Raw genomic sequence first — 144179 nt, forward strand, 5'->3', positions numbered from 1 at the left:
AATCTTTGACTGGAATTAATGATCAGTTAACGCTTAAATCTACCACTGCTTGAGATAAACAATCAGTTCGGTATTTCCCTTTCAGCATCCTTTTTGAGTTTTTTGAGGTCATTCAATGATCCTATAAACTTAGTATCGTTGTACAAAAACATGTGAGCTGGGAATCCTTGTCGCGAAATGAATCTTCTGATAGCTTTAATGCATTGCTGTGTATCCAACGCTTTAGTGATATCAAAATGAATGGCTTTTGTAGCGAAGCACACGAATATTGTATAATAAAATTTGGGTTCATTCTTGTCACATCTGTAAGGCATAGGACCGACAAAGTCTTTGCGCACGTTACTGGATGGTAGAGCAGGGTTGACTCGTTTTTGTGGTAAGTCGCCCAAGAGTTGAGAAATGTTAGGGCCATTAAACCAAAAACATGTGATGCAGTTTCCAACTATAGACGTTGTCAAGGTTTTCACTCGATTTATCCACAAATTCTGACGTGTATGAAAAACTGTTGCGTTTACGCCTGAATGTAACACTCGCTGATGACTGTCAAGTACGATTAACTTCAAAAGATAATTTGTTAATAACAAAATGATTGAAATTTGGCAGATTCAGTCAAGCAATCTGCTGCTACTAAACGACCACCAATCTCTAAAAACCTTTCCTCATCTATGAAGGGGTAAATTTCAAAAATTCTCACTTTTTGGATGATGCTTTCGTTTTTTTTTTGCATTTTGTTATTCCATCAATATAGTTTTGCTTCTGCACATCTCTAACAAGCATATTTAATGCTTGTTGCTTGGATTTTTTTCTCTCGATTGACTGTTTAAGCAAAATGTAAGCAAACTATAGAACTTGCTTTGCTACTCTTATTGCTTTGTCGAGGACTCCGTAATGTTCAATTGGGAAAAGTTGGTCGATTTGGAAAATCAACTGCTCAGTGTTTTGATCATTGAGCGGGTAATAAGCCTCCAATTATTTTCATCCAATTTCGAACCCGATTTGCGCAAAGAGATTTTTTTTGCTTTGTCAGGCACCTGAGGGAGTTCGCCCCTGTTGAACAAAATATTTATTGAAAACATATTGTATACAGTAGCTACAGCGCTGACATTTTTACCAAGATTATTAACAAAATTTTCACCATAGGATAGTTTATTATCCAATGGTGATATTACAATTCCTCTATTTTAATTTTGAAAAAAAATATCGATTGTTGATGTCTTGGATCTTTCGATTTGTTCTCAGGATCAAAATGCGTGTTAATTTCAAACCCAAATTATGCTTAATTAACTTTGAAAGCTATTGCGTTATCTTGACCATTCGGCTGATTAAAACTGTTCGCAAAATTTTCTGGCACATGGACCCTATAAATCTCGTATATTTTTACCAGTTAAAACATTTGGTGATTTCTAGACTTTTCTTTTATTACCGAAGCCAGATATAAATTTGTTTAAAAAATTTTGTTTGACTGCAAAACAATTATCGTTAATCTTTTGAACTTTTCTCACCGAATAATTTTTATCAATTTCTTTCCAATATCTGTGAGCAAAGTTCTTCTTGTTTTTGAGATTTTTCAGTTTGTAGCGTCCTTGTTTCTCTGTACCCAGCTGTCTTAAAAGAGAAACCCTTGACGCTGTCCTTGTTTCTCTGTACCCAGCTGTCTTAAAAGACGCAACCAATCTATCCAACATCCAGAAACACAATATTAAAGGTATGGATTGCATTTGAAGGATTAGTACACGTTGTATGTTTCTTTAATTTATGTCAACACCTTTTCTAGTTCAACCAAATAGTTTTTAATTTTTTCAAGATTTTTTGCATAATTTAGTATCTCTAAAAAAGAATACAATTTCATTTTTTTGCACCAACTGAGTTGAATCCGATAATGATCTGAGAACTTTTGATGTAGCAGGACATGCATTTCACAATTCGGTACATTCCGATAAATAAAGTGATCCAAGCAAATTGAAGTTCTATAAGTACTATGCGTTACTCTAGTTGGCTCGTGTACCACAGCAACAAAACTGTTTGAAGCTATTTTATTAAATTTTTCGTGTATATAATGATTTTGCTCAACAAATTTGCTATTGTAGTCACAGCAGATAAAAAGCTTTTGATTTAGTACTACATGACTCAAAAAAATGTCAAAAAACTTTAAAAATTTAATTTTGGGTGTTCTAGGTTTATTGTATATGACTGCTACAAAGAGCCGTAAACTATGAGTACTAATTTCTATATCAGCAATTTTGTTCGAATGGTTTTTCAATCACTCATTCAGCCGTATCATAACACCAGGGCCCTTCAAATTTCTGTTTACTAGCGCATACTGATGATTTCCTGTAACAAGAAAACTATTTGCGTCATTGTCGCTGCTTCACTCAAACACAAAACGTCAGGCAGTTTTTCGAGTCCGTGAACTAATTTTTTAGATAACCGAAACGTTTCTACAGTGATCTCATTTTTAAATGAAGCACTTGCACGCATGTATATTTTTTGTTTGTCTCATGAATTGAAATAGCCTGATGCGAGAATTTTGTGAAACATTCCAACACGTATTTCAGACCATATTTAAGACCTTTGCCACCCATGTAAAGACTATTTGTTTCACAGAACTTAAATTTTTGCCATCCGTTGTAAAATTTTGACAGTTACCAGATTTTTTTGGTCAAAGCGGGAAACCGGTGTGCAATTGAAATGTCGTTTTCTGTTACAAATACGTTTAATCTGGCTAATTTTATGAGAGCTGATGTTGTTTGCTGGTAAGACTCCCTTTGTCAGTGCTCATGGCTTTCCAGCATTTCCAGAGTTTTGACATTTTGTGTTCTGTTAGAGTTTTATTGACCCTCGGCTTCAGATAGCGCGGTAAATTCTGTTTTTATATCTCAGAAATCATTTTGCAGGTCCATTTCTTCTTTCATTTCCTTCGTGACCATTATTTCTAACTGCAGTGAACTGCAAGACTAACCCTATCCTGATGACGTTGATGACGATACCGAACCAAAACTTCCCCTAGAGAGGACGAGACGGCTGAAATCCACGCCTGCACGGAGGGGCTCAACAAGAAACTGTGAATATATATATATATATATATATATATATATATATGTATATGTATAAACATATATATATATATATATATATAATATATATATATATATATATATATATATATAATTTTATATTTAAATGTTTATATATATATATACATATATATATATATATATATATATATATATATACATAGATATAGTATAAATATGTATATATATATATATATATATATATATTTATATTTATATTTATATGTAAGTATATATATATATATATATATATATAAATATATATATATATATATATATATATATATATGTTTATTTATAGAGATTTATATATATATACATATATATATATATATATATAAATATATATATATATATATATATATATATATATATATATATAGATTTACATATTTGTTTGTCTGTGTAGAATATTCATGTATATAACAATATAACATTCAGGGGCGTTTGAATTTCAAATTGAAGCGTAGGGATTTCATCTTTATCAGATTTCTTTTCTACAGTGCATTACTCGGGCTGAATATGATTAGATAGTTCGTTGTTTCTTTCCAAAACAGCAGAAAATCTTGAAAAGTTCGGGTTTAGTAAAATGAAAGCTTTGATAGAGGTTAAAGATGTAATAATTGAATAAGACAGCAAAACACAGAATCACATATTTATTACGTAGAGAAATATAAATTAGGCAACTCCTTGTGAGTTTCAATTTGCGGAACACCCAAAGATAATAAAATCTCAATTGCTACCAATCGGAGGAGTTCTCAAAGAATTTACTGAAGAGATGACGCAGTTTTATTTTACTGACTTGTCTCCAGATCGCCTGCGGCCATCGTTTTCTGCCTTTTCAAATTCCTATTAATTTTTGATTTCAGTTTTGTGATTTTGATCTCTTCTTCAAAGTCAATTGTCATGTCCTTTTTCGTGATTTTTAAGTATCGACAAAAAACGTGTGGAAGCACTTTACGTAGTTTGTTTTTGAACAAAATCAATTTCTGTTTACGATGAGATTTTAAATGTTTCTTCACTGACTTATTGAACAAAATTTTGTGTTAGCTTTTTTTAATATATCTGGAATTCCAATTCGTCTATTGTACACAAACGCTCTGAAATGCTCTTCAAAAATATCAGTTTCAATTAACTGTATAACGTTTTCTGGCGAAAAATTACTACTCCGATGCCCACTTAGTGGGTCGCTTCAAACGTCATACGGTAAAATTAATCTTTTCACTGAAGAATTCCAAATAATATCGAATGCTGTAAGTTTTTTTTTGCGGTGAGACGATATTTAGATTTAAACAGACCTGGTCTAGCAGAAGTTGATATCTGAATTTTTTTAAACCAGCGCGGAGGTTTTTCGACAGTTTGGTATAGACAGCTGGCGTCAACCATCGGGTTCTTTCGACGAAGAGTGCGAGCAGTTCCCGTCTATGTTAAACTAATTGATAATGGGCAAAGATAACTTTCAAATCTTCCGCCGGAATCAAATCTTTTATTAGCGTGACTACCCGATGAAAATCCGGCCTCCATCAACATGCAATAACTGTTCAGGACGAAGCTGAAATTTTACTTAAATAGCCTCCCGGGTGCAATTGGAGACTATTTAATAAGTTTATCACTACAAATGGTAGATTGGGACTGCAGTGCTACTTGAATAGACATCCATCCCTGGTTTAACACCCTAAGATCACATATAGGGAAATCAAAAATTTATCCAATTTCCATACACTGATGCGGAACTTTGTAGTTTTACCTTTTGGTTCTCTGAGTAAGTTAAAACATCAATCTTAGAAGCTTTGAGACTTGCACCCAGAACTCGGGCTCAAGGGTCCTTGTGTCATGGCTCTCATGCCGCTAAGATTTATTTCCTAGCGTATTGTTTGCTGGAATTTAATAGATATGTTTTATTCGTTAATGGAGGTAGGGTTTGCTAGGAACAGGAACGGTGATTTCTAGGTATTGTTGATTTAGTTATGTGAGGTATGAAATATCTTTTTCAAGTTGAATATGAAAGTGCTCCTTGCTGACAGTTGTAGTAATGGCAACAATGCTGATAGCAATGCTCCAATTTTTGTGTCTGAGTGGATGCGTCAGAGAAATTTAGATGAACACAGCATTTGTTGTTTTCAACTGAAGCCACCACAGGTTCACGTGAAAAAAATAATGGCCACAAGAAAGACAATCTACGAATGCATCTCTATTCGTGAAACACGCGGTGATTGGTTCTCCTCGGTCAGTGGGCGGCTGGGTAACTGCACTTACACTGTAAACACCGTGCCAATGCTTGGTATTGATTTTCTCAGATTAGATATAGTACGGTCGTTCTGTCTAAATTTTATAAACATTTTTGCACCACATCTCATGACCAGGAGCCATGTTGACGACAGCGATCAACAAAAATTCATACGTGAAATCAATATCTTCATAGTAGCAAAGCAGGCGTCAAAAAATGTTCTTTCACAGCTTAAAAGATCCACTTCGCCGGAAAATCAGTTAATAATAACAGTTGCGCCCCCCATTTATACTGAAGCTGTTCAAGATAAGGAGAACTTACTATGTACTGTCAAGCAAGCTTTGGAAGAGTGCAAAAAAGAAGAGATGCCCGATAAGCAGTTGGAAAGCTTAACTGACGCCATCATAAAATTAGAATTGATCAGAACTTCATTAAACAAGCCCGTAAGCTTTCAATGGGTAGATTCATGCTCAAAATCAGAAGCTTGCTTCATAATGTATAATGCTAGTCGAATGAAATGCGTTCTTAACGAGTTTGAGAAAAAAATTAATGACGGAGTGTATGGCTCGCTTCCACCTCTAGACGAATTACATCTTGACCAAATGACATACGAACCTGAATGGATTGTTGTTAAATCACTATTAGAATTTCTACCTATTATAAACAGATTAGCAAATTTTTTAGCAATGAGTGATTCTGAAACTTTTTTCACCTTGCATTCACTCTACATATTTATCTCTAACCTCACGAGATGTTTCAGTTCGTATTACAATAAAAACAAAATACTGATGGATCCAAAAAATGAGACTGTATTGCAATATACGTATTTGCGTATTCATGTTACGAAAGCAGTATATAGCATAGTGTCTCTGTGTCTTCGCTTGATCGATTGCAAACCCTTGGATAGAATGTAATGCCTGCTGAACAATTTTTGTATAGTCAGTTTCTGGCGTTGCGGAAAGCAAAATATGCAAAGATTTGTGCGAAATGAATAAATGCAAGAGAAAAATCTTGATAAGCATCAAATGATCCCTGGAAAGTTGCGAGTTGTTTGTATAATTTTTATTGTAGCTGTTTTTGCAAACAGACTGCGAGAAGCGAGATAATTGCTTATCAATTACTGACCTCGTTTTTCCTATTGAAAGAGCTTGGGAGAAATTGTTCAACATGAAAGTTTGCAGCCATAGATCCCGATAAATTAGTACCCGGGTACTTTGAGCTTGAAAAATGTATAGTTCGAAAGAAGGGCGTGCATTCCTGTACAACCAAGAGTTTCACTGTGAAGTCGATTTTTTTCTTGTTCAACAAGCTAGCACATGGCGTGATTTCCGCTCGAAATAATCTGTTCCCTGTTCAATTTAAATGAAAACAATTTTTGTGTGTCTGTATAAATCATTTACATTCATTGTACATTTACATTTATTGTATATTATATTTATTGTACACTATAATATACAATAATATAGTGTTTCTCTCTCTCTCTAAAAAGTTTTTTACTGTTATGTAAAGTCAGCCCTTTTGTGCAATAATTGGTAGATTTGATTAAAACGCTCCCATTTGATCAGCCGTAAATTGAGTGCTGATAATAAAAATTAGACGTTACATAAACTTTGGTGTTATAGTAAATGAATGGAGTCAGTTGTGTTCCTGAATTTGACAAGTGGACAAAGCTATAAATTGGATGACTTGAAAAATGGAGACCTCACTTTGGGACGAGGTGCTCTGCTGGAAATAACTGACTCGAGAGTGTCACGGTCACATGGAGTCCTCAAGTTGAACGAAGGCAAGCTACAAATTAAACCAGTATCAAAGAATCCTCTCTTTTTCTACGAGAAAACCGACGAAAGTGGAGTCTACAAAAGAAGAGTTCTTCCGAAAGGCATCTTTTTAGACCTGCACAATGGGGATAGAGTTTCTTTTCTGCCTGATTCTTTAATTTTTGAAGTGTGCCTCCCTTCCGACAGTTCTGCTATTACCGAAACCTTAGATGCTCCGTTATCAGAACCCGAAGATAACGAGTCAGAAGCACTGAAACTGGACGAGATACAAATCATGGTTCCTGACAGTTTACAAAGTGAGAAGAACATCAGCAATGGATGCAGCTCTGAATTGAGTCCCGAGAAAGTTATCAACGCCTCTCCTGCAATTGATGACGAGTTAGCGAATAAAGAGAACAGTCTGAATTCTTCGACGAGTTCGCGTAAACGTGCCCTTCCGAACTGGATGACTTCGCAATCTGGAAGTCCAAAAACTCCAAACAGGTCAACAACTGATAAGAACAACGGTGCTAACGCCTCTTTTGCTCCACCGCCCTCAAGGCTGAGTGCTATATCAAACCACCCAAATAATGGGCGCATGTCAAATACTAATGTTGAATTTTCGCCAGATATTATGTCATCTACAAGGTTGTCGGAGGTTCACCCGAAGTCCGAAGACTCTTCTAAATCGGAAAGAAATTTAGCTACTCCTGACAGAACTAGTGCAATTAATTCTGAAGCTAATGGAACAGAAAATGACAGCATTGAGGATGCAGCTTCAGTTAATTTTGAACAATCAAAATCGGAAGTTGCAACTACATCGAAATTGGGGAGAAGCAAGTGTGTGTATGGGCACTCGTGTTATAGAAAAAATCCAGCCCATAAACGAGGTTGGTAGAATCAGTTTGTGTACTGGACTGCTTTGGCGCGAGTTATTTATTAATAGCCGCACAGCGATAGCTGGGGCTATTATTGGCCTTCTTTGGTTTTTTACAATTCAAAGAATTGTATTGGGGCGCTGTCTTTTTACGACTCGAAGAGGAGTATTGGAGAAGTCCTTTTTTTTAAATCAATTTTATTGGAGTGATTTTTGAAGCGGGTAATGAAACGCGTGAAAAAATTTGGAGTGATTTTGGCGCTGAACAAAAGTGAAGAGCGGAGCAAAAAGAGAGTGGTTTTTGTTCATACAGCTGTTTTTGAGAGAGCGAGAAATTGATGTGTGAAAAAATTTTCTCTAAGTGAGCGAAATTTTTTTTGTTCACGTGCGGCATTTTAAAGCAGTTTTTTTCATTTAATTTGGTTAAGAGGTTTGGTTATGATTTTGTTTCAATTTTAGGCTGGTTTCGGTAGTGCTTTGAAGGTTTTTGGAAATTCATGTGAATTTTATGATAATTCGGAGGTTTTTAATGTATTTTGCTGATTTTCGGGCTAATTTTGCGTTTTTTTGACCATTATTTTGTGCAACTGGCTCAAATGGGTATTGAAGAAACCCCTTCTACTTGAGCAAATTTGTGATAACATTTGGTTACAGTTTTGTGGGTAAGAATCATTTTTTTTTGAGAAATATGACAAAAAATGGCGAAAATTGGAACTATTTTTCTTAATTTTTTTTGCATTTTTTCGTTTTTCCTGTTTTTAGCTAAGTTTCTTAGCCTATTATGACTTGCCTATTGTTTTGCGAGCATCTGGATATCCTATTGGCTGATATGAATTTTTCTTTGGATTGATATGCTTTTGAAATTTTAAAAAATTTGATAACTTTTTCCAATTTTTCAGTGAAAATTGTTTTTAAGAGCTTTCTTTTCATAATTTAGCCTAAAGTATTTTTTCAAAATTCACATAAGTGGTTTTAGTAAGTATTTGTTGTTTTGATGAACTTATTTTGACAGAGATTTTCAGTATTTTTGAATTCATATTGGAGTGGTGATTTTGGTCACGCCGAAACAGGAAATGGAGCAAAAAAGCGATTGGTTTTGCAGTGTGAAATTTTTTTGCTCTAATTTTAAAGTAGAGTGAGGAAACTGTGTTTGAACAAAAATTAGCTTTCTCGCTAGTAGTTTTTTGTTAACATGCGGCAATTTCATTTGATTTTTACTATTTCTCCAATTTTTTGGAGCGGATTTTTAAATGGTTTTTCCAATTCTTTCATCGTTCATTCTAGACCTATTTTTTGTTAAAAAATTTCATTTTATCGCTATTGGTTTTTTGTTCACATGCGGCTTTCTGACGTTTCTAATCTTCTATAAGTTTTGTATGGCATTTGCGGAGGCTCAGGGTTCACAATAGTTGTTCTAGTTGTTTAGTCATAAGTATGTGCAATTTTTCTTCGAGTCGTTTCCGGAATTCTTCCGGCTATGTTTTTTTAAAGATCTGTTCACACATTTTCATGATTTTTGAAGTCAAATTGGAGTAGTGATTTTGGTCACGCCGAAACAGGAAGTGGGGCAAAAAAGCGATTGGTTTTGCGGTGTGAAATTTTGTTGCTCTAATTTTAAAGTAGAGTGAGAAAACGGTGTTTGAACAAAAATTCGTTTTCTCGGTAGTGGTTTTTTGTTCACATGCGGCAATTTCACTCTGATTTTTACTGTTTTTTTTCGGTTTTTTGGACCGGATTTCTTTCTAAATAGTTTTTCCATTCCATTCACAGATCATTCTGGACCTAGTTTTTTGTTAGAATCAAAATTACGTATCTCACTAGTGGTTTTTTGTTCTCCCTAGCAGCATTTTGACATTGATTTTCTGTTTTATTTTTTTTCATCTGATTTTTTTAGAAATGGTTTTCCCAATTCACTCATTGTCCGTTCTAGTTCTAGTTGTTTGTTAAGTCAATGAAAATTCTTTGAATTGTACGTCAGGACATGTCCTGCTATGTTTTTTTTTATTTCGTCGTCATGATTTTTGTTACGACCATATGACGTCACAGCCACTTTTTGTTCATTCGTTCATGCAATTTCAACTGAATTGCATGTGTGACGTCATTTTTCGCTCTTAGTGGAGCAAGTTTTTTTGTTCATGCGCGTGATTAAATTTTGGTTACACTTGACTTACCTCACTCTCAAAAATGACTTCCTCAATTTGAAATTGACTTTCATTTACTTTAATTCAAAGAGATGCGGTCCAAATGGGTGTGTGTCACTCTAAATGAAGGTTATTTGAGATCAGCTGATAGAGGCAGCAATAACTTATACAGATTTTTAATCAAAATATAACAGATCAGCCTTCAATGAAAAGACGAATTTTTTTGGTCTGTCTTTTTTACTGTTTTTTTAAACTGCCGATCTACGAATCTATTGCGGCTATTTTCTGGCAATATGCCAGCTATGTTTTAACAAAATTTGTTTCTCACTATTATTGTTCCGGCCTCATGCAACGAAGGAGGAAGCTCTATGCTAACTTGGTCTTTTTTCTTTATTCTTTTGAATAAAGACACGAGTGGCGTCTTTTAAAAACCTTTGCTGAGTATAAATTTTATGCAAGGGATTGTTTTTAGATTTCGCTTTTGCTAGTAAAGATGACATTGAAGAGAAGGTGTTATCAGCTAGGAAAATAGAAAACTGCGATTAATCATAATTTCGATTTTATAAACGCAATTTGATAAAATTGTGCAGTCTTGAAATGTAGTGAAAAGAAGGAGGCTCGTTAATGTGCGTTCGCACATGATGTTCCGACCTGAGCTCATCTACATTTTTTACTTAATTTTCAACCAAGTGAAGAGATAACAAAAATAGATGTTTGAGTTTAAAAAACTCGTTAAAAACCTAACTACTAATTGAATTACATAATGCCATTCCTCATTACAACACTCAATAGATCTGCCATTAAAAAGACTAACACAAACTTACTTTTTCCTAACTATACAGCAGGTGGAAATTACTTTTTCCTAACTATACAGCAGGTGGAAATTGCTACCTAGCCTTAATGAGGCTAGGTAGCAAGTCGACGAAGAGAAGAAATGAGGCAAAATTCAAAAATCAACATTTTTTAAACCAAATAATTTCAAAACTCTCAAAAATCATTAGCTTACAACAAAATAATTCTCGATAAATTTAGGAAAAAGTCATTATTAAACCAATGGGACCTGTCTTTGGTTAGACTAAGCCATGGAAACGGACTAAAGATACAGAAAAACTCAAAAATTTGCAATTTGCGAAAACGAAAATTATTGAAGCCATTAAAATCATTAATTAATATCTGAATGAGATTTATTTATATTTCAGTATTTATTTATACTAATTCAGCCAAATTTTTACTAAAAAAATAAATAAATTCATTTGAGAAACATTTGAAAATCACTGGGATCTGTTATTACCCGAATGTGCTAAAAGAAGAGAAAGAAACACAAATTTACCACTCACAAAACTTTTATGAAAAAACATTGTCCAACAAACAAAACATCAGTCACGACATTATATCAGTAGACAAGTTAATTTTTGAAATACAAAGAATTGGATGGGCCCTCTCAATGATGAGAAGTTACAATTGACGAAAAAAACAACAAAATTAAAAAAGTTGAAAAGTCATTAAAAAATGTTTAATATGATAAACTTAATGAGTTTTCGCTCTAATCTGACTGCTTCGGGTAACATCATTCATTAGATACCTAATTACAAGCTTATGAGACCGGTCAGCATTTTACGGCTACATAAAGATTAAAAAACGCGCGAAACAATAATTTCAAAAAAATTTTGCGATAAAAGCCATTAATATGAAACTTTCAGTAAAAACTTTTTTCAAATAATTTTTTAAAAGCAATGGAATTCTTCTTTTAGAACAATATGACTTCAAAAATCTTCAAATATAAACAAACTAAAGCCACAAGTTTTGAGAAAACACGTAGTATCAACGCCATTAAATAGGAAGCCAATAAGTACGCTAAATTTTGCATCGATAGGACGACAAGGATGTTTATCATACATAAGTCATCAATAAGACATTACAACAAGGCACTGGCTATGAAAACAACAAATACTGGAAAAATCAGTAGAAAAGTGCGAGAAGAAACGGTCCGGGCTATTTAAACCATAAGCTTTTCTCTGAAAACTTTATATATGATCCATTGAACCTCCTCTGCATGCCAATGGGAACTATCAATATTATGTTAATGTGATAAAATTTCAAAGACACTAAATTACAAAAAAAGATATCCAAAAAATTGAAAAAAAATTATGAAAACTCCTGCAACGAAGTCATTAGACCAGTAGTTAGAACATAAAACCGCAAACTAGAAAAATTTTGGTTGAAGTAAAAAGCAAACTGATCCTGTCATTACTGAGACTGAACTACAGTTCACGAAGATAAGTTTACGATTGGTTAATGTTCAAGAAAAAATTTCGAAAAAAGCTTTTAAATCAATAGCTTTCAACTAATGTCAATAAATAAGCTCAGTTATGCCTAAATGGGAGAAAAGGATGTTTCTCTAGCATAGGTAATCAATAAAATATCACAATAAGTCTGATGACTATGAAAACAACAATAAATATTGGCAAAAAACCAAAAATTCAGTAGAAAAGTGCGAGAAGAAAGTGTACAAGCCATTTAAACCGTACGTTTTTCTCTGAAAACTTTGTATAATATCCATTGAACGTCCTCTTCAAGCCAATGGGAGCTATCAATATTAAGATAAAGTAATATTTTAAAAGGAACCAATAATAGGAAAATATCCAAAAATTTTGAAAAAATTTTTGGCATTGAAGTCAGATGACCAATTGTTGGAAGATAAAACTTCTAACCAGATTAATTTTGGTTGCAGTAGGAGGGAAAAGAGTCCTGTAATTACCGAGACTGACTTACAAATCACGAAAATAAGTTTATGATTGGTTACTGATAAAAAATTCCGAAAATTTACAAAGTCTTAACAGCCGTTAGCTGTCCATTTAAAGCACTAGATAGGTTCACTTAATGCTGATTACGAAACATATTGCAATTTAGTCAACGAGTCAACGAAAGCAATAGGACTCCAAAAATTAAGTAATAAAAAAAGAAAATCAATATTTCACTTTAAATTACGAAAAACTGAAAGTCGAACTCAAAAAAAGCATGAGCGATTCCTTGGAAACATATTTTTTGTTCATTGAGCTTCACTTGACTGTAAATGAGGTTTGCCACTAACGGAATCTCGACATGAAAAGTGAATAGTCTCTAGGTGACCTAAAAAACAAAAAAATATGAAACGTTTTCTAAATAAGAAAAGAGACCTCTCGATTAGAATTCAATTTTTTTTGATAATAACCTTCCCTATGAGACAAGAACTAGTCTTTTTTATCGCCTTTCGTATTATAGGAACACAAAATTAATACATTTTGTGGCGTGAAATGTAATTTTGAACTACTATTTTTGTAGAAAATTCTTAATTTGTACGAAAAGTCCTCTAAAAGTGAACAAAATCATGCCAAATATCGTGTTCACACAAAACTTTAAACCTCGATAACTCCTCGAAAAAAAAACGAAATTCAAAAAAATCTGAATTTCTAATTCTACGCTGGACGAGCTTTTTAATGATACCAAAATTATTTCTCTACAATGAATATATCGATCGGCAAAAATTGTCTGAACAAAAAAGAACCCATTTGAGTATATATTTCCTCCCCCCACAATTTGGGCGGAACAATAAATGCTTTGAAACATAGATCCGGAGTGTAATGAAAGAACTGATGCATTTCGTTTAAGAATATACGCATCCTGGTGACTCAGACTTCAGTGCAGAAGAACAGGAACAAGAAGAGTCACGAGCCAGTACCAGCGCATCTGCCAATACATTGGACATCTCAAAGCCACGCTGTCCATACGGAACTAAGTGCTACAGGAGAAATGCAGCTCACAGGGCTAATTACCGACACGACGCAGATGAGGATAGTGATAGTGGGGGCTCTGAGAAGAAGGGGAGAAATGGTAACCGAAGAGAGCGGAAGATAAGGAGCGAGCAGGAGATTGATGACTTAGTTGACCAGACCTATGATTATGGTGACAGCTTTATAAATGATGGAAGGTGAGACCCCCAAGTCCGCTCCTTCGCGAATCACGACAGCCCAAAGTTTTTTGAAGCTTAACATGACAATTGAGGGAAAATAAATCACATCATCTTTACAACATTTGGAGGAAATCGAATCATAATAGCGTGGCAGTGCCATTAGAGGAATTCGGATAATTCTCTTTCAGTCAAACTTTAATTTTAGGCATGATGTTATTGCCAGTCATTAATTGCTCTCAAACGAAGTTTGTGGCAATTATATTAGTCCTGTCGGTCTTTTTTATGCGATTTTTTGCTTGACCGATTTTTCGTCGGACGCTTTTGACTTTTCGTCCTCAAAAGCGGGATAAACAGGTAGCGCCCAGCGGGCATTAAGTGCTCTTAGAGCTTTTCAGCTCTGTTTCAGCTCAAAGTGTTTTGGAGACTTATACTTATGGTGTGAAGGGCGGTTCTTAGAGGTTGAAGACACCCTCACTGTTGACCCCCCCCCCATATTGCACCCCACCGCGCTGTTGCCCCCCCCCACATCAGTGTTGCCCCCCCCCCCCCAATCAGCCCCCCTCCCGTGGCTATTTACCGACAAACAACTTTTGCTAAAAACGCAAATTTATACTTTTTTGCAATTTTTTTCAAGCTTTTTGAAAATTTTTGGTCATTTGATTTCTATCAGCCCTAGGTGTCAAAGAACGTCCTCTAGGGTTTGATAATAGGTTATTGCATTGTTTCTAGTGGTAATGGAATGGTTTCAACATTTTAACATCACGAGTTTTAGCAATTTCTTGACAAAACGTGCAATTTCAATTTTTTTGGCATTTTTTCCTTATTCAGGTCTTTCCAGAACCAGGAGCCAGAAAACATCCAAAGAGTTTTGATAATAATTTGCTGACAAATTTTTAATGGCCATGGAATTGTTTTTCAACTTTTTAATGTCACAAATATTAGCAATTTTTTGATAAAACTTTTTTTAGATTAGTTTTTTAAATTTTTTCAGCCTCAAGAGCAAAGGAACCTCCTCTAGGGATTGAAAATAGGTTACTGAATAATTTCTAGATTAAATGGGTTTTGACATCACGAGTTTTAGCATTTTTTTGACAATTTTTGCCATTCTTTTTCATTTGACATTTTTTGTCATCATTCAGGTTTTTTGAGCCTCAAGGGTCAGAAAACATGCGTTAGGGTTTGATAATAAGTTACTGGAAAGTTTTTGTTGTTTATGGGTTACTTTTCAACTTTTTATTATCACAAGTTTTAGCAATTTTTTTCATAAAATTTTTACTGTTTTTAAATTTTTTGAAATTTTCTTGTCACTTTTTGAGTTTCTCTAGCTTGAAGAGCCACGGAAATTCCTCTGGGGTTTGATAATATGTTACTGCATAGTTTATATATGTAATGGAATGTTCTTCAAGATTTAAATATCACGAATTGAAGCGACTTTTTAAAATGTTTGCAATTTTTTCATGTTTTTGAATTATTTCCGGCACCAGGGGCTCTGGGACCTCCTCCAAGGTTTGATTATAAGCTGTTGCATAGTTTCTAGAGCTATTGGGATCGTGATCAATTTTTTAACTCCAGTTTTAGTAATTTTTGGATAAAATTTAAGGTTGATATCTTGAATTTTTGCAAGATTTTGTTAAATTTTGCAGTTTTTTTCCAAAATTTTTCAATATTTCTGTCCTTTTCTGAGTTTAACGACCATTACTGCCAACGAAACTTTTTAGGTCTCGGAGATGGGTTACTTGACGGAACTTTTGTGACCAAAAAGGTTTTGATTTTTTTTCTAGAATTCTAGACGTCGCAGAGTCGAATCCCATCATGGAAAATTTTCCTATCTCTCTCGCTGTCGGTTAGGGTTTCTTTCCTTCTGTTTCTCGTTCACGTTTTATTTTTCTCTTTCACTCTATCTCATCTCTCTCTCTCTCTCTTTCTCTTTGTTGATGCCGGACTTCAGCTGCTGTTATGTGGCGTAATGTCATCATCTCTGATCCTCATTATCATTGAGTTGTAGTTGAAATGTCTTTATCATAAATGATCTAACAGGCACTTTTTAGGAAACCATTGTTAATTGCTCTCAAAACCAATTTGTAGCAAATATATTAATCCTGTTTGTCTTTTATGCAATTTTTCGCTTGGCTGATTTTTCGTCTGACCCATTTGACTTTCGTCTTCAGAAACGAGATAAAGAGGAATTTTTTGAGGTCACTAAACCGTGGCTAGCTATTGACGAAGCCAACTGCTCGACGTTTGTTTGAGACCAATTTGCCCGACGTTAGTCGGTTATGTTTGCCTGTTAAGTTTTTAAGAGTCTATGATGATTCAGCTGTTATTTAAACTTTTAAAGGCCCTCGAAAGAAGTTTGAAGCAATCATTATTAACGTGTTGCGTTCTTTCTACGATTCGAAGATGAGTATCGGTTTTCTTGAGGTTTTTTCGCTGAAAGTACTATTTGTTCAAACGGTGTTTTGACCTAAAAGCAAAGGTGAATAAAATTGTGTGATCTATTTTTTGAGCCAGAGAAGTGCGTTGATCAGTCAATGACTTTCAAAAGTGTTTGTGAAAATGATGCATATAGATAACTGTTTTTAGCCATTTTTTGAAGTTATTAAATCCATTTGGCTCCATTTTTTTCGTTGTGGCCCGTTTTTTTTTTGTCGGAATAGTTTTTGATCGATGCTGCATTGTTGTAATTTTCTGAAATTGATATAACCAAGTGTTCGAGAGACTAACAATGTGTTTGAGAGCCTAAAAAGTGCAAAATGGGCCTATTATTTTCAGTTTTTAATTAATTTTTGGCTTTTTTTCATTGTCTTTCGTAATCTTTGAGGAAACTTTCTAAAAAATCATTTGTGTGTGTGTGGCAATGTTCCTTTGACAATTTAATTTTTGGATGCCATTCTAACCTGAGGGACTTTTGTTTTTAATAGCCGTACGCAATATCTGGGGCTATTATTGGCTTTCTGTTGGTTTTTACAATTCAACGAATTTGAAGTTGTATTGGGGTGCTGTCTTTTTTTAGGATCTGTTCACACATTTTCATGATTTTTGGAGTAAAATTGGAGTTGTCATTTTGGTCACGCCGAAAGAGGAAGTGAAGCGAAAAAGCGAGTGATTTTGCGTCTTGAATTTTAACTCAGATTTTAAAGCAGAGCTAGAAAATGGTGTTTGAACAACAATTCGCTTTCTCGATTGTGATTTTTTGTTCACGTGCCGCAATTTCACTTTGAATATTACCGTTTTTTCAATTTTTTTTGCATAGGATTTTCTAAATCCTGTTCCCAATCCAATTACGGTCGAATCAAGGTCTAGTTTTTTTTTCAATAAAATTTCTTTGAATTGTTTCAGGACCTGTCCTGCTATGTTTTTTATTTCGGCAAGATTATGTTTACAAGCATGTGACGTCACAACCACTCCAAATCTGCTTTTTGTTTATTCTTTCCTGCAATTTCAACTGAAATGCGCGCGTGACATCATTTATCACTCTTAGTGGAGCGAGTGTTTTGTTCATTCGCGTGTTTAAGATTTTGGTCACACGTGGCTTTACCTCAGTCTCAAAAATAGTTTTCTCACTCTGATACTAACTTTAATCCAAAGAGATCAGGTCAAGTGAAGAGTGTAACTATAATTGACGGTTATGAGGGAGCAGCTAATAGATGTAGCAATAAAGATTCTTATTTAAAACCTGACATCTCAGCATTTAATGAAAAGAGGTTTCTTTTTGTCTGTTTCCTACTATCTTTTTGAGACTGCAGATCTACAATGCTATTGCGGCTTATTTAAGAAAATTGTACACGGACAAATCCCATTTTGGTGGTTTTGTCCAATTAAGTTTTTTTTTGTTTTTTATTAGCCGCGAAGTGATAGCGGCTAATATTGGGGACATCGTGGTTTTTTCTTAATTCGTCTGAATCGATGATTCTTACGACCTGACTTCTTGGAATTGACTTTATCGATGACTTCAGTGATTTCTACTGCTTTGTAGTTAAGTGTATATGACGTCATTTCTTTTTTTTTTAGGTCAGCTGCGTGAATTACCTCACTCAAATAAGTGACTTCTGAACTCACTCATGGAACTTTAAGTTTTATGAACATTTACTAGTTAGAGATCGATAGTGTGCATCTAAGTAGTGCCAAAATTATATGCCCTAATTCTTGAGTATTACTGTGGAAATTTTATTTTTGAATTTCAATTTTGAAAGAGCTCTTTTAGTGCTATTTCCTTCTAGACCCTATGTGTCATAAATTTGACAGCCGGATTCTAACCCAAAAAGTCCAGAGGTCTATTAAAGACTGGTGTTTGTTCTGTCTATCTTATTTTTTTAGTTGTTTCAATTCATGGAAGGCCACAAGCGTCTATCGCGGCTATTTTCGGGCAATTTGCCGGCTATGTTTGTTTCAATAGCTAGAAAGTCTTGGGTGCATTGTAAGGGACTTTAAATTAGTGTTTTTAATAATTGAATTTATAGTGTTTATAAGTATTGCTATTTTGACATTTTTTGGAAAACCTGTTTTGACTTTTTTATCCAGACAGGATAAAAAACTCAAACATCAAATGTCCTTGTTTTTCTGTTTCATTTTTTTTCAACTTGATTTTTAGTTTTCAAAAATTACGAACCAGTCGTTTTGTTTCTGTTTTTTGCTATGTGTCCGTATATTACGTACTCTAGCGATGTATCTTTCTAGCTTTCTGGGAAAAGCGTTAATTTTCTCTGCTCTGCTTTTTGAAAAAGTTGTTGCAAAATTTTTTAGATATCTGCTTTTTTCTTAAAATACTTTTTCTAAAGGTTTCATTTATTTTAATGCTGCACGGTGAATTTGTTAGAATTACTTTTCAAAATCCTGATTGATATATTTCTGCGAATTTGTTGGCGCTAGTTTTGGGTAATAAACTATTTTTTGTCTTTGAGTATTATTCTGCTTCCTTTGTCTCTCATGATAATTTAAGTTCTGCAATTGGTTGAATTCATTTTTTCTTATCTCAAAGACTTTTCTTTTTGTCTTAATTGCTGTGTGGCTAGAAGAAAAATTATTGTTTTCTTAAGTCTATATCTGCCTAATGCTTTCCCAATGTGTCTTCTGTCTCGCAGAAGTTACTGCACAGTTCTAAGTTTTTGAGACCATTACCATGAGTTATTTTATAACAATTTTCAGCCGGGTCTGTTTTTTTAAATTTTTAAAAATTATCTTCAGGGTTTTGGCTTTTTCATCGTTAGGAGATATTCCTAAAAAAATTTTGAGGTTTCAGTGAGTTATGTTTCAAAATTTGTTTGCAAAATTTAAATCTCTGACAATTGTTTTGTATGGTTTCTTTATGACGATAAAACTGTTTTTATTTTTGTTTGCTTCGATGTCAATGCTCAATGAAGTTTTTCTCGTTGACACTGGTTCAAAATTTTTTTTACCGAACTGTTAGTTAACTCTTGAGGTAAAGAATAATTTTTTTCGAATAAAAGATAGTTGTTTTGGCTTCAATTACGGTTTTTGTGGAGGCTTCGAGTCGCTTCTGGAATTCTCCGGCTATGTTTTTTTTCACTACAAGAAAATTCGACAAATTTCACAACGAGAAAATTGCGCCGACAATTTTTGTAGTGGTAATAGTGGTATATATTAACCTCTAATGACGCCATTTGAGGCCCCCTTAGTGAATTTAATTTCTCCGCCAAACCCCACCCCGGAATGAAGCGCAAGCTGCAATATATTCGAGTTCGCAATATGTTTGATGAGTGCATCAATGTGGTCTGAGAAGTAAAGATTAATTCCCGATACACAGGTTTCTATTGCAGAAGGGTCAACAAAGATAATTATAATTGAAGTTGATCTTTAACAATTGTGCTAAGATCAATTATTATTGCTTGATTATTTTAGTGATTTAGAAGAAGAGTGGTCGAGTGATGATGAAGATATTCTATCCGATCCCTCAGATCTCTACTCTGAGGAAAGCGAAGACAACGACCAACCTTCATCGTCATCAAGGCGCTCGAGAGGTCGGAAGGCAAAGACGAAACAAAAGGCGAAGAACGCTAAAAAGAATGGGAATGGCCGAAGACGTGCAATGATTGACAGCAGCGACAATGAAGACAGTCAGGAAGACTTGAACTTATTGATAAGAGAATCCAGGGATATAATCAATAATGATAAAATGCTAAGGCCTGTTAAAGCCAAATTTCTCTCTAGATAGTGGTGTACAAAAAGTATTTTGATTATTCAACTCAATTAATTTGAAATTTATTTGAACCGTTTTTGAAGCCAGATAACGAACCAAGGAATTGATTTATTTTTAATTTTGAAATGTCGTAATTGTTGCTCTCGAGTAAATTTTGGCAACTTGTCATTGCGAGTGATGCACTAATTATCTGTTTTGCGAATTATGTTTTCCAACTTGCACTTTTGTACCCTTTTGAAATGATTTAATTTTAGTCTAGATTAGGTCTATCAACTTGGAACCAACAAATTAAGAGTAATGTTAAATTCATCAAAAGGCACGTCTTGTTAGAGATGTTTTTTGTTGATCGATACGTACAGTTATGTAGGGCAGGAGCAACTATTCTGCGCTGAAAAGGAACCTTACCTAGATGTTTTTTAGTTGGCCGCAATTTTTGCTAAGATTAAAAATTTCAGTCTTAAAATGATATTGGATTTTGTTCAAGCCGTTCTGCCCTATTTCCTTTCTCGTTTTACAGCTGTTAGCTGAGCGTACCTATATTGCCGTGTTCGTGATTTTCACGAACCAAGGTGGATTTATGAACGGAAGGTCAAGCAAGAAGCAGGATATAAAAGTCAATGCCGCACGTGACAAGTGTTTGGGCCAATCTCTTGAACTGAAGCCAAAAAGAAGTGAGCGGGTGGGAGAGAAAAAATGTGTTTGATGCATTAATTTCAGGGAGTGTGAAAAAATTTTATTGCATAGTTTGTTCTGATGTTAAGACTTAGTACTTCTTCGTACTGTTCACAGGATGTCGTTGTTCCGTTTTGCAGAAATTCTATTTGAGTGTTTGAGGCAATTGCCTCCAGTCAGGTCTGATGTTAAGACTTAGTACTCTTCTTCGTACTGTTCACAGGATGTTGTTCCGTTTTGCAGAAATTCTATTTGAGTGTTTGAGGCAATTGCCTACAGTCAGGTCTGATGTTTAGACTTAGTACTCTTCTTCGTACTGTTCACAGGATGTCGTTGTTCCGTTTTGCAGAAATTCTATTTGAGTGTTTGAGGCAATTGCCTCCAGTCAGGTCTGATGTTAAGACTTAGTACTCTTCTTCGTACTGTTCACAGGATGTTGTTCCGTTTTGCAGAAATTCTATTTGAGTGTTTGAGGCAATTGCCTCCAGTCAGGTCTGATGTTAAGACTTAGTACTCTTCTTCGTACTGTTCACAGGATGTCGTTGTTCCGTTTTGCAGAAATTATATTTGAGTGTTTGAGGCAATTGCCTCCAGTCAGGTCTGATGTTAAGACTTAGTACTCTTCTTCGTACTGTTCACAGGATGTTGTTCCGTTTTGCAGAAATTCTATTTGAGTGTTTGAGGCAATTGCCTCCAGTCAGGTCTGATGTTAAGACTTAGTACTCTTCTTCGTACTGTTCACAGGATGTCGTTGTTCCGTTTTGCAGAAATTCTATTTGAGTGTTTGAGGCAATTGCCTCCAGTCAGGTCTGATGTTAAGACTTAGTACTCTTCTTCGTACTGTTCACAGGATGTTGTTCCGTTTTGCAGGAATTCTATTTGAGTGTTTGAGGCAATTGCCTCCAGTCAGGTCTGATGTTAAGACTTAGTACTCTTCTTCGTACTTTTCACAGGATGTTGTTCCGTTTTGCAGAAGTTCTATTAGAGTGTTTGAGGCAATTGCCTCCAGTCAGGTCTGATGTCAAGACTTAGTACTCTTCTTCGGACTGTTCACAGGATGTTGTTCCGTTTTGCAGAAATTCTATTTGAGTGTTTGAGGCAATTGCCTCCAGTCAGGTCTGATGTTAAGACTTAGTACTCTTCTTCGTATTGTTCACAGGATGTCGTTGTTCCGTTTTGCAGAAATTCTATTTGAGTGTTTGAGGCAATTGCCTCCAGTCAGGTCTGATGTTAAGACTTAGTACTCTTCTTCGTACTGTTCACAGGATGTCGTTGTTCCGTTTTGCAGAAATTCTATTTGAGTTTTTGAGGCAATTGCCTCCAGTTCGGTTTCCGAAGTTTTCGGCTGTTCTTTTTTGTTTCGTAGTTTGAAATTAATTTTTGCTTTAATTGTTTTTCCACAGCAATTTGTTATTTTCATGCCGCTCTGCAAATTTTTTTGTGTGGGGTCATTTTTTACGCTCATTAGAAGTGAGTTTTAATCGAATTGCGTTGTGTGTTTTGGTCATGAATGTTTTACGTTCTGTACGGAATAACAAGGTGGCGTATGGTTGGTTACTCTTAAAGTTTAAAGTCAAAAAAGGCTCACATACAAAGGAGCCTGTTGCTAATAAACATGGCGAATTAAGCACTATGAATTAAGCATTATGATCAAAAATTTTTGAAATAATTATTCCTAGTTATATAAAAGTGATATCCCGACCCGACCCCATCTTAGAAGAGGACCTATATGCTGAATTGTTTTTTTTTATTTTCAGCTAATTTTGGCTGATTGATGTACACAGCGTAGAGAGCGTTGAGTGGTATCATTGACAGCCCTTCATGTGTTGACTTTCAAATCAAATAGGTTTCCGGGAAGTTTTTCCTGGGGAGCTATCGAGTTCTAGAAAGAGCCATTTTATTCATTTCGGCGTCATTTCTGCTTAATTTTATCATATCAAATTTTTCAAGTTGTATTATTCTAAGGGAACAAACAATTCCGTGTTTTTAATAGACGCAAAGAGATACAATGACTGATTTTTTGTCTCATCGTCGATTTTTGTAATCAAAAAGATTCCTATTGTATTAGGGCGCGGCGTTTTTTAAACTCATTCACATTTTTTTTTCATGTCTACTACAGAATAGTCAATATTGACATCAAGCTGCCATTAAAATCAGATATTTACATTCAACTGGGGCTTAATGAACATATATTGTTTTCAAACAATAGCTCATAATTTTGTGGGTTAGACACTTTGCTTTCGGAAACGTTTATTGCATTTTTGAGTTTGCCTGAATTTTTTTCCTCTTGTGTCGCAATTAATCAAACATTCGAGTGGCTTCCTGTTGAGGAATAATTGAATCTCCAATCCTTTGGTTTGATAACTAATGGCTGTAATCACTATTTTTTTTAAAAAAAAAGAATGGATTTTTGAACTTTGCCGCTTTTTATTTTTATTTCTGTCAACTTTTAGCTCGGTCTCACTTATAATAGGTCACAACTTCTTTCTAGGGAAACAATAATGATTTTTTGGCTTTATCTTTTAACAATGATTTTATGACTTTGATAATACGAGTTTTCATAAAAATTGTTATCTTTGGAAATTTTTGTTATTTGTTTTGTGGTTCTTTTCTGAAGTCTTGTCACATTATCACGATTATGACAAGCTGCGCTGGCATTGTGAGGGAGCCCCAATGAGTGTTTAGCTGACGCTTTAACGTTTTCAACTTTTTCTTGCACTTTATTTAGTTTTTGGTTTTCGCCTGTATTTGTTTTCATTGTTAGCAACGGAAAAACTTATTCCGATGAATGAAAAGTGTCTTTGACTTCCTATTGATTTATAAGTGAACCTATAGAATGCCGTCAGTTGATAGCTAATGGTTGTAATGGCTCTGGTTTTATTTGTTTTCAAAATTTTCAGTTTTTAAAATTTGGCTGTTGAGTTTTCTGGTCACTTTTAATTCAGTCTCATCAATAATACACGTCATCAAATTTCATTGAAACCCAATATTACTCTCTCTATTGGTTTTGTTTTACTGAATTAAAAAAAATGTGAGTTTTAGATACTGTTGGTTTTGCACCAACTACCTCTAATAACAAGTTTGATGGATGTTCACATTAGACCCAAACAAACACATTCCATGTTTTCAGGTAAAAATTTATGGTTTTAATGGCTTCAATAGTTGGTTTTCTTAAATTGTATTTAATATTTGAGTCATTTTGAGGCTGTATTTGTTATTTTGTTCCCATGGGCTTCCTACGGAGTTGTGAGAATATCTTGTAGTTTTTAGTTGTCATTAAAAAATGTCATTTTATGTATCATTAAAAAGTGAAGGAAAAGTGAATTCGTTAAGTTTAGTTGTTGTTTGAAGATGTGCTATTCAGCTACTAAGTGCTTTTTAAATAGATAGAATTTTGGCTGAATTTAATGGTTGTAGTTGTTGCTGGTTTTTCTTGTTTGTTTTGTCTCGCGAACGCACATTATCGAGCCTCCATATTGTAATTTGCCTACCGAATCTGCCAGCGAAACAAAATACCTGTATTTGTGGAAAGTTTTTCTCGATCTTGATTTATTGTGACGTCTGTGTGCATCGATATTACGGAACTCAATAGAGAATTGATTTTGTTTGACAGAAGAATAAATTGGGCTCAGATAGTGGGTACGCATGTGTCCGTGAGTAGCAGAGTGTTCCAACAATTGCTTCATTAAAGATTCCATCTAATTAAAGAAAACATCTGTTTTCAAACACGTCGCGGTAAGGTAAAATACTGACCAAAATTAAAGTTTCTGAATTTTACAGACAATTCAGTTTGTCTTACCAGGAGATTAATAAATTTTTAAAGAGGAATTGAATTAATTAAATCTGGGTTCATAAGCGATCATTGATATTATTATCAGTTTCGTGCGAATCAGTTGAAATCACTCTGGCTACCTTCAAAAAGTCTTGAAGTATTTCGCCTGTTCTGATCCCAAATTTTTCCCGCTACTGATTTACGCCCTATACGATAAGACAAAATTTTGAGCTCCTCTTGTCATGAGCTCCCCAGAAATTCTCAATGAAGTAGAAATAAATAAAAGCACGTTTCGTTCCTCTTTAAAAGGGGATTCCGAACTGCCAAACTCAGCCGAAAATTTGAGAACGTTAAAAAGTTACCAAAAAAGAATTTATCCGAAATTTTATATCGGGCAAAAATTTAAAACTTGAGGAATGGTTTTGATTTGAGAAAATGATCAAACTTTCAATTGGTTCCTCTATTTGAAATCATAAACCTACTGATTTTGTGCCGGGGCAACTCAGCGTTACAAGCCAAAGTACCTCCTTGAAGGTAACTTAGTAACAAGTATCCAAAACACAATTTACTTGTACCGACCCAACTTAGGGGGTGGGAATGACTGTGCTCAACTGTTATTGTTTATTAGCCGCAAAGCGATAGCTGGGGCTATTGCTGGCCTTCTATGGTTTTTTTTTACAATTCAAAGAACTTAAATTGTATTGGGGCGCTGTCGTTTTTGTAAGGCAGAAGTCAAATTTGGGAGTTAACTTTTTTCACATGGAATTAAAGGGCAAAATTAGTTTCAAGGTTTGAATTTGTTTGAACTTTCTTAATTTCTTTTCTAAGGTAATTTTTTAGTTCACGTATTTTTTTGAGAATATATTGCATCACCAACGATACGTAAACGTTAAAGATATTTGATGGATTCATAATTACGTTTTTTGGAGGAATGGGCAGTAATGTATTTTGAAAATTTACAATATTTGTTAGAAATCAAGAATTGGATTGTATTCGTGCTCTGTTTTTTGCAATCTAAAGTTTTTTCCACTTGCTGTTCTTGGATCACCTAGGGCAATTTGACTTTGCTTTTTACGTTTTCTTTCGATTTTTATCGGATTATTAGTTTTCCCAATCCATTCCTAGTCCATTCTTTGTTAAGTTTTTTCAGTTTTTGGTTTAGTCAAGGCAATTTCTTTGAAATGCTTCAGGATTTAACCTACTATGGCTTTATCTGGTCATCAGGAAATTTGTTACGGCCATAGGATTCCACAATCCCGTCACATCTGGTTTTGTTCAGTCGTTCATACAATTTTAACTGAATTACGTGCGTAATGTCATGTTTAATTCTTGGTCGAGATAGTTTTTGTTCATTCTCGTGAATAAGGGTTTGGTCCTACGTGACTCACCTCTCTCAAAAATGATTTGATCAATCTGAAATTGAATTTTAATTTAGGTCAATTGAATGCGTGTCTAAATTAAGGTTATTTGAGGGCAGCTAATATGCTTTTTGATAATGCAGATCTTTGAAGCTATTTTCTAGCATTCTAGCAATCTATTTTTAGTCAATTTTAGCCGATCGATATTTTCAAAGACAGTTTTGATTGATATCATTAGCAAACCCGTCAAGCGTAGAACATGCTTAAAGAAAACCTTTTATTGATTTATTGATTTTTCATCTTTTTCATTACTTCACTTGGGATTAAAGCTTCATTAAATTTTGCTGATTTTCACATTTTATTTGCTCTCAATTGCAAGTTTGAAGCAATTATATTATTACTGTGTTCTTTTTGAATGCGATTTTTTTGCTCGACCAATTTCTTATTTCGCCTTTTGGATAAACGCCAGGAGGGCTTTAAGATCTCTTAGAGCCATGCGGCTTCCTAGTCTCATGAGAATCACCAACAGTTTGAACCATGAAACTATGTCTCCAAATTAACCTAAATCGAGCATCCTTAAACAGCAGCTAGCTACTGACGAAGCCAAACTCACGTTATTCAGTCTCTTGGGAGCTATTTGCACGACGTTAGTCGGTTACGTTTGGTTGTTTGGTGCCGCAAAGTTTTTAATTTCAATAGCAGCAGCAGCAGCACAGCCGGAAGATATAGCATTTTACTTCAGTTTACAGCTTGTGTTATGTACTCCGAGATCAATTCGAAACTTGCCTGCATTTGTTACACTTACACTTACTTACACTTAAACGTGTTACACTTACACGCTTTTCATGACTTTCCAAAACGTTTTCCAAAACTTCCGCGAAAAATCTGATGTTTCACTTAAGTTCGTGTGCGTAACGATACGTATGCTTTTCGAAAGGACGTGGGCTTTGATAACTTCGGCCTTTCTTTGGCCTTTATGTCAAGTTGGGAAAAACCAATACTAAAGGCCAAAGAAATAGAGGCCGAAGTTATCAAAGCCCACGTCCTTTCGAAAAGCATACGTATCGTTACTGTAACTGCGAGGAAGTCAAGGCACTTCAGCTATTCAAACTTTGGCAAGTTTCTGGCAACACATTGACCCTACTTAACCCTACTTATGTCAAGTTGGGAAAAACCAATACTAAGTAGGGTCAATGTGTTGCCAGAAACTTGCCAAAATTTGAATAGTTTAAGTGCCTTGACTTCCTCGCAGTTACAATCTTTTCGCTGCAAGTAATCAGTGATCAGTAATAATCAGTAATCAGTAATCAGTTATGACTTCTCCCTCCAACTGACTTGTTCCGCGTGGTAATTTTTCTTCAAAGATTTCTGCAAAAATTGAGTGAAATTGCAATGATCATGTGCAAAGTATATGGATGTGTACACGTCTCATGGCTATATTCATGCTTCCAATCTTGTAGCCGTAGATATAGAATTCATGTAGCAACTTATATCTCGTTTGAATTTTAGGTAGAAACAGACGTACAAGCCAGTTCGAGACAGCGAATTTGCGAATTTAAGCTAATTGCAATGTATCTTCTAGAATCGACATTCCTACAATATAATCTGGTCTCAGACTAGGGAGCTCACCTATTTTGAAGCTGATACATTCTTAGGAAACATACATTGCGGAGAACAGTAATGAACCGACTGCCCTGTTCGTTACTTGAATGATTGATACACTTGCAAAAATCCGAAACACCTCCAAAATATCAATCGTTTGCAGAAGGGCTGCAATATAACTATATTTTACCAGCTTTGTTACATGTTAACGGCATTTCGTAGTGATTACATGTTGAACGGCATTTCGTTAGTGTGAATACAGTGATCTTCACGTCAATTAGTCAATGATAGGTTTCCTGCCGTTCAAAATTGAGAAAACGAATTCGCTGATTCTGCAAAAACCAATTGGCACGCAAGTTTGATAGGTTGTGCACACTATTTGGTTGGTTGTGACTTCCATATTGCGTTAAAGTTAGCGATTCTATACTTCCAACTTTTGAAAGCACTCATCCGGCGATGGATAAAGCAGTGTAAACATTTCAATTACAATTGTTAATTTAGATTTCAGCTATTAATCTATAGGGCATCGTCATCTTTAGACTCGACATCCTCAGTGATCTTGAAGAGCCTCTTGCAAACATTCCCATCACATTCCTCAGTCAGTTCCATTATGTCATTCTCCTTGATCTCCCTAGTCACTGTTAGCTCTGGGATCCCCTCCGTCACAGACACCATCACCTGCTTCAACTTCTTGTTCTCCTCCTCCACTGTCAACTTTGCCTTGAACACCTTCCCGTCTGGTCGCTTCACCTCAGATTCTGTGTCCAGCTTCATTGGCCCTTGTAGGGTCCTAAATTTAATGAAAGTCACTTCCATAACTGAATAAATGCTGATTAATTTATAAGACCTAAATGCAGATGGTCAGCTTTTGATTTGCAGTTCAAGAACTAGTCGATTACACGTCCCCACTTGGGTAATTACAACAACGGGGTTTAATCGAATACTGGGACATCCATGGTTAAATCACTGACAGTTCTGGAGACTTGCCAAATAACCAAATATAGGACTCCTCCTCAGATATGGAACTTAGCATCGTGGTACGCATTGCCAACCTGAAGCAAGTAATGCCGCCTCTCGAGCTTCTATTGATGACGTAATACTCGTCCTCTTTGTCCGTGGCCTTCTTGATTCTCATCAGGGGTTTGCTAGCTGTCAACATTCCCTTTCGAGCCAGGAATCCCACATCCCAAGACTTGTACACCGTTTCCAAAGTGTCCTTTCCAGTCACGTGCTCTTGGAATTCAAATGTTTTGAGAAAAGCTTCCATGGTTTTTAACTTTTAAACTTTGTTTTGACGATAGGTTTAACTGTGTGTTGTTTCGGAGGAATGATTTTGGTGATTCGAAAGAGAGATCTGAGCTCACACCGAACGATGATAATGCAGTTATCGTCATTGAAGCATAGATCAAGTTATGCAGACCAATACCAGTCTAGACGTGTTAAAGGTCAATTTTAAAACATGCAGATATCTGGCCAAAAGATGCTCATTTGCATGCCTCGAATTTTTCGAACGATCATCCATAAATTTTTCCTACATGTTTTTAATTTGAACGTTGACCTTTGAACTCTAATCTGTAGCTTTGGAAACGTTCCCTTATTTCAACTTTATGGGACACGCTATAGTATAGTAAGTCCCATAAAGATGCAACAAAAGCCAACGTTCGAAAAACTCGAGGCATGCAAATGAGCATCTTTTTGCCAGATATCTCCATGTTTTAGAATTGACCTTTGACCTTGGAAACGTTCGATAGCGTTGCAACTTTATGGGGCTCACTATAAATCTCATTAAGTTGCAACGCAAGCGAACGTTCGAATACTAGCGTGTCCCATAAAGATTCACTAAGCGAATGTTTTAAAAACCTCTCAGCAGAGTTCAAAGGTCAAAGTTCAAATTGAATGTGGGTAAAGCGACTGAATTGGATCTGCAGATAAAAAGCGTTGGCATTCAAATGAACAATTGATGCTGAGTTGCATGGTATAGTCTTTTTCGAACGTTCGATAATTTCGACTTATGGAACAGAGTATATAACGATTGAGCATATTGAAAAAAAAATTGGAAGAGATGGAGTGGACAAAGCAGAGGAGCATATGGTCCGGAGCATAAAGTTTCAAAGGTCAAGGTTTAAAATTGAAGCGTAAATTGGCATATTGATGTTTATATGCATGCATAGTTTTGCTAACATTAGCTTGCGTTTCAACTTTGAAACTCCCTGTAAATTTAGATCCTCCTGTTGAAAATAACGTCAATACATTAATTGATTCTTGCATGTAAAGTAACGAAAATTTCAAAAACTCATTGAGTTAAGTCAAGCGAAAAGTTGTGATTTAATAAAACTATCTGAATGAGAATTGAATTAAGTAGAACCAATACAGCGAGTATGGCAGTGATTTTGTAAATTTCGGATTATAAAAAGCTGCAAAACTGCATATTGTGAAAGCGGGGCAGCAAGATGTAAAATTGTAAGAATGGGACACTTAATTGCAATGGGAACAGCGAAGACTAGTGATACAGTGAGCTGTTTCTCAATGCAAACTTAAACTGACAATTTAATAAAAGCTCCTGGAAAATAGCAATTTTATCTTCGACAGGAAACATCCCTACACGGCTTTGATCAGATAAACATTGAGTCTATTTTTCAACCTAGATTTGTATTTGATCAGATCTATATTTAGTCTATTTTTCAACCCAGCCTTGTATTTTTGTAGAAAAAAACTTATGCTCACAGAGAAGACAGTCTAACCATAACTTAATTCTAAGCAAAAGAAAAATGTTCACATTTAGCTATATTTAAACAGTTTGAGTTGTAATATATAATAATAAATTGTTTCCATCAGTCAGTAAGTAGCTTTTCACAATTACCTGTACAAATACAATCACATATTTGACTGTGGGAGAGCACTATTGGGCCGATGGCCCGTTCTCAAGTGTCTCGTTCAGTTTATCTGGATGAAAGTGATTCAAAATGAGGAAAAAAAAATAGGAAGCACTATTTTTCAAGGTACCATTAAACCTAGTGAAAAACATTATTCTGGTTATGGAGCGCCTTTGAGTTGTGATATTAAAACTCATACAACAGTCTGACTATGTCCTCATTACCCAAAATATAATTATCTAGAAATTGATGACAGAAATTTTTTGTTTCGGCAGTTGACATGCTTTCAATCTTTTCTATTTTTTCATCATCGTAACCTAGAAGCATTCTTAAGACCCGCCTTACCCTAACTATTATTGAAAAACTGTGAAATAGATTTTTACCTTGAGTTATTTTGTTTTTAATCAACCGCTTGCTTTTTTTAAGGCAATTTTGCATTGAGAAACCCTTTGAAATTGGTGAAATATTACATTGACCCCTTATGTTTTTTAGTGTTTGCTTAAGTACCTCATAGGCATGTAACTCTGAGGCTAAATAGATCCTATGTTTTACTCTTTCTTCGTAAGTGCTTTCAAACTTTTTTCGATGAAAAATTAGCCGCACGATACGTTTGACAACTTTGTCGATTTCCCTAATAGTTGTGGTTGTTTTTGACCCGTATATCAGGACTCCCTATTGTACTATTGGCTGTATGTATGTTCTAAACGCTTTTAACATCTATGATTCTCTCAAAACTTTTCTCAGTTTATAAAAGATAGAACAATTCGACAAAAGTTTTGTGACCACATGCTTTGAGTGCTTTGAGAAACGTAGATCATTATCTATCGTGATGCCCAGGTATTTGAAACTTTGTTTTTCTTCAATTTTAGTGTTTTTATGAATGTTCTTGACACAAATTTTTTTGATTTTTCTTTACAAAAAGCATGCTTTTTGTTTTTTCCTTGTTCAGTGTTAGTTTATTTTTTATGAGCCAATCATTGACCTTATCTAGTGCTCTGTCATGATCATCGTCAATTTTCGATGCAGAACTTCTACTCTTCACAACAGTGTCATCAGCGTATAAAATAACATTTGATTTTTTTCTGGGACAAACTTAAGTCATTCATGTAGATAATAAACAAAAGAGGGCCAAGAATTGATCCTTGTGGCACGCCTAGTTCTATAAGATTCAGTTTGGACTTATTATCTCCAATTAAAGTATATTGCATTCGTTTGGACAAATATGATTTTAAAATGTTGTATATTGGACCACGCAGACCATATCTATAACACTTTTGCAGTAGAATGTTGTGATCGACAGTATCAAAAGCTTTCTTTAAGTCTAGAAAGGTGCATTTGGTTTTTTCACTGTTGTTGTGGAGATTTGATCTTATTTCCTCTATTAAGGTTTCAATGGCACCAACTGTGCACTTCCCGTGCCTGAAGCCAAATTGTGAATCTGAGAGAATTTCGAAAACGTTTAGGTAGTTTTGAATTCGATCAAATATAATTCGCTCAAAGACTTTGCCTATAATTGGTATCAACGAGATGGGCATGAAATTTTATGGGTCATCTTTATTTCCATTTTTGAAGAACGGTATAACTTTTGCTATTTTTAAACTCTCTGGGTATTGTCCAAGTTCTATGCATCTGTTAAACAAGAGTTGTAGAGGAGCTGCTAAACAATCAGAAACTTTTTTAATGAAAAAATAGTTCAAGTTATAGCAATCAAGGCTAAATTTGTTTTTACAGTTGTTGATAGCATACATTACGTCATTATCAGATATCGATTTTAGAAACATACTTGGACTGTGGTTTTCTATCGTAACGGCACTTCTTGTTAAAAATTCTGCTTTCAATTTTTTCCCATTGTTAGAGAAGAACTCGTTAAACTCTTCTACTTTATTTTAAGAGCAGAAAACTTTAGAGGACTCTGAATTGCCGGCTAAAGATCTGTAAAGCTCAAAAAAAGATTTTTTGTTTTTTACCGAATCGGTTTTAAGTATATTTTGATAAAAAATTTGTTTTTTAGATCTGATGAGAGATTTAAGGTTTTTACAAGTTTTTTGAAAATTTTCGTGAATTTGTGGACTTCCAGTTGTATCTGCCAGTTTCTTAAGATTAAGTTTTTTCGTCGCTAAGTTTTTAACCTCATTATCAATCCAATTTTTGTTCTTTTTTTGTGTACGATATTTTTCAGGAAGGTGACTGTTTAATGCTTCAGTGAGCAATTCGTGAAATTTTTTGAAGGCTTCGTCAATTGGTAAGAGTTCTAAACTACTTCTCTGGACCTCAGATTGATACCTGAGATCCTTTTCGAGTCTTTCTCTTGTAATTGGATTATCTAGGTTATGCCAATTGCGGCTTTTTAGCGCTTTAAAATACTTTTCTGGACTGCCATCGGGGGTCAAAGGACCCTTCTACCGTGTGAAGATCTGTTATACTGCTTGATTTAACTTTTGTTTCTATAAAAAAGTTAGAAAATATTGCGTCAATGAGTGTACCTCTGCCATTTGATACCCTCGTTGGGTCGTTATTGCTTGATATACTGAGACCGTTTCCGGCTAAAAGGCTTTTTAAGCTTTCGGCTTTTTTGCTGTTTTTTTCAAAAATTAACATTAAAATCCCCACAAAGTACGTGTTTTGTTTCTGGGTCAACCATTAGGCTGTCGAGATATCTTTCAACCGTCAAGAAATTGGCTTCAGTAGTGCAATTTGGTGGCATGTAAATACATGAGAACCAGATTTCTTCTTTTATGGTTTTGATGGCGACTGTTAGTAGTTGAACGGAATTCGTTTCTAATTTTTTTTAACTATCTGACCATTTATGTTATTTTTCAAGTAGAATGCAACACCTCCACCTCTTTTTTTACGATTGCTGGCTATAATTGTTTGATAACCATTCAAAGAAAAACAGTTATTGTTGTAGCTAGGATTTAACCAAGTCTCAGTAAGGCACACTACTTCAGGTTTCTGAGACATGCTATTAATGTAAACTTCAAACTCGTCTAGGTTCTTAGACACGGATCGAATGTTTTGAAGAACAAATTGGAACTGTACAGGATTACAGGTTCTTTTAATTGTCATTGTTGACGTAGAGACACTTTTCGTTATCAATTCCCTGCCATTGCAGTCTGGTTTTTTTTCTTGTAAAAAACTACCAATTATTTTGATATAACAGTGCTTAGTTGTGCAGTTTCCCCCAGGACAGGTTTCTAATAACTACACAATTGAATTCCCAATCAAGTTTGTATGGCCATTGAGATGTTTCAGAAGAGTGCACAAAAGGTTGCTTTTGAATTCATCTCAGTTATGAGTTCGTTTACAAGCTCCAAAGCAACTTAACGAACCCCCCCCCCCCATCAAAATACTCTCTGACCCACTCGAGACTTGTTTTGGAGTTTTTGAACAGTGAAAACTGAATCATTTTCTGCTATAGATGCATCTTGACGGTTTCGTTCAAATTTACTCAGACGAAATCAATTTTTGGATGAATACTCTCATCCACTTGAGATTTGTTTTTGTCTTAACAGTTTCACTCAAATTTTACTCAGACAAAATCAAGTTTTGGATGAACACTCTTGAACAATCAACTTTGGAATTGTCGACTTTTTATAGGGAAAAATAGAAATTAAGCGGTTGTTATAAAACTGAAAAAAATTTAACAAGTAATTATGTACCCAAATAGGTCTTTTTCCCAAATAGGTACCAAAATAGGTAACCCAAATAGGTAACTTTTTCTTGCAATAGAATAAGCTGCTTGATTGGGCCAATTTTTGATACTGCCGGAGTTAGTCTTAACTTTACTGCTTTTCCTGGAAAAAGAATGGAAGATGTCAACTGCTATTTTATTCCAAAATAACAATTGATCAATATAAACCAATAGTGGGTGAGAAAATGTTCTAAATTCTTTTCCGATCAAGAAAGTGGTAAAATTTCTATTTTATCCTGCTCTTGTACTTTACAGACTCCTTTTCGGTACATGTACCTCTTCCTGGAAAAAAGAAGGAGATGTCAACTGCTATTTCATTCCGGAATAACAATCAATCAATACAAACCAATATTGGGCGTGAAAATGCTTTCAATTCTTTTCCGATCAGGAAAGGGGTGAAATTTCTATTCTATCTTGCTCTTGTACTTTACAGATTCATTTTCGGTACATGTAACTCTTTTTCCTGGAAAAAAGGTAGGAGATGTCAACTGCTATTTTTTTCCAGAATAACAATTGATCAATATAAACCAATAGTGGGTGAGAAAATGTTCTAAATCCTTTTCCGATCAAGAAAGGGGTAAAATTTCTATTTTATCCTGCTTTTGTACTTTACAGACTCCTTTTCGGTACATGTACCTCTTCCTGGAAAAAAGAAGGAGATGTCAACTGCTATTTCATTCCGGAATAACAATCAATCAATACAAACCAATATTGGGCGTGAAAATGCTTTCAATTCTTTTCCGATCAGGAAAGGGGTGAAATTTCTATTCTATCTTGCTCTTGTACTTTACAGATTCATTTTCGGTACATGTAACTCTTTTTCCTGGAAAAAAGGTAGGAGATGTCAACTGCTATTTTTTTCCAGAATAACAATTGATCAATATAAACCAATAGTGGGTGAGAAAATGTTCTAAATCCTTTTCCGATCAAGAAAGGGGTAAAATTTCTATTTTATCCTGCTTTTGTACTTTACAGACTCCTTTTCGGTACATGTACCTCTTCCTGGAAAAAAGAAGGAGATGTCAACTGCTATTTCATTCCAGAATAACAATCGATCAATACAAACCAATATTCGGCGTGAAATTGCTTTCAATTCTTTTCCGATCAAGAAAGGGATAAAATTTCTATTTTATCCTGCTCTTGTACTTTACAGACTCCTTTTCGGTACATGTACCTCTTTTTCAATGAAAAAAGGGAGGAGATGTCAACTGCACTTTTATTCCAGAATAACAATTGATCAATACAAACCAAAATTGGGTGTGAAAAAGTTTTCAATTCTTTTCCGATCAGGAAATGGGTAAAATTTCTAATTTATCCTGCTCTTGTTCTTTACCGTTGTTTTTTTTTCGGTACGTGTACCTCTTTTCCTGGAAAAAGAATGGAAGATGTCAACTGCTATTTTATTCCAGAATAACAATTGATAAATATGAACCAATATTGGGTGAAAAATATTTAACTTTTTTTTCCGATCAAGAAAGAGGTAAAATTTCCACTTTATCCTGCTCTTGTACTTAACAGTTTCTTTTTCGGTACGTGTAGTGACCACGTTTAAATTAGCATGATAGGGATATGTTGAACTTAATAAAATCGCTGATCATGATACCGAAGTTATAAACTAATTCCGTTTAAGCGTTGGTGAAATGTAATTCTCTTAAAATAATGAATTAAGTGAATAAATGAAACATATTTAATTTTTCTTTTGTGGATCTTATTTGTGCGACACTTCAAAAACGGTGCTGACTTCAAGTTTTTAACTTCCACTGATTTTAATTCAATTAATTGTGTGGTATTTGCTGAATTGTAGAAATGTTCTCAACTTTAACTTCTGGATAAATATTATTGCAAGGTTGCTATCACTGAATGGTCAATGCAATTAAAATTTTGTTATGAAGTTTATTAATAGAATCTTTAAAACTATGACAGCTGAGTGATTCATATGAGCTACCAAACTTTGTTTCAGAGCCTAATTTGATTTTGAACTCCATCATAATTATCAAGAGTTATTTTTCCCATCTAGCTGGTTAACAAAGGCGGATTAAAATGTAACAAAGAAAACCAGTTCTGAAACAAAAGATAAAAGCTATGATCTCCATCAAGCCAGAAAACGAAAAACAAAGTAAAATAAATCTGTGGTAACTTAAGTTAGAAACCTGTTTGTGGTTTGTTTTGGCACACGTACAAAATATTCTGGATAAAGGCATGTCTCAATGTCTTCACATGGAGATATGAATAAATATAAATCTTTTTAAATATTGCAGTTGACATTTAAAGGTTTCCATTATTTGAACTTATTTGGTTTTAAAAAAATTAAACGTAAGTTTTAACTTTGCGGTGTTTGCTTTGTCTACTTTTTATCGAATCTCAATAAGGGTTGTCTCCATGCTTTTCATTGCGTTTTGGTTGTACATAATGATAGGTCAATGCGGTTTTCTGATTTTGTTGTTGGTGCTATCTCGTAGTCTTATTACCGGGAGATCTTATCGGCCAACTAATATGGCTTCTTTAACCTTACAAACTAATTTGAGTTTTAAGCAATTTTGTCTTCAATCAAGTTTTCTATCTCTTCCTCAGTTGATAGACAATCAAGCCAAAAATGTGGATGATGGTGTCGGATTATTTTTTGTGAAGACACAATACCGAGCCTCCTTAATGAAATTTCCCTCAAATTTACGTTTTTTAGGTTGTTAGAAAGCGAGATTCAAGCTTAAGTAAGTTAAATTGCAAAGTTTTTTTTGAGAAAACCATTAAAATTTCCAAAGAATGATTCTTATCATGAAAATTAAACAAAACTTTTTTTGCAATTGTTAACTCTTAGAAAGTTTAGTCTGAGTGTTAACAATTGCAAAAAAGTTATCAATTGAATACTCTTAAACAATCAATTTTGGAATTTTTGACTTTTTCTAGGAAAAAAAATAGAAATTAAATGATTCTAGCTGTTGTTATAAAACTGAAAAAAACTTAACAAGGTAATTATGTACCCAAATAGGTCACCATTTTGCAATAGAATAAGCTGCTTGATTGGGCCAATTTTTGATGCTGGCGGAGTAAGTCTTAATTTAACCTCTTTTCCTGGAAAAAGAATGGAAGGAGATGTCAATTTCTATTTTATTTCAGAAAAACAATTGATCAATATAAACCAATATTGGGTGTAAAAATGTTTAAAATTCTTTTCCGATCAGGAAAGGGGCAAAATCTATACTTTATCCTGCTCTTGTACTTTACAGATTCTTTTTTTTGGTGCGTGCACCTCTTTTCTTCGAAAAAGAATGGAAGAAGATGTCAACTGCTATTTTATCCAGAATAAGAATTGATCAATATGAACCAAAGTTGGGTGAGAAATTGTTTAAAATTCTTTTGCGATCAGGAAGGGGTAAAATTTCAACTTTTTCCTGCTCTTTTACTTTACAGTTTCTTTTTTGGTATTTGCAGTGACCACGTTTGAATTAGCATGATAGGGATATGTTGAACTTAATAAAATCGCTGATAATGATACCGAAGTTATAAGCTAATTCCGTTTATGTTTTGGCGAAATATAATTCTCTTCAAATAATTATTTAAGTGAATAAAGGAAACATTTTTAATTTTTCATCTGTGGATCTTATTTGTGCGACACTTCAAAGACGGTGTTGACTTCCAGCTTTGAGTTTTCACTGAATTTAATTCAATTAAATGAGTGATATTTGCTGAATTGTAGAAATGTTCTCAACTTTAACTTCTGGATAAATATTATTGCAAGGTTGCTATCACTGAATGGTCAATGCAATTAAAAATTTTTATGTTACGAAGTTTATTAATAGAATCTTTAAAACTAGGACAGCTGAGTGATTCATATGAGCTACCAAACTTTGTTTCAGAGACCAGTTTGATTTTGGACTGCATCATTTGTATCAAGATTTATTATCCCTCATCTCGCTGGTTAATAAATGCGTATTCAAAAAACAAGGAAAACAAATGCTGAAACAAAAAATAAAAGCTGTGATCTCCATCAAGCCAGAAAACGAAAAACAAAGAAAATTAAATCTGTGGCAACTAAAGGTAGAAATCTGTTTGTCTTTTGTTTTGTCAGACGTACAAATTATTCTGGATAAAGGCATGTCTCCATGTCTTCATATGGAGATATGATTAAATATAAACCTTTTAAATATTTCAGTTTACATTTAATGGTTTTCATTATTTGAACCTACTTGTTTTTAGAAATTTAAACGTAAGTTTTAACTTTGTGGTTTTTGTTTTGTGTCTACTTTTTACCAAATCTCATAAAAGAGTGGATCCATTTTTTCCTAGTGAAGTAGAAAGTCTTGTTCCTGTTTATTTAGTATAGGGTTCATTTTTGATTTCTTGATTTTTTGATTTTGTTTTTAAGTTTTGTTTTCAAAAAAAACTTTGCGTTTTGGATGTAAATAATGTTTTTGTTGCTGTTATTCGATTTTGTTGTTGGTGCTGTCTCGTAGTCTCATTACCGAGAGATCTTATCGACCCACTTATATGGTTTTTTAACCTTACAAAGTCATTTGAGTTTTAAGCAATTTTGTATTCAACCAAGTTTTCTATCTCTTCCTGATCAGATAGACAATTAAGCCAAAAATTTGGAACATTTTGTGTGAAGGCACAATACCGAGCCTCCTTGCTGAAATGTACCCCAAAGTTACGTTTTTTAGGTTGTTAGAAAGCGAGTTTCAAGCTAAGACAATTTAAATTGCAAATTTTTTTTTGGAAAACCACGAAAATTTCAAAAGAATCTTTCTCATCATGAATATCAAACTTTTTTTGCAATTGTTAACTCTTAGAAAGTTTGCTCTGTCCTCTGAGAGCTATCTGAGAAGCACTAACTAGGAATCAAGCTGGTTTATTCACGGTTGGTTGATAAATTTAAGGAGCAGGTCTTGGGTTTTGGATCTGTTATGTCACGACCGGGAGCAGTGTGGTTACAAAACTTTTCTAATTTTGCAATGTTGATTTTATCGGCACACCTAACTGGTACTTCGAAGCTGCTCTAAAGTTAATTGGCAGAACGCCAACTAATGGATTAAGCCATGCAATAGGCTAGGTACGCAATTGAGGCAAGGAAAACAACAAGAAACAAGATTTTGCCTCCTTGACGCCCGTTTTTCAACTAAATTAGCGAAAGCTGCGGCTTCCGAAATCTTATGAGTGTGTTGTTTTTCCTTCGATTGTTACATTGGAAAATTACTTTCTCAAGGCAATTTTCGGGTGTATTCAAATTTAAAAATAGTGGGAAAACTTTGATACAGGCAAGTGATGAAATGTAAAAATATATATACAAAAAAACCAATACCCACAAACCTGCAAAAAGAAAAAAAATAGCCAAATCTTTAAGTTTCGTTACCTGTTAATTAATGAAATCAACGCCTTCATAACCAGCGCATTGCACTGTTTGAAAATGAAACTGACTGGTATAAATTCAGGAAAAAAACTGTAGTTCGGGCTCTAGTGAAGTTCATTTAGTGCAATTTATATCCGTATAAAACAACTTGTATAACTTAGGCAGTAAAATTTTTTCGATGCTCCTTTTAGTCTGATGTTATTGACGTCGAAGTGGGTTCACAATTTTTCAACAATTGTCTAAAAAACCTTTCAACAATTATCTAAAAATTTTCAGTTGAAAACCACATCAAAATAATGTTCATGAGCAGCAGAATTTCATGCCTGTAATTATGATGACCGGAAGATTAGAAGTGGTAAATTCAATTAATTTTTTAAAGTTTTTGACTTCTGTTCAGTCTGAACTTTTCACATCTGCAGCTCTTGGGCTCACTCTACTTCTTAAGTCTAATTAAGTACAATGATTGCAATACCTTCTCTAGCCTGAAGAAAGTTATAGCTGTTTACAGTCACAACAGACGCTGTTGACGAATCCAATTGCATAAAATAACGCAGTCCTTACCATCGCAAAAGGGATCGTTTTGTTCAGAGGGGAGGAACTAAATGCTCAACTGTTTTTTTCTCGGTTAGTTTTCCGCTATCGTATTGTTTGAAACAGAAAAATAATAGTGGTATCATTGGAAGCCAATCGACCGTGTCGTACACAATCGATATTGTGTACTTGAACTTGCACTGCGAATCCCATTTAGAAATTCTGTTTCGTTTACTCGAGCGGCGAGTGCACTTAACCCAATTTTGTACTTGGATTCGCTTAGCGAATCGCTTGCCTAATACCTGTCTAATTTACTAAGATAGTAAATACGGCTGACAAGAAATAAGTTAATTTGAGCAACTCTACTCGAGGTGCAAAACTTAAGAGAATGAAAAGTATAATCAGTTAGCAATACAGAAGTCTTAACGAATATTAACAAATAATTCCCAGTGCGGGAATTAGGGCAAAAGACTTACTAAGTGAAATAAAAGGCGGTAGACGGTGAACTTAAGATGACTTTATGATACGTCCTTCAAAATTAGGTACAACATTAAATAAGTACATCGTATAATAATTTTACTGCACCAAATAAATGATTATAAACAAGATTTCTCCCCTTTTTGTGAAAACTAAAATTGCATAGCTTGAAAATTTTAATAACAATATTGATTATATACTAATACTTATTCTCCGGTTAAATAGTTATCAACAATATATTAACTGGTTATCATAGCTAGTCATAATTAATAATGTATCAAGTTTTGAGCATTCAGAGTTTTGAGTTTACATATCTTCCTCATCAATTATCAGTTCATCTGGAGAGCTCTGCTTGGCTGGCCGGAAGCGGGGGTCAGTAGGCAATACCTCTCTTACGACTGGCGAGGGAAATTGGTTCGGAATTGACTCTACTTGAGCAGCAGTATCAACAATTGTTTGTATCACCGAAGGCTGCACAGATTCAATGTCACTTGCACGACGTTTCCTGCGGGGCTGTAAGAAGTTAGGCGGGCACGAATTGGTCGATTCACCTGATGAATCTTCATTATCATAGCCGTAGTTTTTCGGGTTTTTTCGTGTCCTTTAGTTGCCTGTGGTAGAACTTGACGCAACGCCTCTACTGGTGCTGAAGTAGAGGGTATTGTTTGTTCCGATCGTTGGCTCGTTGGTAGGGGTGCAATGATTACTTCAGAAGTAATAATTTGTTGATCGGAATTGGTTTCTGGTTGCGAATGAGTCTTTGGCGGTACGAGGCTGGGTGGCACTTTTGCCATTCTTACTCGCATTGCGCGAGCAGTTTTAGATTTATTAGATGAGACACCGCTTGCCGTATCACGTTTGCGGTGCTTAATCTTTCGATCGCCTTTCTGATTTCGTGTTAACTCTTTTGTGTGACTCAGAATTTTGGCCTCCGTTGATTTCTCGTGTACTCTGGGTCCTCTACGGTTGATGTATTCGGTTAGTTAAGTTTTCCTTTCATCACGGCTGCCAAATTTTGCAATATCGCTATTTCTGACTGTGACCTCCAGCTTCCCGAGTTTGCGAATCACCGACGTAAATTGATCCGTCTTTTGTACGACGGAACCAGGGGCCAACACTTCATAGATCCCGTCAAGGTTCTTTTTCTAGCGTCTATTTGGATGCTTCTTACGGGCAATATCGAGTTGTACTGTGTGTTCCTTGAGAGATATAGGGCGTTGGGCTTTCGTTGAGCGTAAGAATTTGGACTCATTGTCACCCGCAAGCCGTTCACGAGAGAGAGAGAGAGAGAGCGCCATTTGTGACAGCACACATATTCCTCTCGACTTCCTCGTCACTACAATAATTTCCCCAATGATCTTCCCGAAGCAACCCATTGGATGTGACCGTCTCTTCGTCTAAATAATGATTTAAAATTTTCTCACAACTCAAATCAGAAGAATGTGGTTTAGTACTAGTATTGCTAAGCGGAGTATTGGCCTGTCGCCCAAGGTGTGATTCGAAAGGTGAAATCTTAGTAGTTTTATGTTTACTGATGCGGAGCTGGTAGATGATTGATTTTAGTGCTGCTTTAATGGTGAACGAATTTAATTCTTTATCTGCTTCTTTTATACATGCAAGGCGCTGTTTAATGGCAGTAATTAATCGTTCTACTAAACCTATAGCTCGGTGATCATTTGCTTGAGCTGGAATTAGATTGATTTTACTTCTTGTGCAACAGTTTTTTACTTGATTTCCTATAAGACAACGAGCTTGATCTAATCGCAACGAACGAGGAACTTCGTGAATGTGTATGTAATTATCTAAAAATTTTATGACATTAGAAGCATTTGCGTTATCAAAAATTTCAGCTGAGGAGTATTTGGAAAATCTATCGATGCAAGTTAAAATTTAAATTTCATGATTTTTTTCATTATTAATAGGTCCTGCGGAATCTATTTGTATCTCTTGGTTCGGAACTATACATGGTTTATGTGCTTGAAATTGCTTTGCAGGAATTATAGATTTTAAATTTATACCGACTGCAGTGCAAGGTTTGCACTCTATTGCCCGGACCAAAAGGTCTCTATTCATGTATGGCCACCAACAATGTTGGGCCATACATACCATTCCCCAGCTACCCAGGTGACTGGCATGGAGATCCTCGATGAAAGCATCCTTTAAGGCCTTGGGAATGGCCACCTTCTCGTCCATGCAAACGCAACCACCGCTTACATATAAATCCCGCCGGTAGCTGTGTAGGTAGGGGTTTAACTCTTTCAAACGGCCACACCTTTACTCGCTAGGGAAGCGATTAGACCTTTGTTGAAGACTTTACCAACCACCTTGTCAAAATAGAGAACTTGAGGGCTATCAGTGAGCGGGGTACTGATATTGGAATGAGATGGTGATTGGCGAGGCGTTTTTGGGTTTGCAGTATCCGTGAAGGAAACGCGAGGCGAGATTCTAGTAGAACGAGTAGAAATGGATTTGCCTTTCATTTGGACACTTGTTGACTCATTTTGGATGAGTTTGTTGAATTTTCATCTAAATTAATTGAGGAAGAAGGCAACTGAATTTCAGAGTGAGTCTGGGCAAAAAGCGACTTTCGTTGTTTGTCAACTGGGCACGTGAATTATTCAAAGTATGTGACTTTTGAGTGCTAATTAAGGAAGAAATTTGAGGCTGATTTGTGAGTTACAAGTTAAAGTGGCTTAATTTAGTGAATTGATGCTGGTTTTGATAAGCGAGTGACAACTTTCCGGTATTTTGTGTCTCAAAATGGTGCTATTTGAGACTCAAATTGTAGTGGTGTATTTATAGTGTTTGTATTATGCGACGCGAGTTTGGATTTAATTTGGTGTTTTCTAGTGTGAGTTGCAAATAAGGCATTTGCGTTATGCGAAATAAATGATTGATTGGATAATAAGGGATTATGCCCGGCGAGTGCTAATTTATTATGAGTAAAGCGCACTCTCGGATCGAAATCACCATCTGAAATATTGTGATTAGAAATTTTTGATCGGAAAGAATGAAATTGCTGGGCAACAGTTAATTGATTTTGAGTTAAATGTACTTGTGTTGCGGGTGTGGTATCAAATTTTGTTCCATTAATGTGGGTGGAATTTTGATTAGGCTTTTCCTGGGCGAGTGTTGAATCATTATGAGTTAAGCGTACGTGCATTGCGTGTTCATTATCCAAATTAATGGCATTAAAAGAGAATAGATTTGAATGATGCATTCGCTTAGCGAGTGCTGAATTATTGTGTGTTAAGCGTACGCCCGTTGCGGAATAACTAATAAAACTATGATTACGTTTTAGGGGTAAATTTGAACTAGGAATTTGCGGAGCGAGTGACATATTGTCTTTTATTAACAAATTAGGCTTAACGGAATCTGTATTCCATACTTGTTTGGTTTTTTTGGTAATAGAGGTTCGTAAATCAGTCTTATTATCGTGATAAAATTTATTATGTGTAACAGCAGAAATATGTTTTTCTTGTTGAAGTAATTTTGCATCAGTGTGTATACGGGATAATGTTGAAACTAACAATTCCTCATCATATTAAGAAATACTTTTTGCCGGTTGATAAGGGTTGCGGGATATATAATCAACAAGTCCCATCTTTGCGCCTGGCAAATGTTCTATTTTAAATTGGTATGGTAAAAGTCGATCAGCCCATCGTCGATCAGCCCAAACAAAAGCCAAACGACTGTTATAGCTTTTGTTTGATCTATCTTCTTTTAAGATTGAAAGAAGTGCTCGATGATCAGTAATAATAGAAAATTCTTTACCACAAAGGTAATTTTAAAAATATTCTATGGACCAAACCACTACAAGAAGTTCAAGTTCATCGATGCTGTAACGTTCTTCATTACTAGTCAAAAATCTAGATGCAAATGAAATCGGCTTCCAACCGTTGACTCTCAATTGTTCTAATGCTGCTCCTAGGCCGGAGCGAGAAGCATCACATTTTATAGTTTGCGTGTTTCGAGTTGCGGATTGTAATGAGTGTTTTTTGTGTGATTCGCGATTCGTGTTTTTATAGCATTAAAATGTATAGTGTGTTCATCAGTCCAGATGTATTTTGTAGATTTACGAAGAAGGGGTTTAAGAGGATGGCAAAGTTGGGCTAGATTGGGGATAAATTCACTAATATAGTGAACCGAACCAAGAAAAGAGTGGAACTATTTAAGTGCATTAGGTGGTTGCAATGAAAAGATTGCCGAAGTTTTAGATTCTAAGGGTGATGTCCCTGATTGAGTAATATTATGCCCCAACCATGAAATTTCTTGCTTCGCAAAATGACATTTGGGAAGATTGTTACAAAGGTTATCTGCATCCAGTTTTTTAAGACAATCTAATACAAGTTGAAAGTGATCTTCTTCTGAACCTTTACATACAATAAAAATATCGTCCAGGAAACAAAATGTGTTTTTAAAGCCAATTAACGTATAATCCATGGCCTTCTGAAACTCGGCAGGCTCGTCTGTAAGGCCGTAAAAACCTGTTTTAAATTGATATGTGCCTGTCATATCACCACTGACAATTTTAAAATTACAATGTTTGGCTGTGCCAGGGTGAAGATTTAGTTGGCAATACGCATACTTGAGATCTATAGTAGAGAAATAGATTTTTTCCGTTGGTTCTGTTTTGTAATCTGTTATTATTTATGATATAGAATCTGTAAGTGTTTCAATATTCGGCATTTGGCATTTATTTTTATGAATGGATTTATTGAGAATTTTCGAGTCTAATGCTAATTTTTGTGTTTGGTCTCTTTCAACTGTAATAACTATTGGGGTAATAAAATATTGATCAGAGCAATTATCAAGTTTTTCGATGTGTTCTTCTTCAATAAGTTTTTTATTTCACTATTGACTCGTTCTTGTAAATTAATAGGTACTTTTCTACCTTTTTGGTGTTTAGGTTGAAAATTTTTGTGAAATTTAGATTTAACAATGTGAACTTTTGATCTGCCACTGCGTGAGATAACTTGATGAAGTTGATTTGCTATGCGTGTTTTGTATGGGCTTTGAGTTGTTATAGTGTTGACCATACTACCTTCATTCGAACAAAGAGTTTGAGTGATTGAAACTCCAAGAACTTCAAATAAGTCTCTGCCAATCAGTGGTTTCAATCCGTCTCTAACGGCCACAAATTCGGAGTCTTCGATCCGCCATCCATTACTTTTTATCGGCGCTTGCATCATGCCAATGACGGGTATTGGTTCGTTAGCAAAGGTCTTGAGTTCTTGTGCAGGTGCTGATGTCAGCCATCGTGCAAGAGTAGAATTGTTTATTACCTCAGTAGCATGGGATTCTTTCAAAATGCTACACACACTCCCGGAATCAATGAGAAGTCCTACTGTAGTGTTTCCGATCTGTAAAAATCGTAGTTTTGGGTTCAATTTGGACTGTGTTGCTAGCAATGCTAGCTACCATATTATCATCTGAACTATGATAGTTGGATTCACATTGAGGATTATAATTGGCATTTTGGATCGCATTGACAGACTGTTCAGTTGTATTTTCCTCAATGGAATTAACATTAGAACGAGTTCGTTTAGTGGATGAAGACTTCGGCTTACGACATATACGTGAAAAGTGGTTCTGTAAACCACAATTATTGCACGTCTTGCCTTTCGCAATATATTTATCCTTGTGATTTGCTGACCAAGTAAGGCCGCAATTCCGGCATAGTTGATTCGTCTGTCGGTTGGGGGCTGAAGTATATTGTCGTTGATTTGATTGGCGAAAAAGCCGTTGTGGAATTATTGCACTTACATGCGATGCGGGTTGTGTGTTCGAAATCTGTAACTGATTCCGTTGTCCGAGTTCCATATTTATGACCAAGCGTAGGGCTTGGTGTGGTTCGAGAGTTTCTCTAAGTAATTCTCGTTGATTTTCGGGATCTTGCAAATTTGCAATGAAAAGATCTCTGATCATAGTATCTTATTGATTTTCAAGATCGCAATTCTCGGACAATTCCTTCAATTTGCCAAAGAAATGTTCAATAGATTCCCCTTTTGACTGTTTCGTAGTAAGGAGCGTGTACCTATCAAAGGTGATGTTTCGCTGACGAATGAATGTACATTCCATGATTTGCCAAAGTTCCACCGTTGTCAATATGTCCATCTTGAGATGCGGGTTTCTACTATATATGATGCGTCTTCCTGCGGTTACCAAGCTGAGATATAGCATACTGTCTTACGGTCCGCCTGTGTCCATGGCTTGTCTCCACACATAATACCTATCTCCATCTGTTTCTGGCATCGACTTTCCCAGTTCATTTTCAACTGCGCATTTCTGGCTAACCGTTCTCTTTCTGATTGGGCTGAAGAATCTGTTATTGTACTCTCTAGATCGGTTCCAACGGAAGTTGAACATTCTCGGGTTTTGATACAAGCAGAATATCTAATGCAATATTCTCGTTTGTAAGAAGAGCCAGTTTCACCTGCATCTGCCATTTTTGCCACTTCAATGGAGGGTATGCACTAGGTTTTTCCCAGAAGGGTTCGATGGCAAGTGGGGATCGCTTTTGCAGTGCTGACTGCGCCATCTACACAATCGATATTTTGTACTTGGTCTTGCACTGCGAATCACGTTTAGAATTTCTGTTTCGTTTACTAGAGCGGCAAGTGCACTGAACCCAATTTTGTACTTGGATTCGCTTAGCGAATCGCTTGTCTATTACCTGTCTAATTTACTCAGATAGTAAATACGGCTGACAAGAAATAAGGTAATTTGAGCAACTGTACCCGAGGTGCAAAACTGAAGAGAATGAAAAGTATAATCAGTTAGCAACACAGAAGTCATAACGAATATTAACAAATAATTCCCAGTGCGGGAATTAGGGCAACAGACTTACTAAGTGAAATAAAAGTCGGTATACAGTGAAATTAAGATGACTTTATGATACGTCCTTCAAAATTAGGTACAACAATAAATAAGTACATCGTATAATAATTTTACTGCACCAAATAAATGATTATGTACAACAGACCGTAAAAAACCAATTGGAATTTTTTATTGTATTTCTTTTTGTTCTAATCTTTTAAGTAACCAACGAGGTCCGAAATTTTTTGAAATTTCTATTTTTTTTATTTTGGTGCACTTGAACAATAATTTTAAACAAATTTTTCCCCTTTTGTTAACTTAGGATATCTCACTTCAACAGCAACGAAATTTAGAGCTAAAATAAATCTGCCGCATCTCTGCATAAAAATTTCATTGGTTTTTTTTAATAATTTAGACTTTTTGGTTAAATTGTTTCAAAGTCAGGCAATTTTAGCTTATGCTACTGGAAGCTATCAACCATGTTATCGTAAAAATTAATAATTCAAGCCCTCTGCTTAAAACCTAAAGTTTTTTTGGGCTTCAACTATCAAAACCAACACCTATATGTCATTTTCTTGATTTCTCTTTGAATGCTGCGCTAGAAATGCTCAAAACAAAAATACTTAATTGAGCTTTTTGAAGGATTCATTTTAGACCAGATGGATCTCAAATCACGTTTCTCTTGCATTTTGCTTTTAGTTTCTGCTTTATTTCTCGCAAAATTTTTTCCATTTTTTGATGCTTTTAGCAATTACAATTTAATTTACACGTGTTCCAGCTCACAATTAGTTCAAATTTATTCAACCAGAAAGGCAAATAAATTTATTGTTATCTTCGGACAAAAACTTATTGTTATCTTCGGATTATTGTTAATTTAATTGCAACTCTGGAACTTTAAAGTTAAAAAAACTCTAAAAGTTTTGAGATTGTGTTCTCAGATATTTGACAAAACACCAAAATAATTTGATTTTCAATTTTAAAAATAGTAGTCGATTTTAAATTATTCAGTGAAAGCCGATCTTTTGTCCAATTTTCGGGAAAAAATCTGAAAAACAGAATTGAAGAATTAAAACATGACCGACTAGCGTCGGGCAAATTGCTCTCAAACGACAGGCGAGTGGTTGGCCCCATCAGTAGGTTCAGTGAGGCTAGCTTTAGTTTAGTTGAAGAGGCGTGAGGTGAGATTAGCCGATCAATTTCTAAGAATCGCCCTTCACACCATAAGTATAAGTCACCGAAAAAGTTTCTGTCAATCGCATACTTAGAGACTAGTGCACTGAAAGCTTCTAGGATAAATAATTGTCCTCTGGGCGCCACCTCTTTATCTATCGCCCTTCAATGGACAAAAAGTCCAATGGGTGAAGCCGGAAAAATCGGGCAGGCGAAAAATCGCATAAAAAAGATCAACAGGATTAATGTAATTACTACAAACTTCGTTTGACAGCAATTAACAAGGATTTCTTAAAAAGTGCTAGTTAATTCATTCCTGATAAAACATTTCCACTATAATTCAGCATTAATGAAGGTAACAGACAAAGACCTCACACCACATAACAGCGGTTGAAGTGCGGCATCAACAAAAGAGTTAGGGAGAGAGAGAGAGAGAGATAGAGAGATAATAGTGTGAGAGACATAAAACGTGAGCGACAGAGAAGGAAAGAAACCCTAACCGACAAAGAGAGGGAGAGAGAGCTAGAATTTCTTGTCGGGATTCGACTCTGCAACTTTTAGTTTTCTCGCCCTGTTAGTAATTAATTCATATAGAAAAACTGATAAGCCAAAAATTTAAAAGTTTCCAGATTTCGCAGTGAAAAACCTGTTCAAAATCATTTTCCCTTCTGGAGTTCTGTCATGTCATCTATCTGCAGGTTTGAAGAAGTTTCGATGGCCAGTAATGATAGCTAAACTCAGAAAAGAACAACATTATTTAAAAATTTTTTCATTGTCTTAAGAGTCTATGCAGCATTCCTATTTCATGCTTTAAATATTTTCAGTGGCTCATAAAGATCCATAAACTTAGAACAATAATTTTCAGAAAATTTGACGAAAAAAAGTAAATTTTTATCAAAAAATTGCTAAAACTGGAGTCAGTGAACTTTTTAACACCATTCCATTAACTCTAATGAAACTATGCAGCATGAACTATGCAGCATGAACTATGCAGCATGAACTATCCATGAGACTAAGCAACAGCTTATTGTCAAACCAAGGAGGAGGTCCCTGGGCCCTTGGTGCCGGAAAACATTCAAAAAAACATTCAAAAGAACTTGGAAAAAATTTTAAATAATTTTTTTCGAAAAAATTGCTTAAAATCATGATATTGAAATCCTGAAAAACATTCTATTTCATCTAGAAACTATGAAGTACCCTATTATCAAAACTTAGAGGAGGTTACTTAGCTCTTGAGAGTGGAGAAACCTAACAAATGACGAAATATTTCAAAAAATTGAAAGGGAAATAAATTTTTCTTAACTATTGTTTACTAAGGGCTTTTTGTTTTATTGTAAATTTCGGTTTATTGTAAATTTAATTACAACTATAAAACTTTAAAATAAAAAAAACTAAAAATTTTAAGATAGTGCTTTCAGATACTTGACAACACACCAGAAAAGTTTGATTTTCATTTTTAAGAATAGTAGTTAATTTTGAAATTTTTCAGTGAAGGCTCATTTTTGGGAGAATATCTGAAAAACCAAATTGACGAATTACTTAACTATTAAGTTTTCTTCCACGTTTTTTTTTTTCAACTAGAAGAAGTAGGCAATAAATCTGCAAATTCTTTAAAGAAGAAAAAACAGCAGAAATAATATCAAATGGTACTTTTATATTGACTTCCAAGTTTCTTCAAATTGTGTTCGTAATTTTGGAGACGAAAATCATTTTTGGTTGCATTGGTTGATGGTGACAAATTTTCATGGTTTACTTCGCAACTAACAAAACTTCACCGGTTGAAAACAGTAAAAGCGGAAAAAATAGCCAACTGAAGTCAAGCTTATTGCTCTCAAGCAACTGACAAATTGTTTGTAGTAAGCAAACTGGCTTAAATTTAATAGAGAGGTGGAAAAAAAATTAGAATAATTGATGCGCCTAAGGCTGTGGTTGAGGTGGTAGGGGCGCAGGTGGTCTAAACTGTCAAAAAAACCAGCCCTACACACATTATTTTAATTTCTTCTTGATAGCTTCTTATTTGTACTAATAAGTTCTAACAGAAGTGCCGCAACATTTGACGCTCTCCACAACAAACGCCATACGCACATTTAATATTTGTTGTTTGAGAAAAAACAATTGCACCAGAAGATTTCTATCAAAAGTCTCATTTAACAGTAGAACACAAATGTACCAAATCAAAATCTTTGCTTTTGACACGGAGAAAGATTGGAGATCTAATTCCAGTGACAAAATTAACTTAAACTCAAGAAAAGGTTTCTTTCTCGCTGGTATAGCTTTGCAAGTTTTACTGCAATTTGACAAAAAAGATGTGAACCAATCACGTCAAACAGTATTAGCGCCACTAGGAGAACTATCTGATATTTATCTTAAAAAACATAGTCTGAAAATTTAAATGGAAGGTTATTTTTTTTCTTGTCCGAGCAGCTTTTTGTAGTTAAAACTAGCAAAAAAATTGAGACGTTAAAAATTTTCAATTCTTTTTCCTCTCGGGCTGACACTGATGCAAAAGCGTATCGCTATTGAAACACTACACCAATTTTTTTTTTCAAAAATATGAAACTTTGACTCCAACTGGAGAATGTAAACGATGAACTCCAAGAACTAGTTTTTTGTCTCCGTGGGCTTTTTGATTCACTGAAATCCGTTTGACCTCCTTGTTTTTAGACGGAGGTTTTGGTTTTGCTAATTTTTTTTTAAATTTTTTTCAGAATTTGTTTTTAATTTTTTCAGAAAATTCGGATTTAATTTTAGAAACATATATAACAGAATAACGTCGGACGAATTGCTCTCGGATGCCTAGTGGGAGCTCTAACCTATTGCAGCTTGCTTCAATGCGGGGGTATCTAAAATCACTATGGGGGCTTCAAATGACATTAATTATATAAAAAAAAAGTCACCAATAAAATTTTTAAAAAATTACCAATTTTGGCTCAATTTTCATTCGACTTGTAAGAGTGAACTGCCTCCACTTGAGTTCAGCTAATTAAATATGTGAATGCAAAAAGTTACGCAAAACGAAAAAATCAAGGGCGCAAGATTCGCTGGAAATGTCAAATCGGTCAAACGAAAATTCTGCATAAACAAGACCAACACGTATACAATAATTGCTTCTAAGCTTCTAACTTAGCATGAGAGCGATTAATAAGTAGTTGAAAAAACATCGAACTTTGTCATTGAATCCCATTAGTTTTAAAGCGAGTCTGCTACTACCATCGACTTCCGCTCTTATTTTGTTGCGCTCTAAATAAGAATTATATTGTTTTGCATCCTGTGTTAATTAACTATTTATTAAAATTATATTTTTTAACTGTCAAATGAACCGAAAAAACTTGGTGTTTTTTTACTCAATTTTTTTAAGATGATGCTTCATAGAAACGAAACTTTTCTGCAGCAGAATGTCTAATTTCTTTGCTGTTTTCTAATTTTGTAATTTAGCCAAAAAAAACTCCGCTTCTCCCTTAAATGCAGACGGACTCATCGAGACAACTTCATTTCTTTCAGGAACAGGTTTTGCAGATTGAGCGAATAATAAAACATAACCGACTAACGTCGGGCGAATTGCTCTCAAACGACCGACGAGCGGTTGGCTTCGTCAACAGCTAGCCACGGTTTAGTTACCTCAGGGCACTACATCTTTATCCCGTTTCTGAAAACGAAAGTCAAATGAGTCAGACGAAAAATCGGCCAAGCAAAATTTTGCATAAAAGACAAACAGGGTTATAAAATTTGCTACAAATTGCTCTTAAGAGCAATTAACAATGGTTTCATAAAAAGTGCATGTTAGATCAGTTTTGATAAAAAACATTTCAACTATAACTCATTGATAATGAGGATCAGCGATGATGACATTACGCAAAGAAGATGATGACATTACGCAAGACATTAATATCTTAAGAACCAATTCATTGTCTCAAGAGACTATCCGGTATCCCTGTTTCAAGCCAGAAATAGTTTCACAGGCTCATAAAGAACATACACTTGGAACATACAAATTTTCCAAAAATTTCAAAAGTTTAAATTTTATCGAAAAATTACAAAAACTGGAGTCATAAAAAAAGGTTGATCACCATCCCATTAACTCTAGAAACTATGCAGCAGATTATTATCAAAACTTGGAGGAGGTTCGATGGCCTCTGTTTCCGGAAAAAAATCGATGACATGAAAAATTGCAAATATTTATAAAAATTGCTTAAATTCGTGATAGTCAAATCTTGAAGAACATTTTAATACATCTCTTAACTTTGCAGTAATATATTATCTAACCCTAGAGGAAGTTCCGAGGCCCTTGAGGCTAGAGAAAAGTAAGAAAAGACAAAATTTTTCAAATAACTTAAAAAAAATTGCCCTTTTTATTTAAAAAAATTGCTATAACTTGTGATATTAAAAAGATGACAATTAATCCATAACTGACAAATATTTTCCAGTAACTTATTATCAAACCCTGACAGGCTTTCTCACCTTTGAGGTTCAAAAAATCTGAATAATAAGTATAAATGTCAAAAAAATGGGAAAAAATGGCAAAATATGAAAAATATGCTAAAATTCGTAATGTTAAAATCTTGCAAGACATTCCACTTTTTCTAAAAATATTTCAGTAACCTATTTTCAAACCTTAGAGGAGGTTCCTTGGCTCTTGGGTCTAAAAATCTAAAAAACTACAAAAAATTTCAAAACTTGAAAAAAAAAGCAAGTTTCATCAAAGTTGAAAAGCTATTCCATGACCATTAAAAATTTGTCAGAAACTTATTATCAACCCCCTTAGGATGTTTTCTGGCCCTTGGGTCTGGAAAGACCTGAATAAGGATAAAAAACTTCAAAAAGTTTGAAATAATTGCACGTTTTGTCAAAAAACTGCTAAAATTTGTGATGGTAAAATGTTGAAACCATTCCATTATCACTGGAAACAATGCAGTAACCTATTTTTAAACACTAGAGGAGGTTCTTTGACACCTAGGACTGATAAAAATCAAATGTCGAAAATTTTCGAAAAGCTTGAAAAAAAATACCAATAAATTATAAATTTGCGTTTTTAGCAAGCGGCTGTTCGTCAGTATCCGGAGGGTGGGGGGATTGCATCGGGGGCAGATTGGGGAAGGAAACACTGGGAAGGGGGCAACAGTGCGGTGGGGGGTTGGGCAATAGGGTGGTCACCAGTGGGGTTGACTTCAACATCTAAGAACCGCCCTTCACGCCATAAGTATAAGTATAAGTCTCCAAAACACTTTGAGCTGAAACAGAGCTGAAAAGCTCTAAGAGCACTTAATGCCCGCTGGGCGCTACCTGTTTATCCCGTTTTTGAGGACGAAAAGTCAAAAGCGTCAGACGAAAAATCGGTCAAGCGAAAAATTGCATAAAAAAGACCGACAGGACTAATATAATTGCTACAAACTTCGTTTGAGAGCAATTAAACATAACCGACTAACGTCGGGCGACTTGCTCTCAAACAACCGACGAGCGGCTGGTTTCGTCAGCAGCTAGCCACGGTTTAGTTACCTCAGGGCACTACATCTTTATCCCGTTTCTGAAAACGAAAGTCAAATGAGTCAGACGAAAAATCGGCCAAGCAAAAATTTGCATAAAAGACAAACTTGGTTATAAAATTTGCTACAAATTGCTCTTAAGAGCAATTAACAATGGTTTCCTAAAAAGTGCCTGTTATATCAGTTATGATAAAAAACATTTCAACAATAATTAATTGATAATTAGGATCAGTGATGATGACATTACGCAAAGAAGACGATGACATTACGCAAGACATTAATATCTTAAGAACCAATTCATTGTCACAAGAGACTATCCGGTATCACTGTTTCAAGCCAGAAAAAGTTTCACAGGATCATAAAGATCCATACACTTGGAACATACAAATTTCTAATAATTTGAAAAGTTCAAATTTTATCCAAAAATTGCTAAAACTGGAGTCAAAGAAAATGTTGATCACCATCCCATTAACTCTAGAAACTATGCAACAGCTTATTATCAAACCTTGTAAGACCTTCGAGGGCCTCTGTTGCCGAGAAAAAATCAAAAACATGAAAAAATGCATATGTTTTTAAAAATTGCTTAAATTCGTGATATTAAAATCTTGAAGAGCATTCCATTACATCTCTAAACTATGCAGTAATTTATTAACAAAGCCTAGAGGAATTTTCGACGCCCTTGAGGCTAGAGAAACCTTAAAAAACGACAAAATTTTTCAAATAACGTTAAAAAAATTGCAGTTTTACAAAAATAAAATCGCTATAACTTGTGATATTGAAAAGATGACAATTAATCCATATTCGACAAAAAATTTTCCAGTAACTTATTATCAAACCCTGACAGGCTTTCTGACCTTTGAGCTTCAAAAAATCTGAATAATAAGTATAAATGTCAAAAAAATGGGAAAAAATGGCAAAATATGAAAAATATGCTAAAATTCGTAATGTTAAAATCTTGCAAGACATTCCACTTTTTCTAAAAATATTTCAGTAACCTATTTTCAAACCTTAGAGGAGGTTCCTTGGCTCTTGGGTCTAAAAATCTAAAAAACTACAAAAAATTTCAAAACTTGAAAAAAAAGCAAGTTTCATCAAAGTTGAAAAGCTATTCCATGACCATTAAAAATTTGTCCGTAACTTATTATCAAAACCCTTAAGATGTTTTCTGGCTCTGGAAAGACCTAAGGAAAAACATGTCAAAAATTTTTCAAAATTGCACGTGTTAAAAAATTGCTAAAATTTGTGATGTTAAAATGTTGAAACTATTCCATTACCACTAGAAACAATGCAGTAACCTATTACCAAAGAGGAGGTTCTTTGACACCTAGGACTGATAAAAATCAAAAAATGTCAAAAAGTTTTCAAAAAGCTTGAAAAAAATAGCAAAATTAAAAATTTGCGTTTTTAGCAAGCGGTTGTTCGTCAGTATCTAGCCACGGAGGGGTGGGGCAATGGGGGGGGGGGGGGTCACCAGTGGGTGTGTCTTCAACCAAATTTTGCGGAACAGTGAATTTCTTAAACAAAACCTTGAAAGTTAATTCTTAAAGTTCCACTGGAACTCTGGAACTCACAGGTCAGTTTAATCTATCCATTTTAATATGAAAACATTGAATACTTTTTTCTGTAAGTTAGTGGATGACAGGGGTCAGATCATTTTGTGCGGTCGCATATAAACGAGCCTTAGTCCTTGCCCTACTACATGTTTGGACTTTCATTTTGGGACCCGCTGAATTAAGCATTGGAATATCATCCACGTATCCTGTAGTATTCAATAGGGGCGCTTATCTTTTATGGTCTGCCACAATCAGTATGGTTCGATTAATTTGCCTGATAACTGCTTCTTCTGTGAATACTTGATAGAGTACAAAAATAAATTAAAAAGTAAAACAAAATCAGTGATACGGAGTAGGACACAACTTAAAACAAAATATCAGTAGTCAAATAATCTGGATGGTAGAGAGAGGCTAACATTACACAAGGTAGAACACATCTAGTCGCACTAATCAAATACTTCTGATGCTTCTACGGGTATCATTGACACGCACACATACAAACCAACAAATTCATATCAATTTTATTGCTAAATTTCTGCACTGCGCTGCTGTTGCTAAATATCAATGTGATATTTCCAGAACTATAGTTGTCCACAAAGCATGATAAATTAAAATTCTCGTTACACAAATCCGGTCATTATTAGCCACTGGAAAAATCACAATTTTGGCATAGCTTAATTGATAACAAATCTGAGCAAACTGAGGACGAGGTGGTAGTAATTAAAATATGGTAAAAGCCTATTGTAACAAAGATAATCTTTCTAAATAAGTACGTGTACACTCATTAGCATTATTCAATTACTCCTCCATTCTAAGTTAGCATTCCACTGACTCATACCAAGCTCTAACTGGGGTTATGACAAAAGATCCAAAGACTGAAAACCGAAAGCAAAAAGTTGGGACAATTCAGCGATTTTTATTTGTGAATCGAAAAGGGCATAATTACATTAAAAAAAACACGCGATTGCTGAGCATAACTCACTCGTTTTTGAATAATCATATCGGAGTCCCGCGGGCTACCGAGGGATGCCCACATTAGCTGATCTCATGTTAACAAATTATTAAATAACGTCATAACGTTGGCAATGAGAATATGTACGGTTACTGTTTACAGTCTATCTACTATTCCAATTCATGTAAAATAATTTACTTTCGATCAAATGTCCTTTCGATTTTCTGTCCGCCCCCCGCTCTAACTCATTAACGAGCTATGTTTCTAAGCTCATCGATTCAAACAGCTGCCATCTCAATATTAAATACAAAATAACCTACAACACAAAAGGCAAAAAAGCGCTGGAAAGAGCCAGCGGAAAGAGTGAGCCATAAAGATGGCCGCCCACATTTTGGTTAATTTGAATTAATTTTGAATCATGTTGCGTCTACAGCAAGATCAACACAACATTCAAACAGTCAATTGTACGTATCACACACAAACTGTTGCTGTAGTTGTTCTATTAAAGAATGAAATCAAAAGTTGGAAATATATAAAGGACAAAATGTTTGGTTAAGAGTCGAAGCGGCCACAAAGCACTTCCCCAAAAATAATTGACATAATATCAACAAAACAACATAGAGAATTATTATTGAGAAAATGAACAGTTGAAAACTGAGTTTGAATTGAAAATGAAAACGAGTTTTAATGTCAAATGTCAAGAGTAACATCGCAAACTTTAAAACTACAGTCGCGAATTCTCAAAACATTATCATTGGTAAGTTTGAACACGAGAGCTGAAGAAAAACAGACTGAAAGAGGCTGAAAACAACATTGCATAACTTTTTCAAGTCAACATGTGAACGATTTGCTTTGCGTCATGAAGGTCAAGGGCTTTGAGGTCAATTGGCATCGGGGAGAAAAAGAGTTGATCAAGGTTAGAATAGCAGGAAGGAATCCATCCCACTTCTCAGACCAGGAGGGACTTGACCATGTCTTTAATCTCTGCCTTCCTCTTGGAGAGGTTCACATCTGGGTACTTCTCGTATACAGTTGTGAGGACTTGCTTCATAGTGATTGATTCGAGGTCAGCCTTGCCAATGATGTCTTTTAACACCTTTTTCAGCTCCTTGTTGCTCGGCTCACCACCTTCTGAAAATTCTTCATATCTTAATTGAATAAATATTTACCGTTTTTCGAAAAACGTTGGATTGAAAGCAAGCTTTCCACCCTTCCCGAAAACAATTAAATGCGCAAATAATTGTTTAAAACGTTTAATAATTGTTTCTGTCCAGATTATTTGAGAAGAATACAAAACATTGCCTCAAAAGCAGCAAAACAGACCTACATGCGAAATCATCTTCACCGCTAAGAGACCATTAAAAGCCCTATTATATCTTCAAAAACGAATATTACCTATTGCGATTCACGTAAATTAAATTAATCACATCATGTCTCAATACAAAACATATAGCCGCAAATAGCTGACAAATAGACTTGTTTAGAACTGCTTTGATGGCGTCACAGAGGCGATAAATTAAACCTAACGACTTCTTTTGACGTTGAAAAAAAGTTTAGAGTACCTTACGTCACCTTAATCCTGGTGTTAAAAGTCGGATAATGATGTAAGTCAATAATGATTAAAAAATCATCACGGAGTTCAACTAAATCGTACTTGTAACAAATGTAACAAGAGACGTCACACGCATCAAAACTGTCACAGAGCAGCATAAAAAGATGCTGTTTTTAGGTTTCTGACGTGAACAAATGTAAAAAGAAAAATGAGCGTTAGACAACGAAACAAACTACATAGTAGTCACAGCCATGAATTACATTTCAAAAGAATTTTCATAGGAAAAACTAAAAACTGGACATCTAAATGAATAAAAATAGACTTTGAATACCACTTAGAAGACAGCAGAATCCAAGAACTTGAGATAACAAAATCAAATTGCCCCACGTGATTGAACAGACTAATGTCGGATGATTTGCTCTCGAACGACATGCGGGGGCACTTATTTAGGGGTGTAGCTTTAAAAATTTTTTATGGTAGGAAAATATTCGACCTCATAGTATTCAATCCCGCGACCCCCAAGGTAGTAGTCTGACATCTTCACCATTCAGCTACAACGGCTTTAATCCTCAACCGCTCACAAGCACTATAACATTAGCAACAATGAGAGTAATTGAGATCACTCAAAAATGAAATTTTGGATAAAAAAGACCAACACGTTTACAATAAATGCTTCTAGACGTTCGTAATAATTGATTCAAAGTTCGCTTGAGAGCAAATAAAAAAACCACTCTCAAAAAAGCTATTTTTGTTGAAACACCAGTTTCGTGAGTCATCTCAAATTTGACTACAAAACATCTCAAATTTGACTACAAAATCTCATCTCAAATTTGACTACAAAACCACGAGAATGTATTCCCAGGTCTTAAAAAACAGAGCCTAATGAATCCAAAGTCGGCTCCAGAAAATCTGCTCAAACCAATGATATATTGAGTATCTACTAGAACAACGCTGTTAGTCAGAAAAAATCCTCGGTCAAATAAAATTTTAAAAATACACACCAACAATTAAATTACAGAAAATGGAGAAATTAAATTTGTTGTTCAAATAAGAAAAATAAAGAAGTCGAATAGCTTTCTTTCATACAATTGAGAGTATCACAAGGCTAGCACAATAATACACAAACCCTAATTAGCCCAGTTACATTTCTTTACAGAAAAAATTGCTGCCATCAAAACTGTAACCAATTGGTAACAAATTATACATGTAAAAAAAAGTCTAAATCCCATTAAAATCCTGTGGGCAAAAAATGCAGAGGTAGCCCAAAATCTGCGAAAAAGACGAATAACATCCAAATTAGTATAAATTTTCGAGGATTTAACCGAGGGCAGAAAACTATCAAGCCGCCAACCCAACCATTACTATTAGAACTCTAAGAACCGCCCTTGATACCATGAACTTATGTCTCCCAAACAGATTCGGTGAGTCATATACTGAGTATAATAGCCGAAAGGCTCTAAGAGAACAAAATGCACTCCGGAAGTTATCTGGTTTTTCCGTTTCTGAGGACAAAAAGTAAAAAGGGTCAGGCAAAAGAATTCCATAAAAGAAGACCGCATGACTAATATAATTGCCAGAAACCTCGTTTGAGATCAATTGCAAATCTCAAAACATATCTGGCAAATTCCTAGAAAACAGCCAACGTTGACGCACGTAGAAGTTCTTTCACGCATTGAATTACGGAATGTAGAGAATAGGGTCAAAGTCGAAAGAGTAAAATTAAAAAAGAACGAGATAAACCGATACAGCCTGCTCATAAAGTCATAGTGCTTTAGGTTATAAAGTCCATTAGAGCGATTGCTATTTATATTAAGCTTAATAGCTTTCAGATTAGAAGCTGAATTAAGTATAGTTTTAAAATCTAAGTGAAAAAAGGTGAATTTCTAAGTTTCAGAAAGTGTTCTATTTTGGTGTGCAGTTTCAGTTAAATTCTGAAACTAAACTTAAATCAGCTTCTAAAGTGAAAGCTATTACGCTTATTACAGCTAGCAATCGCTATAAATATTTTAATAACCTAAAGCACTACGACTTAATGACCAGTTTTTATCGGTTTATCTTGTTTCTTTTAATTTTGCTCTTTTGACACTCACCATATTCACTACATGCCGTAATTCAATGCCAAAGAATTTAAAATACATTTAGTTGAAGCAATGAGGTAAGTCACGAGCGAAACGTGAAAATCGTGACTTATGTGAAACGAAAAACGTAAAGCGAAATAATAAAACATAGCAGGACACGTTCTGACACAATTCAAATAACGTTCATTGACAAAACAAAAGACGACCTGGAATGGAAAAAAAATTGGATGGATTTGAAGGACGCGTGTGGGGGTCAAACTCTAAGAACCGCCCTTAACGCTAAGTATACGTCTCCAAAAGTTTCTTTGAATCGAATACTTGGAGCTAGTTAGCTGAAAGGCTCTAAGAGAACTTAATGCCCTCTGATCGCTACTTTTTGATTCCGTTTTTGAGGCCGAAAAGTCAAATTGATCAGATCAAAAATTGTTCATGAACAAAATTGCAAAAAAGAACACACAACTAATATAATTTATTGCTCTCAAACAAAATTTGTTGCAATTATATTCTGTGCTTTTCCATGCAATTTTAAGATTCAATGATTTTTGATCTGACCAATTTGACTTTTCGTCCTCAAAACGGAATGAACAGGTACCGCCCAAAGGGCCTTAAGTTCTCTTAGCCCTTTATCACACTAGCTCCAAGTGTGCGATTCACAGAAACTTTTGAACTTAATGTGAGGGGCGGTTCGTAGAGTTTGAACCCACCTTCCCCCCCCCCCCCCACCTTCCACTCCCATGCGGTTTTTGTTTATTCCAGGTCTAGTCTTTTGTTTAGTCAATGAACGTTATTTGAATTGTGTCAGAACGTCTCCGGCTATGTTTTATTAACTCGCGTTTCCGTTTTTCGTTTCACACAAGCCACAATTTTTACGTTTCGCTCCTGAATTACCTCTGTTTCAACTAAATGTATTTTAAATTCTTTCACGCATTGAATTACGGAATGTAGTGAATATGGTCAATGTCAAAAGAAACAAGATAAACCGATAAAACTTGGTCATTAAGTCATAGTGATTTAGGTTATATAGTTCATTATAGCGATTGATAGCTGTATTAAGCGTTATAGCTTTCAGTTTAGAAGCTGAATTAAGTAGTTTCAGAATTTAACTGAAACTGCAAACCAAAATAGAACACTTTTTGAAACTTAGAAATTCACCAATTTTTTTCAGTTAGATTTTACTATACTTAAAACTATACTTAATTCAGCTTCTATACTGAAATCTATTAAACTTAATATAAATAGCAATCGCTCTAATGAACTCTATAACCTAAAGCACTATGACTTCATGACCAGGCTGTATCAGTTTATCTCGTTTCACTCAATTTTGCTCTTTCGGCATTGACCCTATTCACTACAATCCGTAACTCAATGAGTGAAAGAATCTAAAATACCGTTAGTTGAAACAGTGAGTGAGGTAAGTCTCACTCGTGAAAATCGTGACTTATATAAAACGAAAAACGGTAAAGCGAATTAATAAAACATAGCCGGAGACGTTCTGACACAATTCAAATAACGTTCATTGACTAAACAAAAGACTAGACCTGGAATGGGCAAACATACCCGGCAGATTGCCGGAAAATAGCCGCCGTTGATTCCAATAAGCATGATTGGGATTGAAAGAATAGAAGATATTGAAAAAAAAAGATTTTTGTACAAAAACACTTTTTAAGTCCGATTTATTTTGATGGCATTTCGTAGTTGAACATAACGTACTTCTGTTTCTTAGAGAGAGGCTACAGGGGCTACTATCAATACCAATAAGCATTAGAGATGGTAACTAAGACTTATAGGAACGACGTTCAAATAGCGGGCATCTAAAATTGGGCTTTATGGGTTTATCCCGTTTCTACTTCTGACTTCAATTTTTTATACTGACTCTGTTCATTTTGAATTGCTTTGCTGAGCAACTGATGTTCAAAATCACTTTTAGCAGAATGAGAGAAGAGAGAAACTAGCCTAGAGAAATCAAAAAGATATCACGCGAAATGTTGAAAAAGCGGCAAAATGAGGTAAAGCGAAACATTTTTTTATTCGCCGAAGTAAAAAAAATAGAAGCGCTATAATAGCCGGCTGAGAAGATGAGGGCGGCTATTAAAAACTGTTGGGCCTGGAGGGTGTGGGGGAGGGGGGTCAAACTCTAAGAACCGCCCTTCACACTATACTATAAGTATACGTCTCCAAAAGTTTCTGTGAATCGCATACTTGGAGCTAGTGAGCTGAAAGGCTCTAAGAGAACTTAATGCCCTCTGGGCGCTACTTGTTGATTCCGTTTTTGAGGACAATTCAAATCACTCAAAATATTAAAAAGCCAAGCGTGAAAAAGTCACTCAAAAAGTGAAATCGACTGTTAAAGAAAACAGTCAAGCGGTTTTGCATAAAAAGACACATGTTTACAAAAATTGCACCATACTTCGTTCGAGAGCAATTTAAAAAATCGATCACGCCAATGAACAAAAATACTGGCTTTGAGTGAAGGAGACTGAATCGCATGAAGTGCGTAAAAAATAGCATGAATGAATGAATGAACCATCTAACATTAACGTAAGAAAAATCTTGACGACGAAGTAGAACACCAGAAGGTCAATAACAGACCCAGCTGTCGATTTTCGGCTATAAATAACCTACTGCCTGCCTTAATTGACAATTCTCAAAAAAGGCTTGTACTAACGATAAACCACTTTTTGCTCGACTTTTCTCACTCTGCTGCAAAACAACCCATTTCCACCTCAATAAATTAATTTTATCTCCAAATCTTTTCCAGACGTGATCAAAATCACCACTCAAAAAGCACGCGGACTGCATTGTATTCACTTAACTTCACTTAACAGTTAACCTAGGGAGGGGGAGCCTAAATGGGACTAAGAAGTTCAATTGTGGGCTTCAAATAACCACATTAGAGGTTAACATATACCACTATTAAGATTTGAAGTAAAAAATGGCACCAGTTTCGGCGCACTTTTCAGTTGACTTTTATTATCAAATTGCCACCAATTGAATTCAGCTGCTTAAAATTGTGATTGAGAGAGAATTTTAGATCACGCGAAACGCAAAAAGTCAAGGGCGTAAAAGTCACTCGAAAAGTCAAAATTGTCAAGCGAAAATTTTGTATAAAAAAAGACACACGTTTACAATAATTGCTATGAACTTCGTTAAAGAGCAATTAAAAATTGCACAAAAGACCAACGGGACTAATATAATTGTTAAAAACTTCTTTACAGAGCACATTAAAATTGCTTCAAACTTCAATCGAGAGCAATAAAATATCACAGCTGAATTCCTTCACATCAGAGTTCAACAAATTGATCAAATTTGTCGTCCAGCTTCTAGTCTGCTTCAAAACAAAATCAAAATAGTTTACAAAAGCAAGCTGTCCCAGCTCAACTAACTCATTCGTCAAAGATATCAACTTACTCTTAATTATTTATAGCAAAACCTAGAAATGGACAAAAACACAAGCTTTTGGAAAGACAAGCTTTTGCTAGTACCCTCTAGGCTTATCGGTTTAATATTAATTGCTCGTCCTAGGCAAATGTACTTGAAAAATTTTAATGCACTACATAGCATCCAATTTGCATGCGGAGCAGCAAAGCCTACTGAAGTGTCCAAAAAATCAATAACAAAACATACCCGGCAGATTGCCGGAAAATAGCCGCCGTTGATTCCAATAAGCATGATTGGGATTGAACGAATAGAATATATTGAAAAAAAAAGATTTTTGTAAAAAAATATTTTTTAAGTCCGATTTATTTTGATGGCATTTCGTAGTTGAACATACTTCTGTTTCTTAGAGAGAGAGGCTACAGGGGCTACTATCAACACCAATAAGCATTAGAGGTGGTAACTAAGACTTATAGGAACGACGTTCAAATAGCGGGCATCTAAAATTGGGCTTTATGGGTTTATCCCGTTTCTATTTCTGACTTCAATTTTTTATACCGACTCTGTTCATTTTGAATTGCTTTGCTCAGCAACTGATGTTCAAATTCATTTTTAGCAGAATGAGAGAAGAGAGAAACTAACCTAGAGAAGTCAAAAAGATTTCACGCAAAATGTCGAAAAAGCGGCAAAATGGTAAAGCGAAAAAAAGTTTGACGAAGTAAAAAAAAATACGAGCGCAATAATAGCCGGCTGAGAAGATGAGGGCGGCTATTAATAATAACAAACTAAAAAGACATCTGCAGAAGCAAACTATGTTGAAGCAAAAAACGCTATCGAACTTTGCGGAATAATGATATCTTCTGAAGACGTTGAGTCAGATTACTACTGCACATGGCTAAAACTAATTAGAGAGTGCTCAACAAAATATAAAATGTTTCACTTTTAGATCAAACACGACACCAGGCCAATTTTTCTGCAATTAAAATTAAAGAACCCCGGGGTACGATTTCATCGGTCACTAAAACTTCGAGGCAGCGAGCTTAGTTTGAAAGATTGAACTTAGAGTTAAAGAAGTGAAAGTATAATTTTTGTCTTAAACTCAGTGTCCTATAGGACACTAAGTTTATGACATAAAATTAGACTTTCATTTCTTGCATTAACCCGCTATAAATAATCGGCTGCTTCGCTATCAGAGACGCAGAAGTTTGCGCAAGCGCCATCGTGTCAGGGCACTAAGTCCATCGGGCGACTAAGATTTTGTTCTAACAATAGATTACTCTTTCAGTGTCCAAATAAAAACTTTAACCGCGCAATGGCTTCACTCAACCATAAATACATATAATTCAGTGATATTTTACAGCTTGAGAGCATCGTAAACTCCCGAACAGAGTTAAGATAACAATATTTCCAAAGTTCGAAGCCCCGATATTTTTTGGTGCGTTTTGTGTCATGGTATCCCAATTTTACACCTGGTCAGCCCTTCTCCCACATTTGAATCAAACAAAAGTATTTCAACCAATCTTACAAACCTTTTGATTTGGGAGCTTTTTCTTTCTTCTTTGCACTTGAAGGGCTCTTCGGCTCTGCTGTCTTCTAAAATAATGAAAACAATGATAATTTAAATAGTCAACATCACCGAGTAACTTTGAATAAATTGCTCTAACAACCGGCCTGCTTTGGTTTAGTCAACTTAACCTAAGGAAAGCTAAGATGTGCTTAAAGGGGCAGGACTGTGTGAGATAACAAAATTGAGGTTCCTTTCGAAAAACAAATTGAAATGCGCCTTTATATAAACATACCCGCAGATTGCCGGAAAAGAGCCGCCGTTGATTCCAATAAGCATGATTGGGATTGAAAGAATAGATATTGAAAAAAAAGGTTTTGGAAAAAAACATTTTTTAAGTCCAATTTATTTTGATGGCATTTCGTAGTTGACCATACTTCTGTTTCTTAGAGAGAGGCTAGAGGGGCTACTATCAAAACCAATAAGGATAAGAGATGGTAACTAAAACTTATAGGAACGACGTTCAAATAGCGGGCATCTAAAATTGGGCTTTATGGGTTTATCCCGTTTCTATATCTGACTTCAATTTTTTATTCTGACTCTGTTCATTTTGAATTGCTTTGCTGAGCAACTGATGTTCAAATTGACTTTCAGCAGAATGAGAGAAGAGAGAAACTAGCCTAGAGAAGTCAAAAAGATTTCACGCAAAATGTCGAAAAAGCTGCAAAATGGTAAAGCGAAAAAAAAGTTTGACGAAGTAAAAAAAACATAGCAGGACAAGTCCTGACACACAATTCAAAGAATTTTCATTGACTAAACAGAAAACTAGACCAAGAACGGACTATGAATGGATTGGGAAAACCATTTCGAAAAAAAATCCGAACCAAAAAATCAAAAACACTGTAAAAATCAAAGTGAAATTGCCGCATGTGAACAAAAATTCACTAGCGAGAAAGCGAATTTTTGTTCAAACACCATTTTCTCACTCTACTTTAAATTTAGAACGAAAAAGTTTCACGCCACAAAACCACTCGCTTTTTCGCTCCACTTCCTGTTTCGGCGTGACCAAAATCACTACTCCAATTTGACTTCAAAAATCATGAAAATGTGTGAACAGATCTTAAAAAAAAACATAGCCGGAAGAATTCCGGAAACGACTCGAAGGAAAAAACGAACGCCCCTAACAAACATAAAACTTACTCTACTGATTGACCACAATAACTAACATAATGCTTATCCTACTGAATAACACTTGTCACTTTAAAACAAAAAAAAAACAATGAAAAAATAACTGACCAGAAAAGACGATAAAGCACGTGATAAAAATTTTACATTGAGTTGCAAGTTTAAAAACAACTTTTGGCAAAAACCCGTGAAATAGGTTAAGTTTAATTTTGTTGAAACACTGCTATTTGAGACAAAAACCAAACACAAATTTCAAGTAGAATAAACGTAGGTAAAAGAAAGGAAAGGAAAAACAAAACCAAAATCATTTTCTGTAAAAAAACAAAAAAATTGGCCACAAATAATGAATCAAATACCATTATGCTGAAATCAAATCATTATTTCAAAAAACTTTTAATGCTACATCTGGTCAAGTGTCCACCAATCCGAATCATTGTTTATTTATATGAGTAAAAACGAAGAACGAAAAAAATAGAACAAAAGTTAGTGTTTAAGAAAAGTTTGGGATATTTGTCATTGAAAAGTGCACTAAATATATTTCAACAAAACCTCTAGAAAAGCTCCTATCAAAAACTAGACCATTAAATACTAGCAAGACGCAGACAATCAGAAGAACTCAGCAAAAATTCCAAAAAAAAGCACGAAGCGGAACTCTTCATAAAAGTTACTCAATTATCTTCAACAAAATGATTCAAAACTGAAATCAAAATCATCAACATGCATCAAGGACAACTAATTTGGACTATAGGCATCCCCAAATGCTATAAAAAATTGAAGAACAAAGGGCATTTAAAAAAATTGAAAAAAATCATAGAAAAAATTGAGCTTTTTTTCAATTTCACGGGAGCACATAGACCCAAAAAACGTTAATTGGAGTGAATTAGTACTGGAAGACTTCGAAAACAATAGGAAAGTCGAATAGGCTGAAAAAATTTTCTAAGTTTAGAAAAAAAAACGAACAGCAAAAAATTAAGAAAAATAATTCAAAATTTTTCAGTTTATTGTCATTTTTCTAAACAAAAAAATTGTTTCCAACCTAAGAGAATGTAATCACTTGGTATCTAAAAACTCAGTTACTAACATGCGTCTATTCAAAGCCATTACAAAGCATTATAACAAAACAAAACGCAAAAAATTGCTTAAATTCGCCTAAAATTCAGCAAAATAGCTGAAAAACCAGCAAAATGGCATAAAAATCTTATTAATGACCAAAAACTTGCGAATCACTATTAAAACAACCCTAAGCATCACACAATATCATAATCAGACCTCTAAACCAAAAAATAACAAAAAAACGGTTTTAAAAAGCCGCATGTGAACAAAAAAATTTCGCTCGCTTAGAGAAAATTTTTTCACACATCAATTTATCGCTCTCTCAAAAACAGCGGTATGAACAAAAACCACTCTCTTTTCGCTCCACTCTTCAATTTTGTTCAGCACAAAAACCACTCCAAATTTTTTCACGCGTTTCATTTCCCGCTTTAAAAATCACTCCAATAAAATTGATTAAAAAAAAAGGACTTCTCCAATACTCCTCTTCGAGTCGTAAAAAAAAGACAGCGCCCCAATACAATTCAAATTCTTTGAATTGTAAAAAACGAGCGCAATAATAGCCGGCTGAGAAGATGAGGGCGGGTATTAATGAAACAATATTTCGGCGAATTGCATTTAAGGCCTAGTAATGTACAGTGGGAGAAACACAGCGACTTGATGCCTTTGGACGTTCGTTTATACCGTTGAAAAGTATCACTCGGACAAAACACCGATTAACTATCAAGCGAAAAATCTGCAACAAATTTGTTTGACAGCATTTAACCTGTGACCTGAATTTCGTTAAATGGAGTACCTTGGCGGAGTCGGTCTTTGGTTTCTTAGCTTTCGCGGGGGAAGACTCTCCGTCGGCTTTCCTCTTTTTACCACTTGTGGAGGGTGTACTTTTAGAAGCCCCGCCTGCAGGAGGTGTGCTTTTCTTGTCACCACCCTCGTCGTCACTCGAGTCAGAGGAAAGGTCAACATCGGAGACAATGGAGTCATCTCCTCCCTCTCCGCCTCCCGATTTTTCCTTTTTGCTTTTCTTTTTCTTTTGTTCACTATCGCCATCCTCGCCACTGGTCTTCTTTTTAGGGGTGGGCTAAAACGGAATATTTTTAATGAGTCGGCAACTGAAATGCTTGCATATAGTAATTATTATCAACATTAAATTATGAATTCATGTGATATAATACAACTTCCACCGACAATATTCCTTCATCTGTAAAACATTGGGAAAGGATCCATTAATTTCAATTTATTTGATTCATAAACATTACTTCTTAGCGCATTAGTAACGATGCTTGTTGTATGACAGACCATTCTGAAATGCTGAATTGAGTCCAAGAGAAGACCAAGTTAAGGCCATCTTGAAGTTTTCACTTCATCCGGTTATCTTTAAGCACCCATGTCCTATTTCAGGATAAATGTGAAAGATCATAGATAAAAACCCCAGTAGAAACTGATCGACCTAGCCTTTTGCACACGTTGCAATTTCGTCTATTTATAAACGCACGCAATTATTGAATTGAAAAATCCCGACTACTGCTTGTGAGACTCGAAATTAGTAGTTTCACTCTGTAGCCCTTCTTGAAAACAAGGTGCGCCGAAAAGCATGAGTCAAGAGTATTTTTAAAAACAAAAACTCACTTTGGGTGGTTTGTTTGGTTTCCCTGGCATTCCGTGATCTTTTGGACACCGGATAAAGTCGAGTAGTTTCATCTTGAGTTCCTCCATGGACTCTTGTGTCTTAGCATAAGGAATGCCCAACCATTTCAAGAAGTCGTACACAGTTGGTTTGTAAAGTCTAAAATAAATTGATAAAGCAATGTTTCACAATTGTTGACGCAATTTCTAACGCGCTTAAATCCCTATTACAAGCGGAAAACATAGCTATCAGATGGCCAGAAAATAGCCCTGATTGCTTTGAAAATCTCTCATAAAAACACACCAAAAGAGGATTCTCTTTATTCAATGCCGAGCTGTTATATTTTGAATAAGTATATGTATAACTTATTGCTACTTCCACTAGCTGACCCCATATAACCTTGAAAGAGAGTGCCACACACTAAATTGACCTTATCTCATTGAACTAAAGTACACAGAAGTCATATTGATTGTGAGAAAAGTCATTTTTTGAGAGTGAGGTAAATCACATGAGACCAAAACTTAATCACGTGAATGGACAAAAACACTTGTTCACCTAAGAAAAATCACGTCACACCCTCAATTCTGACGAAACTGCATGAAGGAAAAAGCAAAGCAAAACAAAATTAAGCCCGAAGAAATACGGTCAGACGTTCTCAAACAATATCGTTAATGCAGCCGAAACCATTAACTTTTGTCAGATAACAATTGTCTTTGTCTCGCCTAAGTTAACTACAATGTTTGTTTAAAGTATGCAATAAGACAAATAATTTCCTCACAGACAAATTGAGAGAAAGACAATCAATTTGTCAAATTAAAATCTACAAACAAAATGACAGAAAAATCGCCAAAATCTTGACACTGCAAAATTTGTTTTCTCTTAAACATCTTTGGTTCCGCTGAAAAAGCGGTGGAAAAAATTTAGGTCTCAAGAAAACAATAATTTTATGTTTTGCATCACAGCACTTGAAAAAGTTTCACATTCTTCTTGTTATTTAAAATTATGTTAGAGACAAAAGTAAAACTATTCCAAAATCTAAATTCAGGAAGACAAGGCACATTGACTAAATCTGAAAGGCAAAAGGCATTTTATTACCCAACCATAGCCCCGTGAAACTTTGCAGAAAACAAGTATTAGCCTTAAGTATTACCAGTAACTGCCAAAATCGGATTAAAATGAGTCCAAACTTATAAAATATAACACCTCACGAAACACCAGGCTCTCGATGCAGCGACGATCAACAACAAATACACAAAACCAAACTACAAGCAGGCAAATTGACAAAAAAGGCTAAACATAACCGACTAACGTCGGGCGAATTGCTCTCAGGCGACCGGTTGGCTTTGTCAGTAGCTAGCCACGGTTTCGTGAGGCTAACTTTAGCTTAATTCAAGGGGCGTGAGGTGAGCGCAGCGGGGTGCACCGCAGCGGGGGAGGAGGAGGGAACAGCCCCTCACACCATAAGTATCCAAAACAGTTTCTGTTAATTGCATTCCTTGAGACAATTGCATAAAACATGATTGCATGAAACATGATTAATATATTTGCTACAAAGTGCGCTTGAGAGCAATTAACAATTTCTTAAAAAGAGCTAGTTGCGTCATTTATGATAAAACATTTCAACTATAAATCAGCGTTAATAATGATAATACATGATGATAGCACGCCACATAACAGCAGCTGAAGTGCGGCATCAACAAAAAAAGTTAAGGAAAGAGAGAGAGAGAGAACGAGATAGAGAGTGAGATATAAAACGTGAAAGCGAAAGAGGAGGAAAGAAACCCTAACTAACAGAGAGAGAGAGAGCAAGGAATATTTTCCATGATGTGACTCGACAATGAAACTTTGTTTTCTAGCCTTAATAGTAATTAAATCAAATAAAAAAAAACTGATAAGTGCAAAACTTCAAAGAAAACTTTCCAGAATTTTTTCTCTGGAGTTCTGGACCATATTTGTCACTGGATTTCTCTCAAGTAAACCATCTGCATGACTTAAAAAGATTCGTTGCCCAGTAACGATCGTTAAACTCAGAAAAGAACAAAAACTCAAAAAATTTGAAATCAATCTCAAATTTTAACATAATCTGGCCAAAAATCAAGACATTAATAATCTTCAAAACCAATTACCATTTCATTCTCACGAGACTATCCAGTATTCCTATTTTAAGGTTAGAATTTGAAAAGAAAACTAAATTTTTATCAAAAAATTGCTAAAAGTGGAGTCATTAAAATATTAATAACCAGTCCATTAATTCGAGAAACTATGCAACAGCTTATTATTAAACCTTCGAGGACTAGAAACTATGTAGTAACCTGTTATCATAACCTAGAGGAGTTGCCGTGGCTGTTGAGGCTGGAGATACCAAAAAAATCAAAACTGAAATAATTGCAACTTTTATCAAAAAATTGCTAAAATTTGTGATAAAAAATTGAGAACTAACCCTTGGCCAAAAAATTTTTTTCAGTAACTTATTATCAAACCCTGACAGAGGCTGAAAAAACCAGAGTAATGACAATAATGTCAAATAAATTGCAAGTTTTGTTTCTGGCAATCTTACAAGGCAATTTAAAATTTTTCAGTAACTTTTAAGTACCTTAAGGTTTTCTGGCCCATGGGTCTGGAAAGACTTGAATAATGAATAGATGTCAAAAAAATTGAAAAAAATGCATGTTTTGTCACAAAAATGCCAAAATTCGTAATGTTGAAACCAATCCATTACCACTAGAAACTATGCGGTAACCAATAACAAACCCTAGAGGAGGTTCTTTGACACCAAGGGCCGAGAGAAAGGACAAAAATTTTCAATGAGCTAAAAAAATTGCTAAAATTAGTATAATTTCGCGTGTTTTTAGGAACCGGTTGTTCGTGAGCAGCTAGCCACGGGGAGGGCGGGGGGTGCACTGAAGGGCTGATATGGGGTGGGGGGCAACAGCGCGGGGGGTCAACAGTGGGGTGGGGGGGGGGGTCCTCAACCACGACGAACCGCCCTTCACACCATAATTATACGACAACAAAACAGTTTAAGCTGAAACAGAGCTGAAAGGCTCTAAGAGCAATTAATGCCCGCTGGTCGAAAAGCTTCAGACGAAAAATCGGTCCAGCGAACAATTGCATAAAAAAGACCGACAGGACTATAATTGCTACAAACTTCGTTTGAGAGCAATTAAAAACGGTAATATATATGCTCCATTCTCTCAAAACCACTTTTCGAAGTCAAAAATTTACTCAACGCAGCGCATGAATTACACAATTGTCTCTCTGTCTCAAAAAAAAGTTCACACTGCAATTTTACACATTCGCTTATATATCAATACGCCGAATGAACAAGAAGTATTTCCGGTTTAAAACCAATACTCCTCATCAGGTCGTAAAAAACCATGAGAAGGCCAATTAAAAGCCCCTGCTACCGCTTTGTGGCTATTAATAAACATAACCGACAAAACGTCGGAAAAACTGATCTCGAACGACTAGTGGGAGCTCTAATGAATTGCAGCCTGCTTCAGTCGGGGTGGGGGGGGGGAGGGGAGGGAGTCTAAATGGGACTACGAAGTTCAATACTGCGCTTCAAATAACCACATTAGAGGTTAACATAGGCAGTGTGTGTGTGTGTGTTTCGCTCATCTGAGCAGGAACTTCTTGAGCTGTGGGTTCCCATCTCCCTTAAGTCCCTCTGTCGCAGTTGTGGGTTCAGTAGCAGTAGTCGTTCTTTGGTTGCAGTAGTTGTGGTCTTATTCATTTGGTGGCATGTCGCAGTTTTGATTGTCTTGCTCGTTGGGTTCAGGAGGCACTTTTGAGGAGCTCGCGAAGTAGATTGGAATAGTGGTGGTCTTGCTTCTTGGTCTGTCTTTGCAATCTTGGCGGAACTCGCTGAGGTCGAAGTCAGTGTACCGGGTGGTCTTTGCTTGAATGACGGCATCGGCTACAATTTGGGTGGTGGTTGCGAGGATTTCAGGGAGGTCTCTCACAGTTAGGAGCCGGTTTGCTGACAGCTCATCTTGGTATTTGCTACAGCCCTTGTAGCTGGCAGCGTGGTTTCCATTGCAGTTGGCGCATTTCGGGTTATCTCGGGGGACAGTGCATTCGGCTAGTTTGTGATTACCTCCACATCTGATGCATCTGGATTCTTGGCTGCAGGCATTGGCCTTGTGACCGAAGCCTTGGCACCGATAGCACTGGATCACCACATCACGTCTGAGAGGAGAGGAGAAGAGGGCTGGGCTTGTCTTGACTCCTCGCATCGGTGATGGGTGAGCCCGATCATCAGGCCGCGGTCTATCAGAAGGGTCTTCGTGGTTTCGCATCTTGTGAAGGCTCTCACTAGTCGGGTTGGGGCTTGGGTAGCTCGGCTTCTGATTCGCACTAGGCTCATCTTCGCCGGGTAGGTCTTGTTGATTGCTGCTTTGACCTCGTCCAGGTTCTTGTCCAGCCCAACTCCAACTATCACAAAGCTCTGGTCCTTAGCGTACTTGTTGCTATGGGTGGAGGACAAAGCTTCCGGACGCGCGCTTTGGATAGCGGAGAGGGCCTTCATGTACAGGGTGTCACTTGGCTTTGGCCTCTTTGCAGCTGGCGTTGAAATTGCTTCTTGTTGCATTTTGCTAGAAATTTGCTGTTGGGTTTGTAGAGGTTAACATAGGCAGTATTAAGATTTAAAGTAAAAAATGGCACCAGTTTCGGTGCACTTTTCATTTGACTTTTAGTATGAAATTGCCGCCAATTGAGTTCAGCTGCTTGAAATTGTGATTGAGAGCGAATTTTAGCAAAACGCAAAAAGTCAAGGGCGTGAAAGTCATTCGAAAAGTCAAAATTGTCAAGCAAAAATTTTGCACAAAAAACATAGCCGCTAGAATACCGGAAACGACTCGAATCATCAAGCATTATAATCTCTAATCTAACCTTATCGAAATCAGAACATCAAAATAGACAAGAGAAAAAAAAACAAAAGTAGCCCAACAAACCACATTAAAGTGTTTTAAAAATGCCGACAATTTTTTAGGTCCAGTTGATACCGTTTCTGAAGATTGAAAGTCAACTTAAATCGAGCGAATAAAGAAATTTCCAGAATGTTCTCGCTAAGAAGTTAAAATGGCCCAGCGAAAATTTTGCATTTAAAAAAGATAAACACACCTTTACACTAATTGCTTTAAACTTCGTTCGAGTGTAATTTATAACTACTCTATACAATATCTTTGAGCTGACGAACCTTTCAATTAAATTCACTCGTGATTGGTAATCTTTCGAGTCTTCAGGGTAAGTAAATCCGTTGAATTTGCGCAGTTGCTGTTTAACTTCGCTATTTCTTCCCATGCGGTTGAAACAGACCTTGAACAGTGTTTTGAGATCCTCTGAATCACATTTATTAATCCAGTACTGAGCACATGGTATCGAGTTAAGAGTTACACCAGGACCGTCAAATTTGTACTCGGTCTTTTCGCTCTGCCGCTTGTCAGCTGGTGTGATGGGAATCTCGAAGTTTGAAACTCGCTTGGATACTCGGCCTGATCTTGTGACTGCAGGTGCCTTCTCTTCTTTTGGCTCAGGGGCTAAAAATAAGTTGATTACCTGCATGGTTTCTTTTCCCTACTTAGCTTTGTGGACCAATCAGATTTATGCTTCTCGTGAGTCCAACCATAGTAGCGTGGCTACATGCTAATATACCTCGAAAACGTTTTGTCATAAACGAGAGCAGTCCGGAACATAATTGAACCGACAAATAAAACATCAACTATAAACTCGTTTAAAGTTTCAATCTCAATTCTCAGAGAATAATTACTTGACAAATTTTGATAACCTTATGGTAATGTTTACTCACGTTTTGAGGTTCGAGGTCCTTTCTTTTTCTTCGCAGGTTTCTCAACTTCTTCTTTAGTATCAGCATCCTCGTTACCTTTCGCTTCTGCGTTTTCAGCCTCTTCTGTTTCTTCTTTGGCAGTCGTTTCCTCTGGTGTTTCTTTAGTCTCTGCCTTTTCTTCACTTAATGGAGCTTTCTCGTCCTCTGATTCATCTTTTGCAGCTATCTCATTTTTATTGGTTTCAACAGGACTCTCTTCTTCTTTCACTTCTTCCTGTTCCTCGATAGTTGTCTCCTCAATTTCAGTTTTTGTGCCTGCTTCCTCAGTTTCGGTATTCTCGTCTTCATCTTTCGGCGTTTCTGTGTCCATTGCCTCGGGTTTATCTTCGTCAATTTCTGCCTCTCCATCGGTTTTTGCATCTACAGTCTCTGCCTCTTCAGCATCAACGCTTTCAGCATTTTTGCTCTCATTTGGTACAGGAGAGGTTTCTTCCGTTTTTTCAGCGTGCTCTGATATTTCTGCTTCAGTTGCATGTCCATTTACCTCTTTAGAAACCTCATTTTCGTTTTCATCCGCAACAGTTCCGTTCAAGGCAACTAAAAACACCTTGAAGCATTAAATAATTAAAAAAAACTAATCATGAACTCAGTATTAACGCACCTGATTTGCTGGGCGATTCACTTTTTCCATTAGACAGAGTTTCCTCATTTACCGTCACAGCGGCGCTGCTTTCTGAATTAACGGTCTCAGTCATTTCTGATCTTAAAAATTTTTCTTTCCTTTACTAATTTTGCTTCTCTCCTCATCTAACAAAACCGCTTCAGCTAACTTTAAAACGTGACATTACAGATCTAATTTAATTTTTAAAAAGGTCGGCTCTTTTCTGTTATTGCCCCCCCCCCACGTCCATTTGCACCCCCACTTGTAGCATGTTATAGCATATTGGTTGCATTTCATACACTTACATATACAATTATATACAAACGGCATTTGGATCTTTTCCGTTTGTGCCCCCCCCCCCCCAGTACGTTATGTTCCCCTCAGTGACAGAGCACGTGTCATTACATAGTAAATCATTATGTAAAAATATTGCACGTGCGTCTGGGGGTTGCAAATAATATGCACCCACTAAGCTGGGGGGGGGGGGGCACAAACGGAAAAGATCCCGGCATTTACAATTTAATTATGCAGCGAACTTTTGAAATTAAGACGTATACGGTAATTGAACTTTTGCTTATAATGTAAGCAGACAAAGAATAATGCGTATTTTAAATATTTTTGGTCTCTTCTTTCACAGGAATAGCTTTATGGCACTAATTTTATCACAACCGGAAACAAAAATTCACCCATTCGTCTGCCGGTACCGGCTATTATGACAAAAATAAGGGATCTCTAAGGACCAAAAAGTACATATTTGGGGGGTGCAAACAGACTGGATATATAAGGCTGGGGGGGGGTCAATAACAGAAAAGAGCTAAAGGGTCATAAATTGAAAAAATGAAGACCCCTCTCCCCCCCCCCCCCCGCTTCGTGCTCAGATAAAACTCAAACAAGACGACTACTATCAGAGGAACTGTTCTCGATCAACAGAATGGGGTTCGGCTTTGGTTCTAGCTAGCTGAATATTAGATGGGCCAGCCGCACTGGTTAAGAAGGGGTGGGGGGTGGCTGATAGTAATAAAGAGATATTTGGACCTCCATTTCCATGGAGCAGGTTTCAGGGGGTTTATCCCCTTCGTTGATCGTGTCAAGATTCCAAGTATTGCCGACTACTGCGTTGTTTCGAGTTCCGAAAAGGTGTCACAGTTAACTTAGGAGTCATTTATTTAGAACACTAAGATCTTGGAATTGTACATATTGTGAAAGTCTCGTCATTAGAACGCAGGTTATGAAGAAGCTCTGTTGGCATAGTTCGAGTCGCGGTTTGAAGAGGTCAGACTCATTACTGCTCAGTGAGCAAGGATTTTTTCCATCTATAAGTTCTCCGGAGAAGTATGCGTGATCATAATTTTCTTTGAAACATGTAAATTATTCAGACTATAACCCTAAGGTTAGATATCTACATGCTCTAAAATGTTAAATAAATTAGTCAGCATTGTTATTAATATAATAATCTTCAAATTGTGGCTGTTCGTTTTCATAGGTAAAAATAGGATTTGAAGGCTCCTATTTGTCTATTAACGGGTATTTTCTTGAGTTGATCGAGCAAAAACTCGGTTAAAACTTTTTACAGCGAGTTTTACTGTTAAAAGTTCTTGGATCTTTTCCGTTTGTGCCCCCCCCCCCCAGCTTAGTGGGCGCATATTATTTGCACCCCCCAGACGCACGTGCAATATTTTTACATAGTAATTTACTATGTAATGGCACGTGCTCTGTAACTGGGGGGCGCATAACGTACTGGGGGGGCACAAACGGAAAAGATCCAAGTTCTTATTGAAGAAGGCAATTTGTTCCATTTTTGAACGCTTTTCAAGATTAAGGATTTGTTACTGCACTTCGTTTTCTTTTTTATAATAATATGATTTCTTCTCCTGTTCTGTCTAGCGTTATGGCGACTGGAAAACATTTTAAAATTTTCGGATTTTTCCCATTGTCTTATGTCTGTTTGTAGCTTCATTAGGCTCACTTTTGAGATAAACAATTCGGCTGGCAGGATACGATCCTAAATGAGAAGATCAATGGAGTGGTCAAATTTTGGCAAAAATAACAAACTTTGATTCCCCTCTTAATTTGCCTATTTATGCGGTTTACGTTTTTCGCTGTAAGAATTTAAAAGAATATTCCACTGAAAGAAAGATGAGAGAGTACAACTGACTTGAAAACATCAAATCTTACTTTCAAAGGAAATTGATTTCTTACAAGATACAATGAACGATTTGCATTAGCCATTTTGCTGAAAACTGAGTTCAGGTGACTTTCAAATTTTATGTTTGAATCAATTTGTACTCCCAGATAACGACATGCATGAGCTGGTTTGATAATTCGCCTTTAAAAGAAAACTCTGGTCCGAATTAGTATGATTTGTAAAGAATAATATCTCTGTTTTATCGGCATTTAAAGTGAGTGGATTCTCTGACAGGTATTTGTCTGTTTGTTCTAATATTTTTTTCAATTTTTTTGGGAATATGTTCATTACGTTCAAATTTGCATATAATACTAGTGTCATCCGCAAATTGAACAACATCATTTTCACCTTCCAGCTTTTCAGAAAAATCGTTGACATATAATAGGAAAATAAGAGGTCCTGACACAGTTCCCTGTGGAACATCATGAATAATAATTATTTTAGCTATACCCAGTTTTAAGCATTGTGTTCGATTTTCGAGAAAAGATTTGAGGAGTAAAATTGTTGATTGACAGAGGTTGAAATCTTCAGTTTTCTTGAGAAAGGTCTCATGTGAAATTGAATTGAAAGTTTTTGCAAGATCTAAAAACAAAGCACCTGTGTCGTTGTTATCTTCCATTTTTCCTATTAATTTTTCAATAAAATAAATCACAGCATCAGTAGACGACTTTCGAGATTGGAAACCGAATTGTTTTTTGTTCAAGAGCGCAATTTTTTCAAGATATTCTACTAACCGATTAAGTAAAAGCCTTTCAAAAAATTTGCGAAAGTTGATGTTATAGAAAATAGACAATAATTAGTTAAAACAGAAACATCTCCTTTCTTGAAAAATGTTGTGATGTGCGCATCCTTAAGAATTGTTGGAAAAACTTTCTCTTGAATACAATCGTTAAATATAATCTCAAGATGTGTCCCAAGAGCATATTTTCCGGATTTCAATGCCCAAGCATTGATGTATCCCGATTCTGGTGCTTTGTTGTTGTCTAGATTGTCAATAACTTTATAGATTTCCCTCAAAGTAAAAGGTCTAAAGTTAAACTCTTGAAATTTTTGCTCTATTTTTTCGACGTTCAATGGAACAATCTGCCCCCTGTAGATGCCCATTTTGCTGAAAACTATGTTAAAAGCGCTACAAACTCATTTTTTGCCTTTCGTTCTTCTACCATTCTCATCAATTTCAGTGATGTTTGGACTGCTGTTTTTCTTTGCAATTTTTTCCTTAATGGATTTCCATTTCTCTTTTGAGGTTTCAATTTTCTTGAGAAATCCTCTTAAAATTGATTTTGTGCTTCTTTTGTGCAAGTTTGTGCTGCAGACGAGACTTATTTTGCCAATCATAACGAACTTCACTCAAGACCTTGAAATACAATTTTGATTGATTGAGTGAAACTTGAACAATTCTTTAAAGTTTTTTCGAGAGTTAAATGCCTTGTGTGGTAATGAAAATAAGGCGAAGCAATATGGTTTTACCAGACAGAAATACTTTGCTGAGTGAACTGAAGGACGTCGTTAAAGCTCTGAATTCTAAATTTGTGAGTTTGGCTTTACCTCGCAACGACAAGGTCTCTACAATTGTCTCAGATATTGCGGAAAATGAACACAGCTTCTTTCTCCATCTTCTAGGTATGGTAGAGCTTGAACTTTATGTAGCTGACTTGAAAGACGGAAAATCCTCAGGCCTTGATGAACTGTCTGCAAAATTGTGAAGTCTAGTCCTACAGATCTCCGAGAACCCCTTCTGTATCTGCTCAATCGCTCCTTGAGTGAAGGTGTTTTTCCAGAATGCCTCAAGAGGGCTAAAGTTATCCCATTCCATGAAATGACTCAAAATGAATATTGACAAACACCGCTTAATTTCTATACTCCCTGTACTAAGTACAATGCTTGAGAAAGTCCTTTACGCAAGACTTGAATCTTTCTTCTTGAAATTTAATATTTCTACCCGAAGCAGTGCGGCTTTTGATCAAAATACTCAACTATCAACGCTTTAGCCCATATCACCGAAACGCTCCGTGAAAACCCAAGTATTGAATTCGTTTCCATTCTCCTGGAGTTGCGTAAAGCCTTTGATACCGCGAATCACACACGTTTATTTAATCGAAATTGGAAATTTTTGGTGTTCGTGGTGTTGCATTAGATTGGTTCAAATCCTATTTGTCAAATAGATTACAGTGTGTAGACCTTTTTAATCCAATCTCCATTTTTACCTGTGACCTGTGGTGTTCCCAAAGGATGTTTTGGGTCCGCTTCGATTCCTTATCTAAGCAATAAATGATCTACCCAATGTTTCTTCTTTTTTAGACACCTGCTTGTTTGCAGTTTATACAAAATGTCTTTATACCTGTGATGATGGTGAAAAATCAAAGCTGAACAATGAACTGAACAAATTGTTTGAGTGGAAAAATAAATATGAACTTTCACTGAACATTTCGAAAACTCAAGTTCTGCAAACTCATGAAAAAAACGACCTCACTTTAGAATTAGACGGTGAATTGTTGTTTAAGCAGCCGCTCGTTTACTATCTTGGAATTAAGATAGATGAGAGATTCAATTTCACAAGTCATATTCAAGATATTGTAAAAAAAATTTTAAGCAGATTGTCATTGTGTCATGTTTGCGACACCTTGTCAGTCGTGACTTTGTAATACGGTATTACAATGTTTACATCAAGCCTGTCATACAATATGGTGTATTGACATACGGTTGCACTTCGCGCAGCCATTTACTGCCAACACTTCCAATTTACTTGCAACAAAAGAAACTTCTCAGGCTAATTTTCTTCAAAAGCTCAAGGTATCATTCCAGTTCATTTTTCGAAGATTCAGGAATTCAAAACAGCTATGATATTTATATGTTTGAATTGTTAAAAATTTCCCTTTTTTCGATCAAACAACTGCAACCGACTTGCTACCTAAACAATATCTTTAAAAGGCAGCTGAAAACTTCCATGGCTACCCCAGCTACAACGTGTGGCTTTTATGAAGTTCCCACAGCAAAATTTCTGAGTGTTAGGTATTCTCTAAGATATCGCGGAGCCCAATTACTCAATACGCTAGTCAAAAATGTTGTCTTCATAGAATACCTTGAGGTTTCAACAGCCGCGAGCAAAAATCAGTCCTTTAAAACTTTAGCTAAACTTCTGACTTCACTAAGGTTAAGTGATATCTGTTTCAATATAGAAGTAGGTTAAGAAAAATAGGCAAAGTAGTCAAACGCATTCAATGCTCTGCACTTTTAACTCGGATCCTCATAATAAAAAGTAATTCACTTTTAGGACGGTCCTTTCTGATCCATCTTTAATTCTTCTAAACTCTTCACGCAATTTTAGTATTATGAATCAGAGAAAATAACTCTTTATTTCTTTCTTTCTTTCTTTCTTTCTTTCTTTCTTTCTTTCTTTCTTTCTTCCTTTCTTTCTTTCTTTCTTTCTTTCTTTCTTTCTTGATCAAAATTGTTTTACTGATTGAGGTATGCCAACTATTGAATGTCCTGGTGCGTGTTTGGCTGTTAAAAAAGATTTTCTGGGCGGAAAGAAGTGTTCGAGTTTTTCTATTCTGTCTTGAAGTTGCGGCAATCGATCGTTCACATCCTTATCGATATGCGTCTCTTCGATAATCTTCAGGAGCTTTTTCATCTCATGATCCATGGATTGTATTTCAGCAAGTCTGTTTTCAGCAATTAAAACTACTTGTTTCAAGGGTATTCTTTCATCAGAAAATTTCATGAAGTTTGGTTTAATTCGCTGGAAGAAATTAATTTTGTGATAAATGTACATAACCAAACTGTGAAGGAGAAGGTTTCAATGAAGTCTCTAAGGGTCAGAGTAAGGCAAAGTTTTGTTGGAACATAAAATTTTAATTTCTCAATGAAAGCCAGCATGAAGAGTTGCATTTTGTGAACTAAATGAGCTGCTATTGTGTCTAAATCGTCTTATTTAAGAGTATCATTTGTACTGATCAATTCTACTCTCATTTTTTGAAACAATTGACATTAAGCATCTGTCTTCGACGTGAAGTAAGGAAGTTACTCAATCATACAACGATAAAACTAGGGGTTGAAGCGAGTCAGCAACTTTACCATCGACTGGCTGGAAACGTTTGGCGACTCCAGATGTCCAGTCGTATTTTAATGTTTCTGGTGATCAATTGGATTCTTCTTTGGAGAATTATTATACAAAGTCGGCCTTCTTCCTCATCTTTGCCTCTTGGCAACGAGGCATCGTTGAAACTGTATTGGGCATCGAGGCGTCGTTCATGAATGGTTTTGAGCTCAAGATTAGCCAAATACCGTAACCAAGGTTTCTGGTAGTTTTATGCATTGGAATCCATTTGGCATAATGATAGTGCAACAACACGTGTGTGGAATTAGGGTGGCACTTTTATGCTACAACTATGCTATAATTATAAGAAGCGCGATTGTGCTAGATGAGAGTCCATAGTATCGTGACATATACGATAAGTTGAAGATCCAAGACAATTATCAACTTGTTGTTGTTTCAGCGTTGTTGTTTACATTGAATACTGCGAAATTGCCAAATATGGACCTTCTATGATCCATTGAGAGGCTTCTTTGAGATCGTGTGCATTGGAATGACGTAAGCGCTGTAGAATTGGATTGAAGTTTGACAGGATGGAAGAGCGATCGCTAGAGTAATCCTTGTTCAACGGCAGCGATTTCGCAAACAAATTAATATCATATTAAGACGTGAGACTTTTCATAGAAATTACCCAAGACAAATAATCAGTTGAAAGTTTTTGGCTGTCATGAACGGAATTTAAGACCGCTAATAATGATTCTCGATGTACTAAAGACATTGGTAGTCGTTTGTCGAACAAGATGGGTGTGAATTTTAACAAGTTTATAATATAGGCAAATAAAGCTGAACGGTGACCTTTGATGTCGGTGTTTAAATTTGATAAAAAGGAAGCTACAGTGTCGAAGCTAAAGGTTAATTGTTGGTTTGAGAAAGAAGATTTGTGTACAAACTTGTAGAGGAGGAAAATTTTTCTCAAAAATATTCAATTTTCTTGTACTACTTTCCAGTTTTTTATCATCTTGCATTTCTTTTTGGAATTCCGAAACATTAGCTATTTCTCCCGATATAAAAAAATGTTTTCATTGCCCTTTTACTCAACTTCGAGTACATAAATAGTAGGAACTGATGCATAATCGTTAGGTCGTGCAATGTTTTCTGCATTTATGCGTCCGTAATTTTTGTCCGAAAAATCCAGTTGTTCCGCATCCTTCTGAACTAGCCACTGAAAATCCAAGGGACCAAAAGAGTGCTATTCATGTAATTGTCGCGGTTTCTGCTCCTGGTGCTATACGTATTAGACTGTTTATTTGTCCGTTTTCAGAACTTAAAAATTTTGAATAACATTGCGCATATGTTTCACTTTGTTTTCTGCAGCTTTTGTTTCACTAGTGATTTTTGAGAGCATCCAATCTAAGTCAAAATGTTTTTTAGATGAAGTTAATGTCTGTGAAAAATCAACTGGGCAAATAGTTGACGGTTGTTTCCACATTGTTGCTAGTGTTTCCCGCATTCCTTGAAGTTGTTTTCTCATAACAAAATCGTATTGCTGGAAGGGACTAAAAACTCTACGTTAATAAATTATTCTGCAAGCGAGGTCTGCCATTTTTGTGGCAGAGATTTCCTTTTAGTAAGCAATTCATAATTGGTTGATGTATCTTTGTTATTAATTTCAGAAACTAAGAAGAAGAAATAAGAAAGAACTGAACAAATTAGTTTTTCATCTTGAGAGAAATAAGATGTACTGTAAGCCGATCCAATTGACGTTCAATAGAGACCCACTGTTTTTTATTCTAATAATTGCTTCAATTACTGAGATTACCAATCTCAGTTGTTGTTCATTTAGGTTAAACACTTGCGCAAGCGTTTTAAAATTTGATTTCAAGTTCTGGTGATGTTGATGTATGGTTTGTAAAGAAACATAGTTTCTCCCAGCTGCACGGTTCGAGGCAGCGCTCAAACTGATTCAGGGGGGCAAAGGATTAAGTTTTTATGGCACTATTTCTCAGCAACACGGGTTGAGGTTGCGCCACTTGCAGCAAATAATGCTTATGAAGTAGGTCTTCAAGTTTTCTCAAGTTTTTCAGATACACTAATATGTGTTTCACTTTCACCGTGTTAACTTATATATTGACATGTTGCTCAAGTGGCACATATTTTGCATAGTTTAGAGTTTGGATTAAGATGGTTATACTTCAGTGTCAGGGGTCAGAAAAGGTTTCCGACAACGTCCCAAATGATGAAAATGTACATAAATTGTGTATGCTTGGGTTAATGTTATTTGTTTTGTCCTTGATTCTGAGCTTCACAATACGTTTGTTTTCAGTAGAAGTGTGATAAAAAGTTTTTCTGTTGGTCCTGAGAATCTACCTGGGCGGAAAAAATTTCTGCTTCAATTCTTCTGAGAAAAGAAGAAATTTTTAATTTTGCATTCAATTGTACTGTTCAGAATTATGTGATCGCTTGTAGTAAGATTGCATAATTTTCATGACCGCTCCTGTGAAATTGTTTGTTGAGTGTTACTAATTACATGTAGCATATTAATTCGAAGCTTTAGTATTCAAGCACGTATTTTCGCGAAGCACGTTCGATTGTTTGTTTTAGTAGGCAGTTTACAGTTTGCAATTGCGTGAATGCGTAGTTTACCAATTTAAACCTCCCGTGAAGGTCCAAAATTGTGCCCAATATCTGTTTCCACTGTGTAGATTCAGTGAAGCACGTGCGTTGAACTCATTTAATGTTAATATTTTGCATGTGTGTGTTCAGTAGCTTGCATGTTGGACTTTGCTTGTTTACTTTTGAGTTATCATGGATAATTCAAATATGTGCAAGAAAATGACGCTATTTTTGAGCTTGCAAACTTAGGACAATTTCAGGGGCTTGAACTTCTGCCATTAGCAATCAAACAGACCTGGGATTTCAAAGAAAGAAGATCTCCACAACATTCTTTCGTAGTCCGTGGGAGAAACTCAAAGTCAATATACACATGATCAACTAATTTACTCATGAGATGGGATAGAGGTTCCGTTGATGCCTGTGAATTTACTGAGAGTTAATTGGCTTTCAATTTAGTGAATACCACTGGTGATGTTGCTAATTCACCTATTTCAAAAACAGTTTTATTTGAATTGTCGAAAACTGATTCTTCCAACATTTTTATAAGCTGCGTCTTGGCTTACATGTTCATAGTGTAGCTGCTCTCACAAAACAGGGCTACTGGTTTACGCCTCCATGCATCAAGTGGGGGTAGTCTGTGGCATCTGTAAAATTGGGTTCTATGTTATGGTTAAGTGCTTGTACATCATCAGCAGCCAAGTTATTACATGCCACAGAAATGTACTCACTTGACAAAATGCAACGTTTCTTATTGTTTGATCGAATTGAAGTTCCCCTTAAACTTGATAACTTGTTACAAACTGCTTTTTTTCATTTATCTGAGCCTGGAGATTTAATTATACAACCTTCACTTGTTGTTCACTGCGTTTTTACTAAACCAACATTTGATGATGAAAAAAAAACAAATGTGGTCCCTTGTGTTTGGTTACAAAAGTATAGGCATTCCGCGTTGTAGAATGTGGCAGTAGTTTATTGGATTGAACAGTTTTTTTACAGTTGGTATAAAGTGTACTCGGATTTCGAGTGAATTGAACAAACACGGTTTTCGGAAGCTGATAATTTTATTAAAGATTCGTGATTACCGTTATTACTTATCAAAATTGAAGGACGATGATAGATAGTTTCCTCACTACAAAACTTCTTCTGTACCTAGTTACTTTTTTATCATGTTTAGATCTCATTTTCACACGATAGTTGTCTTTTCGATACCTTTTTTGGGTTTTTTCAGGTCAAAATTTATACTGGGGGCTGACCACAACAGGTTTTTGTGGTCCATTGTCGTTAAGTAGTTAAAAACTCTTTTTTGTGTAGACTTGTTATATTTGACGTTTTTCTGATTTTTCCAAAATTTTATCTATAACCGTAGTGTTGCCCTCCCATTGGTAGGCAGCGGAAAGCTACACGACCGCCGGTATGTAGTCATCAGACCTTTGAGAGTTTGCAACAGGAGACTGATCAGATCAGATCCATTGACTCCCGTGATACGGTGCCCCCGGATTGTTCGAATCTCCAGGTAGAGGAGATTTTTCGGGTTGAGAGCCTCTAGTCTCTCTTCTTCAGACCTCTGCTTTTACTGTAGGATCAGCCGCGTTTCTCGTAGCAGTGATTCACTAGGCTCTTCTTGACATTATAATGTCGAGCACATTTCGGGCATTGAAACACTTGACTGCTATTGTCCACAGTTATATCTGAGATTGTTTGTGCGACCAGACAGCCAGTGCGTAAATTGAACTTTGCCGAGCAAACAGGGCCTCTGCCATGTCACTAGCTATCCTCTCAGAACACAAGCTGCGGCAATTCCAGAAGCTCATTTTTAGGGTGTCAAATAGTCGGTTCCCTTTGAGCTTAGGCTTTGTCATCGGGCCAGAGGAACTGGTTATGGTTCCCCAGTAGTGGCCTCCACCATCCCGGAGAAGGTTTTGGGTTCCAATCTTTTTCAGATTCTTGTTGCTTTTAGCGACGTATTCTCGCCTTGGTGGATTGCTAGACAAATCCAGGGCAACCCGCTCTCTTTATCCGGGCTTGGGACCGGCTATTGGCTTTTAGACGGGTGCCCTCACGCACCGTTAGCCCCTCTATTTGAAGTTACCCTAGCACAGTTACCTTTCATTACCAATAGGCTGAGTTTAAAGTAGTTAAAAACTGCTTTTTTGTGTAAACTTTTTATATTTGATGTTTTTCTGATTTTCCAACTTTTATCTATTACTGTATTAAGTTATTTTATTCCTTCCAGTACAAAAACTCACAATCCTTTCTCTTGACAGTATTTTTGGGCTTCTCTTCAGCTATTTTGGTCCTGAAAGGGTGAATACAATTTTCTCCGGGTGTATGGACAGGTTGAAAGCTTCACCCTTGCAAAGAAGACATGGAGAACGAAGTCATATTTCGCAACCTTGGGGGTTGCTAAGAACTGTTTTTGGTGTAGGTTTATACGTATGGCAATGGGATCAAAAAATTTGTGGTTATTTTCTTCCGATGGTGATAATTTAGACGCTTGGACTGTTTTTGACGATATTTTCTGCATTTTTTGATGGTTTCAGTTCATTGATTTTATGTCTCCAATACTTGAATCATTTGACTCCAAACTCATTCCTAGAGCACTTGGGGATTGACTTGTATAAATAGGGGCACAGGAAAGTGTTTCCAGCGTTCTCGATACATTTTTATGACCGTAACATGACAATTTTTTCGAGAATTGCTCTAATGTTTTGAATTTCTGATTATTTCTGGTGAAAGTTCATTCTTTTCAACAATTATCTTAAGTTAAACCTATTTTGGATTTTCATTTTCATTGGCAATATGTTAGTTGTTTTTGGGTGGGTTTTGATTACTTTAACGTGAACTTTTATAGAAAACCTTGCAGATATACCAAGTGTACTTTTTGCTTTTTCAAGCATTTTTGGTAATTTCCCTGTTGTTTATCGGTTTTTTTTTCTATACTAATTGGCTAAATTGCTCTTCTGTGATATCCTCAGGATTCCAAGTTATTATTATTAGGCTTCCGTATTATTAGACTTCCAAGTTGTAGTTGTGCAAACGGATTTGGACAGGAACATCCGAAAAACCAAAAAAGCATCCAAAAAATGCCGTAAAAGACTCTTTTCAGAAAGTCGAATGAGACCACATTCTATTTTTTGTAGTTTGGTCGGGCGTATCTTTGATTCTATTATTGCTGATCGTAGATTGTAGAGAGCCAATGATAGCGAGTAATACGTTGGATTATCGTAGTAATGCCCTTTTGTAACCAAATTGAAGATGTATCTATTTGAAGTGATGTAAACAAAAGAATAGTGAGGCAATCGGTAATTTTTGCAATATATGTCGGCTCTGAGCCATTTCAGGGTTTTACCCATTCTGATATCGATTGATAAACAAAATGGGAAAAATTCGTGTTGATGAGGAACCCACGTCTTTGATAGAAAATTTTTGCTCTCTTTTTTCCAACTTTAATTAAGTTTATGTTTGAGTTCGTGTGTTCGCTTTTTGACTAGCTTCGGGAAAGTCGCCTCTCACCCTCTACGAAATTTTGTTGATTTTTTTTCAGTGCTTGATCGTACTTGGATTATTTCTGTCTCTCCTGATGGAGTTTGATCTCTTTTTTATCGATATGACAATTCTTCAGGTTTTTAATGTTTCTGGTCTTTCATTAAAATAGACGGTTTTTTTGGGGATGCTCTAAAACGCGGCATTTGTTAACGTAGACTGTAGCGTGCTACAGGTTCCCATGATTCCAATTTCATCATTCTTGGCGTTTTTGCAAATTTACATCTGTCTTGATTGCTTCGAGTTCGTGCTCCTGGTTGTTGTTCTATGCCTTCTTCATCAGTTGTTATCGTTCTGTCTGATTCAGTTGCTACAGCTTGGCCTTCCGGAAACTGGTTTTTCTCGGGTTTGATATACTATCAGAACTATTCAAAAGCCTGGTTCGGGGTAAATTTTTTTGCGAATTTTTTTGGCGAATTCTCTTTTTGAGTGTTTCAAATATCCTCCTGAGGTATTGCTGGTATTGGCGGATTCACCAGCAATGTTGGAAGTACAGTACAGAGGCTACCAACGACACTGCTGGGGCTCCACCTAGAGTAACAGTAACTTCGATTATTTGTGACGGTTTACTTGTCGAGCGTATCTTGTGTTCTATTATTGCAGATCGCAGGTAGCAGAGAGCGAATGATAGCGAGTAATACGTGGGTTTATCGCAGTAGTGCTCTTTTTTAACCAAATTGAAGATGTATCTATTTGAAGTGATGTAAACAAAAGAATAGTGAAGCAATTGGTATTGTTTGCAATATTTGTTGGCTCTGCTCCATTTCAGGGTTTTTGCCAATTCTGATATTGATTGATGAAGAAAGTGGGAAAGACTTCTTGGTGATGAGGACACCATCTCTGATAGAAAATTTTGCTCTTTTTTTTCCAACTTCAAACAAGCTTATGTTTGAATTCGTTTGTTTGCTTTTTGACAAGCTGCGGGTCAGTCGCCTTTTATCTTCTACTATTCTTTGTTGAACTTTCTCAGTGCTGGATTGTACTTGGCCCATTTTGGTCTCCCTTGATGAAGTTTGGTCTCTTGTTTAATGCCATGACGATTCTTCAATTATTTGATGTTTTTGGTCTTTCATTAAAATAGACGGTTGTTTTGGAGATGCTGGCAATCGTGGCGTTTGTGAAGGTAATTTGTAGCGTGCTGCAGGTTTACATGAAGCCAATTTGCTCTTTCTTGGCGTCTTTGCAAATTTACCTCCAATTTGGCTGCTTCGAAAGCGTGGTCCCGGTTGTTGTTATTTACCTTCTTCATCACTTGTTATTGTTGTTATTGTTCTGTCTGATTCATTGGCTAGAGCGGTTTTTTCCAGAAACTGGATATCCTTGGGGGCTGATATATTATTAGAACTATCCAAAAAGCTGGCTCGGGGTGAACTCTTTGGCGTACTTCTCGGCGAAATATTTTAATTTCATCCGGGGTTATTGCTGGTATTGGCGGGTTCTTCGGCACTATTGGAGTTACAGGGGCAACCAATGGCACTGCACGGGCTCCATTTAGATTAACAGTAACACCGACAATTTGTGGCGGCTGAACTGTTATATTTTTTCAAAATGCGCTATTTTGCTCTTAATCTAATAAATTTAAGAAATACTCGTCGAATATTTCGGGCTCATTTCTGCATGTTCTTTTTAAAAGATCACCTCCAAATTTCGCCGGGTCAATTTCCTGTATCTCATCTGGTGCTTCTTCTAGATTGACAGGTCTTTATCTATTCCGATGGACGCATTGAATTATATAATTTGAAATTGTCAGAACTTCTTCAACTAGGTAAAATTGCCTTGGCTGGTTAACCAAAAGTCTAGTAGTAAACAAAGTGAAAGCAGTTTGATAGGCTGTTATTCTGCTTTTTGACCATAGTAACTTCTCTATCGCTGGTAAGAACCTAAAAGCCTTCGTTTATTGACGCCAAAACTTTGAAGCATTAAATCTTGTAGCTATGAGAAGAGGTTTAACAGCTTCACGCCCATGAAGTAGTGTGGTTGGGCAAGAATTATTTGAAAAATTATAAAATGTGTTGTGTATAAAGTTTGCAAGCGGTACATTCTTGTGCCAATCGTTCCATTGTTCAATTCAATAGACTTTTATGACGCAGTTTACTGCGGCATGTGAGCATTCTACTACTCCAATTGTCTGTGAATGTTTTAGTTTGGCGTGTTTTAGTTTAACTTCCAGTAATTTCGTTGAGTCGGCTATTAATTTTGAAGTAAATTTTGTACCTAAACCACTCAATAAATTACTTGGCAAAAAGCTGTGCTGGAAGAAAACCTTCACAAACTCTCTGGCAACTGCGTCAGCAATACCATTTGTCAGAGGAACAGCGAACAAATACTTCTTATAAGCACCAATTTTACAAAGAAAAAATTTGTAAATTGAGCCTCCTTGTTCAACTGTCAATTTGCATCATTTCTCCGGGATATGATTTGGGTGAAGATACAAGTTTAAGTGTTGGCTTTAATTGTTTATTCGTTGTTTGCCTAGTCTGTACGCTTGTGATGCAGTTTTTAATGAAATCAATGAAAAGTTCAGTGAAATCAGGGAAACGAAATTGTTTCGGAGCTCTTGAATTGTTTGAATTATTCCCAATTTCCTCCTGTTAGAGATCTGTACTCTATAGAATACCTCATTCCAAAGATGTTTTGGCAGACAGTATTGCTTTAATATTATTCTTCCTGTGTCGTCAGAATTTGTCTGTCTAATGTCAGCCTAAATAAATTGCGTTTCCATTCAATTGCTTGTTTTCTCTTCTCGTCTTTTGTCTCATCATTCGTTGAACCTAATGTGTGTTCACTATCAATCAAATCGTTTAATAGATCCGCTTGGTTTGAATATTGTTTTGCATTAACTTCGAAGCGTTTTAATTTAACGAGGCAGTTTATTTTATCGCCATTTATCGCTGTCGTTCAACATCTTTGTCATAAAGTCCAAATATTTGTACTCGTGAAATGATGATAGCTTCTAACCTATCTGATTCAGACACAATATTCAATAGGTCGATATTCGAATTCAAAATATCAGGTGATTTTGCTTCAAATTCTTCATATATTTCACGAACTGGTACTTTGTCTGTTAATTCAAGGGAAAAGCCTTTATCTTTTTTTACGCGTGCGAAAAAAGTTTCTGCCAAGTTAGCTTTGTCAGGAATATGGGCAAAAATTATATTGAAAGAAAGAACTCTGTCCAAAAAGTTCTGTAATTGCGAACGAATTGTTTTTGACATTGTTGTCTCTAGTCTCTATTAATGAAATCTGGCCTCTGAAGTTATTCTGCCTGTAAGAGTTTGGATAACTTTGACTCATATAGTTATTTCTAGGCGCGTATGGGGCCGCAGGGAATTGCTCCTGTCTATTAAGTGTATGCTGGTATACATAACTTTCATCTCTCTGTGTTGTTCTTTCCATCTGTGCCGCTGCAATAAGGTAATCAATTGTTTGAAGCTCTTTGTGTAATGAATCTTGCGTCTGGTTCAACTTAGAGAGCGCATTTATTAACGTCTCAGACACTGCGTTGTTGATTTCATTCAATCCATCTTCAGGGTGGTCTTCCCATCTACACATATCTTTCATTGTCATCAGTTGTCTAGCAGTGGTGCAGATATTGCTACTTGCTTGGCGGGGGTTGTCCCATTAGTTTTGATCTAAGCGAGCCAGGCATGGCTCTAATAATTCTTCGCTTCACCTGTCCATTTTTTTGACCTCCGCAGCTTTTAATCTAGCAGCTCCTGCGGCTGTTTCTCCATTGAAACGTGCGTGCTCTGCTCTATCACCTGCTCCTCCATCTCCGGGAAGCGCTAAAGTAGCGACTGATGGCATATTTGGTGTCGGGTAGACCCGTTAAACTGTTGTTTGTAATTTTACCTGAAAAGTTTTAAGCGCTGTCTGTTTTCGGATCGATTATTAGCTGTTCTAATTTAAAGACATGTACTTCTTGAAAATCTTGATTGGCAAAGTGGTCTCCGAGTGCCGTGAGGCTTGATTCAAGATCGTTTCAGAGTGTTTCTGTCAAAGTTTAGAAATATCGCAACGCTGCGTCTGGTAAATGGCTTTTGGTATTTATTAACAACTGTAGTTATTAACAACTGGGCGGTAGTTATTAACAGCGGTAGTTATTAACAACTGGGAGTATTTGAGTTTAATAAAAGTCGCCAGAAGTCAGTTTAAAATAGCACCACAAAATTGTGTTTTCTAACTCACAGTTTCACGGTTGATACACAGTTCATTGCCAATTGCGTAGTTTCACTATTTCTCGTTCTGTGAGTATATGTCTCGGTGTGCTGTCTTTTTTTCATTGGGGTTTGCTTTCTATAAGGCTCGAATCTTTGACTCAATCATTATTGATAAATTGAAGGAGAAACTATTGGCTGTGTGTGTCATTACGAGCTAGATAAACAGTGCCGTAATCAGATAAAAATCAGGATAAAAAAGAAAAAAGCTGCAGTAAACTGAAGACAACATTTTCCGAATAGCATATCACTTTGGCTGTATTATAAATTTCTAATTTCAGTAAGAATCTCCAGTTTCGAATTTTAATTAAAATTTCGATCCTTCCAAATCGAGATGCATTTGCTTTTTAATGTGTTTAATAACTAATCCGAAATCATACTGATCATCGATGGGTTTTATTGCAATGAGTCAGTCTTTGTAGTCTTCGGTTAATCCAACAAAATATATGGTGAATATTTATCTTCAAAAACGGAGTATGTCCTACGGATGTGTTTCTTATGCTGTGAGTTCCGTGAGAAAAAAGTGCTAAATCAAATTTATGCAATTCTCTAACTTCATCTGCAGATTATAAATGTTTAAATAATACTTCGAAAAATACTAGCATCAAGATAATTTGGCAACAATTAAAAGACAGACAACTTTCAAGAAGGAAAAAGCTGTCTACACTCCTGTCACCATGTGATGCGACTTTGGCTAGCAATATTAGTGCAATAAACTTGGTGAAAAATTGTTTCTCGCAGAAATAATCAAATACTAAGTATAATAGTTTTGTCACATAATATATTTTTTCGCTAATATTAACAGGGCTAGAGCAGCTTGAGGTTTACTTTGGAGCCGGGCACAAAGCTAAGTGGTTTTTTTGGGTGAGGAAAAGATTTCATTCTAATACTGAATTTTCTGGCTGCTGATATTTAGCTTGACATATTCGTTTGTGTGTTCTTCAGATTAAGAGTTTTCCAAGAACCGGGGGCCGTATTTACATTTGACTAATCATTGTACAAATTCATCAAAAGTAACTCAAGATAAAAAGAACTTCTGGCGCGTGCTGGCACTTGCCGGACAAATAAAATGTTTATAGAGCAATCTTCATTGCACATATAGATACGGGTTAGCACTATCACAAACTCGTACGTTATGGGTAAATCACATAAAATGGATAACTCATTGGTTTTCATAGCAAATATCCTTGAGAAGGTTTACAAGATATTATAAAGTTAATATACAATTTTCTATCTTAAAAAAGCAGAAAGATGGGAATCAATAAAAGAGGGGAAAATATATCCAACATTAAATGAAACGTATTTTAAGACGTTACATCTACAAAATCTAGCAAAGAAACTTCTCATATTAGCCGATAGAGTCTATGTGATTGGTGTAGCTACGCGGGAAGTTACATAAAACAATTAAAAATCACAAAAAAACTTAATCGAAAAGAAAGCAAATCAGTTGTTTTTTGTGGAATTGGGTCTTTTAGTTACAAAGCCAAGCAGTTGAAAGACAATATTGTGCAATTAGACGCAGCATAAGCAAATATGACATCACACGATTCAAAAACTCTTGTTGCTGGCAAAAAGGGCCATCCCCAGGAGTACGCGTGTTCTAACGAATTTGGTTGCAGTTGTGGCAGCTACCGGCCTATCTAGGTGACCTCGTTTAAAATTATCTTTCCTTTGTTTGCGCAGATGTACTTATTGCAGCGTTTTTGGTTTCAACGACTACACACAGTCTGTTCTTTTACCCATCAAGTGTAGCTCAGGTGCCTTTTTGACTCTAATAGCTATACCCCTGGTAATACCAGTGTTTCATTGGTTCTACTGTCTACATACTTCAACTTGTTGTCGCTTCGCCTTATTGGTTCAAATAACTCCTTCCCCACAGTGCAGGTCCCCTATTGGTTCCATTGACACTTGATTCTTTTACCCATCAAGTGTAGCTCAGGTGCCTTTTTGACTCTAATAGCTATAACCCTGGTAATACCAGTGTTTCATTGGTTCTACTGTCTACATACTTCAACTTGTTGTCGCTTCGCCTTATTGGTTCAAATAACTACTTCCCCACAGTGCAGGTCCCCTATTGGTTCCATTGACACTTGATTCTTTTACCCATCAAGTGTAGCTCAGGTGCCTTTTTGACTCTAATAGCTATACCCCTGGTAATACCAGTGTTTCATTGGTTCTACTGTCTACATACTTCAACTTGTTTTCGCTTCGCCTTATTGGTTCAAATAACTACTTCCCCACAGTGCAGGTCCCCTATTGGTTCCATTGACACTTGATTCTTTTACCCATCAAGTGTAGCTCAGGTGCCTTTTTGACTCTAATAGCTATACCCCTGGTAATACCAGTGTTTCATTGGTTCTACTGTCTACATACTTCAACTTGTTGTCGCTTCGCCTTATTGGTTCAAATAACTACTTCCCCACAGTGCAGGTCCCCTATTGGTTCCATTGACACTTGATTCTTTTACCCATCAAGTGTAGCTCAGGTGCCTTTTTGACTCTAATAGCTATACCCCTGGTAATACCAGTGTTTCATTGGTTCTACTGTCTACATACTTCAACTTGTTGTCGCTTCGCCTTATTGGTTCAAATAACTACTTCCCCACAGTGCAGGTCCCCTATTGGTTCCATTGACACTTGATTCTTTTACCCATCAAGTGTAGCTCAGGTGCCTTTTTGACTCTAATAGCTATACCCCTGGTAATACCAGTGTTTCATTGGTTCTACTGTCTACATACTTCAACTTGTTGTCGCTTCGCCTTATTGGTTCAAATAACTACTTCCCCACAGTGCAGGTCCCCTATTGGTTCCATTGACACTTGATTCTTTTACCCATCAAGTGTAGCTCAGGTGCCTTTTTGACTCTAATAGCTATACCCCTGGTAATACCAGTGTTTCATTGGTTCTACTGTCTACATACTTCAACTTGTTGTCGCTTCGCCTTATTGGTTCAAATAACTACTTCCCCACAGTGCAGGTCCCCTATTGGTTCCATTGACACTTGATTCTTTTACCCATCAAGTGTAGCTCAGGTGCCTTTTTGACTCTAATAGCTATACCCCTGGTAATACCAGTGTTTCATTGGTTCTACTGTCTACATACTTCAACTTGTTGTCGCTTCGCCTTATTGGTTCAAATAACTACTTCCCCACAGTGCAGGTCCCCTATTGGTTTCATTGACCGTAATAAAACTATTTTACAAAGAATCTACAATCAATATACAAACGAAATCAGAAAACAATTGCGATATGAAAAATTGAAAGAAAACAAAGAAGTAACAATTGAACAAATAAAAGAAATTCAAGAACAGATTCAAGAAAAAACTGAGAAAATTAATGGGTCAAACAGTATCATATCAAACATTCAAACTGAACATAAAACTGTCGAAAAAGATACTTAAACTTATAAACAATCCTTACGAAAAAGACAACCAGGCAATGTGGTATTCAACCCCGAAAGGTAGTCCTGGCAACATGCCTTCTAGGAATCCTTGAAGAAAACGAATCCCCCTGATGAGAGAATACATGCTGATATAACTGAATTTGAGGCATCTCGTGATTTTCGCAATGTTGGCAACTGTAAATTTGTGAAAGCGCAAAGACACGACAAATATGACAAGAGAAAGATACTCCAAGAACACTTATGGTAAAAACTGAAAACTTTATTGGCCCAGATATTAAACTAAGATCTTCGAATAATCTAAAAAACACGACTAAAACAATAGATCTGTCTACCTTAAACCGTATCGTAGTAGCACGGACACAAAAAAAGATTAATTGCTTTGAGAAGGGTAGAAAGTTGACTTCAAAAATTATTAAAGTAAAATAAACTCTCACTTTCAAAATCTATGAAAAAAATGGCTATCATTAGAAGCAAGCCCGTTTGAAATCTTCAAACGAGCAATGACAACCAACATTTTCTTTCATAACTTTCAATGCACAACGTTTAATAGATCTCGGTGAAAAAAAATTTTGCAGACATTGTACACTTGTACAATTTTCACTTTATTTGTATAACGGAGACTTGGTTAACATTTGATATCCCTAATACAGCTCAATTCCTTGATAAATTTCAACTCTATCAGAAAAAAGGGAAACAAAAAACAACAAAACATAATTTGAATTGGGTTTTGTCGTAATTGCCATTAAAATGATCTTCCAATTAAACATTTTAACCTCGACTTTGAAAACTCCGGTTTTGTGAGTATAGGAATTTCAAACAAATACAGATCGGATATAATTTTGTGGTGTATATATAGTGCGTCTTATCGAATTCCACATCAATGGGAGCAAAAAAGTTAAGGAATTTATCCGGAAACTCCAATATTATGATGTTGAAAGTGATTGTTATTCTGTTATAATTAATAACAGGTGATTTAAAATTTTCCCTAAAAAGTGCGCAAGCTATGTCCTCAAATAACGCTTATGAACAAGAGGTCCTAGAGAAACTTATTGATAGCAACTTGAGCATTTTTCACAAGAACAAATTGATGTCGCTCTTTGTAGCAAGCCCAATGCTATTTTGATCATAATCAACAAAAATCAACTTTGCAAGTATTGCAGCTCTGATGGCAAACTTTTCACGAGCCAAACACCCGTTGAAACCTTAATACCGTGACAGAAAACAAAAAAATTTAAAAAACCACTGACGCAAAATATGGCTTTCCGAAAAACAGATTGCGAGCAATTAAACGAAATTAACTGAATTAACATTGTGAGCCATATTGCTACGATAATATGGATAAATAAATCAATGGTACACATGTCTCTATGGAAAAATATTTAAATGCGTTGCCGGAATAACAGAACTTCAATCTGAACTCCCACTCTATTGAAGTAGTTAATATGAAACGAAAAACTTAATAATCCCTCGGTAAAAAAGAATTGAAAAGCAAATAAGGACTTCATCAGAAGACGATATCGTCAATTTTAAAAAAAAACAGTTTTTAAAAGATGAGTATAAGGGATTCAAAAATTTTGAAGAAATTGAGTGGAATTGGTTTTTTTGGGAACTTAATACAATGAAATGTGATGTTACTCAAAAAATACAAAATTTTAACAGTATATTTGTAAATGCAGAGGTCCAGACAACATTGGCAAATTAAAACCAAAAATGTGTAACAAATTCTTGGCAAATCACTACAATTTTTTTTTCATACAGACATCAACAAAAAAAGTTTTCCAAACAAAGGAAACAAGTCGCATAAGATTAATACTTAGAGGGAAAAAAATAGATGTAAGATGCTACAGACCCATAAGTTTGCTATGCTACTGCTCAAAAATGTTTGACAAAAAACTTTTTTAACAAATTTTTTAGCTATTTCTGAAAACGGTTCCGCACCAGTCAAATTGGTTTCAGAAAACGTCAATCAGCGAGATTTCAGTTAGTGAAATTTCTAGACAACCTCTAGTGATTTAACAATCTTGATTTCATTAAAGAACTAACTAACTCTTCTCTACCTTGATTTCAACAAGAATTTCGACACAGTTGCATGTGGTACTCTCTTGATGAAATTGAAGTAACTAGGTATAGGCTGATGCTTTCGAAGTGTTATAAAATCAGGCTTATTTGACAGAAAACAATTCATGCATGTAAACGATGAAAATGATCCCTCATAAATATTACAAGTGATGTTTATCCGGGTTCGAAACTTGGACCCTAGATATTTCTGCTCTTCAAGAACGTATCTGCAAAGCAATTGATTTTAATATAAATATCGATAGCCAAATGGTCATGAAAACAGCAATATAAAACTTCGAAAAATGGCCTGAAGCAAAAAAAAATCCAACATTAAAAATCTCATATCCTTAATATTAAAGGAGATCTGATTGCAAAATTATACGAAACTCGCAGCAGTAGCATCCCGATGTGATTTACGATTAATGGATTAATGGTACAAGAAAACTTCTCAAGGAAACAAAGCTCTCAAAGGCTATCTAAAAAGGCAATGGAAGCTCTATATCAAATTAAAAGAAACTTCACTTTAATATGTGATTCTTTAACGAAGCTGAACACAGACACAGGCTAAGTAGTACCTCTAGCAGTCTATGCCTCTAAAAATTAGCTCTCAAACAAAAATATCTCCATGAGATTCAAAATTGACAGTATCGAGCGACAAAAAACGTTTTAGTCTCAAATCTAGACTACAGAAAACGCTCGAAATCAATAAGACTTCTACCACTGAGTCATTGCGATGAATGGCACGATCTTTTTTGTGGATAAAACAGGAAATTATGACGTCAATGATTTTTAGAAAGTGAACAACAAAACGAAAAGAGGAAACAAAAAGTAAGAGATTTAAATAAAATACCAAAACCCCGACTAAACAGAAGTGACGGCAACTTCTTCAGACGAACAAAACTACTCTTCAATTACATGCCCAGAAAATAAACTGACTTCGGACTGTTGTTGAACAAAACAACATTAAAGAACATAAAACTGAAGGACAAAACAACGAAAGAAAAAAAAGTAACGGAAAAAAATTTGCAGATGTAGAAAACTCAACATAGTGAACAATTTAAAATTCAATTGAACAATAAAATGGATGTAAAACCTTGATGTCACTCTAATTTTTGTTCTACCACTACTAAAATTATCCTTCCCTGCAAGTTCAATTCTCATAGGTTTTCGGCCACCGTAGCTGCTGTACCTGGGTTGCTCCCCCCAAGAAGATATGGGGAAGCGAGTCGACTAATGAAGCATCTCACAATTGCTGCTTAGCCGTCTTCGATGCCACAAGCTGTAATACATCGGGTATCGTGATGTTGTTTCTGAAGAGAGGACTTGCTTCTAACACTTAATAAACAAACTTGTGTATAAAGGAACAATTTCTGAACAATACAGAATCATACAGTTTATCAAGGATAGGTGATTTTTTGCAGAAAAAAACACATGCTTAAGACGTACATAGTTGAGACACCAATGATTCAGACGCAAGCAGAACTCTTCTCAAGAACTAAGAAATTGTTTCAAGCATAATGGTACAATTTTATGTTTGTCTGCGGATTTCCATTTTCCAAGTACCATGTGTTGTGTTTTGAATTCATTTGACTAACGAGTATCTGTTTGATTCGGCCAACAGTGGAGGCACCTCTTCGTTCCCCTGTCAAGTCCGTTCCTCAGATACCACATTGTTATTTCCTTGACATAGAAAACTGGGTTGATTATCGGTGGTGTACGTATAATTGGAACTAATCGGTCCGACATTGAGTACATGTTTAGTTGTGAGTGTGAACCTGTTAGCCCTAATTCTCTGATTTAAGACTGATCTCAAGCCATCCGTTTTCTTCCGAATTGTTCAAGTGGTCCTAAAAGTGACTTTTTTAACGCAAGGAACAAAATCGATATCTGAGCGTAGAGGGTACCATTTTAAACTCGTAATTTTTCTCCTTGAGACATTAGCCAGTTGCCAGCGCGCATCGTTAGAAACTTTCTCAAAGAAACCTGCATTGGAAGTTTTATCACTTTTATTTTGGCTCAAGCTGTTACATGAGGGATCAGACATACCAACAGGTCTTGCATTTTGCGTGTTTTTAAGATTTTTTCAACCTTTCACATTTTTTAAAATTGTTTTGAGTTAGGCCAACGCGAACAAATTAAAAGCAGAACTTAAAACAAATTCATTGTATGGGGTTCCAAATTCTAAAAGTCTCGAACAGTTCTCTTTGTTGCATAACCTATTGTATTTTGCGGGGCGTAATTATAAAGTGTGATCATGGAAAAAGGAGAGCACGCAGGAGCACAAACTGCCCGTCAAAAAGTATTATAAATGGGCTAATGAAATACAAGTAAACAGCGAAAAATTTAGTAAAACTCAAAGTGAAGGAACGAACTCTACTGAAAACAACTGATGGCCGATTGTCTTGAAGCCTCACTTCAATTAGAACCCTTGTGTGTCAGAGCTCAACTTATCCCCAATTGTGCACTGCCGCCAAAAGCTTTCATATCAATTTATTAAGTTTATCACAAAAACTAGGCGTTCCATTTGAACTAAGAGTTGGACAATACAATATTGGATTTTACGGAAAACGCCTAGGCTTGCCGAAAAATTGAGTTCCAAATGATAAGGAAGAGAGATAACAAACAACGCTCAAATTAAATAACAATATTAAAAATTGACTTTCAAACCATGAAGTTGGGTTTCTTCCGCAATTCTAGTGATCCCTGCATTTGTAGCCTACAAAAGCTCAGATACTAAGAGTTGTCGTCTAGTCTTCAGCCTTTACAGGTTTTTCTGATTAGGACTGGTTGTCGGAAACATTCACATCTTCCCCACTATCGTAAATTTGGCTTGGTAGTTAAATAAAACCTAGAGCCGACACTAAAACCATGGATCATTTCAGTTTAAGCCCAAAGCTTAGTGGTTGCACATTATTGACAGCCCCCCGACGCATGTGCAAAACTTTTGCAATAATTTCCTGTGTAATGGCGCATGCTCGCTAACTTGGATACATCACATAGTGGCGTTACCAGCAGAAAAATCCAAAAACATAAAAATTCATACAAGGGAGGATACAACTCATAACAACAAACAACAACAATTCGCTTTTTAATGTCACGCTATTCAAATAAATCAATTGAAGATCTATTATACACAAAATAAAACATAAAACCTATCACACCAAATCTAACAAGTTCTAACACACAAAATCTATTAAAAAAAATTTTGTGTGTCAGAACTTTCCTTTAATTCCGTGTGTACTGCTGTCCTCTCGAATGGGTGAGCACAAACCCCAAAAATTTAAAGCCTCTTCCAAAAGATGCCAATATCCAGGCGTCTAGAGGAGACTTGTGAATGGAAAAAGTAACAGGTTCTGAAAAAGTACTAGAAAAATAATCCCTGAGCCCATTGAGAAACATTCTTTGTTTTTAGCTCACCTACTAAAGCTGCAATCATACTAATCCATAATTGAGCAAAACATTAAAATAAAATGTATATTGAAGATTTTTTTGTTGATTCTAATTTTCAATATAAGCGCTGCAATTTTAACGAACCATGCTTCAAACTACCTACCAAATTTTTCGTTCTTTAGATCTTGACTTTCAATGTCTGAGTATAAATATGCCGTAATGGTGATGCCCCACCAATGTTTTAGGATTAAAAAGATGATGCTTAAAATAAGTTTTGAAAAAATTTGATCGCTGGAGAGAATTGGAGCTAGATACAAATGTTTAGACAAAATCCTAAAAGATCACAAATAAAATGTATATTGAAGATTTTTTTGTTGATTCTAATTTTCAATATAAGCGCTGCAATTTTAACGAACCATGCTTCAAACTACCTACCAAATTTTTCGTTCTTTAGATCTTGACTTTCAATGTCTGAGTATAAATATGCCGTAATGGTGATGCCCCACCAATGTTTTAGGATTAAAAAGATGATGCTTAAAATAAGTTTTGAAAAAATTTGATCGCTGGAGAGAATTGGAGCTAGATACAAATGTTTAGACAAAATCCTAAAAGATCACAAATAAAATGTATATTGAAGATTTTTTTGTTGATTCTAATTTTCAATATAAGCGCTGCAATTTTAACGAACCATGCTTCAAACTACCTACCAAATTTTTCGTTCTTTAGATCTTGACTTTCAATGTCTGAGTATAAATATGCCGTAATGGTGATGCCCCACCAATGTTTTAGGATTAAAAAGATGATGCTTAAAATAAGTTTTGAAAAAATTTGATCGCTGGAGAGAATTGGAGCTAGATACAAATGTTTAGACAAAATCCTAAAAGATCACAAATTTCTTTTACAAACCTCTCCATTACGTTGAAATATTGCCGGAGAGAATATACATACCTATTTTGTTTTAGGTACCTAATTTGTTGCAATGCTTTTGCAATAATTTCTTGTGTAATGGAACATGACAGCTAACTTGGATACCTCACTTAGTGGCATTACCAGCAGAAAAATCCAAAACCCTAAAAATTCATACAAGGGAGGATGCAATTCATAACAACAAACAACAATTCGCTTTTGAATGTCACGCTATTCAAATAAATCAATTGAAGATTTATTACACACAAAATAACACATAAAATCTATCACACCAAATTTAACAATTTCTAACACACAAAATCTATTAAATAAATTTTGTGTGTCAGAACTTTCCTTTAATTCCATGTGTACTGCTGTCCTCTCTAATGGGTGAGCACTAACCCCAAAAATTTAAAGCCTCTTCCAAAAGATGCCAATATCCAGGCGTCTAGAGGAGAATTGTGAATGGAAAAAGTAACAGGTTCTGAAAAAGTACTAGAAAAATATTCCCTGAGCCCAATGAGAAACATTCTTTGTTTTGAGCTAACCTACTAAAGCTGCAATCATACTTAAATATAATTGAGCAAAAAATTAACATAAAATGTAAATTGAAGATGTCTTTTGTTGATTCTATTTTTCAATATATGTGCTGCAATTTTATCGAACCATGCTTCATACTACCTACCAAGTTTTTCTTTCTTCATATCTTGACTTTCAATGTCTGAGTATAAATATGCCGTAATGGTGATGCCCCGCCAATATTTTAGGATTAAAAATATGATGCTTAAAATAAGTTTTGAAGAAATTAGATTGATGGAGAGAATTGGAGCTAGATACAAATGTTTAGACAAAATCCCAAAAAGATCACAAATTTCTTTTGCCGGCGAGAATATACATACCTATTTTGTTCATAGTGTCAGAATAAGGCAACAGATTTAACGCGCCTAATCCAAATAGTTGCAAAACGTTTAGTGGACTCCTGAATAACAGTCAAGTATGAACTAAAACCGAAGTTACTGGTGAACTCCGTATAAAATTTAGAGTACAGGGAATTTGGCTTTCTAATGGCAGGGAAGGTTGAGTAAGTTTTCTGCAATCCGACTATTTGACTGTTGTATACAGGGTCTAGTTTTGGTTTTCAATTACTTTTATTCTACCACCATAAGAAACGGCTTTTACCACTGAGTATAAAATAGACTTCATTTTAACATGTGGTTCTATTACAAAACTGAACGAAAAGGTACGTAGTACCTATAGCAGTCTATGCGTCTCAAAACTAGCTCTGAAACAAAAAATATCTTCATGAGTTTAAAAATTGACAGTAGCTTGCAACAAAAATCATCTTAGGCTCAAATCTAGACTACCGAGAAGGCTTGAGGTTAACAAGACTTCAAGTACATATCTAGAACTTATACTGACTTTGGACCGTTATCGAACAAAACAACATTGAAGAACATAATATGAAACCTCTTTGAGAAACATTTCAACAAAACAAATAAATGTAGCTGAATAAAAATTTGTAGCTGGGTAAAACGGATGAAAACACTTGATGTCATTCTAAATTCTGTTCTAACACAACTATTAATTACATTTTCCCTGCGAGTCCTCAAAATTTCATTTTTTTTACTTTTTAGACCTCCGTAGCTGCTGTACCGGGGTTGGCAATCTGTCGACTCTCAAGGCCAGCAGGGGGAAGCAAGTCCACTGCTGGAGATTCTCACAAAAGCTGCTTACCCGTCTTCCATGGAACGAGTTTTAATACATCGGGTATCTTGATATTGTTTATGAAGAGTTGGTTTGATTCTAACACTTAATAAACAAATTTCTGCATGAAGGAACAATTTCTGTTGAAATAGAAACCATAGAATCATCTATTTTATCAATGATATGTGATTTTTTGCAGAAAAAAATTAAATGCTTAAGACTTACATGGTTAAGACGCAAGCAAAACTCTTCCCAGGAACTAAGAATTCGTTTCAAGCATAATGGTACAATTTTATGTTCGTCTGCGGATTACCTTTGGCCAGATACCATGTCTTCACAAACAATTGGTCCGACTTTGTGTATATGTTTAAGTGTGAATGTGAACTTGTTGGCTCTAATTCTCTGATTTCAGAATGAGCTCAAGCTGGTCGCTTTTCCAGTTTGTACAAGTTGCTAAAAACACATAACTAACACAAGAAACAAAATTGATTTCTGAGCGTAGAAGGTTCCATTATAATCTGGTGAATTTTCTCCTTGAGACATTTTGCTAGTTGCAAGCGCGCTTCAGAAACTCTCTTGAGGAAACTTGCAATGGAGGTCTTCTCTTTTTTTTTCATCTTGGCTCAAGCTGCTACATGAGAGATTGGACTCACCGACAGACCTTGCATCTAAGCGTTTTGAAACTTCCAACCATTCTTTTTTTCTAAATTTGTTTTGGGCTACGTCAACGCAAATATTTCGAAACCGGAACTTGAAAAAATTGCATTGTATCAAGTTCCAGATTCCTAAAAAATTCGAAAAGTTCTTTTCTTTGCATCAACTATTATATTTCTAAAGTGTGATAAAGAAAAAGAAGAGGAATATGCGGAAGCAGAAACGGCCCGTCAAAAAGTAAGACTACTGGGATAATGAAATACAAGTAAACAAGGGAAACATTAGTAAAGCATAAAGTGAAGGAAGGAACTCAACTGAAAAGAACTGGTGGCCGATTGTCTTGAAGCCTCAATTCAAATTGAACCCTTTTGTGTCAGAGCTCAACTTTTCCCCAATTGTGAACTGCCGTCGAAAGATATCATGTCTGTTTATTAAGTTATCACCAAAATTAGGCGTTCCATTTAAACTAAGAGTTAGACAATACAATATTAGATTTTACGGAAAACGCCTAAGCTTGCTGAAAAACTGAGTTCCAAATGATAAGGAAGAGAGATAACAAACAACGCTCAAATTAAATAACAAAATTAAATATTGACTTTCAAACCATGAAGTTGGGTAGCCTACAAAAGCTCAGATACTAAGAGTTGTCGTCTAGTCTTTAGCCTTTACAGGTTTTTCTGATTAGGATTGGTTGTCGGAAACATTCACATTTTTCCCACTATCGTAAATTTGGCTTGGTAGTTAAATAAAATCTAGAGCCGACACGAAAACTATGGATATTTTCAGTTTAAGCCCAAAGCTTAGTGATTGCACATTATTGACAGCCCGGACGCATGTGCAATACTTTTGCAATATTTTCCTGTGTAATGAGACATGCTCGCTAACTTGGATACAGCACTTAGTGGCGTTACCAGCACAAAAATCCAAAACCATAAAAATTCATACAAGGGAGGATGCAACTCATAACAACAAACAACAACAATTCGCTTTTTAATGTCACGCTATTCAAATAAATGAATTGAAGATCTTTTACACACAAAATAACACATAAAATCTATCACACCAAATCTAACAAATTCTAACACACAAAATCTATTAAAAAAAATTTTGTGTGTCAGAACTTTCCTTTAATTCCGTGTGTACTGCTGTCCTCTCTAATGGGTGAGCACTAACCCCAAAAATTTAAAGCCTCTTCCAAAATATGCCAATATCCAAGCGTCTCGAGGAGATTTGTGAATGGAAAAAGTAACAGGTTCTGAAAGAGTACTAGAAAAATATTCCCTGAGCCCAATGAGAAACATTCTTTGTTTTGAGCTAACCTACTAAAGCTGCAATCATACTAAAACATAATTGAGCAAAAAATTAAAATAAAATGTAAATTGAAGATTTCTTTTGTTGATTCTATTTTTCAATATATGTGCTGCAATTTTAACAAACCATGCTTCAAACTACCTACCAAATTTTTCGTTCTTTAGATCTTGACTTTCAATGCCTGAGTATAAATATGCCGTAATGGTGATGCCCGGCCAATGTTTTAGGATTATAAAGATGATGCTTAAAATAAGTTTTGAATAAATTAGATCGCTGGAGAGAATTGGAGCTAGATACAAATGTTTAGACAAAATCCTAAAAGATCACAAATTTCTTTTACAAACCCCTCCATTACGTTGAAATATTGCCGGAGAGAATATACATACCTATTTTGTTTTAGGTACCTATTTTGTTTCAATACTTTTGCAATAATTTCCTGTGTAATGGCACATGCACGCTAACTTGGATGCCTCACTTAGTGGCATTACCAGCAGAAAAATCCAAAACCATAAAAATTCATACACGGGAGGATGCAACTCATAACAACAAACAACAATTCGCCTTTTAATGTCACGCTATTCAAATAAATCAATTGAAGATTTTTTACACACAAAATAACACATAAAAACTATCACACCAAATTTAACAATTTCTAACACACAACTCTATTAAATAAATTTTGTGTGTCAGAACTTTCCTTTAATTCCGTGTGTACTGCTGTCCTCTCTAATGGGTGAGCACTAACCCCAAAAATTTAAAGCCTCTTCCAAAAGATGCCAATATCCAGGCGTCTCGAGGAGATTAGTGAATGGAAAAAGTAACAGGTTCTGAAAGAGTACTAGAAAAATATTCCCTGAGCCCAATGAGAAACATTCTTTGTTTTGAGCTAACCTACTAAAGCTGCAATCATATTAAAACATAATTGAGCAAAAAATTAACATAAAATGTAAATTGAAGATTTCTTTTGTTGATTCTATTTTTCAATATACGTGCTGCAATTTTAACGAACCATGCTTCAAACTACCTACCAAATTTTTCGTTCTTTAGATCTTGACTTTCAATGCCTGAGTATAAATATGCCGTAATGGTGATGCCCGGCCAATGTTTTAGGCTTATAAAGATGATGCTTAAAATAAGTTTTGAATAAATTAGATCGCTGGAGAGAATTGGAGCTAGATACAAATGTTTAGACAAAATCCTAAAAGATCGCAAATTTCTTTTACAAACCTCTCCATTACGCTAAAGTTTTGCGAGAGAGAATATACATGCCTATTTTGTTCATAGTGTCATAATAAGGCAACAGATTTAACGGGCCTAACCCAAACAGCGGAAAATTTTCAGATTCCTGAAAATCAGTCAAGTATGAATTAAAACCGAACTTACTTGTGAAACCCGTATAAACATCAAAATACAGCTTACTAATGGCAGAGAATGGTTGTATAAATTTTCTGGTATCCGATTATTTGCCTGATAAATACAAGATTTTGTTTCGGCCTTCAGTTACTTTTTTTCTACCACCATAAAAAACTGCAATAAAAGAAAAAAAAAATATATTTATCAAAAACAAAACGAAAAACATTCTTCTAAAACCAATTAGAATATTAAGGCTATTATTAAAAATATTAACGCAGAACCGATTAAAAAAAAGTACCACCACTTATTATTACTGACGATACTTTTCTACGCTATTGCTGGAAACCCGTCAATATTCAATCAGTTTCTGCCTGAAATAAAATTTTGCTGCTGAAATGTCCAGAAGGAACAAACGCACGTCAACGTTAAACCGAACAGCAAGATTCCTTCTCAGAAACTTTACTTTTAAGCGATGTAGACACTGTTGAGATTTGGCCTCTATGTTGAGATTTGTCTTTGCTCTAAGCCTTTTTAAGGGGAACTTTTGTTCCTATGTCAACAAAACTACAAATTTAGATACCAAAGCTGATGAAATAATTGTCGGAAATAAATTAAGTAAAGCATTTTTTGAGATGAACATTCTCAAGTCAGCGCGTAAAAAAATTGTTCGGAAACATTATTGAAGCCAAGCAAAAATCAAAAGTTGAAGTAGAAGAATGAATGCCAGCAGAGAAAAATTTTGAGCAAGAAGCTTCGTTTCCACTCATCATGGCCGCATTAGTAGAGTTTGAACGTCTGCTCTCATGTTATGGAAACAATTGGCTTCGAAAATCTTAGCGCGAAATAAGGGACTGCTATGCCGTTATGATAACTTATCTGAGGACAAAAAATCAGCCTAGCACATTCTAGGAGTTCCGTTTTCCGCATCCGATGGGCAAGATAGTTAAACATTAAGTTGATCACATAAATTTTGACTGGGTTAGAAGTTTTTGCAATTTATGATACTGCACGGGGACTGAAGTAACCAAAGTTTGGCCGGTTTTTACTTACGCGTTCAGGTACAATTATGAATTCTTGAGAAGATTGGTCTTTGAAAACAATTACTGGTTTTCTAAAAGCATTATGAAAATATTAATTGGAATACCATGAGCAAAACGCAATTCTTCATCGTTTGTTTGTTTGGAATCTAACAGATTTGCAACCATTATACAACAGTATCAAACAAAAATGCTAAATATAATAAGGCTAATCGCACTTTTTAATGATCATATCCCAAGGCCTGAAAAAACTTAAGCCAGTTAGAAAAAAGTAGTTTTAAACGCGAGTTGAATTAAAACAATGAGTGTGAGAAAAGAAACGAGCAGAAAATAGCCGTTATTTTCAGCTATGCGCCTGTCGTACAGATTTACAATCTGTAGGAATGAGTTGTTTCGTGGCACCGATTAGCTTATTCTACAGCGGCTAATTAGTGGTGATTTTGCGGTGCGGTTTAACGCTATTGTTTGTTGCTTGTGGAATAAAAATTCTAGTTACAGAATTTAGGTCGATTTGGCGTAGCGAAATCGCTTTCACTTATTTGTAGAGTATTTCGCTTAGCGAAAGATACTAAACTTTTGATACGTCTGAATTAAGACTTTGGCGAATCGGATTCTAGTTAAAGAGAGAGTCAACTAATTTCAATTGCGAAAATGAAGAGAATGAATTTAGACAAAATTAACAAAACTGATTAACAATTTGTTCATAAGATTACATTTCTAAATGCGGCAACTTACAATCACGAGACAATGTGAACAGACAAAAGATCATGCACAGGATGTAAACAAGTTTACAAGTATGAAAACATAAGATTCGATCTTCAAAACTAGAACTAAATGAATGAACAAAATAAAGGTAGATGAAATGAACTAAATTAAATTAAACATAAAATGAACCAATTTAGCTACACCAAACAATAGCCCCAAACTAAAAATGTACTATTGTACCACATTTCCACCTTGGCGAAAATAAAAAACAAGTTTTATTTATCAGAAAATTAATAGTCATATGTACTTGTTAAAATAATTAATACTGTAGTGTTTTAATCAGAGTTTTGAACGCAACAGTTTTAGTCAAATGTACTTTAATCACTCTCACTTTCGTAATATCTCTCCGCTTTGCCAACTGTCATCGACAACTCCGGTTCTTCGTAATTGGGGGAGACATAGAATTGGGTAGGGTATGAGGTTGTTGGAGAACATGGGCCGACTGTAAAGATAGATTCTTCTTGATTAGACTGTGCTGCAGCAGTTTGTATGACCGAAATAATTGATTTATTCTCAATTTGTTGTTTCTTGATATTTTGTCGTCTTTTTTTGTTTCCCAATTGCTCCAGTATTTGAGGTTGTGGGAGGACAAGTTTGAACTGAAGTCGCAGATTCATCCGATTCTGTGATCGATACTGTGGAGCGCTTTCTTTTTGTTGGAATTAATGCTACAGATGCTTTTGTAGCTGCTTTTCGCTTTGGCCTGCTGGGTGGCTCCACGATGACAATGCTTGTGGTAGGCAACTCCATTGGCACCGCGAGATCGTTACTTGATTCGGTGGGTTGATTTGGCGGCGCTGTTGACAGCTGTCTTTTGGGCTTTGTTGGCATTCTTACACGGAGGGCACGTGTAACATTAGAATGAATTGACGACACTGTACTAACGTCATCTGCCACTTTCCTATGCTTCATTCGTTTCCTTCCTTCTAACTTCTTTCTGGATTCCTTTGCGTGATGGTTTATGAGTTCCTCAGTTGTTTTGCCCGTTGGTAATTCTGGACGTCGGTTAGCGTATACCTGCAATTCTGTGTCACATTCCGCCTTTGTCCCAAACTTTGCTAGATTTGAGTTCCTGATTGTCACATCGCTCTTGCCAGGTTCTTTAGTCACTGAAGTATGTTCGTTTGTTTTAATTACTGACGATCCTGGTGCTAAGACGTCATATAAGCCATCGAGACTTTTCTTTGATCTTTTTGTGCGAGGTCTCTTTTTAGCCAGTTTTACCTCCAGTGATGCTTCCGTTCTGGGTATAGATTGGCCGACATCTGGATGAGAAATCAATCTTGATTCCTTATTCGGGTCCTCCTTTTGCCGTTTCATCGCCTCTTTGCCCAGTTTGTTCTTGTTCACCTCTATTTCAATGTCGCTACGCTCATCGTTGTTCCAGTTTTCGTCTGTGATGAGCTCGTCCCATCTGACAGTCTCCAAATCAATCTTGACACTTGACACAGGGGTTGCACTTTGCAGTTTTCGTAGCTATGTCCCTGTGCATATATGGCCACCACGCGTGTGTTGCCATATCAGTCATCCCCCAGGTGCCAGGATGAGTTGCTTGGATGGCGTCTACATAGGCATCTTTGATCGCATGGGGAAGAGCAATCCTGTCATCTATGCAGACACACCCGTTCTTTACATGCAAGTCTCTCCAGAAGGAATGGACGTAAGGGGATATTTGTCTACATCTATCTTCGTTGTCCGTAAGAATGCAGTCGCGAATCTCTTTCAAAATCGCGTCCTTGGTTGTCGGGCTGGCCATTAGGGAGCTGGAGAAGATCTTGGAGAGCGCGAAGTTGAAAGAGTCCAGGTAAAGGTCGTCTACTGACGGCGAAGTGGCTGTTGTATCGGTTGTGGGCGTTATTGGAGTTACGGGTGCTGCTTGAGCTGTTGAAGGTCCCTCTTCTGCAAAGCGTACTCTCGATGGAGTCGATTGTTTGACTGTCATCAGCGTCTCATCATCTCAAGTTGATTGGGACATCATGTAGACGTTTTTGAATTTTGTAGCGATTCGTTGGAAATTGTTTAAATTAGAGAGTGACTGTTCAGTGGGTCGGTTTAAGGCAAAAAGCGAGTGAGGAATGTTAGTTGTCTCGATTTTGGGGATGGAATTTAAATTATTGATTGTTAATTCGCTAATTGAGTCGTCAATTTGCGTACTTGTAGAATGTTCTGGATTTTGCAGTGCGAATTCACTGCATAAGTTATTAGTGGAATTTGGATTATTTATGACGCATTTTGTAGGTGGATTTCGCGCTGCGAAATCGATTTAATTTTCGGCATTTAATAAGAAGCGTTTTGCACTGCGTTTAATTACATCCAATTTAGCTACAATAAGTTGATCGTCATAGGCAAATATATTAACAGGTTGTTCATGCGGGTTGCGAGAGATATAATCCACTAAGCCCATTTTTGTGCCAGGAAGGTGATCAATCGAGAAATCAAATGGTAGTAAACGATCTACCCAACGTGTCAGTCTACTATTATATGAATTGTTAGATCTATTTTCTCTCATGATTGAGAGAAGTGCTCTATGATTAGTTATCACAGTAAAAAGTTTGCCGTATAAATAATACTTAAAATGTTCCACGGACCAAACAACACCCAGAAGTTCTAGTTCGTTTATACTATATCTGTCTTCAACAGAGTTCAAAAATCGTGACGCAAATGCTACTGTATGCCACCCATTAGGTGTTCGTTGTTCCAATGCGCATCCCAATCCTTTACGTGAGGCGTCGCATTTAATTCGTGTTTCTAATTCCGGGTTGAAATGTTTATTTTCAGTGGTTTCCGTAATTTGTTCTTTTATTAGAGAAAACTGATTATCGTGCTCTTCCGTCCAAAGAAATTTTGAATTTTTTTTAAGCAATGGTTGCAGGGGGTAACATAATTGTGACAAATTTGGGATAAATTTTCCTAAATGTTGTACTGAACCCATAAAAGATCGAAGTTTTTTAAGATTAGTAGGTGCCGATAACTTTCCAATTGCATCCGTTTTACTTGAAAGTGGGGTTACACTTGATTGTGTAATGTTATGACCGAGCCATTCAATCGTTTCTTTCTCGAAATGACATTTTGCAAGATTTGTGCGTAAGTTTTCTTGATCTAGTTTTATTAGGCATTTTCGTACCAAATCTAGATGTTTTTCGATTCCACCTCTGCTGACGATCAAAATATCATCTAAGAAACAGAAAGTATTTTACAAACCGGCAAGGGTACAATCAATAGCTTTTTGGAATTCAGCTGGCATATCCGTTAAACCGTAAAAAATCCAGTTTTAAATCGATATGTGCCAGTCATATCTCCGCTAACAATATTAAAGTTACAATGGCGAGCCGTATCACTGTGTAACTTAAGTTGACTATAAGCGTATTGCAAATCAAGAGTCGTGAAATAAGCAGTCTCCTGCGGCGCCGTTGACAGTGTTTGCAAAATTGTTTGAATTAGCGAATCTATATTGGGCATTTGATACTTGTTTTTATGAATAGCTTTAATTAGGATTTTTGAATCAAGTGCTATTTTGATTGATTTGTCCTTTTTTACCGTAATGACAATCGGAGATATGAAAAATTGATCAGAACAGTTGTTTAATTTTTCGATATGTCCTTCATTTAATAGTTTTTCTAATTCAATTTTCACTTTCGGTTGAAGATGTATTGGCATTTTTCGTCCTTTCTGATGTATTACTCGATAATGTTTGTGGAATTTTGAATTGACCGTATGATTTTTTGATTTTCCAATTCGGGATATCAAATCAAGAAACTCCTTTGCAAGTGATTTCTTTATTGCACAAGGTTGATCTATATTATTAACCTCTGTTTGCGGACAAGGCTTCTGAGAAATTGTGATGCCTAACTGATAAAAAAGATCTCGTCCTAATATTGGTCGAAACCCATCAGCTACAACTGTTATTTTTGCTTTCTGAATGCTCCAATCATTACATTTTACCGGCGTTTTCAAAGTGCCGAGAGGTTGAACGATATCGTTAGAGAATGACTTCAATTCCAATGGTTTTTTCTCCAACCATTGTGATTGCGCACAGTTGAGCATTATTTCTCTTGCAAGTGACATATTAATAATGGTACAACCACTACCGGAGTTGAGAAGTAAATCACAGTTTGTGTTTCCAATCGTTAATGACAAATTTTTCAGTGCTAAATTTGGTGAACTAATATTTTCGACTGTTGCAACGTAATTATCATCCGAAGAATCATAATCTGAGTTGATTTGTTCATTATAATTGATATAATTGACGTTCTGATTTTCCTGACTAGAATTTTGATTAGATGTTTCAGCAGGTTCTACAGTGTTAATGCAATTGGTTTGTTGAGTGTTTCTTGTATTGTTAAGTCTTCGACGACATACCTTAGCAAAATGGTTTTGCAAACCACAGTGGTTACATTTCTTACCCATTGCAGGGCAAACCTGACGATGTGTTGGTGTACAGATTTGACCACAACCGCGACATTGTCCAACAGATGCGCGGTTGGTGACTGCTCTGCTTGATTGATTTCCACGTACACCCGCGCCGCGAAATCGATTGAATTGTTGTATTGCGTTCACTGTACTGCCAGTTGCTCCGTTATTAGATGAAATTCTTTGCTGATTCTGATTACCCATTTCCATGTTGACTGCAATGCTGAGTGCCCTCTCTGGTTCAACTGTATCCCGTAGAAGCTCCCGCTGAATGTCATCATCCAACATGTTCGTGATGAAAATGTCCCTGATGATTGCTTCTTCACGGTTTTCAAAGTCGCAATTTTCAGCCAATTCTTTCAAGATGCTGTAGACTTGCTCTACAGTTTCGCCCTTCTTCTGCTTCCGAGAGAAGAACACATATCGAACAAATGTGATGTTTCTTGGGCGGATAAATGCAATCTCCGTCATTTCCCAGAGTTTGAGTGTAGTCAAATTGTAAATATTATTGTGCGGAAATTTTTGTGTCAATAGTCGTCTTCCTTCAGTACCAATACTTAGGTACAACAGAGATACGCATTTTTGGTCACACAAATTCCATGGACGTTCCCCGCATAGTATTCGCGCTTCTGTTATCTTTTCACATTTTAGTTCCCATTGCAACTTCAACTGGTTGTTTCTAATTCGACGCTCTCTCTCTGCTTCCTCGGTTGTATGTTCAATTGGCATCTCGTACTTCGGTTCCGCTGGCAAGCGAACTCTCGTTGGTTTGGGTTGTAGCAATGTGTCTATAGTGATATTCTCTTGAGCGAGAATCGCTAGTTTTACTTGAATTCTCCATTTCTCCCATCTGATTGGTGGGTCTGAAGTTGGTCGTTCCCAAAATGGCTCTATCGACAACGGTGTTTTTTTAGATTATCCTGCTGACTGCACCATGTCGTACAGATTTACAATCTGTAGGAATGAGTTGTTTCGTGGCACCGATTAGCTTATTCTACAGCGGCTAATTAGTGGTGATTTTGCGGTGCGGTTTAACGCTATTGTTTGTTGCTTGTGGAATAAATATTCTAGTAACAGAATTTAGGTCGATTTGGCGTAGCGAAATCGCTTTCACTTATTTGTAGAGTATTTCGCTTAGCGAAAGATACTAAACTTTTTACACGTCTGAATTAAGACTTTGGCGAATCGGATTCTAGTTAAAGAGAGAGTCAACTAATTTCAATTGCGAAAATGAAGAGAATGAATTTAGACAAAATTAACAAAACTGATTAACAATTTGTTCATAAGATTACATTTCTAAATGCGGCAACTTACAATCACGAGACAATGTGAACAGACAAAAGATCATGCACAGGATGTAAACAAATTTACAAGTATGAAAACATAAGATTCGATCTTCAAAACTAGAACTAAATGAACGAACAAATTAAAGGTAGATGAAATGAACTAAATTAAATTAAACATAAAATGAACCAATTTAGCTACACCAAACAATAGCCCCAAACTAAAAATGTACTATTGTACCACAGCGCCCAAACAAAAATCCTGTCTTAAAAATATATCGTCACATTGCTTTACACTTTTTTGTTTTGTTTTGCTACGGCAGTTGTTTTTATGTGCAATAGCAAGCAATGATTGGCCATGCATTTGATATAAAAACCATTAATGCATATAAATAGTAATTGACCTTCTCTAGAGATCAAAAGACCAAACATAATTTTTCTTCGTTGCTCTATATTTTTTGTTCGCAGTCATTCAAGTAGCATCTTGCTTGCGCTAACAGAAGAAACACTTATATATCATTGATAGTAAACGCGTTTGTTGATGACTTGGTCATACAAAAAATTGTGAATGAACTAGCCGAGATGATAGTCTTTTATGAGAACCCACTTTGATTATTTAATGTGGTTAGTAGAGCTAGCCTTGTTTTGCCACATGTGTTGACGTCTATGAATCTGGAGAGAACAAATTAAAATTTCTTAAAAATGTCTCGACAGAAAGATTGATAAACTTTTGAGATGAATAGCATGCCGCACACTTTTACAGATATTTCATTCAGTCAAATAGTCCATCTGAATCATCCTGTGAATTGAATTTTTTGTTGTGGAAACAGTAGAACTTGGCTTTATCAATTTTCCTCCTGTTTAATGGAATTCTTGAATGTTTCAATGCTTGCGGATTGCTGATTTGTCAAAATTCTTAAATTTCAGTTTTTGCCGCCATTTTATTCCATTTGGTGTTGTTATCTCAGTATTAACAAACCTGTACCCCTAATATCAGTTTTTGGCATATTCTCCCCAAACATGTGCGATCATGCGCACGGATGAAAAGCTCAAATAAAAGACTTACCTCAACTCCATTTTGACAAGTTTAATTCCATCGTTTTAAGGGTATATTTACTGAGTGTGGAGAATATTGATTGTCAAGCCGATAAATGCTTGAGGGCTATATGTCTAGTCTATATTAGCCAAGAACGCCTTTGCGGAGTATCAGGAATCTGAGCTTCCAATGTGAATAAACTATAATTTGGTATTGCGTATGCAGGCTCAGTGATTTCTCAGGCAGAAGAAGGAAAAAAATACTTGTGAAACGTCTTTAAGCATGCGTTCAAATTGTTCTACATTCTGATTGAAAAAAAACCTAATGGTTATTATTAGAACACAAACTCAAACTCAAACACTAACTCGAAGTTGTCTCGTTCAGACCTTGAATAGATTTCCCTTTAATTGAATACATAAAGAGCTATATTGTTCAGACGTATTACGTTTTGAGGAAATTAGTAGTCGAATAAGACAAGTTTGAACACGATTAAAGCAATTAATAGAGTTCTTGTCAAAAAAAGAGAAAAAATCAAAAACCATTCATAAAAAACAATAATCTAAAAGAACTGAAATTCTGATCTGATTGATTGTCTTTTTGACCAGCAACCACCAGTCGCTTTTGACAGGTAGGAAATTGTTTAGTAAAAAAAACAAAATTGCGAGTTAAGAGTAGCTTTGACCCGGAAAAAAATCAATTTAATTCAATTTTTGTTTAAGAAAATCGTCGATTGAACTGATTTTAAGAAGATAAAACAAAGTACATAAAGAAAGAAAAAGTATAGAAAAGTTTTGTCTCTAGTTTCAAAAATGTTCAAACAGAAAAAAATTTGAGTAGAGTCAAGAAAAACATTTCGAAAGCAGTGGATCAATAGCTTGTTTTTTTTTTTGGTTGCTGAGAGCATCAGAATTCTCTCGGAATAAGTAGTAGTGTTCAGAAAATAGAAAGAAATAGTTCGGAAGTCAACAAAAAAACCTCATGTTTAAATTCTGACTGCATCAGGATTCCCTCAGAATAACAATTGATATGAGGAAGCACAAAAAAGAAGACCATCTGGAAACCAAATGAAAAAAATCTTGTTCGTATAACATCTGGAAGGTATCAGGAATCCCTCAGCAAGAGGAGTTGCGCAAAGAAACAAAACTGAAAACTTTTGAGAAATGAGTTATAAAAAAGTCCTTTTTACTTAACATTGCTCTTCCATCATTTCAATTTTTCATAGTTTTCATCTATTTACTTCATCCTTGTATCTAAAGTTTAAGCAAGGTACTCAAAACATCAATAATGGCAGAAATTAGCATTCCTTAATCATCATTAATCATTCGTATATCCATAATTTTAAAAAGATAGGAATTAAGATGAAATCAAACAGCTAACTTAGTCAAAACACTTTTAATATTTCTAAGAATGCATCACATATGAAAAATATATGACTCATCAAAGATCAATTTTACATTTTTTTCCTCTGAGAGTAACAGTCACAGAGAAAAATTTTCTAGTTAAAATTTGATTAATTAGTGAAAATTAACACTAAACTACTTAGATAATCAATATTGTTCACAAAAAATAAAAATGAAAAATCAAAAGTCAGTTTTACGACAATTATGCTCTCTTAATGTACAAGTTCAAGAGAAAAACTTGTTAGGTAAAAAATGACTAATTGGTGAAACCGAACATAGAAACTTTGAAAATCAAAATTGTTCAGAAAATGAATGTATGTGTTATCAAAGTTCAATTGTACACATTTTTTCATTAAATTTTTGCAATTGAATTTGCCTAATTAGTAAAAACTTGCACAGTAATACAAAAAAAGAACTAATTTTGCTCATGTAGAGTATATTTGAGTCATCAAATGTTAGTTGTACATCATTATTACTCCTTAATGTACAAGTCATACAAAAAATTTTCAGACACAAAAATTGTTTTATTAGTTAAAGCTAACACATAATTACTTTAAAAAGCATTATTTTTGTTTATGCAAAGTACATGTGACTCATAAAACATCACTTTAAAGTCATTCTATTCTTCTTATTGTACAAGTCATACCAAAAATGTTGTGAAGTAGAAGTTGTTTAAATAGGGAAAACTAGCACAAAACTACTTAAAAAATATAAATAATAATCACTGACTGTATATATGAATCAACAAAGGTCAATTAATTATCATTTTTTTCCGCTTTATGTCCAAGTCATAGAAAAACTTTTCCAATTTAAAATTCTTCAATTAGTAAAATTTATCACAAAACTAATTAAAAATATCAATTTTGCTCACGCAAACTATGTGTGAGTTATCTGAAATCAATTACGCCTCATTTTTTTCTTCTTAATATGCAAGTCGTAGAGAAAATTTTCCTTCTTAAAAGATGTTTACTTAGTGAGAACTAACAAAAAACTACCTAAAAATGTTGATATTGTTCACATAAAGGTAACACGAGTCATCAAATGTCAATTGCACCTCATTTTTTTCACTAATATGTGAACAGTAGAGGAATAATTTTAATGTAAAAGTTTACTCATAGGTATAAACAAACACAAAAATACTTAAAAATGTATGCACTGTGTTTATACAAAGTACACAAAAGTACCCATAACTCGAAGTACACATAAGTCAAGATATATAATTTACCTTTATACAAAGGTAAATTGTATACCAGTTTTTTCCTCTTAATGTACAAGTCATATAAATAATTGTCTCTGGTAAAAGTTGTTAATTAGTGAAAACTGCACAAAACCACTTAAAATATCAATATTTAATCAAATTAGACAATATTTATATGAGTTACCAAACGTCAATCGTACATAATTTTTTCCTATTTATATGCAAGTCAAAGAGAAAAATGTCTTAAATAAAAGTTGTTTGATTAGTGAGAATAAACACAATACTACTTAAAAGTATCAGTATTGTTCACATAAAGTAAAAATGAGTCTTCAAAGGTCATCTGTACGTCATTTTTCCCTGTTAACTCGCAAACAGTAGTGAAAGTTTTTAAGTGTAGTTGTTTTGTCTTAGGTGAAAAATAACACAAAACTCCTTTAAAGTGTCTCAATTGTGTTCACACAAAGTATAAATGAGTCACCAATGATCAATTGTACGTCAATTTTTTCTTCTTAAATTGCAAGTTTTATAAAATTTTCTTAAGCTAAGGTTATTTCACTTGTTAAAATTAATGCAAAAACACAATAAAATTTCTTTATTTATGGTTGTTTCTCAAGCAAAAATTTATCAACAACTGTTTAAAAATGTATCAGTTTTGTTGATAACAAGTATATAAAGTCATCAAATGACAATTATACGTAAGTTTTTCTTATGTACATTTTATAGAGAAAATTTCTATAAGAAGAATTGTGAAAATAGTGAATATGAACGCAAAAATTCTCCAAAAAGTATCAATTTTACTACGGCAATATATATATATATATATATATATATATATATATATACATATATATATATATATATATATATATATATATAAAAAGGGTATATTTACAGAGTGTGGAGAATATTGATTGTCAAGCCGATAAATGCTGGAGTGCTATATGTCCAGTCTATATTAGCCAAGAACGCCTTTGCGGAGTATCAGGAATCTGAGCTTCCAATGTGAATAAACTATAATTTGGTATTGCGTATGCAGGCTCAGTGATTTCTCAGGCAGAAGAAGGAAAAAAATACGTGTGAAATGTCTTTAAGCATGCGTTCAAATTGTTCTACATTCTGATTGAAAAAAACCGAATGGCTATTATTAGAACACAAACTCAAACTCAAACACCAACTCGAAGTTGTCTCGTTCAGATCTTGAATAGATTTTCCTTTAATTGAATACATAAAGATTTATATTATTCAGACGTATTACGTTTTGAGGAAATTAGTAGTCGAATAAGACAAGTTTGAACACGATTAAAGCAATTAACTGACACTTCAATAGAGTTCTTGTCAAAAAAAAGAGAAAAAATCAAAAACCATTCATAAGAAACAATAATCTAAAAGAACTGAAATTCTGATCTGATTGATTTTCTTTTTGACCAGCAACCACCAGTCGCTTTTGACAGGTAGGAAATTGTTTAGTAAAAAAAACAAAATTGCGAGTTAAGGGTAGCTTTGACCCGGAAAAAAATCAGGTTAACTCATTTTTTTTGAAAAAAAATCGTCGATTGAACTGATTTTAAGAAGATAAAACAAAGTACATAAAGAAAGAAAAAGTATAGAAAAGTTTTGTCTCTAGTTTCAAAAATGTTCAAACAGAAAAAAACTTGAGTAGAGTCAAGAAAAACATTTCGAAAGCAGTGGATCAATAGCTTGTTTTTTTTTGGTTGCTGAGAGCATCAGAATTCTCTCGGAAAAAGTAGTAGTGTTCAGAAAATAGAAAGAAATAGTTTGGAAGTCAACAAAAAAACCTCATGTTTAAATTCCGACTGCATCAAGATTCCCTCAGAATAACAATTGATATAAGGAAGCACAAAAAAGAAGACCATCTGGAAACCAAATGAGAAAAAATCTTGTTCGTATAACATCTGAAAGGTATCAGGAATCCCTCAGCGAGAGGAGTGGCGCAAAGAAACAAAACTGAAAACTTTTGAGAAATGAGTTATCAAAAAGTCCTTTTTACTTAACATTGCTCTACCATCATTTCAATTTTTCATAGTTTTCATCTTTTTACTCATCCACGGATCTAAAGTTTAAGCAAGGTACTCAAAACATCAATAAAGACAGAAATTAGCATTCCTTAATCATCATTAATCATTCGTGTATCCATATTTTTAAAAGGATAGGAATTAAGATGAAATCAAACAGCTAACTTAGTCAAAACACTTTTAATATTTCTAAGAATGCATCACATATGAAAAATATATGACTCATCAAAGATCAATTTTACATTTTTTTCCTCTGAGAGTAACAGTCACAGAGAAAATTTTCTAGTTAAAAGTTGATTAACTAGTGAAAATTAACACTAAACTACTTAGATAATCAATATTGTTCACAAAAAATAGAAATGAAAAATCAAAAGTCAGTTTTACGTCAATTATGCTCTCTTAATGTACAAGTCCAAGAGAAAAACCTGTTAGGTAAAAAATGATTAATTATTGAAAACGAACATAGAAACTTTGAAAATCAATATTGTTCAGAAAATGAATATATGTGTTATCAAAGTTCAATTGTACATCATTTTTTCATTAAATTTTTGCAATTGAAATTTGCCTAATTAGTAAAAACTTACACAGTAATACAAAAAAGAACTAATTTTGCTCATGTAGAGTATATTTGAGTCATCAAATGTTAGTTGTACATCATTATTACTCCTTAATGTACAGGTCATACAAAAAATTTTCAGAAACAAAAATTGTTTTATTAGTGAAAGCTAACACATAAATACTTTAAAAAGTATTATTTTTGTTTATGCAAAGTACATGTGACTCACTGAATATCACTTTAAAGTCATTCTATTTTTCTTATTGTACAAGTCATACCAAAATTGTTGTGAAGTGGAAGTTGTTTAAATAGGGAAAACTAGCACGAAACTACTTAAAAATTATAAATAATAATCACTGACTGTATATATGAATCAACAAAGGTCAATTGTGTATCATTTTTTTCCGCTTTATGTCCAAGTCATAAAAAAACTTTTTCAATTTAAAACTCTTCAATTTGTTAAATTTATCACAAAACTAATTAAAAATATCAATTTTGCTCACGCACACTATGTGTGAGTTATCTGAAGTCAATTACGCCTCACTTTTTTCTTCTTAATATTCAAGTCGTAGAAAACATTTTCCTTCGTAAAAGATGTTTATTTAGTGAGAAGTAACAAAAAGCTACCTAAAAATGTTGATATTGTTCACATAAAGTTAACACGAGTCATCAAATGTCAATTGCACCTCATTTTTTTCACTAATATGTGAACTGTAGAGGAAAAATTTTAAAGTAAAAGTTTTTTCATAGGTATAAACAAACACGAAAATACTTAAAAAAGTATGCATTCTGTTTATACAAAGTACACAAAAGTACACATAACTCAAAGTACACATAAGTCAAACTATATAATTTACCTTTATACAAAGGTAAATTGTATACCAGTTTTTTCCTCTCAATGTACAAGTCATATAAATAATTGTCTCTGGTAAAAGTTGTTAATTAGGGAAAACTGCACAAAACCACTTAAAATATCAATATTTAATCAAATTAGACAATATTTATATGAGTTACCAAACGTCAATCGTACATAATTTTTTCCTATTTATATGCAAATCAAAGAGAAAAATGTCTTAAATAAAATTTGTTTGATTAGTGAGAATAAACACAATACTACTTAAAAGTATCAGTATTGTTCACATAAAGTAAAAATGAGTCTTCAAAGGTCATCTGTACGTCATTTTTCCCTGTTAACTCGCAAACAGTAGTGAAAGTTTTTAAGTGTAGTGGTTTTGTCTTAGGTGAAAAATAACAAAAAACTCCTTTAAAGTGTCTCAATTGTGTTCACACAAAGTTTAAGGGAGTCACCAATGATCAATTGTACGTCAATTTTTTCTTCTTAAGTTGAAAGTTTTATAAAATTTGCTTAAGCTAAGGTTATTTCACTTGTTAAAATTAATGCAAAAACACAATAAAAGTTCTTTATTTATGGTTGTTTCTCAAGCAAAAATTTATCAACAACTGTTTAAAAATGTATCAATTTTGTTGATACCAAGTATATAAAAGTCATCAAATGACAATTGTACGTAATTTTTTTCTTTTATGTACATTTCATAGAGAAAATTTCTATAAGAAGAATTGTGAATATAGTGAAAATGAACGCAAAAATTCTCCAAAAAGTATCAATTTTACTAAGGCAATATATATATATATATATATATATATATATATATATATATATATACATATATATATATATGAGCCATTGAAGGACATTTAAACATCATTTTTTTGTTTTAAACTACAATTGATAAGGAAAAGCTTCTAAAGTGAAAGTTGTATCATTAGTAACAATTAAAACAAAAATATTTAAAAATAAATCAGTTTTGTTCATCCAGTGTGTGTGTGTATAAGTATTCAAATGTCAACTTAAAATCAGTTCTCCTAAAACACAAGTAATTTAGCAAAATTTTGTTAGTGAAATTGTTCCATAGGTAAAAACCAACAACAACTTTTATAAATTCTTGCTGAATACAAAGATAGGATAATGAGAGGTTACTTGTACGTCTTTAATTCTCTAATTACACAAGAAATGCCGCTTATGATCCGTTTATAATTCTTCACACTGTATGAGTCATTAGAGATCAAGGGCACATCTTTGAATACTTCTTACTTTTCAAGTCTTTTAGCAAACATTTTCGTTGAGGTAATTTTCTTTAAAAAAATGTAAATTCGCTTGTTTCATGGCTTTTTCTGTTCTTGAAATTAAACTATAGGTTAAAAACCTAAATTAAGTTCTTCAAAAAAATTTTCAGAGGTCAATTGTGCATCTTTTTATATATTTTTATAAAAATTAAAACAGCAAATTTACCTAATAAAACTACAGTACAGGTAAAAATGTAAAAGAAAATCTATAAAACAGCTTCATTTTTTCACCACTACACTCAGTAGGTGTTGTTAGAAGTTAATTCATCTTTTTCAATCTCCTAATGCAAAATTGAAACATCAATATTTTTTCACGATACACTTTTCTCAGGGGAAAACTTAAATAAAAAATTTCAAAAACGCGTGAAAATCATGTCTAATCGTTAGGATCAAGTCATTAGTAGTCTACTGTACACTTTCATTATATCTCTTAATGTACAAATAATGCAACAAGGCTTAGGTAATGAAAATAGATATAAGGTGAGAAAAGTGAAGAAATATCTTTAATAGTGCATCCTGTTCATACCATTGAATTACGTATTTCTGGTCAGAATTCAATTATTGATGTTTTTATTTTTTTATGAACAATTAAAACAGCAAAAAATTCCTAAAGATAGGTTTTTTGCGAGAACATAAACATATGTTTTCCTTTTTGCAACAACTCCTGGCTCTTTTACTATGTAAGAGTCATCAAAGGTCGAATATTCATCTTTTCTATGTCTTAATGTAAAATTAATGCAAAAATGTTTGCATTAAAAAAGTGCATCATAGTTCACTATGTAAACAAAGTTTTGTAAAGCAAGATCACTTTCTTACCCCCCACGCCATGTATGTGCTGTCAGAGGTCGATTGTTCAACTTCCTTTATCTCCTAATATTAAATGAAAGGCGCATCATGTTCTAACCGATAATTGTTTTATTTGGAAACATGAACAAAAGTTTTCATTAATCCGCCAACTTGATGCTCAATCAGTAATTATTATTCACCAAAATAACTCATTAGCTCATCTTTTTCTTTATATCCTCTAATCCACAAAGGATGCAACAAAGTTTTCTGGAACAAAGTTTTCTTATGGGTATAAGGTTAGACGAAAGGCTTCACAATTACATCAATTTTTTGCTCTTTTTTATGAGGTTAATTGCTAATCAGTTCACAGCTTTTAATAAACAAGTTTAACAGCAAAAATCTTACAGCGTTGCTCTATAGGTAGAAAATGAAACAAATTGTTCAAAAACTACCTATTTTGTGGTTCATTGCTAAAAATGCAATGTATGGTTTATCCAATTTTGAATACAGATCAATTGAGATGTCAAATTTTGCAGGTTGTAGAGCTCACGTATCTTACTAAAAACTAGAAAACTGCTAATGGAAGCACAAGTTTTTTAAAACATTTTTTGGTTGCTACTATAGCAAGCTGAGAACCTTCAGTCACGCTGCGATCTGAGCACTTATGGTTGGTTTCAGAAAATCATGTCCTTCAAATCGTTTCAACTAATATTATATATTTCTCAGCTTTAAACAGTAGCGAGCACAAAAATAGTTCAAACAATTTGTGGTTCCACTAGCAATTTTGCAATTTTAAGCAAGAAAACTCTGCTCTATAACCAGCCAAATGTGACATCTCAAATAATGTGTTTTCAATTTACATTGCATGTGCAGCAAAGAAATACAAAAAATAGTGATTTTGATTATCCTGTTTCACTCTCTACACATAAAACAATGCTGTAGGAATTTTACTGTATTACTTGTATATTAAGGGATATGAAATGATAAGCAACTGACCTCTGATGACTGAAGGAGCCAAAAAGTGATGCAATTGTAAAACAATGCTGTACGAATTTTGCTGTATTGTATATGATTAGATATGAAATGAATAGCAACTGATCTCTGATGACTGAAAGAGCAAAAAAAGTGATGCAATTGCAAAAAGAATTTTGCTGTATTACTTATCTTTTTGGAGATATGAATTGATAAGCAACTGACCTCTGATGAGACATAAATAGTGTGAGAGCACAGAATTGATGCAATTGTGAAGCCTTACGTCCAACCTTAAACCCATAAAACATTCTTCTTTTCAAAAACTTTGTTGCATCCTTTTTATATTAAGAGATATTAAGAAACAGATGAGCAGTCAAATTTTGGTGACTCATGAAAAAAGAATGAGCATCAAATTGACGTCTTATTGATGTTTTTTGTTTTAAAAAAACACTTATCGTTGAGATCATTTTGCTGTTTTTATCGCACTTTAGGAGATATGGGAACTTGAACAATCAACCTCTGACAACACACACATGGTGTTGGCGATACAAGAGTGAATCTATTTTAAGGAATTTTGTTTACATAACAAACTATAAAGCAACTTTTTTACATAAACTTTATTTCATTATTTTTACTTTAAGACATTGAAAGGATATATATATTCGCCCATTGATGACTCATGCGCAGTGAAAGAATAAAAAATTGATCCAAAATTGGAAACATCTGTTTAAGTTCTCACAAAAAGCTTATCATTAGGAAAATTTTGCTGTTTCATTTGTACATAAAGAGAAAAAACAAATCAACAATTCACAAGAAATACGTAGTATAGTGATATGAACGTAATGCACATTTAAAAGTTTTTCTTCACATTTCTAATCTTATAACATTTTTCATTAGGTAAACATTGTTTCATCATTTGTGCCTTAAAGGTAAAAGAAAAACGTACAGTAGATTTCTAATGATTTGCTCATAAAGATTTGACATCTTCTTTACGCACTAATGAAAATCTTCAATTGCAATTTTACCTGTAAAACGACTTTCATTGAGTAAACTTTGCTATTTTACACAAACAAAAAAATATAAATAGATGTAAAATTGACATTTGATGACTCATATGTACTGTATTAGCTCAAATCTAATGCATTTCTGAAAACTTTTGTCAAAGTTTTTACCTTTACACTTGAAAATTTTTTTTTAATTGAAAAAACACGACTGAATTGTTTGTTCATTAAATGAAAAAAGGTCCTAAGTTAGCCTCTCAAAACTCAAGTATAGTGTTTGACCATAAAATTGACTAATTTTTCAATATTTTTTTCATTGTTTCTGATCAGAAAACGTCTTTCATACAACCAACTTTGCTTAATAATTGTATTTTATCAGATTTGAAAAGATGTACACTGGGCATCAGATGACTCATACACAGTGCAGGACAATGTAACGGAAGCAAATTTATGTTTTTTTAGGAATTTACCTATAAAAAAATTTTCATCAGATAATTTTTGCAAAAGGCTATGAAAACTAAAAGGTAACCAAAGGTTTGCTTGTGATCTTTACTGACTCATGCAGAGTGTCGAAACATATACAGATTATTTTGATGACACTTGTTTAAGTTTTAAAAATTTTTCATAAAAAAAATTTGCAGCACTACTTGGATAATGAGAGAGCGAAGACGTGCAATTAACCTCTCATTACCCAATCTTAGTATATCAGAATAAATTAAAAATATATTGAAGATTTTGCTGTGGGTTTTTACCTACAAAACAAATTCACTCAAAAGATTTTGCTGCATTGCTTATACATTGACAACTAAAAAAAGATATAAAATGGACATTTGAAGACTCATATACACACTATTTGAGCGGAAAATGATAATTTTTTTATAGTTTTTTCTTTCAATTTTTACCGATGAACCAACTTTTTTTAAAAAAACTTTTTGCTAGGAGTTGTACTTTAAGAGGAAAAAGATGATGTACAGTTGCCTTTTGATGACTTTGTTTGAGCATAATTGATTTTATTTAGATTATTTGTGTTATTTTTCACAAGTGAACAACTTTTATTTAGGAATTGTATTCTAAGACTTGTATATTAAAAGAAAAAAAAGACGTACAATTAACATTTGATGATTCATATATACTTTTTGTGAGCAAAACTGATACTTTGAAATACTTTTCTCTCAATTTTTCACCTAAGAAACAACATTCGATTAGGAAATTGTTCTCTATGACTTGTTTATTTAGAGAAAAAAGGAGTTAGGATTTGACTTTTGACAACTCTTATATTCACTATGTGAAAACGTTAATTTTTCTAAGTAGATTAGTAGTAGTTTGAAGTAATAAAAAACTTTTCGTGAAAATTTATTCTATGACTTGTCATTTAAGAGGGCGATAGTTATGTACAATTGACCTTTGATGACTCACATATACTTTGTGCGAGCAAAATAAAACTCTTAAGCAGTTTTTGTGTTCATTTTTACTAGTTAAACAATTTTCAATGAAGAAAAAGTTCTCTATGTCTTGTACTTTAAGAGGAAAAAACTGATGTATCGTTGACCTTTGATAACTCATTTTGTAATTTATGAGAACAATATTGACTTGTTTAAGTAGTTTGTCTTAGTTTTCACTTATTGAACAACTTTTACTGCGGAAATTTTTCTCCATGACACGAAAATTAAGAGGGAATAAAGATGTACAATTAACTTTTGATGACTCAAATATAATTTGTTTTGGCAAAACTATTACATTTTCAACTATTTTTGCGTTCATTGTTTTGCCAAAAAAAATCTGTCATTTGAGAAATTTTTCTCTATAACTTGTGCATTAAGAGAGAAAAACTGATGTACAAAGGACTCAGATTCTTTAAATAAAAACAATATTGATACTTTTTAAGTAGTTTTGGGTTAGTTTTCACTAATTAAACAACTTTTCCTTCACAAATTTCTCTGTAAGACTTGTACATTGAGAGTAAAAAAATAATTTACAACTAACATTTGATGACTCATATAAACACTTTGTATGAGCAAAACTGACACATTTTGAATTATATTAGTGTTTGTTTTACCTAAAAAAGAACCTTCAATTAAGAAAAATTTTTTCTACGACTTGAGCATTAACAGGAAAAAAAGATAAAAAAGATGTACAACTATCATTTGCTGACTTTTATTTACTTAATATAAACAAATTGATAAATTTTTGGGTATTTTTGTGTTAGTTTTCACTAATTAGTCAAGTTTTACCTAACAAATTTTAATCTGGGACTTGTACATTAAGAGGAAAAAGTGATGTAATATCGACCTTTGATTAATCATATTTACTTTATGTGAACCGTAAATATATTTTTGAAGTACTTTTGAGTTAATTTTCACCGAATAATCCGTTTTTATTTTGGAAATGTTTGATGAAGAAGTTTTTACTTAAAAAAATCTACTTAATAGACTTTGGAACTATTACAATAAGAGCAAGAAAAAGATCTACAATTGACCCTGGATCATTCATATTTAAATCATATGAACAACAGTGACATTTTGTAAGTAATTTTATGTATTTTACTGAGGAGACTTTTTTCTATGACTTGTACATCGAGAGGACAAAATATGTACATTTGACCTTTAATGAGTCATACATATTCTATGTGGTGCCTTGTCGTTAAATAATTAATATGTGTTTGTATCAAAGCAGCTGTTTGACTTCAATATAGCTCCTATTCTTTGAAAAACTTGGATAAAAAAGTTTGCTGGTAATTAATGTATTCTAGTTTTTATCAATTTTGATGTCCGGACTACCATGTTTAAAAAATTGACCTCAAACTGCTGTTTGATTTCAAGTTAATTCATATCCTTTTAAAAAGATGGATAAAGGAATTAAACGAATGGTTACTGATAACTCAGGGATTTCTGTCAATATTGATGTTTTGAAAACTTTGGCTGAAATTTTGAATCGCCGATGAGTAATGTAGATGAAAACTAGAAATGATGGAAGAGCAACATAAAAAAAACAAGTTTTTGATATTTTTTTTGAAAAGTTTTCTCTTATGCTTCTTAACACAACTACTCTCGCTGATACACTCTGATGTTACAAATACAAGATGCTGTTCATCTGGTTTCCAGATGATCTCCTTTTTTGTGCTTCCTTGCAACAATGTTTATTCTTAGGGAATCTTGATGCGGTGAGTAATAAAACAGGAGGTTATCTTTTGACTTCCAAATTTCTTCTTTTTCCTGTTTTCTGAACACTTCTATTTTTTCCGTGGGAATTTTGATGCTCTGTGCAACCATATGGGCAAGATGTTGATCCACTGCATTCCAACTGTCTTTCGTGACTCTACTCGTTTCTTTTCCTGAAAGATTCCTTAAACTAAAACCAAGCTCTGTCCATACATTTCGGTTGTTTTTTTAAGTACCGTGTTTTGTCTTCTTAATATCACTTCAAACAACAAATTCTTTTCAAACAAAAAAATAATGAATTGACCTGATTTTTTAGAAGTTAACCTCAAATTGCAATTGTTCTTGTTCTACTCGACCATTGTCTTCACTGGGGTAGAAGTTAGCCTCAAATTGCAATTGTTCTTTTTCTACTCGACCATTGTCTTCACTGTCAAAAATGACTGGTCTTCACTGCAGAAAAAACAATCAGTCAGACCAAAGCTTCATTTCTTTTAGATTGTCTTTTTTTAAAAAACTTTTTTGTTCCTTGACTTTTTTGACATAAACTCTACTCAAGATGAAAGATTTACTTGCAATAATTGTGTTCAAACTCAAACTTAATGTATTCGACCACGATTTTCCTCAAAACGTTATACGTCTGAATCATCTAGCTTGTTGTGTAATAAATGAAATAGATATCTTTTCACAGTCTGAACGAAACAAGTTCGTGTTTGAGTTTTAGTTTGAGTTTGTTTTTCAAAAATAACCATTAAGTAAAAGTTTAATGAGAATGTAGAACAGTTCAAGCGCATGTTTGCAGACGTTTCGAATTTAGTTAAAAAGTATTCTTTTCTCACTTTGCGTGAGAGTTCTCTGAGCCTGCATACGCAATATCAACAAATAGTTTATGCACATTGGAAGCAAGCCTCTTTTTCTGGTACTGCTCAAAAGCGTTCTTGACAAATCTAGACTGGAGTTTTAGCCCTCAGGTATTTATCGGGTACACAAACAATATTCTCCACACTGAGGAAATATCCCTGATAAAAGAAGGAATTGAACTTTTTTTTTTCAAAAGCGAGTTGATGTAACTGTTTTATATATTCAGGCAGCAATCTTAACTTATAGTGATTAATTGCCAAGACTTTTTCATCTAGGCGAATTATCAAACATGTTTAGGGAAAATGTGCACAAAAGTGATGTTAAATGTATAGGTTTCATACTACTTATTTCTTCACCCCAAATCCTTCGTCATGTCTTTTTATTTTGAAAAAATGGTTTTTCTGTTTCTGTTATTGAACTTGTATATCATAATTTTTGTTGTTTTTACCCTTTCTTGACAATCAGACTATAGTGCGACTTTGCAAACTGATCAGACCGTAGCGCAACCATTGTCCAGACCAATTCCCAGACTTTGCTCTCTGATCAGACCGTAATGCGACCATCGTCCAGACCATCGTGCGACTCAAGCGTTTCCCAGACCATGTGTTTTGGGTTGCACCACGCCATCAGTGTGCGACCCGAGTGGTCTGATCAGAGCAGTCTAGTGTCGCGCGCCTAAACCTGGGTCTGCTTCGTTCCATAGGAAGTTATCAACACATGGACCGCTTTGAAAGTCCGTCTTTATCTTCAGAATTTGCTGTTCGCGTTGTCGTTTCTCAGCTGTGGTTTTTCTGCAACTGGAGGGTTGTAGTTTAGTTGAGCCGGATGATCAAGTTCCGCAGTTGTATGGCACATTATTTTGTCAACTTCAGTGTTTTCCTTAGATATTATTGATACTTTGGCTGTTGACCGTATTTTTTGCGCAGAATTTTAGCGACATTCAGTTTTGTAATAATGAGCTTTCGTTCGACTCAAAAATTGAGTTATATAAATTCGGTTGAGGTATTGTCAATCATGAGACGATTTTGCCTGGAAAATTTTTTGCACATTTCTTAAGCTCAGTAATGCTAATACGTAGTTAGCAACATTGTTTAGAAGTGAATCGCGTCCGCTGCAATGCTTTTTAACCATGCTGCGTGGCTGCTTCAGCATGAAAAACAAGCAGCAAAAAATAAATTTGAAGAAGCAGTTGCATGAAATTTGTTTTGCTGGATCTATGAGAAAAAATGCTTATATTTTTCAAAGGGGCGGTAGTAGGTTTTGTTTTGCTTGGTTTTTAATATTTTTTGCAACGACTTAAATCAACTTCAACTTATTTTCATAGGATTATCTTATTTATCTTGTACTTGATGGGCGAAAAAAGAAAATTATAGGAAATCCGGCTTCTCCCGGGTCGAGGAAAATTCGGGAAAAAATATAAGATAAGCGGTGAAAAGTTGTTTTTTTCACCCCAAATTTCGTAAATAAATTTGCGGTGAATACGGTGAAATTATGTATTTCTACCGTTATAGTAAGCGGTGAACTTACAAAAATTCCCCGCATTTCACCGCCATTACAAGGGTTTGAACTTCTCACCTCCTGCATGCCATTCACTTCTTCCATTGCGCCTTCTCTCACTAACTTCTAGTTTTTTTGCTTTGAATATAAATCAAATTCATTCTACTTTCTGTAAAACATGCGCGGAAAATTTTTGTAAGATTTGCGATTTTTAGCGGTGAAATTACATATTCTAGCGGTGAAATGTGGTGATTTTTTGTAAGTTCACCGCTTACTCTAGCGATGAAATTATATAAATTCACCGCTTAGAAAAAGTGTCAAAAAGATGTAGAATTAAGGGGTAGTTTTAGTAGGGGGTTAAATCTAACAATTCCTTCTTTACTCCCCATACATTTCACCGCATTCACTGCTGATCTCACACAATTTTAACAATTTTTTCTAGGCGGTGAATTTATGCAAGTTCACCACTAAGTTAAGCGGTGAATTTATGTAATTTCATCACAATCACCGCTTATCTCACATAATTTCGACACTTTTTAAGAGCGGTGAATTAATGTAAGTTCACCGCTAAATTCGGCGGTGAAATTATGTAACTTCACTTATAGCAGGCGATAAAGTTTTTTTTCACCGCATTCACCACCTGAAATATGTAATTTCACCACATTCACCACTTATCTTACTTAATTTTGCGTTGAATAGCGGTGACAACTTGACCCGGCCTCAGCCATTGTTAGATATTTGATTTGCTGGCAACGATCATTATAAACTATTATAATATCATAAAACAGACTCTCCTCAAAAGTGGAGAGTGCTAGAAAAGATTAAGTTTTTTCTTATCTTGAGTTAACTCAATCGAGCAGAAGCGAGTTTAAGATTTATTAATTTCACGGACATTTGCATATGACATCACTTCGCCAAGATCCTTTGCCAGTTCAAATAAGCAAGTTTAATCTGGGTTAGTTTATGCATTTTGAAAATTGCCGCCAAAAAATATATTGATATTGATATCTTACACACAGAAGAGGTTGAACAACTAGACTTTGCATTACTGGAATGTTGACTCTCAATTTGTCGCTCATGAAAGCTTGTCTATTGTCAATGACAAACAGTTTTCTGAGCGGCTTTAAAACTTGGGAACAACTTTGATACAATAACTGCAGTGCGTCATTTTACAAATTACGCTGCTTAATTTTTGATTAACTACATGTTTCCAAATGCGCTCATGGACTGGGTTGACATTCACTTTCAAATTATGACGAGTAACTTTCGGCAGCGGCGCCGATTTTTTTTACAGCATCAGCTATTTTTTGTGATAGTTGTTAAAATAAAAATATAACTGTAGCTAAATGAGTGGATATGGAAATTTTGGTTCTAATTTCTTCTCAATATTTGTGCGCCGCAACCTTCACAAACAGAAGCAAATGGAGCTTTGGGAAAATTAGATCAGACTATGTTTTTCTTATGTTTTCACTGTGTTTAAATGGAAAAACACGTTTTTCCCGACAGAATTTTGTTTATTTTAGCTTTGGGCTATCTCGGTTGTTTAATAAGCCTGACGAGATATTTTTGCTCCCAAAATTCACAGAGTTGTTTCCGCATATATTTTCACTGCTGTTCTGTTTTTAATTCCATCAAATTTTTTTTTCATTAACCAAGTTGAAAGCATTTAATCAGACGCAAAGCCTAGTAATTGGGAGTTTTGGGGTTACATCTTCATCTACTTCTACCTTCACCCAGAAAAGAGACAGTGTGAACAACTAGCGAGGAGAGGAGTGAGCAGACATGCCTGAGGTACCTCCCCCGCTTGCCGCAGAGCACGTGAGTGATACTTCAACTAAATCACAAGAAATTGTTGTGTGTGTAGGTTACTATGTATTAAAAAAAACTACAGTACCCTAGATCTCTCCTCCAACTTTTGTATGACGAAAATAATCTGAAATCCATTGATGCGATTGTTACATTTCGACAAACAGGTATGTAGTCTCGAGATTTTGTTAGAACTTGAACTAATTATAGGCTAAAAGAAATACGTTTTGGGAGTTTAATCTAGCTTGTGTTCACAGAAATATATTTTTTAAAATTTGGGCTGTTCCATTTTTATCAAGTTCAAGTTGAAACTTTTACGACCTGCTGTACCCAAACAACTACAAAAAAAAACAAAAGAAGAAAATCGTACTTGGAGTAGCTGAAAGGCATAGTACCGCATCTTTGATATTTTTCAAATCTAAATAGCAAAGATTTGATCCTCTCCTTCGAAATCAAAAACTTTTTCGTACAAAATCATACCTTGAAAAATATGCCTTATCACCATTCACAATTAAACGAATTTAGCCGGAGGTCTGTCAGAACAACTGAGTTTTGATATGATGAGGTTGTTTCTTTCTCCGTTAAAAAACATGCACTCACCAAACTTCATTAGTTTTGTCGACATGTACCAGAACCCCAGACAGGCATGCTACCGTTACACCAAAGCACTGCGGAAGTATCAACTTTGTTAGACTAATATACCACAAACTGGGTTATTACAGTATTTGGGGTATTGCAGTATTTGGGCATTGATTTTTTAAAAGTTTTTTTGGTTATTTTTGGTGTTTTTTATAATTTGGCTGTCGGCATCTTGAGTTGACGCATCATCAACAGAAGCAATTCTCGATTTTATTCTCAATTGGTATATCTTTTTTCCAACTCATCATAGATCAATCATTTCATATCAGCTTCAATTATCTTTAGAAGAAGCGAAGAAACAGATCAGCGGCGCCCATAAAAAAGAATTCGTCATTTGATGCATAACAAGTTTTCAAGAAAATGCTTTCAATTAAAATTTTGCAAATTGGTAAAGTTTCGGAGAGGAAATATATATCTTTTCTGAGCAGCAATAAATTACAATGATTGATTCGAACTTCGTGACTCACCAAAAAAGGGGGCCGTAAATGAGATTCTCACACAATTAATGACAGTAGAAGAACTTCAATTTAGTCTCACACAAACATAGCAGTCAAATCATTAGCTAATCTCATTCGAGTACGCCGCCCTAATGCAGGGGAGTGTTACCCCAACGCCAACCTGCCAGAACTTTGACCACAAGCATGAAAAACGTTATAATGACACTATGTTAAGGTCAAATACGGCAAAATTACAGTAATTTCTTTAATTCTAGACAAGAAACTTCAACATGTAGTAAAGCGTTCTCAAGCAGGACATAGTTGTCAACTGGGCATCAACTGCTCTGGGATGTATTGCAGTATTGCGTGATTCCCACAGCTCGAAACTTTCTATCTTGTGTATAATAGACAATTGAATTAACTTTTTTTTAATTTATACTGCCTAAACCCATTCACTGGAAAAATCTTGGTTCATGAACGATCATTGTTTTTAATATCAGTTCAGTTTGAACCGCACTCGCTACCATATTGGATAAATCTTTGAGTTGTTTCTCCAGTAGCCGCTCCCAAATATTTCATGCCACTGATTTACGAATCGTACGGCGAGAAAAAAATTGAGCTCCCTTTGCATTGGGTGATACGTCAGAAACTAATCGCTATTTGATGCGGGGAGACAAAATCTCTATCGGGTGAGACAATGAAATGAGGAGTAGCTCGCTTTTCACCTGTGCCGATAAACTGGCGTCTATTGCAATCAGCATGATAGCGGACCGAAGGATTGCTGTAACAGAGTCTGATTGCGAAAACATTAAAAGCTACAGATAATCCTGCAGGCTGCAAACATCTGTTATCAGTCAGAGTAGCGTTACGTTGAGAGGATCTTACGAACTGTTTCCAAAATTACCCCAAACAACTCGAAGACCAAAGGAATTAATTGAAATCCAACATCGCGGCATTTCTGGGCGTACTGTTTGTACTTTCTGTCCTCGGCAGCTGATAGTGCCGCATTTGCGATAAGGCTGGGTCGCAAGGAAGAAAATACGGTAACACCCAAAAACTGCTGGCCGACCCATATTCGATACAAGTAAGAGAAGTCGCCCAATCTGAGGTTGTTGTCGGGCAGTAAACTTTTCTGCTCACAGATGGGGGACATTGCAGGCTGCTATACTTCTGTTTCGAATACGATCATGACAAGCGGTCATGTCACTCCAAGACATGGCACGACGCGGCAAGTTATCCCATGACGTCTACGGTCCCAGATTTACAGAAAGCAGATTTTCGGTCGTTTTCGTATAGCTAAACACCCAGTACAGGTTTACGAGCAATATGGAACTCGTTCAGAAACAAGTGTAGCCCAAGAGCTGAAATGCTGAAATGGAGGCTGCGGATAAGCAGGCACTTCATTGTGGTAGAGATAGTAAAGAGATAGCAAACGAGTTTTTTCTCTGGAGGAGTTTTGTCTTCTTAATAAGTTGTCGTATGCTGAATTATCAAGTTCTTCGTAAATTTTGTTTTGAGGGACAGGAGGTCAGAGTTTTGCCTAATTTTTCATTTGTGTTAACAAATGATATATTTGCAATTGGGTTATGGCCTGCTGTTTTTTCTGCCAGAACAAAGATTGGAAAACAGAGCCAACATATGCAGCCTGAACTTGAGCAGTTCATCTTATTATTCCAACGCCGGTTTTGTTGTTTGGACGACACGCTTGAACCCATGACGTATCTGACAATAAAACTTCCAAAATGCGCTCAAAATTTGATGCTCGCTGAACTGAATCGAGTGTATGAAGGGCTTTTTGTGATTCTTCTGATGGAGATATGCTTCGCACAGAGTAGGGGATTTTGAGGGGCGGGGCAAAAAGGTAATAACGAAGAATACCAAGCGCGCATTGTGGATCGTTCTTATATGGTAATTTGTCTAGAATTTTTTTTGTTTAACGGGTTTTAGTAGGCAAGAGGAAATAAAAGCATCAGAGCCTATAGCAGTTCTTTAAATTTGAATCAAATTTAAGCTGTTCCTCTCGATCAACCTATCAATTTCATTCATGCTTTCGACTGACCATAGCTCGCACTTATCTTTGATATTTTCCAAACCGCTTTCTGCTACTGATACTATTAGAATTCACAACGCTTTACACAGATTGTCCCCAGTACCTGCCAAAATTCTGTTATCAAGATACCGGCAGTGTTGTATGAGGTTTTGTATTTTTTTCAATTTCAGTAATAAGAGGCCAGATTGCCAAAGAAAACGAAAGTGGACCCTATGGATTAAAATTAATTGATTGAAAAGAGGCCAATGAGGACAAGTAAAACTATTAAAACGAGTATTAAAAAGCTTTAAGTAGTCAAATGCGCTCGCTTAATTTACAAGCAAACGTGATTTTAGTGTCCGATTTGAATTCCGATCTGTTCATGGATAGTTATATTGCATAGCTGAGTTATTAAACAGTATTATTGGCATGTCCGGACGAAACAGTCCCAGACCAAATTATCCCAGACAAAATAGTTCTAAATTGTAAAATAGTCCCAGACACAACAGTCCCAATTTAGTTCTGATGTATTGTTAGAATACAGAGATTTCGATGGACTTCGACAATGAGTGGCGTCTGCCAACCCCGACTGAGGTGGCAGTGAAGAACACGGGCACTGTAGCAGCGTCTCCCGTTGCCATCATCGAGCGACCATCCAATGCCAAAAGGTAACTAATCATTGGCTGAGTAAGACTTCCAGGCAATGTTGTCAGTATACAGAAACCGATTATAGTTAAATTTTCTAACTGAGCGTCAGTTATAGAAATTAAATTGATAATATCAAGAAAGTCATTTTTAGAAATCTTCTATTGGCGACAGATTTTAAATGGAGAAAACGTATCTGGCATGAAGAAGTCCAAACTAAAACAGCAAATTTTTCAAACTTTTTTGGTCAAACGATTGTTTTCGGGATAAACACATATTTGTAGGTTTGTTAATACATGCGCAAAACCGAAGATAGAATGCCCTTGCGGAAGGTAGTTTTAGCTGCGAATCTTAAGATTTACATATGTATATTCTAGTTTTGAAGTGAAGTACAATATCGGCAGTAACAATGCCAACAGGCACCATCAGTTTCTTTTGTTCCTTTTTTGAACGTCTTCATTTTTATTCAACAAGTCTGCTCCAACTAATTATTTACGTCTAAATTCTATGCAACATTTTAAAACATTTAAGAAGTATTAAATATTCCAACTCATTTTTAAGTGGTTCATTTTAAGATACCTGGATTCTAATCGCTATGATTCCAAAACTTTAAGTCAAGAATCTAGAACCACAACCGCCATCCAGGAGTTCATACAAAATTAGTTATGATCAGACGAATTTGAACAAGCATTTGTTACAGTTTATAACCAACCGTAAAAACTGTAATTCAGACAATTAACACATGTTCGTTTTCAATATAATTGCTATTAGAGATTAAACAGATAACCGATAATATCCTTAGAAAAGTTTTTGTAAACAATTTAGTGCAAATTTTAGAAATGCCGTTTTGAAAACCAGCAAATAAAAAGCAATCAGAGCAATGATTTTTTAGACCACCTATCAGCAACAATATTTTTATTCTAAAGAGTTTCGAAAGAACAGGGTCAACGAATTTTGATAACATTTCCCCCATTGTGACAAAATTTCAAATTTATTTTATTTTTCTCTAGTTTCTATTTTACTTTATGGCAGTTCGACTTTAAACATCAATACTATGAATCTACTTCATATGAAGTAGATTCATAGTAATGCAACACTGATAGTAGCCAGAATACTGGCTACTATCAGTGTTGAGATTTGAAGCTATTTATTGTATTATTTGACACAAGTTTATACAAGAGAAAACACAATGAGACAATTTTATTCTCTTTTTAGAAATTTCAATGTGCAAATGTTAACCGTCAGCTCTTTTCAAAAATTTCAATGAGCAAATGTTAATCGTCAGCTCTTTTTAGAAATTTCAATATGCAAATGTTAACCGTCACTCTGTAGGTGTTGTGTAAAAGCAACAAAAACTGCAAAACATAAAAATTTCAGTCGAATACAATTTTGCCATCAAAAATAGTCTAAAACCAATTCACATATCTTTTTCGTATGGAATTGGAAATACTCGAATGTCGAGCAATTTTTTTATTTCAAAATCACAAATGGTGTTTTGTTTTCTGTTTAAAATTAATTGAAACTTTTTATGTAGTTTTTATGTTTAAGTGATTTTTTCTTGGCAAAATATCAGAATTTTTGAGGCAATTGTACTTTTGCACAACGACACAGCAAACTGTTTTTCAAAAGCCAGATATTCTGAGAATTTGGTTACAGTTTAACAACCAGATAGGCAAATTCTGAGGAAGAGCAAAGGCAGTATTAGGAATCTACTTTGTAGCAGACGTTCAATTTTTTGCTCAGTTGTTCATCAAAAAACGTTATTTGGCTACAAACGAATTTGATGTAACTTCAAAAATTTCAATTAAATCAACCAGTTTAAGTCAATCACTGAATCAATCTCTTGAGATCTATTGTCACAATTCAAAACAAGAATGAACTCAAACGTTAATGTTGGTGCTATTACGCAACACATAAACTCCTATTTAATTTCAAACGTATTTTGTTTACTTGACATTCGAATTTTCAACCCCAAATTACACAATTTTTATTCAACCTTAAAAGTATTGCATCCAATTGAGAGCTTATTGAAACTTTGGATCCTTTTTGCATAATTAAGTTCAACAAAAATGATGTTCTGCTTGTTCTGTGTGTGCCAGAGAATATTCCCATATTCGCATTTGGAAGTATAATATGTATGATATTAATGTATCTGAAATAATATCGCAGAAACTTTTCTTCTTCAACCAATTAATGTTTTTTTATCAAGTTGTTTAACGAGTTGCTTTATCAAGTTGCTACAAACGGTCAATATTATTTTGCTGCAAATTTAAAAACAAAACAACAGAAAAAAGTAATCGACTTTTCAGAGGAACCAAAAGCCTTAGTTACCTTCATTTACGAAAGAATACTTAGTTTCACTTAACTTATTAATAAATTTATCAAAGGAGGTTTCCTAAAACGTTTATTAACTAAAGAAATTATCCGTTTAAATTTCAGTTATTTTTGCGCTATTTGTTTTGATACTTCACCAGTGCTTGTCTTTAAGTCATTGAGAAATTGATGGATGGCTGCTTATTCAAAGATAAAAGTTCTCAAAACGCTTTCTTCTTCAGGAAGAAGATCCTAGATAAAAAGATTGGCTAATATAGCTATTAAAATCACCAAAACGTTTAAAAAACCATACTGTTTAGAAACCATGCATGTTTTTAGATGCCTGTCTTAGACTACTAAAAATGAACCTAAAATGGTCCAGGGAGAAAAGAATAAAATCACCTCTATTCTTTGAAACCCTTCATATCTCAAGTTATTTGAAACCATGGAATTTTGAATCAGAAAAAAAACAAAAATGAAAGCTAAAACATTCATTTTTAACTGCCAGAAATAATGCGAATAGTTGGCTTACCAGAAAGACAAAATTTTTATATTTTTTCTCAAATTGTTCTTATTGACATCTCTTAAAACTATATTTTTGGTTGAAAAATGGAAATAAGTAGCATTCAGAAGTCGGCTACTGGAAATTATATCAAAAAAAGGAAACACATTGACACTAAAAAACTTAATAAAAATCCAGATTTTTTATTCCCCCCCCCCCTGCTAAATTGCGGTGCATAGTTTTTGCACACCCAAAAGCGAGTGCCTTACTTTACAGAATAATTTGATGGGTAATAGCAATTGCTATGATACTGGGAGCGCAAAACGTACTGGGGCAAATACAAAGCAAACTTCCGGCAGTAACATACATATCTGGCAAATTGCGGTAAATTAGAAAAAAGATTCAATCTGCGTGAGAAATTGAGAAAGTGCAGGAGAAGTCATAAAAAAATTTCTTATTCATCTTATTCAAGAGAAAATGTCAATAAACGCGGTTCTGATTACCTGTTTGGTTTCATAACTGCTGATGTTCTTTTCCTCTTGGATAAAACTTAAGGTTAAACAGTTGAAAAAAAACAGCTCTTGTGGTATCAAGGAATTAAAACACGAGATTGGACAAGCGTTGAAAAAGGCACCGTAATGAAACACATGCAACAAAAAAAAATTGCTATAAGAACATCTTTAAAAAAAATCTTCAAAATAAAAACGTGGAAAACTAAATTGAGGGCAAAAAATTGCAAAATTGATTTGGATTTCCAAAATAGGTGGCATCCCATTTATATAAAACAAGTAACTTTGAAATCTTTTTTATTAAAAACCTAAACGAAAGCGCGTATTAGATCAAACTGTGGCAATTTTCCCGAGACAAATTTGAGATTGATCTAATAAAAAAACAAAGAGTTCAACTGCCATCGTCTTCCCCTGAGAGACGTGCTTCAATCTGACAAGGCTGAATAATTAAAGAAGATTCGGTAGCTTATATACATCTGGAACTATATAATAGCTTGCAATTGCAGCATCTACAAAAGACTGGAACTGATCGATGATGCACTTCTATTTACTTCTCCAGAATAAAGTTGAAATTTAATATTTATTCAGAGAACTAAAGAACCATACATTACGCACAAGATGCATCAAAAACACAAACAAATGCATTTTTAGAAAGCTGTCATTTATTTTTTCGGAACACCAGGACAAATCTTTCCTTAGCGGTGATTAATCTTCTTGCTAGTTTGGGATAACACTAAGAGCAGCAGTCATAGATCGCACATTCACTTTCCTTCCATCCCAAAGTTCTAAAATGTCTGAAGAGTTCTTTAAAAATGTCTGTTCTTTAAAAACATCTTTATAAAAACATAAATTATATGAACTTTGTAGAAGCTGTTTAGTAAAAGCACGTGTAGCTAACTACTGGCATCAGTTGCTTTTTTGAATTAAAAATGACTAGTTCTACCTATTTGACAAGTCGAATTGTAAAAAAGCGTTCAAAGTAATGAATTCGATGTTTTCTAGTAGTCACAAATATGTCGTTCCTTTAACTCAATCATGACGCATGCAATCCAATTGTTTTTTCGAAGTTTTTTTTAATATTAGTGAAAAAAACGTGCATGTGCTCGATTGAAAAAAATTCAAGTGTATTAAACTATGATCTTCAGACCAAAAAACAGTGACACTAAAATTTCCACAGATTCTTAAAGAACAAGGTCAGCGAATTTGATCAAAACTTCAATTCAAAGTTCTAAAATTTCATTCATTTTATGACAGTTCAACTATAAATTTTATAACTGAAATGATATTATTTTCCGAAGGCTGTGCAGCTCAACACCTTAAACGGTTAGATTTTAAAGATACTTTTTGGTCTATTCGGCGGAAGCTCATACAAGAGAAAACCCAATGCGACAAATTTCGTCTACATTTTTGTTTTTAGAAATTTTCATTTTTCTAATGAATGTAACGGTGCCTTTGAAATGAAAATGTGCAAATGTTAATAAACACACGTTAGGTTTCATGTGAAAACAACAAGCGCTGCAAAAAGTGATTTTTATGTCGAATCTTATTTTGGCGCCAAAAAACAGTTTAAAAACATTGCAATGAAGTTTTTTTTAACTGATTTGGAAATACCCAGCTGCTCACATATTTGTTTGTTTTCATTTCAAAATCAAAGTTACTATTTTGTTTTTGGTTCAAAGGTTCAAAAATAATTGAAAACTTTTTATTGTATAGTGTTTTTCCATCTTAGCCACTTTGCCTTGCAAAAACTCAAGTCCAAAACTAAAATTGCTTAAAAAGTTAACGTTCTTGGATTATACTAACAAAATTTTTCGAGGCAATGGCACGTTTTATGATGAAACAAAAAACATTTTTCCAAAGCCAAATATACTGAAATCTTGTATTCAGTTTAACAACCAGAAACGCGGAAGAGCGAAAGCACTACTAAGGATCTACTTAGCAACAGACATTCAAATTTTTGCTTAGTTGTTTATCAATAAACATTATTTGGCTACAACCGACTTTGATGTAATTTCAAGTTTCAATTTTGACACTGTTTCCATTTTTTTCTTGTTGTAATCACTTCATATGATTTGCCAGACGACGTGAACAACACTTGGACCATTTCAGACTATAGTTTCAAGTAGCGGCAGATTTTCCTTGCAGAATTCCAGTGTCTGAACCAAAATTTTCTGAAACAAAGATTATAAACGTTCTTTAAAGGCGTCTCCACTCAAATACAACACAAATTATTAGAACTCTTTAGAAGCTGATTTAGTACAAGCACGTAAAGCTAACTACTGGCATCAGGAGCTTTTTGAATTAAAAATGAGTAGCTCTACCTATTTGACAAAATTCTAAAATGGTTGTAAATGTAGAGATAATTTTTTTATCTGCAATAGCAGAATTTTAGTCGAATTGCAAAAAAGCGTTCAAAGTAACGGATTCGATGTTTATTACTAGTCAACAAAATGTTGTTCATTTGACTCATTCATGAAGCATGCATTCCAATTCTGTTTGATCGAAGTTTTTATTTAATTTTAGTAATAAAAACGTGCGTGTGCTCGAGAGAAAAAAAATTAAGCGTATTAAAGTATGATTTTGAGACCAAAAAACAGTGACGTTAATTTTTTTATAGATTCTTAAAGAACAAGGTCAGCGAATTTTGATCAAAACTTCCTCAACAAAATTTACATCAAATTTATAAAATTTCACATATTTTATGACAGTTCAACTATAAATTTTATAACTGAAAAGATATTATTTTCCGAAGGCTGTGCAGCTCAACAACGTAAACGGTTAGATTTAAAAGATACTTTTTGTTCTATTCGGCGGAAGCTCATACAAGAGAAAACCTAATGCGACAAATTTCGTCTACATTCTTGATTTCAGAAGTTTTCATTTTTCTAATTAATGTAACGGTGCCTTTGAAATCAAAATGTGCAAATGTTAATGAGCACACTCTAAGTTTCATGTGAAGGCAACAAGCGCTGCAAAAAATCAATTTTATGTCGAATCTTTTTTTGGCGCCAAAAACAGTTTAAAAACATTGCAATGAAGTTTTTTTGAACTGATTTGGAAATACCCTGCTGCTCACATTTGTTTGTTTTCATTTCAAAATCAAAGTTACTATTTTGTTTTTGGTTCGAAAATAATTGAAATTTTTTTATTGTGCAGTGTTTTTCCATCTTAGCCACTTTTCCTTGCCAAAACTCAAGTTCTTTAAAATTGCTTAAAAAGTTAACGTTCTTGGATTATGCTAACAAAATTTTTCGAGGCAATGGCACGTTTTATGATGAAACAAGAAACATTTTTCCAAAGCCAAATATACTGAAATCTTGTATTCAGTTTAACAACCAGAAACGCGGAAGAGCAAAAGCACTACTAAGGATCTACTTAGCAACAGACATTCAAATTTTTGCTTTGTTGTTTATCAATAAACATTATTTGGCTACAACCGACTTTGATGTAATTTCAAGTTTCAATTTTGTCACTGTTTCCATTTTTTCTTGTTGTAATCACTCCAGATGATTTGCCAGACAACGTGAACAACACTTGGACCATTTCAGACTATAGTTTCAAGTAGCGGCAGATTTTCCTTGCAGAATTCCAGTGTCTGAACCAAAATTTTCTGAAACAAAGATTATAAACCTTCTTTAAAACGTCTCCACTCAAATACAACACAAATTATTAGAACTGTTTAGAAGCTGACTTAGTACAAGCACGTAAAGCTAACTACTGGCATCAGGAGCTTTTTGAATTAAAAATGAGTAGCTCTACCTATTTGACAAAATTCTAAAATGGTTGTAAATGTAGAGATAATTTTCTTATCTGCAATAGCAGATTTTTAGTCGAATTGCAAAAAAGCGTTCAAAAAACGGATTCGATGTTTATTACCAGTCAACAAAATGTTGTTCATTTGACTCATTCATGAAGCATGCATTCCAATTCTGTTTGATCGAAGTTTTTATTTAATATTAGTAATAAAAACGTGCGTGTGCTCGAGAAAAAAAATTAAGCGTATTAAAGTATGATTTTGAGACCAAAAAACAGTGACGTTAATTTTTTTTACAGATTCTTAAAGAACAAGGTCAGCGAATTTTGATCAAAACTTCCTCAACAAAATTTACATCAAATTTATAAAATTTCACATATTTTATGACAGTTCAACTATAAATTTTATAACTGAAATGATATTATTTTCCGAAAGCTGTGCACCTCAACACCGTAAACGGTTAGACTTTAAAGATACTTTTTGTTCTATTCGGCGGAAGCTCATACACGAGAAAAAATAATGCGACAAATTTCGTCTACATTTTTGTTTTTAGAAATTTTCATTTTTCTAATGAATGTAACGCTGCCTTTGAAATCAAAATGTGCAAATGTTAATAAACACACTGTAGGTTTCATGTGAAAGACATGCGTTGCAAAAAATCAATTTTATGTCGAATCTTATTTTGGCGCCAAAAACAGTTTAAAAACATTGCAAAGAAGTTTTTTTGAACTAATTTGGAA

General features: G+C 34.9%; 3 protein-coding genes across 3 annotated transcripts; 1 reads left to right on the forward strand and 2 right to left on the reverse strand.

Annotated features, from left to right (window-relative positions):
* Positions 1-5073: 5073 nt before the first annotated feature.
* On the forward strand, positions 5074-20258 carry LOC142342437 (aprataxin and PNK-like factor). Its single transcript, XM_075393762.1, has 3 exons — positions 5074-7948; positions 13725-14043; positions 19885-20258. The coding sequence occupies exons 1-3, from the start codon at positions 6931-6933 to the stop codon at positions 20195-20197; spliced, it is 1650 nt and encodes a 549-aa protein (XP_075249877.1). The 5' UTR covers positions 5074-6930; the 3' UTR covers positions 20198-20258.
* Positions 20259-28047: 7789 nt separating this feature from the next.
* On the reverse strand, positions 28048-28976 carry LOC142351394 (uncharacterized). Its single transcript, XM_075403415.1, has 2 exons — positions 28639-28976; positions 28048-28376 (listed from the first exon to the last, which is right to left on the reverse strand). The coding sequence occupies exons 1-2, from the start codon at positions 28851-28853 to the stop codon at positions 28103-28105; spliced, it is 489 nt and encodes a 162-aa protein (XP_075259530.1). The 5' UTR covers positions 28854-28976; the 3' UTR covers positions 28048-28102.
* Positions 28977-55828: 26852 nt separating this feature from the next.
* LOC142342446 (uncharacterized) lies at positions 55829-110751 on the reverse strand. Its single transcript, XM_075393775.1, has 8 exons — positions 110748-110751; positions 75300-75402; positions 74660-75235; positions 74051-74390; positions 68850-69006; positions 68017-68301; positions 65011-65074; positions 55829-57607 (listed from the first exon to the last, which is right to left on the reverse strand). The coding sequence occupies exons 2-8, from the start codon at positions 75391-75393 to the stop codon at positions 57426-57428; spliced, it is 1698 nt and encodes a 565-aa protein (XP_075249890.1). The 5' UTR covers positions 75394-75402; positions 110748-110751; the 3' UTR covers positions 55829-57425.
* Between the last annotated feature and the right edge of the window lie 33428 nt (positions 110752-144179).

Source organism: Convolutriloba macropyga, chromosome 1 (assembly GCF_964194025.1).
Source record: "Convolutriloba macropyga chromosome 1, txConMacr16.3, whole genome shotgun sequence".
Classification (NCBI taxonomy): domain Eukaryota; kingdom Metazoa; phylum Xenacoelomorpha; order Acoela; family Convolutidae; genus Convolutriloba; species Convolutriloba macropyga.

Bases quoted from the DNA above. Each gene is read 5' to 3' on its own strand.
- LOC142342437 (XM_075393762.1), top strand. From the start codon at position 6,931: ATGGAGTCAGTTGTGTTCCTGAATTTGACAAGTGGACAAAGCTATAAA. The intron at 7,949-13,724 runs GTTGGTAGAATC...ATTTCGTTTAAG, and splicing joins AAATCCAGCCCATAAACGAG to AATATACGCATCCTGGTGAC. The intron at 14,044-19,884 runs GTGAGACCCCCA...TGATTATTTTAG, and splicing joins AGCTTTATAAATGATGGAAG to TGATTTAGAAGAAGAGTGGT.
- LOC142351394 (XM_075403415.1), bottom strand. From the start codon at position 28,853: ATGGAAGCTTTTCTCAAAACATTTGAATTCCAAGAGCACGTGACTGGA. The intron at 28,377-28,638 runs GTTGGCAATGCG...CATTAAATTTAG, and splicing joins GGCGGCATTACTTGCTTCAG to GACCCTACAAGGGCCAATGA.
- LOC142342446 (XM_075393775.1), bottom strand. From the start codon at position 75,393: ATGACTGAGACCGTTAATTCAGAAAGCAGCGCCGCTGTGACGGTAAAT. The intron at 75,236-75,299 runs GTGCGTTAATAC...AGGTGTTTTTAG, and splicing joins TGAATCGCCCAGCAAATCAG to TTGCCTTGAACGGAACTGTT. The intron at 68,302-68,849 runs GTGAGTTTTTGT...ATTCCGTTTTAG, and splicing joins AACCAAACAAACCACCCAAA to CCCACCCCTAAAAAGAAGAC.